This window comes from Dermochelys coriacea, chromosome 2 (genome assembly GCF_009764565.3).
Source record: "Dermochelys coriacea isolate rDerCor1 chromosome 2, rDerCor1.pri.v4, whole genome shotgun sequence".
NCBI classification, from domain to species: Eukaryota; Metazoa; Chordata; order Testudines; family Dermochelyidae; genus Dermochelys; species Dermochelys coriacea.
The window spans coordinates 69686025-69830203 of NC_050069.1; the positions used below are offsets into that span (position 1 = coordinate 69686025).

The 144179-nt window shown below is 42.6% G+C and overlaps 2 protein-coding genes across 3 annotated transcripts; both read left to right on the forward strand.

Annotated features, from left to right (window-relative positions):
• The first annotated feature begins 5803 nt into the window (after positions 1-5803).
• Positions 5804-43573, forward strand: LOC119851108 (transmembrane protein 68-like). 2 transcript variants are annotated; one of them, XR_005291138.2, is made up of 8 exons: positions 5804-6036; positions 10244-10630; positions 21127-21291; positions 28058-28251; positions 32598-32658; positions 33125-33264; positions 33489-33659; positions 41960-42059. XR_005291138.2 is itself a non-coding variant. In XM_038390367.2 (7 exons), exons 2-7 carry the CDS (start codon positions 10315-10317, stop codon positions 42062-42064), a joined length of 981 nt encoding a protein of 326 aa, XP_038246295.1. In that variant the 5' UTR covers positions 5804-6036; positions 10244-10314; the 3' UTR covers positions 42065-43573. The 2 variants fall into 2 exon arrangements, 1 of the variants encoding a protein (XP_038246295.1); XM_038390367.2 differs by lacking the exon at positions 33489-33659 and having other exon boundaries at positions 41960-43573.
• Positions 43574-59495: 15922 nt separating this feature from the next.
• On the forward strand, positions 59496-119504 carry LOC119851279 (transmembrane protein 68-like). Its single transcript, XM_038390867.2, has 7 exons — positions 59496-59750; positions 66536-66925; positions 83400-83564; positions 99556-99749; positions 104557-104617; positions 105321-105460; positions 117773-119504. Exons 2-7 carry the CDS (start codon positions 66610-66612, stop codon positions 117875-117877), a joined length of 981 nt encoding a protein of 326 aa, XP_038246795.1. The 5' UTR covers positions 59496-59750; positions 66536-66609; the 3' UTR covers positions 117878-119504.
• Positions 119505-144179: the final 24675 nt, after the last annotated feature.

A 144179-nucleotide genomic window follows, 5' to 3' on the forward strand; every position in this document is an offset into this window, starting at 1 on the left:
CGGATGCATTCGGTGGAAAATACAGTGGGGAGATTTATATACACACACAGAGAACATGAAACAATGGGTTTTATCATACACACTGTAAGGAGAGTGATCACTTAAGATGGGCCATCACTCAGCAGGAGTGGGGAGGGGGGAAGGAGGAAAACCTTTCATGGTGACAAGCAAGCTGGGCCATTTCCAGCAGTTAACAAGAACATCTGAGGAACAGTGGAGGGTGGGATGGGGGGGGAGAAATAACATGGGGAAATAGTTTTATTTTGGAAAACCTTTCATGGTGACAAGCAAGATGAGCCATTTCCAGCAGTTAACAAGAACATCTGAGGAACAGTGGGGGTTGGGGTGGGGGGGGGGAGAAATAACATGGGGAAATAGTATTACTTTGTATAATGACTCATCCACTCCCAGTCTCTATTCAAGGCTAAGTTAATTGTATCCAGTTTGCAAATTAATTCCAATTCAGCAGTCTCTTGCTGGAGTCTGTTTTTGAACTTTTTTTGTTGAAGGATAGCCACTCTCAGGTCTGTAATCGAGTGACCGGAGAGACTGAAGTGTTCTCCGACTGGTTTTTGAATGTTATAATTCTTGATGTCTGATTTGTGTCCATTTATTCTTTTACATAGAGACTGTCCAGTTTGACCAATGTACATGGTAGAGGGGCATTGCTGGCACATGATGGCATATATCACATTGGTAGATGCGCAGGTGAACGAGCCTCTGATAGCATGGCTGATGTGATTAGGCCCTATGATGGTGTCCCCTGAATAGATATGTGGACAGAGTTGGCAACGGGCTTTGTTGCAAGGATAGGTTCCTGGGTTAGTGGTTCTGTTGTTTGGTATGTGGTTGCTGGTGAGTATTTGCTTCAGGTTAGGGGGCTGTCTGTAAGCAAGGACTGGCCTGTCTCCCAAGATCTGTGAGAGTGATGAGTCCGTCCTTCAGGATAGGTTGTAGATCCTTGATGATGAGTTGGAGAGGTTTTAGTTGGGGGCTGAAGGTGATGGCTAGTGGTGTTCTGTTATTTTCTTTGTTGGGCCTGTCCTGTAGTAGGTGACTTCTGGGTACTCTTCTGGCTCTGTCAATCTGTTTCTTCACTTCAGCAGGTGGGTATTGTAGTTGTAAGAATGCATGATAGAGATCTTGTTGGTGTTTGTCTCTGTCTGAGGGGTTGGAGCAAATGCGGTTATATCATAGAGCTTGGCTGTAGACAATGAATCGTGTGGTGTGATCTGGATGAAAGCTAGAGGAATGTAGGTAGGAATAGCGGTTAGTAGGTTTCCGGTATAGGGTGGTGTTTATGTGACCATCGCTTATTAGCACCGTAGTGTCCAGGAAGTGGATCTCTTGTGTGGACTGGTCCAGGCTGAGGTTGATGGTGGGATGGAAATTGTTGAAATCCTGGTGGAATTCCTCAAGGGCTTCTTTTCCATGGGTCCAGATGATGAAGATGTCATCAATGAGGTGCAAGTAGAGTAGGAGCATTAGGGGACGAGAGCTGAGGAAGCGTTGTTCTAAGTCAGCCATAAAAATGTTGGCATACCGTTGGGCCATGCGGGTACCCATCGCAGTGCCGCTGATTTGAAGGTATACATTGTCCCCAAATGTGAAATAGTTATGGGTGAGGACAAAGTCACAAAGTTCAGCCACCAGGTTAGCTGTGACATTATCGGGGATACTGTTCCTGATGGCTTGTAGTCCATCTTTGTGTGGAATGTTGGTGTAGAGGGCTTCTACATCCATAGTGGCTAGGATGGTGTTTTTAGGAAGATCACCAATGGATTGTAGTTTCCTCAGGAACTCAGTGGTGTCTTGAAGGTAGCTGGGAGTGCTGGTAACGTAGGGCCTGAGGAGGGAGTCTACATAGCCAGACAATACTGCTGTCAGGGTGCCAATGCCTGAGATGATGGGGCGTCCAGGATTTCCAGGTTTATGGATCTTGGGTAGCAGATAGAATAACCCAGGTAAGGGTTCTAGGGGTGTGTCTGTGCGGATTTGTTCTTGTGCTTTTTCAGGGAGTTTCTTGAGCAAATGCTGTAGTTTCTTTTGGTAACCCTCAATGGGATCAGAGGGTAATGGCTTGTAGAAAGTGGTTCTGGAGAGTGCCTAGTAGCCTCTTGTTCATATTCTGACCTATTCATGATGACGACAGCATCTTGCTCATCTTAAGTGATCACTCTCCTTACAGTTTTCAGAGTAGCAGCCGTGTTAGTCTGTATTCGCAAAAAAGAAAAGGAGTACTTGTGGCACCTTAGAGACTAACAAATTTATTAGAGCATAAGCTTTCGTGAGCTACAGCTCACTTCATCAGATGCATCCGATGAAGTGAGCTATAGCTCACGAAAGCTTATGCTCTAATAAATTTGTTAGTCTCTAAGGTGCCACAAGTATTCCTTTTCTTTTTGAAAATAAATACAGTCATCCAGACCTTGGAGAATCATCCAGCCAAGGAAGCATTTCCGCAGTCAGGAGGGCCCTTTTGATAAATGTTCACCTACTCTCTGAGTCGAAACACAAGTATCTTATTTTCTCTTGTGATCTGAGCAAGGGGAGAAAAGCAGTTGTGGCTGGTTAATCCCTTCATTTTTGGTTTTTATCAACTAAGTCCACAACGTTTCTAAGAATTTTACAGCATGGGAAGTTAATTTCTCCTATGCCACTTCTAGCAGAGGTATCCAGTTGGTTAAAGAACCCTGTCAGTGCTGAGTAACTTGTTTTCCTTTTTTTGGTTGTTTTTTTTTGTTTTTAAACCCTCTTCTCTGTGTTAATTGCACTGGTAAGGTTGTAGTAATTCTAAGGCTTTCTCTAAAGAGAAGTAACATTTGTGACTATTTTCTTTCCTCTCCTTTCTTCATCTACAGCTGTGCCCTAGAAGCAAGCTATCTTATGCTGCTATCAGAAACTAATGATGCAATGCAGGTTCTCTCATTGTAGGAGTGGAGTAGTGGTTGTACGGAGCTGAGGCACCTTTCTGCGTGTGTGGGGTGGGGAGGAGAGAGAGGAGAGAAAAAGGGGACAGACTGAGACCCTTTTCCCAGTTCATGCTGGGGATGGAGGGGTTGTAAGTGTAAGGGAGATGAGGTTACTCTCCCAGTTCATGTTGTGGGCCAGGGACAGTGGGTATGAGGGGTTGTAAATAAATGCATAACGGGTTCTGTTCAGTTTCTAAATCTGTGACATGTCAAATAGTAAGTTCAACTTGGTTTTTTAAGGCAGATTTTTCTTACTACAGTAGAACCTCAGAGTTACGAACACCTTGGGAATGTTGCTTGTTTGTAACTCTGAAATGTTCATAACTGAACAAAACGTTATGATTGCTCTTTCAAAAGTTTACAACTGAACTTCAACTTAATACAGCTTTGAAACTTTACTATGCAGAAGAAAAATGATGCTTTTGATCTTCTTAATTTAAATGAAACAAGCACAGAAACAGGAGAGCAGGGTGGAAACAACGCATCCCCCTCCGGACCAGGGGAGGGGGGGATGGAAACAGTGCCCACGGCTTACAGGAAAGCAGCGCAGACCCGAGCACTGCTCCTGTTCTACTGGCTCGGGCTCTCGTGGTATGGCAATGCAGTACCTCCTAGCTGTAACTGGCTGCCCAGGCGGGACAGGCAGCCCAGATGTGCCTACATTTAAGATCGACAATACAGTATTTGTTTTATTTATTTTTTTGGTCTCCACTGCTGCCTGACTGTTTACTTCTGGTTCCAGATGGTGCGTGGTTGACCAGTCAGTCCTTAACTCTGGTGTTTGTATCTTTGAGGTTCTACTGTATCATTTCATGTTGTGCTGAAACATCCTGTGCATCATCCATTCTGTAATACAAAGCTCATCTGTTGATACTGTTCCATTATTTCTCTTTGTTGTGGCTTCCATGATCACTTCATAATTTCCTCTTCAGGTAGACCCAATCAGATTCTAACAAGCATATATGCTTTAAAAATACCTTTGCAATCATGAAAATAGGTTACAAAAATAGGTCTTACATTTTAATTCTATAAGCAGTATAAGCTTAATATACCCAAAGTCATGTTTGCTTTTAGTTTCTTGCCATAACTGTGTGGTATGCTGGGAAGGGTAGGCTTACATGACAATAGTCCCTTAGCATAATTTCATAACAATTTATGGATCTCTAGCCTATGTGCTAACAGGGCTGAGCCTCTTTTCCTGGTGCAGAGGGTGGTATGTGTGTGTTGTGGCTTTCAGAGACTGAAACGTCTTTCCAAGTTCATGGAGAGGGAGAAGGGGAGGGAGGTTTAAGCTTAGCCCTCTTTCCCATTTGTGTGCCTGGTGCTACTAGCAAGACTTATGGCCCCCAGTGCTAGGTTTTATAACTCATAAAAAGTCTGAACCTTGGTTTTGGGGATTCTCAGAGCTCCCTCATTCCCTGCTCCTGTATTTGCAATATCAGGGAGCAATTACCTTAGACCACACTCACCTAAACACACATTCACTAGACACCATAGGTACATATACAAGCATCTGTGGATTTTGCACTTGGAGGGGTGCTTCTGTGTGCTTCTGACAAGTAGCTCATCATGAGTCTGTACCAACAAATCTTGTCATGGCCCTGCTGTGAGTACTGCTCTGGGGGAGTTCCCAGTGTCCACAAGGACCCAGAAGAAACAGGAAAATGTACTTGCTACTCCTTTAGTTTAATCTGTTCCCCTATTAGTTCAGTTTTGACACTCATTCTGTGTCTAAATGCTGAGAGGGCAGAACAGTGCTATTTACATGATGGTTGTTTAAAACAAGCCAACACTCTATAACAGCATTCTATGATCTGATTTATCCAAGATCTCTGAGTGCAATAAAAATTGAACTTACAATTCACCACCTCACCTCCCGGCAAAAGTGCTTGAGGCAAAGTAGAACATCATAAACACAATTCAGAATACACTTCTAATAAATTAAATTACAAGACTACCTTATAAGCATTCTAACAAAACAGACTTCTTTTCACTTATGGTATTTTTTGCTATAGGTTGTGTTAAGTAGCTCATAAGGTGAGGTGTGAAATTCTTACTGCTTAGGAAGTTTGTTGTAAGGGCTTCCTTATTTGGAAACTGATAGCACTGTGTAACAGCCCACCTAGTTGATCATACAGGTCACACAGTATTTTGTGTTTTTCTTAAAGCCCCTGTTCCTGGACTCCTGTGACTGAGAGTCTGTTTTCATTTTTTAAAAACAGTAAGTCTCTAACCCCTAGGGTTGCAGAGAAAACCCTAACAAGGTGACCTAGACATTCCCTGAAATCTCAAACACCAAAAGGCAAATAAAACGTTCCCAAAACATTTAGTGTTTAAACTCTCATTATTTTTAAGTCAGTCGCATGATTCCTAACCCTTTAGTCAAGATTTTTGTACATGAGGTGATAATAATACAGGTTGCTGAGAGAACAGTAGCTTGATGTCCCCTTTGCTTATTTAGGCCCCCGTGAATACAGAGCCATGTTGCAAAATAGGGCCCTACTCCGGTGTCACCAGAAAGTCCCCTAAAAAGAGTCAGGTGTGATCCAACTATGTAGACTCCTGCGCTGCTGGGGAAAACCATTTCCTCAGCTCATGCACCAGGTAGCACAGTGGATGTGGGGCTGTGGCCCCTTTCCTGGTTCATGCGTGTGTGGGGTGGGGTGGGGTGGGGAGTGTGTGCGTGCACAGGGTTCAGGGAAGTTCAGCCCCCTTTCCCAGTTCATGGAGGGGAGCAATGAGTGTAAGGGGGCAGAAGCCCCTTTTCTGCTTCCTAGGGGGAGGGCCCAGTTCATGGGAGCGGCAGAGATCAGGGGATTCCCGCGCTCAGACCCCGCTCCGCTTCATGCGGGGGCGGGGGGAAGCACTTGCTCGCTCCCAAGGCCTAGGAGGGCAGGGCCCACGATGGGGCGGGCCCCCGCTTGTGCCTCTGGGCGCTTTTCACAAGCAGCCGGAGCTGGCACCAGCCCTTCTGCCGGGGGCCGCCCCCGCGCCCTGCTCACCCTGGCCGGGACCCAGCGGCGCTGGAGACAAAGCGGAGCGCGGAGCTCAGAGCCGGAGCCAGGTGAGCCGCAGGAATCCTTGAGCGCGGGGGGGGCACGTGTGGGGACGGGCGGGCTCCACGCGGCGGCCGCTCCACTGAGGCGAGCGCGCCCCACGCAGCGTGACAGCGGCCCGCGGAGCAGCCGCCGCCTTCCCGTTCCCCGGGCCGCGGCGCAGCCTCTGCCCTGCGCCGGCGCCTCCCTGCGCCTTGTGCCCTGCGCCGCGGGGCGGCTCGCGCGACTACAGCGGTTCCTTTAGTTTAGTTTGTGCATTTGACACACCAGAGGGGGCTCAGCCAGGGGCGGCAAACAAAAATGAGGCTGAGAAGCCGGGGAAAGCTTGTGTAGGAAGAGAGGGTGGGAAGCTTGGGACTGTTAGAGCTGGAGGCAGAAGAGGCGATGGTTTGCTAAGCTCCTCTCAACACGGACACACACACACACAAGTTAGACGTTTATATGGATTCAGGGAACATCTGCAGGAAGGGAGGTAATATTTAAGAAAAGTGGAAGTGATCAACTCTTATTTTCAGGAATTAACTGACTTCTAATTGGTGGGTTTTAGATTACCGGAATGATGGGTGTTCTGTGTAGAGTATAAAGAGAACAGAATAGGAGCAGGTATTTCATAAATGCCCAGTGCAGCGTTTCTTGCATCTTGTAACGGCCACTGACAGAGACAGAACACTGGACCAAATTAAACGCTGGCTCCTCTGGCAATTGCTATGTTCACATGGTTGCATGCTGTGTATATGTAAGGGGACTGTTGCCCCCTTACTAACATTCAGTGGGGGTATTTGGTTGGCTAGCTCCCAGTACTAAAAGGGAAAGAGTCTATGGGAAACCAGGACCTTGAGACTGATAGTCCCCAGGAACAATGGGGAGAGGCCAATGCTCCAGGTCAGCCTGAATGACAGGGCGGGCAGGCGAGTCAGGAGGCCAGGGAGGTGCCGTCCTCCATGTGAGCTGGATTTGCCTGGGTCAGACAGAGTGGGGCCAAGCTAAGGAGAAAGCAGGGCCCAAGCTAAGCTGGGGAGCAGAGCTGTGCCAGATCCAAAGGACCAGAAAAGCAGGCCAGAGAGAGCAGACCCTGTCCCGGAGCAGAGCTGCAGCCCCAAAGCAAGAGGCACAGGCCAGAGAGAGCAGACCCTGTGCTGGGAGCAGAGCTGCAGCCCCAAAGCCAGAGGCACGGCCCAGAGAGAGCAGACTTGCCCTGGGAGCAGAGCTGCAGCAACCAGAGCCAGAGGGGCCAGAAAAGCAGCCCAGGAAGCAGGTCAGTGCTGGGAGCAGAGTCACAGAAGCAGCCTGCAGAGCAGATCTGTCTGGAGCAGAGCTGCAGCAACCAGAGCCAGAGGGGCCAAAGAACCAGGGAGCTGGAGGCAGAGCAGCTTCAGCAGTGCAGAGACAGAGTGGTGCAGCTGGGGCTGGAGCAGTCCAGAGCTGAGTGCGGTTAGCAGCTGGGGGACAGCAGGCCCTGTGGGCAGCAGGCCCAGCACAGGGAGACGCCTCAGCCAAGAGGCTCTGCAGGCCAGGCTTGGATCGTAACCCTGACAGGGCGGGGGCGACACTGGGAAGAAGGGTCCTACCACTTAGAGCCTGAGAGCATGTGGCCACCACCAGAGCAAGTGTCCAACCCACAGCATCCCTGCAGCACAGCCAGGGCCTGAGAAGAAGGCCTGGGACCTACAAGAAACAGACTGTGAACTGCCCTGTCATTCCAGAGACACTGTTTGTGATGTTCCCTGCCACAGAGCAGGTTAATGTGTTTCCTTTAACCTTTCCCATTTTCCCTTTTTCTTTTTAAAATTAATTGTTGATTAAATAACTTGCATTTGCTTTAACTTGTATGTAATGGTCAGTGGGTCAGAGAAGTGCCCAGTGCAGAGAGAGTACCTCGGAGTGGGGACACCCTAGCCCCTGTCCTAGGTGACCACAGCAGAGTTGGGAGTCTGCCAGACAGGAGAGTGGAAGAGGAGTCCTCAAGGGCAGGGAGGCCACTGGGTAAAGGAAGTGGGAGCGAGGACTCAGATCCTTTCGCTAGCCCGCTTCACTGGGGTAGTGCAGAAGCCAGGAAAGTTCTCCACAATAGCAGGACTATTCCCCTGCTTACATATAGACCATTTACCAGTTCCCGTGTGCAGCCACTCAGGTTCTCTTGATTGGGTTTTCCATGGAGCAAAGGGAAGAAAATATAATTAAAGAGTAAAATGTGGTTCAGGGGCACAGCTAGGAGCTGAAACTATTTCAAACTCAGGTTTCAGAGTAGCAGCCGTGTTAGTCTGTATTCTCAAAAAGAAAAGGAGTACTTGTGGCACCTTAGAGACTAACAAATTTATTAGAGCATAAGCTTTCGTGAGCTACAGCTCACTTCTGTAGCTCACACGAAAGCTTATGCTCTAATAAATTTGTTAGTCTGTAAGGTGCCACAAGTACTGCTTTTCTTATTTCAAACTCACTATTTTTAAAATTGATTTTATTTAAAGTTGACAGTGTCCATGTAAGGATATTTGTCAAATACGATGGCAGGTTTCCAATTTAAGAGTTGTGGGAGTTTTACTTTTATATCGGTTTATTTGGCTTATTTATCTTTCAGTCATTAGCTTCAGCATTTGTAGAAGCTTCTGACCATTGAGTATTCGCTTTCCTGTAGTCTTAATTTTAGAAATATTTCCTATGACGAGACTATTAAATATTACCAGTCCAAAATTGCAGGGGGAGTCCTGCTCAGCCATATACTGGAACATGCTTAGTGCAGATATTATATTAGAGGAGTTTGGCTCGTAAACTTGAAGGCTCTACTGAGCATGGATGAACTATGATTTTTCAAAGGCTTATAACTTCACCAAATTTGGGTGGATTTTAATGGGGACAGCAAAAGGCACCGTATTGACACAAAGGCTGCACCCTGCCAAATTGTAATCCCTAGCTCCAAAGCACGGAGGGGATTGGATCACCAGAATATTTTTTTTATGGGAAAAACATCTTCCCCGACCTCATTCTGCAGTTGTATTGGCTGAGATTTTCCCAGAACAATTTAGCCTGAGGCAGATACCTGGCATGGAAAATTTCATCCCAAACCTTTTAAGTCTGGCAAAGTTATAAACAACCTAAAAGAGGGTTTTATCATAGGAAGTGTCATAGGTGATACTGCCAGCCCCACCTTAGTAAACCATAAACACCTGGGGTTCTAATCTGTCTGCACAATCAGAGGTGTTTTCTTGAAATGCAGCTGCAAGCCACCTTGTTATTTATCCTATTCTTGTGTGTTATCGGTGTATTGAATTTTGGATAGTACTACTGCTGACACAGGAGAAGGAGAGTAAAGTATTTGGGAAATTAGCTACCTTTTGTTGTGATAATTACTATAATACAGGGCATGGCTCTGAATCTAGGGTGTTATTTTTTTTAGTACCACTTCATATTAAAGTCCTTTGCAAAAATTTGCTAATCGGTCCTCACAATACCTAAAACAATTGTAGGAACAACCTGATACCACTGAAAGTTGATGTGTTAAGCAAAGACTCAAAGATAGCTGTATTGGCGCTGATATTTATTTCCTTTTATTATAGCAGCACCAAGCAGTATAGTTAAGGTTTCATAATGGCTTCCGGTGGGAGGGAGAGAAGCAAGTGGAGAGAGGACCATCTAGGAAGGAGCAGGTTCCTTATTTTGGTACCTTGACCACCTTCCTCTCTGATTGCTAGTTTTCCCTCTGCCTCGATGCACTCCTCCTTCAGACTCTTTGAATATACTTTCCGTGTCCATGTCTCCTCTGACCCATTAGTTGCTGCCTCCTCAGCTTCATTTCCTTATCCTCCCCTCCTCATTTGATCGTCAGCCCTGGAACAGCTCTTTTGCCCACCAAGATGACCACTCACTGAATCTTGTTCTGAATAAAAACTCTTGCGTCTCAGGTCTGTTCTTTCAGCGCTCCCTCTCTCTAACCATCACCTAATGCCCATCAATGTTGCTCCTTACGCCCTTGCCATGGGTCTTCCATGACACTTCAGTCCATCACTGGCCACTGCCAGGATTCCTCGGCTGTGGTCAGTCCCTTCTTCTGCTGATTTTCCTCTGGCACTACTGCACTGTGTTTATAAATAGTTCTATCAAAGTCCTACTTCACATGAGAAAAATAGGATATTAAGAACATCATTTAAATACAATGAAAGCATGTCTGCAACTTCTCTGGTAGTAGTCGGAATAAATGAACAGTGTTTTCTCTCTTTCTAGGGGCAAGATTAAGAAGCTGCTTTGATTACAAAGAGAGTTTGACTCCGTTTGCCTAATATTTTTAACAGAAGATGTTAAGTAAAAGTGAATCCCTTACTTCATGGCAGGAATCGGTGATGAGTTCGACCTGGCTGACTTACATATTAGAACAATGGACTGGTGTGGAGTACCACTATTTATACTATATTGGCTTCGGCTTCTGGGTGTTAAACATAATATTCTTTGCACCTCTTTTAATTTTCATGAGCGTTAGTTGTTTTTTAAATCTTCTTCTGCACATTTACAAGAGAAAGAATGGCCTAGATGAGGATTTCTCCAGTAAGTCATGGGACAACGGAAGGTTCATGGTGACATCCATACTTAGTATGTGTGGAAAACTGTGGCACGGTAAGATATTTTTCTCTCTGAACACTATTGTGTTGTGAGACGCTATCATTTGATTATTAAAAACTAGTATCCTGAACTATACTTACACTCAGATGGGTGATATCACTGATAGATATGAGAATGTGTTGACATTTCCTGGGCAGTTTGAGTCGTCATAGATAATAAGAATGATGGAGGCTTTCAGCGAGGCCATTGGTTCTTATCCAGCCTAAGTTGGTAGTAACAAAAGCTTTTATCAGCTGATGCTGTTTGTTACTCCCTGGATGAGTCTACACTTTACTTCTATGGAAAAATATACTTATTGTTTATGTGACCCCCCCTTCTCGTAGCAGTGGTGGGAAATTATTAAGAAAAAGTCTACTGTAGAAAAGGAACATAAGTACTGGTGTGGGTTTATAAATATTAGAACTGCTAGGCACATGATGGATTGTGGGTTTTTTGCTTAAATTAGAATCATAGGCATAGTGGATGAAGTTAATGCAGTAGATACAGAGCCTGAAAAACTCCCCTGATACAGAAAGTTTTAAATTTCTATGACTTCCCCTATCTAGAGGTTGATATAAAAGATGAAACCCACAAACAGAGACTATGGTCAGCATCCTAGCAGAAAATTCTGCATCCTCCCCTTTCCCAACAGCCTGGGATTAGGGGGTCTGGCCTTCTCAGTAACATCTTGCTTCTGCATCTCACATGCAGGGATTTAGTTAGTTGTTTATATTTATCTCTGGCTAGTAGGCATCCAATATACAATTTCAAGGCCTGCAATAGGTGCATTGGAACTAAATTCTGCAGTGGCAGACCCTAAATTTGGTGCCAGTATTAATAACTTATTCACTACTAGAAAATGCTCTTCATTCTCCATGTCTTCCCCTGCTGTCCAAGGGCAAGTCTTCAGTACCCGCCAGATTGGCAGGTAGTGATCAATCCCCGAACTTGCTCCCCGTCGACTCCGGAACTCTAGGACGCGAGAGGTAGAAGCGGAGTCGACAGGGGAGCGGTAGTGGTCGACTCGCTGCTGTCCTCATGGTCAGATACACCGACTTCAACTATGCTATTCGCGTAGCTGAAATTGCGTATCTTAGGTCGACCCTCCCCCCCCTTGTCCCCCCTCGTGTAGACCAGGGCCAAGTGACCCAGCTTGATTCCCAGGATTTTGTCTCCTACAAGGTTGGCAAGGCAGTCTGAGTAAGAATGTCCCTCTCCCACCCCCAGTGTGTATCAGGGAAAGTGGCGCACATAGCTGGCTTCGTTGTGCCTTGGCAGCTCAGCCCCCCATCCTACACTTCTGTCTCCTTCCACTCCTGGGGATAGAAGGAGACAGAGTGCATGGGGCCCTGATTTAGATGAGCAGAGCAGGGATGAGGAGAGAATACCTCTTACGGGTATTGTTTCAGACTCTCTGTAGACTCAGGAAGACATTACTGCATTGATTTACTCACTTCGCATTGTCAAGGTTATCTCTGCAAACATAAAGGCTACAAGCAATTAAACAAGAGAGCGCTGAGATTCTGGAGCACAATTATGTGACAAGGAGTAAATTCTGCATCAGATTCTCTAATCAGGGAATACACTGGACCCTGCTTGGGAGTGAAAGTGGGCAGCATATTTTGGATGTAAGTTTGAGATACAATATGGCAGCACAAAAGACCAATGCATCACATCTGAAACGGAATTTTTAATAATTCCTCTCCTGTATGGTTTGGAGGGACTATTTATCCTACTACTTGCTGCTCAAAGTGCACAGGTTTTGGTGTGGGTGAGAGGTGAGTGTTGAAGCTTCCAAGAATTTCCAGACACACATTAGTTTTGAGGGGTAAAAACAAGACTCACAGGCATCAACACTTGGGCTTGGGCTTAGTGGCTGTTTAATTGCAGTGTAGACACTCGGATTCGGGCTGAAGCCTGGGCTCTGGGACCCTGCGCGGGGGGGAAGCCAGCACTTAGATTCTGTACAAATAGATGGAAAAGCCACTTATTCCTTTTTTCTAGTTTTAGTTGGTGAGTAAGATGCTACTTTTACATTGTAATTTTAGTCTAAAAAGACTCTTTAGGATGAACTGAGATGCTTTTTTTTAAAAAAATAAAAGGAAATAGTTAAGATCCTAAATCTATAAATAAAATATATATACACAAATACACTGTAAAATAACAGTTGAAAAATCATTTCTTATTTCATTTACTTGTCAGGACCTCTGCTCAGTGTTGGGTATTTTTTGTTGTTGTTGCAAGTGTTCATAACATTGCAAACACCTAAAGCAGAAAAGGGAACTGAAATATTTAAAGAACTCTTGTTGTGTCACTGTCAGCTCTTGCAGGAGAAATGCAGGACTCTGAACCTACTCTTGGCATGTTAAAACAAGAAAAACTTCCAGCTTGGAGTGCATTCCTTTATTAGGCAATTCCTATCTAAAGAAACTGCTCCAGAATATACCCATATTTGGCATATTTCTTTTATTAATAGACCATGTTTTGTTAAACCAACCAGCTTTTGACAGATCCTTGACTGATCTCTAAATTTACACAAAGTACTTGTTTAAAGATAAAGTGGTATGGGTATTTTGCTAGTAGTTTAAGTTCTTAAACCATATTTTTTTCTTAATTTTCTTTTAAAAAGCCTTGCTTTGTATTTTTAAAAGCAAATATCACTTCTGAAAGCAGGTAACCCTGCTGTCTATTAGGAATAAAATCTGACAAACAGCATTTCTCATACTTAAGGATCTATTACTCTGGCTGTTTTAGTTGCGTTATCCTGCCTGCTCCCTATTATTGGGAGGCAGCTAACAGGTCCTCTAGAACAGTGTTTTTCAATGACTGGTCCCTGAGATCTCGCTGACTCACTTTAGGAAAGCTGTTAGGAAGCCAGTCCCTGTTATCAAAAAGGTTGAGAAGCACTGCTTGAAAATGTGTATTTGTATAAAGTGGCTGCATCCTCTACTGGCAGTTGGGGTGAACTGCCTACATGTTATGTTATTGGAACTGTGTCTTTATAGGCTGATTTCAGAGTAGCAGCCGTGTTAGTCTGTATTTGCAAAATGAAAAGGAGTACTTGTGGCACCTTAGAGACTAACAAATTTATTAGAGCATAAGCTTTCGTGAGCTACAGCTCACTTCAAGTGAGCTATAGCTCACGAAAGCTTATGCTCTAATAAATTTGTTAGTCTCTAAGGTGCCACAAGTACTCCTTTTCATTTTATAGGCTGAGTGTCCCAGTCAGTCTGGGCCAGGTACTGAACCTATTATTATTTATTATGCACAGCCAACTGGAACAGGATACAGAACAAACCAGATCTCTTATAAGCAGCATGTAAAGTATTCAAGCCAGAGGACGCCAAAACAAATTAACAAAACAGATATGTCCTCTTCAAGAAGGTCACAGTGAAGAAGCCATCTTTTAAACAAAGTTCATAAGGCCCTTACCTCAGGGCCTTAATTCAGAGCTCCTAAAATTAGCATCAGACAAAATCTTTGTGCCCAGTCAGGCTAGTTTCCTGGTGCCTGAGAAACCTCCATGACTTCTGGTCTCCTGCTGAGTCTTTTTCCTATTTAAGTAGTCCAGGGCCAGGCCAGGCCAGGGGACTTCCTTGATTACACCTAGAGAATTTTGGTTGTAGGCGCCAGCCTGTTCCTTCAAGGCTAGTATAGTCCTTCAAATACTTTAAGCACTGAGTGATCACTGAATGCTATACCTGACCACCAAGACGACGACTTTGATGGGAGCAGCAACAGATCCTTTCCAGCAGTGCTGAGGGGTTTTGGTTCCTTTCCTCCTCCATCATCAACCCCTATCTTTTCATCCTTTTCCTCTTTCATCCAAAAGAAAAGAGATCCCCCTGCTCCCAGGCAAGTTCAATGACTTAGCCATTAAAGAATATTGTCCCATTTGGCTGAATGAGTGTATTCTATCCACTCCATCTTGAACATGTCAAAAGTCTCTTCTCCACACCTTCCCAAATAGCTTCATTTTGAAGGGGATTGTCATAACCATACAGCTAAGGATAACCCCTTACAAGTAAGGAGGAATTCTAGGCTAAGAAGCTCAGATAACCTGGTTGGCACCTGACCAAAAGGACCAACGGGGAAAGAAAATACTTTCAAATCTGGGGGGGGTGGGGAGAGGCTTTGTTTGTGCTCTTTGTTTGGGTATTCTCTTGGGAAGCAGAGAAGCACCAGGTCAGAAAAATCCTTCTCCTATAATCCATCCTAAAGTGAGTCTCAATATTGCAGAAAGAGTAAGTAAATAAGGCAGGGCATGTTAGATTACATTTTGTTTTCAACTTGTGAATTTTCCTGCAGGAAGTTAACTACCCTGCCCTCAGACAGAAAAAAAAAACTTTAGGTGCTCACAGCTTAAAAAAAAATCCTTAAAAAAACAAAAAGAAAAACAAACAAACCCTCCCTGCTTTCCAAGCAGCCAAAAGGGGGGAAAAAATTGTCCTTTTAAAATCTGACTGTGCTTTTGGTTCAAAATGATCCCACTGCTCTGCCACCATGTCAGGGTTCCCTCCCCGTTCTTAACTCTAGGGTACAGATCTGGGGACTCGCATGAAAGCCCCCTAGGCTTATTTCTACCAGCTTAGGTAAAAACTTCCCCAAGGCACAAATCCTTTGTCCTTGGATGGTATGCTGCCACCACCAAGTGATTTAGACAAAGAATCAGGGAAAGGACCACTTGGAATTCCTATTCCCCCAAAATATCCTCCCAAGCCCTACACCTCCTTCCTGGGAAGGCTTGAGAATAATATACCATCCAAATAGGTAAACCAGATTCTTAAAAAATAGAACTTTATTATAAAGAAAAAAAAAGTAAAAGAAGCACCTCTGTAAAATCAGGATGGAAGGTAACTTTACAAAACACAGAGGATTCCCCTCTAGGCAAAACTTTAAAGTTACAAAAAATACGGATAAACCTCCCTCTTAGCACAGGGAAGATGTTTTCAAAAGTTGAAAACAAAAGGTAATCTAATGCGCCCTGCCTTATTTACTTACTCTTTCTACAATATTGAGATTCACTTTAGGATGGTTTATAGGAGAAGGAGTTTTCTTACCTGGTGCTTCTCTGCTTCCCAAGAGAACATCCAAACAAAGAGCACAAACAAAGCCTTCCCCCCTACCCCTCCCAGATTTGAAAGTATCTTCTTTCCCCATTGGTCCTTTTGGTCAGGTGCCAACCGGGTTATTTGTGCTTCTTAACCCCTTACAAGTAAGGAGGAATTCTAGGCTACCCGTAGCTGTATGGTTATGACAGGGGTCTAAGAAGGTTTTCTCCTATTACAGCATCATTGGAGAAGACGTGGGTTAAATAAATCAAAGATCCATCAAGTGAGAGTTACTAAAGTGATACCAAGTCCAATAGGACTTGAAGCTTACACATTTTCTGCAGTTTCAAAGATCAACTTTTCCTTCATACACCTCAGCTGATGTAGCAGGAAGTTTTTTGGAGTTCCTGATTTGTGGCTGTAAAATTTGAAAGTGTGCTCACAAATGAGAGTTTGGATCCTCCTCTCTTGCTCTGAGAGCTACCATTGCACACATAGCCATGGTCTGAACTGCCCTCTGTCATTCCTCAGCCCCAGAAGAAGTCATCAGCTAGGAACCCCCACTGCAGAAAAAACATCGGAAGCCAATCAAAGACAACTCCCAGCATTGTTATACAGCTTGGCCTGTGTTGCTCCCAGTTTCTTGGCTAACTCCTATGCAAAATTCTGGAATCTAAGAAGACAGAGCAGGCAGCACCAGATAAAGATCCTACCAGCAGAAACAACCTCATCCAAGCATCCTTTGATGACACTTTATTGTTTGGAGCATCTCTAGAGAGAGCTTTAATGATTTGGACAGAGCTTTTAATGACTTCTTTGGATCTCAGTAAAACATTGTCTCCATTTCCATCATCAGAGCAGTGGTTCCCAAACTTGTTTGGCCGCTTGTGCAGGGAAAGCCCCTGGTGGGCCACGCTGGTTTGTTTACCTGCCATGTCCGCAGGTTCAGCCAATCGCGGCTCCCAGTGGTCGCGGTTGACTGCTCCAGGTCAATGGGAGCTGCTGGAAGTGGCGCGGGCCGAGGGATGTATAGAAGAGGTACCAAGAAGGCTATTGCAGATGATCAGAGGCATAGAAAACTTCAGCATGATGAAAGATTTCTCAGATTATAGAGTTTTTCAAGTGGCTCTGTATATTCCCACTTATGGGTATTGCTCTGCCTAGTGGTGTCTAAGTAGGACCCTCTCCTAGCAGCGTACCTTAGAGCACACTCACGTACCCTCCCTCCCCTGTCAACATATCCAAATGTTTTGAAAGTGAGGATATAAGGGGTGAGGGGACCTAAGCTCTTCACCACTTCAGTTCCTTCAAATTGCATGCCTGGATGGAAGTGAACTGCTCCAGTCTCTTTGGATCTGGAGTCCTTTCTGTCTGAAGTGTTCTTTCTTGTAGCTACTTGGTGTTAGTCTAGGTATAGTCAGTTACTGCATAGCTCGGTTCCAGGTTATGGCAGAACTGAAGGAGAAGATGGAATTCAAGAGGTCCACTTCATGTCCCACTGTCTTCCCTGTGTCCGACGACCACATGTGGTACCTCAAGAGAGGGCTTCTCTCCTTCTAGGTGTTTTATTTGCCAGACTTTTAGACTCAGAGTCTGCCAGGACAGACAGACTCAATTATAGCTCCTTCTTCTCATCCCTCTGGATCTGGACAGTTGTTGGATCCAAAGTCCAAGAGGCCAGTCTTGACTCCTGTGGCTTCCAGTAAGTCAAAACAGTTGAAGTGCTCCAGGAATTGGAGCCCCATGAGGTCCAGCTTTGGTTCCCTGTGCTACCTCTGAAGCTACCTATGTCAGAACCCAGGGCCCCGTGGTTGGCTTCAGCAGTCTTGTGTCCCAAGAAAAAGTCAGGGGCTAAGATGACCACTCCCAGCTGTGCTGTATCCCATGCATCAGATGTCTCGATCCATCCAATTCCAACAGAGCCTCCACGGCTTCGAAATCCTGGTGGTTTCCAGTCTCTTCTTCAGAAACTAGCAGGATGGATTTGAGTCTAGAATTGGATGTGATGCTGTCCATGTCTTTGGCTCTGACTGTTACAGTTACAAGCAAAAGAGGCCTAAGGACAAATCAGCCACTGTTAGCAGTGCCAGATCCCATGCCTCGGATTTATCAGATCCAGCCCGTATGACAGAACTGCTGTGATTCTAAAATCTAGATTTTCACCTTCAGCTCTGGCAGCTAGGGAGATAGACGGCACCAGACCCAATGCAGGATACAAATCTAAGTCTTTGGCTTTGGCAACAGTTCCAACCATTTTGATTCCAGGCCCATCTTTGGTTCCAAAAGATGCAGTGATGGTGATAGCTGAAGTTCATTGTTTAGCTTCTGATTGTTCCTTGGATCCAGCTGTGAAACAGAAGGTCCCCAGAAAGAGGCAGGAATCACCAGTCTTGAGATCTGCAGCTTCTTCATCTGAATTTGGTATTTCAGATGGTATTTTTCAGTTCATTAGGCCTTTCTTTGTACTTCCAGCCCTATAGTCATTCTAATTATGTGGTGATTTTTCTATTGTTTTACTACTGTTCTAGTCTTTGACACATCCTTTCAATGAACATTGGCTTCATGGTTATATTCTGTTTTGGGGGTTTGTTTTTACTAATGATTTCACTTTCAAGTTCTAGATATATTTTTTTCCCACTTTAGATTTTCCTTGAGTGTGATTTTTTTTTTTAATCCCATCCATATGTGTCTCATCTAGGTTTGAATTGTTTTTAGTTTTCCAGATTTGTGTATGCTAAAGCTCTAAAAACTAGCAGAAGGCTTATTCATTTGAATTGATGCTCAACATTCTGTAGTTTCATTGGTTGCTAATAGCTATCTGTGACGTTCCCCTCTGGTGTTATCCGGACCGTGATCTGCTAGGTCACTCCAATCCTTAACTCTAGGAACCAGCCTTACCCTGATCTGCTGTGAGAATCCCCACTTCTGGGCTGTTCATGCGCAGCCTCTAGCATGTGAGCTGCTCCTTGGATTGTGCAATCGAATGACACTAGCCAATATCTCTGGTCCCAGACAACCCTAGGAACCTCCATCTTGCAGTGTCTAGTTATGTCCACTGGACGCTGCAAGCTTATATGAGCTCGACAATTTAACAAAGACATTGATATGTACCAGGCTTGTTATCTCAAGGGGAGTTTCTGACACACTTCAAACCAAATGCACTGCTTCAGGTAGAATAAATAAACATTTATTAACTATGAAGATAGATTTTAAGTGATTATAAGTCAAAGCATAACAAGTCAGATTTGGTCAAATGAAATAAAAGCAACACTTTCAATGCCTTTACAAACTTGGATGCTTCTCACCACAGCCTGGCTGGTAGCTCTTCAGCCAGGCTCTCCCCTTTGATCAGTGCTTCAGTCACTTGATGTGATGTCTGTAGATGTAGGTGGAAGGGAGAGAGAGAGCGAAAGAGCATGGCAAATGTGTCTCCCTTTTATCCTGTTCTTTCTTCTCCCTTGGCTTTGCCCCTTCCCCCTTCAGAGTCAGGTGAGCATTATCTCATTGCAGTACCATACTGACCAAAGGAAGGGAGGTGACTCACTTGAACAGATCCTTTTGTTGCTGCCTAGACCAGAGTCCTTTGTTTCTGTGAGGCTGGGCTGGGTTTGTCTCATACCTTCCCTGATGAGGTGTGAACTGCCTCTCTGTTCTTGGAGAGTTTTTGCCTGGATTTATTTTAAACCATGAGGATACATTTTCAGCCTCAAAACAATATAGATGAAATTATAACCTATAACATTATTGTAACAATTACTATAACATCACTATAACAACAATGCTCAGTGCATCATGAACCTTCCGAATACGCCCAATATGACAAACTTTGCATTGGATACCACACAGTCATTTTACAAGAATGAACATGGGAGTCCTGGGTGTTACCCCGAGATACAGAGCGTCACATTATCCAAGTGTGACATGAACAAAAAACTCATCAAATTAGAGAATAGCCTGGATCTTTAATTGAATACTGTGATGGACTGTACTCATGTATTTACACTATTATAATAATCTTTGCACAAAGTATGCCTTGTGAGGTATCATTTGAAAACTCATAATTTGCTGGTCAGTATTGTCCTGGTAAAATATGCGTGCTGATATTGTATGTGAAGTTATAAGATTCCACTGTATGATGTTACTGAAACATGTTCCAAGTCTGGGGAGAGGTCAAACCAGTTTCTCAGAACAAAGGTCAAGCTAACGCATCAGCCAGGTATAAACAAGGTCAATGGGCCATTACCGGCTAAGTGGCTATTCATTGGCAGGAAAAAGGGCATGGACAGAAAATTTACAATTTAGCAAAGAAATAGTATGGGGTTCCTGTCTACACAGTTTGCCCGGCAAAATGCTCCCAGGTAAAAATGCTTCTCAAATGGAGGACAGGACTATAAAAAAAAGAAGGAGGCAGACAACCCACAGGACCCCACCCAACCTCCTCTCTCACCCACTCTGTCCATCGATTCACTGTATCAGAAGGAACAAAGGAAGCAGCCATTACACAGAAGAAGGGGTCCTGGCCTTAGGAGTTTGGTCAGTAAGACTGTTAACATGTGGGAACTTTGCTTAGAATTTAACATAGTTTGTTAAATTAGGAACTATCTGCATTTTATTTTTCTTCTAACCATTTCTGACTTTTATACCTTATTCCTTGTATTTACTTAAAATCTATCTCTTTGTAGTTAATAAACTTGTTTATTGTTTTATCTAAACTGTTTGAATTGAAGTGTTTGGGAAACTCCACTTGAAATAACATTATTTGTGCATATCGTTTCTGTTAATAGAATGATGGACTTTCTATAAACCTGTATTGTCCAGAGAAGGGTTGGGCAGTAGAAGACCTACATTTCTGGGGAAAATCTGGGACTGGAAGTACGCTGGCATCACCCGGCAGTTTAATTCAGGCAGGCAAAAGCCTAGGTGTGACTGGCAGGCTGCAAGTTCACACATACATCGCTGGGAGCAACTTACATGCTGGAGGCTGTTTGTGAGCACTCCTGTTGGGAAGCTACTGCAGCAAAACAGTAGGCATGAGGGCAGGCGTGGCACAGCTACTCACCACTCTAGATTGTACTCTGGGTATGTCACAAATGCCATTTACAAGTAGAATTTTTTTCCTTGATTTCTGACTCCTTTTAAATCATGGTCACAATTACAAAAATAAGAACAATGAGTCAAGACTGCACCAATACATTAGGCCTCTGTGGGCTGACACATGGTTCAGTGATGCAGGAAATCAAGAATAGGGTTGCCATTTTCTCACTACATTTTGACTATCAAGTGAAATGTTTGACTATCAGATCCAAGAGTTAATTGTTATGCTAAAACTTACTCCTAGTGCAGTTTTCCCCACATCAAGAGTTTCCACAGCTCTAGTAAGGAGTTTTTTTTTTTTTTTAAATCAAAGCTTGACTGGTATAAAGTTGGTATTGAAACTATTGTACTTTGTACTCTTGACAGGTTATGAGATTCATGGTACAGAAAAAATTCCAGAAGGACCAGGGCTTATAGTTTATTACCATGGAGCCATTCCTTTAGACTACGGCTACTTTATCTGTAATCTTTATATACAGACGGGAAGACTCTGTTACTCAGCAGTTGATCGCTTCTTTGCTAAGTTACCAGGTAAAGTATTCTTATTATAAATGAGGGAGTTAGTAATATTTTGAATTCAGAGATTCTAATTCATGCCATGTTACAGATAAATACATTATTACAAATATTAAGACTTAAACAAAATGCTTTCTAGGTATGCCCTACATAAAATAATATAATTTCAAGCATTTGCATATTCACAGTCATGGGATGTGTGATAAATAGGATAATCTCGTGAAATATCCTAGATGAACTTTACTGAATTAAGTTTTAAAATCTGTGGAATGTATTGTATTAAATGAATTGTTTATGTATCCTCGCTGGGCAGGGATTGCGTGTATTTCCATGGTAAGCATAAATATAGCTCCCCCCAGAACTAAGAGCAATATGGAGTGATTAGTCAAAGTCACACAGGTTCCAAAATCTCTAGAGAAGCACCACCCACAGGAGAAATTTGTCTAAACTAGTTCAAACTGGATTCTTCAGGGACCAAGAGACAAAGAAAGGGTTTTTGGTTAAATAGTCTGGTGGTAAACTGTCTCAGGGCCTTCTTTCTGATCCAGTAGTTGGACAGGATCTGTGGTCCACGGAAGGTCCCAATCCTTAGGGAAGGGTTGGAAGGACTTTGGCCTACTTAGGCCCCAAAAGACTGGGTTCCTGTTCTGAGCAAAGGGTGTTATGAACTTGAAACCATAGGGAAACTCCTGTGTGGGGTTTGAAGGACTGCTCCTGCCAGAGCCCTTATTGGATTTGGAGTGATCTCCCCAGTAAGCTTATTTGCACGCCTGTAGGTCGTTTTCTGTTTTTAATGTGTTTTTTCTGTATCACTTTTGTGTTAAGACTAAAACAAGCTTGTTTAAAAAGAGATGTTTGGTAGATTAATAGTGGTAATTATGCAAGCGGGGGAATAGTCCCGCTATTGTGGGGAACTTTCCTGGCTTCTGCACTACCCCAGTGAAGTGGGCTAGTGAAAGGATCTGAGTCCTCGCTCCCACTTCCCTTACCCAGTGGCCTCCCTGCCCTTGAGGACTCCCTTCCACTCTCCTGTCTGGCAGACCCCCAACCCTGCTGTGGTCACCTAGGACAGGGGCTAGGGTGTCCCCACTCCAGGGTACTCTCTCTGCACTGGGCACTTCTCTGACCCACTGACCATTACATACAAGTTAAAGCAAATGCAAGTTATTTAATCAACAATTAATTTTAAAAAGAATAAGGAAAAATGAGAAAGGTTAAAGGAAACACATTAACCCGCTCTGTGGCAGGGAACATCACAAACAGTGTCTCTGGAATGTCAGAGCAGTTCACAGTCTGTTCCTTGTAAGTCCCAGGTCTTCTTCTCAGGCTCTGACTGTGCTGCAGGGACTCTATTGCTTGGACACTTGCTCTGGTGGTGGCCACACACTCTCAGGCTCTAAGTGATAGGACCTTTCTTCCCAGTGTCGCCCCCGCCCTGTCGGGATTATGATCCAAGCCTGGCCTGCAGAGCCTCTTGCCTGAGGCGTCTCCCTGTGCTGGGCCTGCTGCCCATGGTCCCCCTCGGTCTTCCCAGCTGCTCATCGCACCCAGCTCCAGACTGCTCCAGCCCCTGCTGCACCACTCTGTCTCTGCACTGCTGCTGCTGCTCTGCCTCCAGCTCCCTGGGCTGCTTTTCTGGCCCCTCTGGCTCTGGTTGCTGCAGCTCTGCTCCCAGGGCAAGTCTGCTCTCTCTGGCCTGTGCCTCTGGCTTTGGGGCTGCAGCTCTGCTCCAGGATAGGGTCTGTTCTCTCTGGGCTGATTTTCTGGTCCCTTTGGATCTGGCACAGCTCTGCTCCCCAGCTTAGCTCAGGCCCCTGCTTTCTCCTTAGCTTGGCCCCACTCTGTCTGACTCAGGCAATTCCAACTCACACAGAGGACGGGACCTCCCTGGCCTCCTGACTCCCTGATTAGCCTGCCCACCCTGTCATTCAGGCTGACCTGGAGCATTGGCCTCTCCCCATTGTTTCTGGGGATTATCAGTCTCAGGGTCCTAGTTTCCCATAGACCCTTCCCCTTTTAGTACTGGGAGCTAGCCAACCAAAACACCCCCACTGAATGTTAGTAAGGGGGCAACAGTACACTGTTAACCATCTCTGAAGAGAAGGCAAAACAAGCCTGCTTAGGCTGCCAGTGTTTTGTCAGGGGTGATTACAGTAAAGACAAGGAAGGGTTCAGCCTGGAAATAACCTGATCAGAAAGGAGAGAGATGCATGTTTCCATCCAGTGGCTCAATCCAAAGGCAATGGCTGGGGAACCGGAAGCTCGAGAGTGGGTGTGTGTGTGTGGGATATGTATGTGTGTGGGATATGTATCAGTGTGCATAAGTTTCCACAGCAGTGGAAGTAAGTACCCTAGAAAGGAGAAGTACAGAGAAAAGTCTCAATCTTTTCAGGAAAGTCTTTGTGAAAAGAGGCAGGGGAAGATGATGATGAATTATGAACAGCTGAAGAAGCATTGCCTGGTTGAGCTGTGTAGAGAAAGGCAGCTCAGCATTGAGGACCTGATAAAAACATAGCTAGTAGGTTTGCTTGCTGTATTCTAATGAACAGAAGAGGAATAATGGTTCAGGTCTGCAGGGAACTTCCAAGCCACTGGCAGAGGGTACAGCTGGCAGGGTAAATCTTGGAGCCAGCTCTTGGAGGGAAGCAGGTAAGAGACTGGCAGAGGCACTACCTCTTTTCTATCCAGTCTGAGTGCATCACTGCAACTGGGATCGGAGTCAACTACAAGTAGATCAGGAGAATCTGCAGCTGGAAAGGGACAAACTGCATTTGGAAATGCAGAAGTTAGCAGACTGGGAGCTAGAGCAAGAAGACCAGGAGAAACAGCGAAAGTATAAGAGAGAAGAAAAGGAGTAGTACCAGCATGAGGAGAGAGAAAAAGACAAACAGCTTCAATGTCCTTATCCAGTAAGAAGAACTAGTCCTCATGTACTTGTCCTGGTGGGTGGTATAGACTCCAAATTACTTCCTCATTTTAGGGAGGGAGATGACATAGATATGTTTCTAAATACTTTGGAAAGGGATTGTGAATTGATAGGTCTTAAAATGTAATTGTTAACAGGGATTGTCACTGAGTGGGTGTGTTTCCAGTGGGGTCCCAAAGAGATTGGATCTTGGTCCTATACTATTTAACATGTTTATCAGTGACCTGGAAGAAAACATAAAATCGTCCGTGATAAAGTTTGCAGATGACACAAATTGGAGGAGTGGTAAATAATGAAGAGGATAGGTCACTGATTGAGAGCAATGAGGACCACTTCATAAACTGGGCAGAAGCAAACAACATGTGTTTTAATATGGCTAAATGTAAATGTATACTTCTAGGAATAAAGAATATAGACTGTACTGACAGGATGGGAGACTCCATCCTGGGAAGCAGTGACTCTGAAAAAGATTTGGGGGTCATGGTGAATAATCTGCTGAACATGACTTCCCAGAGTGATGCTCTGGCCAAAAGGACTAATGCGATTCTTGGATGAATAAATAGGGGAATGTCGAGTAAGAGTAGAGAGGCTATTTTACTTCTGTATTTGGCACTGCTGTGACTGCTGCTGGAGTACTGTGTCCAGTTCTGGTGCTCACAATTCAAGAAGGATGTTGATAAATTGGAGAGGGTTCAGAGAAGAGCCACAAGAATGATTAAAGGATTAGCCAACATGCCTTATAGTGAGAGACTCATAGCTCAATCTATTTAACTTAACAAAGAGAAGGTTAAGAGGTAACTTGATTATAGTCAATAAGTACCTAGATGGGGAACAAATATTTAATAATGGGCTTTTCAGTCTAGCAGAGAGGGGTATAATACAATCCAACAGCTGGAAGATGAACCTAGACAAATTCACACTGGAGATAAGGTGTAAATTTTTAACAATGAAGATAATTAACCATTAGAGCAATTTACCAAGTGTTGCAATGGAGTTTCCATCACTGAGAATTTTCATATTAAGATTGGGTATTTTTCTATAATATATGCTCTAGGAATTATTTTTGGGAAGTTTAGTGGTCTGTGACAGCTTGCGACGCCCCATATAATAACCTTGCGACCACCCCCCACGGGTCCCGACCCCCAGTTTGAGAGCCTCTGCTCTAGCAATTATTTTGGGGAAGTTTAGTGGTCTGTGTTCAGTGGCCTGGATCTGAATGTCTTGTATCTGAATATGTTCCTCCTCTTCAGACAAAATGTTTGCTGTCACAGAAGGCAATTGAGAGTGATAATTACCTTCCATAGTCAGATCAGAGAACCTCCGATTCAAAAAAGGTAGTTGTAGTGACAGGGGCATGGCCTCCCTCTGACACTGATGGAGATGAACCACTCTCCATCCCATGGTGGGCAGAGCTAGGTAAGCCATACCCACCCCGCAGGAAGCAGAGGGGCAGTACAGGAAGTTTAAAAGGCAGGTCCTGTAGCTCAGTTGCATGAGAGCTGGAAAAGGAAGCAGACGTTGCTTGCCTGCTGCCGAGCCCTATGCCTGAGATGGAGCTCTGCTGTGGTGAGGACCCAGAGGACATACCAGGACTACTGACAGACCAGGACCTGGTGGAGCTACTGGGACTGCCATTGGCTGTGTACTCAGGAGAGAAGCAAGAATCCCACGAGATAGAGGTACATGCCAAAGGGGTAGTAGGAAGTAGCAGAGGGACAGCAGATGATAGTCCAGTTTTGTTGGCAGAATTCAGGTCAGCGTGTTTTGGACAGATCCCCGCTGAACCAGTGGCAGAACCATCCGTCACTGTTAGGACCCTGGCCTAGGACCTGGTGGAGTAGGGTGGGTGGGCCTGGGTCCCCCTACCCCATGCAGCTGCCTCACTCTGGGGTGGCTGCCTACTCACTTTAGGCCAAGAGGCCAGTGTTTTCTGCCTATCCTCCTGAGCCTGAGGGTAGGCAATAGACTACTTAGTGCTCTTCCCTGCACAGAGGGCTAGAATCCTGAGACTGCTTCTTGCTCTGCCCCGTCCCAATGGCTAGAGCCCTGATACTGCTAATTCCCCAATGAGTCTTGCCTTTAAAGATATGTGGTAGTGTGGGGCACGTGGCATCCCTCCAAGACTGATGGGGACAGATGGCCACAAACCCCTACAGTAGTTATAGACATCCTTTATGTGGTCTCATGAGTTACAAGTAATATGGAGCCAAGCAATAGGGCTCATACAGTCAATGCCATTCTGGCCAGGATTCAGTCATTGGATCTGATTAATACCCTTGACCATAATGCTGAAAGAATTTAGGGTTGTGATATTTCTTGTTACGATCAGGCAGTCGAGAAGGGGATGGTGGTATCTGCTGATCTGCCTCTGATCTATTCCTATCTTGTATCTGATGGTGAGCATAGAGGTGACTGAGGTGGACCTGGTAGAACTGATCATAGAGATAATACATTCAGAGACCTGAAGGGTGTCTTGAGGGGCAGAACCAGTGATGAAAATAGCTGTTCCTCTCTCCTCCTCTTATCCTCTGGAGGTAAAGAAGGGAGCATTGGAGAAGAGGTCCTCTTATTTGCTGTTTATCTTTTGCTGGATCCAAGAGTGATGAGGACTCAAGCAGGATGGATGTGTGCCATTACTGTGGGATAATGAGTAGAGGGGGTGGATTCAGAATGTTGCCCAAGAGCAGTTCTCACTGGCTGTGGTTGTGCTCCCTAAATTGCAGGTTTAAGAGTCAGTTCCAAAGTACTGGGAATGGGGTTATGCACTGTTTCTGAATGGTCTCATATCTGTGTCTTAGCTCTGCTCACAGAACTTCTATGTGCCATAGATAAAGTTCTCATTCTCAGAATGGTTCTGCTAACAGAGGCCATTTCCAAAGCACATTTCTCTCATCTTGATTCAGATCCACAGACTTGGAGACCTTCTTAGCCACATTCTTCCCTTTTTTTTTTTTGAAGGTAGCACAGCAGAGGCTGCTGGAGTTGAAGGTACCATCAGAATGGATGGAAGTCCATAAGGCTTCTATTTATCCTGACCCAAAGGACCTAGAACTGAGGATGGTCTCTGCCTATCCCCTGTATCTGATGTCTTTTCAGCTTCTGTGTTAGCTGGCTCTCCTTCTTAGCTCTTGGAGTAAACATGACACAGATTGAGCACTTCAACGAAGGGCATCCCTTCCCAAAGGAAGCAAGGCATCCAGAACATGCAACTGATGTGGAAAACACCTCCAGACAGGAAACATGTTTGAATCCAGGTTTCCTCTTCAGAGCCACCATTTGAATTCTTCATTAAAATTCTCACTTTAAAACTAAACTGTCCTAACTGACTGCACTATAAATTAACTCCTATCCTTAGCTCCACCTGAAGAACTGTGTGAGGGGTTTTAGCATCTGTATCAAACGTCCAGAGAGTCTGTTGTTGTATGTGTTGAAAGGAACTGCGGTGGCTGTGGCTCACCATGCCCCTTTTATAACCTGGCCCCTAGAATGTTCAGGAACCAGGGAAAGGAAGGGTAGGAAGAGATACGCGAGTTCTCCAATGGGCACTGCTAGTTATTAAGGCTGGAACTCTGCCACGCTTGGAAAGTGCAAGTACATTTCCATTCTACTGTGGGTTGAAGCTGTAACCCCTAATTATCTGAGTATTTATACCAGATTTATTACTGATGACTATGACCTCTCCAGTTTGATCAGATATGTAATATGTAGACATACTTTAAAATTGCTGAAAGGGTGGGTGGGCATGTATGTATTGGAGAGTTTTTGAATGGGTTTTATTTTCAATATGTGTAAATAATAATTATGTAATGAGGTCTAATGTACCATACTGATCTCTACTGGTTACGTTTATTGCAGGAATACAACTGCTTTTTAACCTGTTACCTGCAGTGCATAGTGGAAGAAATGAAAGTGTTGAAATTCTGAAGAAAGGCAACTTATTGGGTGTCTCACCAGGTGGAAGTCGAGAAGCATTCTTTAGTGATGAAAACTACAACCTCCTGTGGGGTAATCGCAAAGGCTTTGCTCAAGTGGCCATAGATGCAAAAGTGGTGAGTGGTTTCTTGTGTGTGTGTATATAAATATGTTTAACCCACTGATCATTGTGTGTTACATGCCCATCTCTGTGCCCAAGCCACAAAGAATGTGAGTCTATTACAGCTGCTAGCTACAGAGACTAGCTCTTTAATTGAAGCTTTCAATACTCATGCTTTTCACTCTGGAAGGAGGCCAGTGGCAGGCCAGGGGGTGAGGAGGCAAGTGGTGGGCGCAGAAGTGAGGAGGGACGCAGCCAGCCAGCAGCAGGTCAGGAGGTTTCACAGTGGTCGGGGGTGGGGGAGTGAGGAGGGATGCAGCAAGCCAGCAGCAGGTGAGGAGGTTTCACAGTGATCGGGAAGGGTGTGTTTCTGGCGGTGGTAGTTGAGGAGGGATGTGGTGAGTGATAGGTGGGAGGGTGAGGAGGGACTGTGCGAGCGGCAGCAGGGGGGCCGGGCCTGGGGTCGAGTAGGAGTGGGGCCTGGGGTGGAATGGGGGTGGAGTGTAGGCATGGCTGAGGGTGGAAGAGGCAGGATAGGCAGGTAGCATTCCCCAGGAGAAGCTTCAGCCACCACCCATGATTTTGCTGTGGTTTTGGGAATACCTTTACAAGACCTGAATAAGAGCTCTATGTGGCTCAAAAGCTTGTCTCTCTCACCAACAGAAGTTGGTTCAATAAAAGATATTACCTCGCCCTCCTTGTCTCCTCAATGGAATAAAACAGTTTGTTAATCTTCCCTTAGGTCTGGTCTACACTACAGGCTTACATTAGTATAACTGTGTTGCTCAGGGGTATGGAAAAATCCATCCTAACTCCCTGTGTAGACCTCACTTTGTCAGCAGGAGAGCCTCTCCTGTAGACATAGCTACTGCCTCTTGGGCAGGTGGATTAACTACGCTGTCTCCCATCAGCATAGAGCATCTTCATTAAAGTGCTACCATGGTGCAGCTGGCTTCACCAATGCAGCATTTTAATTGTTGACTTTCCCTTAGATCTTTACCCACGTGTAGTTTGTGATGGGGTCTTTAACTGGGTCCTTGAACTAAACTATTTTTAAAATAGCTTAACTATTTTAAAAAAGAAGTAGAGAAATATGAAAAAGAATATGCAAAAGCTAGCACTAAACTGCAATTAATGATGTTATGGTGCAAGCTACATTCTAGAGAGAGATTATAATTTTACTCAAATAGTCTGTATTCATGCTCCAGAACAGAGTTTATGAATACATACCATAAGAGCGAGTGTGTGCGTCTGTGTATAAAGATATGATGAATAAAGTTGGTATTGACAATATTATTGTATCAAAACATGCCCTTGTGTGGGCTGTTGTAGAAAAAGTGGAGAGCTTCAACATTGAGAATTCTTGTTTTTCCATCTCAAAAATTGAAAGGGTTAGTACTAACAAATTTTTTAATGGAAGGGACTAAAAAATAATTTCTTAAAGGGCCCATTTTTAATTATTTTCTCATTTTATAAATGATCAGATTGGGTTTTCTGAGTTTTCAAGTCAATCTTTAGTCACAGTTACATGCTGTATATTTGGGAATTCTTCCTACAAATCAAACAGGTTGAATCCTTGCTTTAAGTGGAAAACTGAGCAGATGTCCTAGTGTCTGTGTCTCCATAATATAGATTCTATCATGCCCCTACAGGACTGTTGTCCCTAAAATTACTGCCACATAAGAAGTGCAGTGTGGAAGGAGACTTTGAAAATATAATTTGGCATTACCCGAAAATACAGAATTATTGACAGAAAATTGTAAATGATACCAAAAACATTAATGGACTCAGAAAGATAAGTTCTCCCTGCAGGAGGCAGTTTTAGGAATAAACAGTAACAACTTAAACGCAAAATCTCAAAACCTTTCTTAAAAATTTTGGCCCAGATCTTGGGCTGTAACTGATCTGTGCTCAGTGGGTCTCAACATGGGAGGTGCAAAGCTAGATTTGTCACCTTTGCACTCTCCTGATCCTGGGGCTACAGGGCCTTGGTGTTGGTGAAGTTTTGAGGATACTCTATTTAAGTAGGCTGCCCTTGGCCTCAAGGGACCAAAATGGCAACCATGGATCTCCAGGGTGTAGATACCCCCTGGTCATGCTTCCTTTTCCCCAGCTACTTCCCCTCCCCATCCCACCCCGGCGCCCCCAGGGGTTGGAGAAGAAGGTGTAATGAGAGCTAACTGTTGCAAAAGAAGATTGGGCCTGTTTTTTCTAGCAGGCAAATATACTATAGTAAGAACGTGGAAGTTGTGAATCTCCCCGCACCTTGTAGTGACTAAAAGAAAAGGAGTACTTGTGGCACCTTAGAGACTAACAAATTTATTTGAGCATAAGCTTTCGTGAGCTACAACTCACTTCATCGGATGCATTTGGTGGAAACTTTTAGTGACTGGTTATGTACCAGTGGGCATGTGATGGAAATGGAGCATTGGACTTCTAACTTTAAATTTTTGAAAAGATTGTAGATTCCCTTCCCAAAAGAGCAAAGGGGACAGAGTGACTAAATTAGTCCAATTTCCAGTTTAAATAAATTCAATATTATATCACTGGAGTAGAATGAAGAATTCTTCAGGTACATAGTTGTAGAATAGTATGATGTACAATAGTAGGGTGTTATAAGGTGCCTCTTCAGCTACCCAGTGGGCAGTGCTGCCCCGCCTGTTTTCATGGTCTCTGTCAGAAACTCACTTGAGGATTACTTAATCCTCCCACCAGAAATGGGTTATTTGCTTCCAGTTAAGTCAACAGCCTTCTCTGTGCTGCAGCGAGCTCCATGATCAGGGTGCTTCAGTAGCATTTTGTCACATAGGTGTTACAGTATCCAGCAAATGGTATTCTGGCTTATATTTTTTACTGCAGCTTTGTTTGACTAATGAAGAGTAGAGCTGTTATGACAGAAGAAAGGCGAAGAGCAAGATTAATGCACAAATTCAATCTGTCTTGGAAATATGAAATGTGGTCCAGGGAACATCATACTTCCTCTCTGTTTATTAGTCAAATTTCTATAAGCTGTATAGATATGACTTGAAAGAGATACATTTTAAAGAAATAAAAGCAGAAGAAGTCATTTTAGCTGTCTCCACTATGGGCTGCTGCTGCTTCAGAAAAAGAGGAGAGGAAATGGGAGCTGCTATCTGGGACCAGAACTACCAGCAGGAGTGGAACTGGAAGCTGATAAATAGGAGTCCAGCCATCAGTGGTTGAACGGAGCCAAGCAATATTTGCAGGAGAGAGGGCGACAAGATGTTCCACCGTGTGAGAAAAGAAGGTGACCTAATGCCAGAACATAGTCAGGATAAGCGAGAGATTTGGAACAGATGGCATGATGATTAGATTAAATGAAAAGCAAGTTCAGATAGTGTGACTTTAAAAAAAATTAAATAGTTTAAAAATAACTAATTTCCTGATGTTACTTTTCCCTCTGAGCAGTTGTTGTAGGGATGTTGTGCAAGAAATACACTCTCTGTTAACATGTGGTCTACACTATAAAAAAGTTTAAGAACCCTGCTCTAATTCATATCTCTGATAAACCTCTTGGGATGGGAACTGAAGGGGAAGCAAAATTCTATGCCATGCCATGTACATGGTTGGCACTCGATCTATAATAACAATAATGTCACAACATAAGATTTAGGAAGAACCTCTACTTTGACGTGATGTGACCTATACTAGCTCAGTATGTGCTTCAGAGAGACGATGATCTGTATCATATTTGAAGGGAAATAAATTTTCTGAGAAATTACAGCTTCTTAAAGCTATTTAGTATTAAAGGCATTAGAAAGGAAACATTCAGTTATGCATGATCATCCTTTCTTGTCCTCTGCCCCAACATTTGCAGGCGTTTCATAGTAAAAACGGGATTCTTAAATTACATAGTCTGTTTTCTATAGGACTTCTGCAAGATTTTGTTACAAAAATAATATATGTTTAGATGATTTTTTTTGACTAACTCACTAGTACTCTGACTTCTTAGGCACTGAAAAAAATTGCTGAACAGACTCATGAAACTGATAATTCTGATATCTGTGGAATTATTTTTCTGCTTCTAAATGTGATCCTGTCAGTGTTGTTTTGGTGTTCATTGTGATAACAGCAGCATGTGACGGAGGTTCTAAGAAATCTCAGAAAATTGAGCCTCACCTGGTACATAGGTAGCTGTAGTTTTTCCTGAAAAACATGCAGCTCCTTTGGAGTTTCTAGTCATGATAACTAATCAGTCCCATTTTGATTTAATGGGGTGGTAAAATGGACTATAACCACATGACATAGATGCAGAATGCCTCTCTACAGAGATCATGATATTTAAAACAAAAATGGAGGTTGAACTTAAAGTCTTACCACTTCTTTTTCCTCATTTCTTAGCCCATCATCCCTTTGTTTACACAGAATATTCGGGAAGGATATAGGATGCTTGGAAATATAGGTAGGATTTACTTCATATGCATCTTTTCAAATTCTTGGAGTTTTTCTTTTATTTATATTTTCAAAATCAACTGTTTCTGAGAAATACTAGTCTTGTGAATTTCTTTCGAATCTGTTGTTCTCTTTTAACTCTAGTAACTGTTTCTTTGTCATGTAAACCAAAGTGCACGTGGGTTATCTAGTCTAAACATGCATTTATTGAACTAAGCATTAATTGTTCTGTACATGGTGAGCCATTTAACCTGATATTGAATATGCAAGAGGTAATGTAAGAGTACATAATTATTTTCAAGATTATGTGTGCTGCATATTGTTTGACTTACTTTATGTAGCCTTTTATCAAACACCCATATCATTTAAAATTTGTTTGTTGCAATCCAGACACCATTGTGATTCAGGGACTCTGCTGACTTCTAAAGGTTCTCTCTCAAAATGTAAACCTCCCCTCCCCTTTTTCTAATTCACAGGGTTTTTTAGGTGGTTCTATGAACATTCTCGATTCCTACTCATTCCTGGATATGGAGGGTTCCCAGTCAAACTTCGCACTTATATTGGAGATCCCATTCCATATGATCCAAATATAACAGCTACGGAACTAGCTGAAAAGGTACGATCGGTGTTCTTTTTGTAATTTCAGGGAGCCTACGGTCTTAATTTAAATGATGTTAGTTAGGTCTGAAGTATTTGACATTAAATTCCATGTCTATTGTTTTTTATGAAGTAAAACTTTCTTACTGTACATCATCCAACTTACATAGTGTACTGTTCTTCAATAACGTATCTCCTGCTGAAATATCATTTTATCCTGATAACACTATCTTATACTATTAGATTTCTCCACAGATTTGTGCATTGTTCTAATCTCATCACCATCCTCCCTGGCCTTCTCCCTCAATACTTTACACCAGAGGTTTCTGAACTGTGTTCCGTGGAGCACTTGCTGTTGGTCGGTGAAGAGTTGGCTAATCACAAGTTCCTGGCTGTGCTCCTTGTTTCCAGATGGTAAACTGTCTTAAAAGAAGCTAAAATACATTGCATTACATTACATTATTTAAACTGACATAAATTAATAACTTTTATAAATGCCCACACAAGGCTCTGGTGCCTAACACATACTTAATATTACAACAAAACCCCAGCAGCATTATAACAATCTTTCAGAGAACTCTCCCAGCCAGCCACCCACAGATTTCCACACATTCGTAGTTCCAGACGGTATACTTCAGCCCCCTCCAAAAACCCATCTAACAGATGTCTGGCAGCTATTTAGAGCAAGTTCTAAAATCTTAGAGCCCTCACAGAGAATGCCCTGCTATCCACTACTCTCTCCCTTCCAATGAAGGGGATTCAGCTTGAGTGCCTCTGGTGACCACAGCTGTGGCATTATGGCACGGGGAGAGAGGCAAATTCTCAGGTAGGCAGGTCACAGGCTATTTAATGCTTCCTAAGTCATAGCCAACACCTTAAACACCTTTCCACCCAGACACCATTACACAAATCCCAGAGCACTGATGTCATGTGTTCCCAGAATGATGCCTTACTCAATCAGAGTTCCACTGTTTTCTGCCCTAGTGTTCCTTTCTGAATGCTTTTAATGTGTAGCTCTAAAGAAAGCGCATTGCAAAAGTCTACTCTTGGGTAATAAGGGTGCAAATGCCAGAGGTGCGTCTTTAAAGGATACAAGGTCCTAATCAGACAAAGAAGGTAAAAAGCTGACTGGGTTACAGCTGTCATATTATTGTCCAACAGCAGCTGAGTGTCTGCAATCACTGCTAAGTTGTAAACCCTGTGAAGATGCACTCCCTCAGTCAAAGAGATGAAATACTTCTGTGAAGTTACTTTTGGATGTAAGCAATCAGCTTAGTTGCCAGTGGGATATTATCTCGATCATCCCTGAAGGGGAAGTGGTCCAGGAAAAAAATTCTCTGATAAGATGTGTCCTACTTTAGGAAAAAGATTGGGAACCTATGTCTTGAACCAAAAAAAAAAAAAAAAAGTCCTGTGTGGCACAAAGTAGGTTGAATTTAGGTATCTTGATTATAATACGTCTCACACTTACACACATCCGCAACAGGTTAGTAAAACACCCCCAACCCTTGATAATTACCAAAGTTGAGTGTGGCTCTCGAGTGGTACAACGGCAGCACATCTGTAGTTGGGGAACACAAGATGCATCCAGAGGGAGAGTCCAGTCCTGGAGAGTCCCTCTACCTCAAACTTTTCCCCCTTATTTATACATTAGTAATAGAATGACATGTCCCTTAAAGCACACTGGTTAAATAAGCAGTTTCAATGGTCAAGCAAGAGGTTCCTTCTGATGATCGATTAACCAGGTGTGGGTTTTTCCAGAGTTCGCAGCCTTGCGGCCCCAATAGACATTCCTGGGGCACATCCTGCTCTTCTAAAATGCATGTATCAGCAACTTCAACCCAATTCTTATCAGGAAGGATATGTGGGGTCAAGCTGCCCTCTCTTTGGCACCCAACCCCCCCCCCCCCCCCGCCTTGGTTAAACTGAGACTGCTGAATGGCCAATTTACAACCTGCTGACTTGGCTGCTTTTAGCAATAAGCCATAGTGGTTTCAGGCACTTTACTGGTTTGCCAAAGTCTCCTTGTACAGGTTCAGGTCCCTTGCCTTTGCCAGTCGTTCTCTGACTGGCAGAGTTGGATGGACCGTCTCACCTTGTTATGCTGGGACCATGTGATGCTTTTGGTCTCCGGATTAGGCAGAAAGCTGAGAGAGGACAGTAGGTAGATGGTGAGGACAGAAAGGGGGACACGAGAGAGGACAGAGTTGGACCTCATGTATCAAGTTGGGGTCCTTGCTGGGGCAATGGTGATGGTTAGGCACAGGGCCGTCCTTAGGGTTTATGGGGCCCTATGCAATATTATTAAACTGGTGCCCCTATGCCCAACCGCAGCCTGGGCTCGCAGCCCGGGGGGGGGGAAGGGGAGGGACGAGGCAGCAAAGGATACCAAGCCGCCCAACCCGCCTCACGGCAGCAGACACTCACAGTTCACAGCAGAGACCCCTGTATCCTCTCCTTCATGCAGAATGCATCATGCCGACGCATTCAGCTCTGTGAATATGGCCCCTGCCTAAGGAGACTGCAGCGCTCACTGAGTGTGCGGGAGCCGACCTGCTCTTACCTGCTGTCATGGGTGGTGGGCGAAGCTGCCGCTTGGTGAGGTTAGCTCCCCAGCCCACCAGTGGCCCCGCCCATACTCCACCCCTGCTCTGCTCCAGGCCCCACTCCACTCTGCTCAGGCCCCTCCCTCTCCCCACTGTCTCTCTCCTCTTCCCTCCCCCTCCCTGATCACCCCCTTCCAGCCAAATCCCTGAACCCAAATGAAGCAAATCACATTTGAAAAAAACACTCTTGTGCAATTTCTTTCTAAAAAAGGTGGAGCCATGTTTTCCACTGCATGCCAGAAGGTGAATACTGGACACACAGAAGGGACCTAATGAAAAGCACTAAATTTGGGAATAAAAATGTCAGTCATGGGTTTTTTGATGTACATTGAAGTTTGTCAGAGATTTATTTGCAAAAACTGTGTAGTAAGGGCAAGTCAGCTGTTGTGCTGAATACACCATTAACTATTATGGAATACATGATGCAGCTCTTCTCTGCTTTATATTTTCTTAATCAGTATTTCTAAGATGATTTTATATTTTAAATGTACTCTTAAGCCTTCATAAGGTAATAATTCCATATTTGACAGGTTTCAGAGTAGTAGCCGTGTTAGTCTGTATTCGCAAAAAGAAAAGGAGTACTTGTGGCACCTTAGAGACTAACAAATTTATTTGAGCATAAGCTTTCGTGAGCTACAGCTCACTTCATCGGATGCATTTGGTGGAAAATACAGTGGGGAGATTTATATACACGTACAGAGAACATGAAACAATGGGTTTTATCATACACACTGTAAGGAGAGTGATCACTTAAGATGAGCCAGCAGCAGCAGCGGGCGGGGGGGAAAGGAGGAAAACCTTTCATGGTGACAAGCAAGGTAGGCCATTTCCAGCAGTTAACAAGAACATCTGAGGAACAGTGGGGGTGGGTGGGTGGGGAGGAGAAATAACATGGGGAAATAGTTTTACTTTGTGTAATGACTCATCCACTCCCAGTCTCTATTCAAGGCTAAGTTAATTGTATCCAGTTTGCAAATTAATACCAATTCAGCAGTCTCTCATTGGAGTCTGTTTTTGAAGTTTTTTTTGTTGAAGGATAGCCACTCTCAGGTCTGTAATCGAGTGACCGGAGAGACTGAAGTGTTCTCCGACTGGTTTTTGAATGTTATAATTCTTGACGTCTGATTTGTGTCCATTTATTCTTTTACATAGAGACTGTCCAGTTTGACCAATGTACATGGTAGAGGGGCATTGCTGGCACATGATGGCATATATCACATTGGTAGATGCGCAGGTGAACGAGCCTCTGATAGTGTGGCTGATGTGATTAGGCCCTATGATAGTGTCCCCTGAATAGATATGTGGACAGAGTTGGCAACGGGCTTTGTTGCAAGGATACGTTCCTGAGGTAGTGGTTCTGTTGTGTGGTGTATGGTTGCTGGTGAGTATTTTCTTCAGGTTGGGGGGCTGTCTGTAAGCAAGGACTGGCCTGTCTCCCAAGATCTGTGAGAGTGATGGGTCGTCCTTCAGGATAGGTTGTAGATCCTTGATGATGCGTTGGAGAGGTTTTAGTTGGGGGCTGAAGGTGATGGCTAGTGGTGTTCTGTTATTTTCTTTGTTGGGCCTGTCCTGTAGTAGGTGACTTCTGGGTACTCTTCTGGCTCTGTCAATCTGTTTCTTCACTTCAGCAGGTGGGTATTGTAGTTGTAAGAACGCGTGATAGAGATCTTGTAGGTGTTTGTCTCTGTCTGAGGGGTTGGAGCAAATGCGGTTATATCGGAGAGCGGTTATATATATATATATATTGGCTGTAGACAATGGATCGTGTGGTGTGATCTGGATGAAAGCTAGAGGAATGTAGGAAGGAATAGCGGTCAGTGGGTTTCCGATATAGGGTGGTGTTTATGTGACCATCGCGTATTAGCACCGTAGTGTCCAGGAAGTGGATCTCTTGTGTGGATTAGTCCAGGCTGAGGTTGATGGTGGGATGGAAATTGTTGAAATCCTGGTGGAATTCCTCAAGGGCTTCATTTCCATGGGTCCAGATGATGAAGATGTCATCATTGTAGCGCAAGTAGAGTAGGCGCATTAGGGGATGAGAGCTGAGGAAGCGTTTTTCTAAGTCAGCCATAAAAATGTTGGCATACTGTGGGGCCATGTGGGTACCCATCGCAGTGCTGCTGATTTGAAGGTATACGTTGTTCCCAAATGTGAAATAGTTATGGGTGAGGACAAAGTCACAAAGTTCAGCCACCAGGTTAGCCGTGACATTATCGGGGATACTGTTCCTGACGGCTTGTAGTCCATCTTTGTGTGGAATGTTGGTGTAGAGGGCTTCTACATCCATAGTGGCCAGGATGGTGTTTTTAGGAAGATCACCAATGGATTGTAGTTTCCTCAGGAACTCAGTGGTGTCTCCAAGATAGCTGGGAGTGCTGGTAACGTAGGGTCTGAGGAGGGAGTCTACACAGCTAGACAATCCTGCTGTCAGGGTGCCAATGCCTGAGATGATGGGGCGTCCAGGATTTCCAGGTTTATGGATCTTGGGTAGCAGATAGAATACCCCAGGTTGGGGTTCTAGGGGTGTGTCTGTGCGGATTTGTTCTTGTGCTTTTTCAGGGAGTTTCTTGAGCAAATGCTGTAGTTTCTTTTGGTAACTCTCAGTGGGATCAGAGGGTAATGGCTTGTAGAAAGTGGTATTGGAGAGCTGCCTAGTAGTCTCTTGTTCATATTCCGACCTATTCATGATGACGACAGCACCTCCTTCGTCATCCTTTTTGATTATGATGTCTGAGTTGTTTCTGAGGCTGTGGATGGTATTGTGTTCTGCATGGCTGAGGTTATGGGGCAAGTGAAGCTGCTTTTCCACAATTTCAGCCCGTGCACATCGGCGGTAGCACTCTATGTAGAAGTCCAGTCTGCTGTTTCGACCTTCATGAGGTGTCCACCCACAATCCTTCTTTTTGTAGTGTTGGTAGGAAGGTCTCTGTGGGTTAATATGTTGGTCAGAGGTGTGTTGGTGTATTCCTTGAACCGGAGACGTCGAAAATAGGATTCTAGGTCACCACAGAACTGTATCATGTTCGTGGGGGTGGAGGGGTAAAAGGAGAGGCCCCGAGAGAGGACAGATTCTTCTGCTGGGTTAAGAGTATAGTTGGATAGATTAACAATATTGCTGGGTGGGTTACGGAAACCCCTGTTGTGGCCCCTTGTGGCATGTAGTAGTTTAGATAGTTTAGTGTCCTTTTTCTTTTGTAGAGAAGCAAAGTGTGTGTTGTAAATGGCTTGTCTAGTTTTTGTAAAGTCCAGCCACGAGGAAGTTTGTGTGGAAGGTTGGTTCTTTATGAGAGTATCCAGTTTTGAGAGCACATTCTTAATCTTTCCCTGTTTGCTGTAGAGGATGTTGATCAGGTGGTTCCGCAGTTTCTTTGAGAGTGTGTGGCACAAGCTGTCAGCATAGTCTGTGTTTGGTATGTAGATTGTAATGGATTTTTTACCTTCAGTCCTTTTGGTATGATGTCCATCTGTTTGCATTTGGAGAGGAAGATGATGTCTGTCTGTATCTGTATCAGTTTTTTCATGAAGTTGATAGATTTCCACTCTATATGGCTAAATTCAGTGCCTTGCATAATGACAGGTTTCAGAGAGGCAGCCGTGTTAGTCTGTATTCGCAAAAAGGAGTACTTGTGGCACCTTAGAGACTAACAAATTTATTTGAGCATAAGCTTTCGTGAGCTACAGCTGAAGTGATGAAGTGAGCTGTAGCTCACGAAAGCTTATGCTCAAATAAATGTAATCTCTAAGGTGCCACAAGTACTCCTTTTCTCTTTGGACAAACAAGTTTACCTTTCTTCTGACTATTTGAGGAACTAGTTTTAAGAGAACCCTCTAGCAAAATCAGTACCTAAGATAGATATAAAATCCTTTGTTATGCCTAACATCTTTAGAAACATATTTTTTAAAGTTGGTGAAATTTCATAAACATGCCTATTGTTATGGAGATCACACAAAGTAAATTAGTGTTCCCTTTTTCTAAAAGCAATGAACATTGCTATGAGCACACTAACCTTCTATGACTGATTAATTTAAAATCATGTCTTTGTTTTAGTGAGTTAAATATGGACCTCCCCCCCCCCCCGCTGCTGGTGATGGCTCATCTTAAGTGATCACTCTCCTTACAGTGTGTATAATAAAACCCATTGTTTCATGTTCTCTGTGTGTGTATATAAATCTCCCCACTGTATTTTACACCAAATGCATCCGATGAAGTGAGCTGTAACTTGCTTGTCCAGCTATCTGTCAGGAAAGGGGTGTTGTCCCTTGGGCTCTCTTCAGCAGCGGTGTGAAGGGAGAAAGGGGTGGACAGAAAGGATAGGAAGATTTTGGAAGCAAGTTTTTTGTATTATAGTAATTAAAATTAAAATGTGTATTTTAGATAAGGTTGATCCTTTGAAGTTTATTTATGTGTCTGAAGATCCAAGCATTTAAGGCTAAAGATGAATATTCAGATAGTGCATCTAAAAATCTATGCAAGGATTTTTTTAGAGATGTGATTTTATCATCTTCAGCAACATACTAATGAAATATTTTTAAAGCAAATTTTAAACTAAGGTCCTGTAGACTAACATGTTCTGAGTAAATATTACAGTAATGCACAACTGTTTTTGTCAGTAAATTCAGAAACTGACAGTATACACCTGGGGGTTGGCAAATGCCTGTTAAATGGGTTCATTATCACTTGAATGACTCTTTAACAGTTTCAGTGTTGTGCTAATCGGTCTGGCAGGCTGTAAGTCTTTTTCACTTTTAAGTTACTAGATCCCCTCCAGAGTAAAAGTCATCAGGCTGCAGCAGCTAGCTGTGGGAGCCTGCAGGAAAGGTCAGAACAGGGATAGGAAGAGGCAGGTGAGTGGATTGTAAGACCCAGGGATGCCCCAAATTTTCGGGTGCGCAGCCACATATGTCTAAGGACAGTCCTGGTTAGGCATCCCCACTGGTATGCCAAGATCCATGTGTCAGATGGAAATCCCCCAGCAGCAGCTGCAGTAGTGCTAATGGTTTTTCCTTTTGTCTCACAAAGTCTCTAAAAGGATCCCAAAAGGGGGGTGATGGGCAGAATAGCCCATTTTGTCCACCAGTTAGGACTAATTTCCAGTCCTAACTGAAGAACCAATTTTGGTCCATTGAGTTCCAGTCCCATTCTCCTCTTGTTTACCAAACATGATGTTAAGTACAGTCCTTGGGTGCTGTCAGTAGATCCTCTCTGTTAAATTCAATCTCCTTTTTCCTTTTCTTAAATAATGTTGTATAGAAAGGGATTGTGACAATTATGAACTTTTACCCACTTTCCATCCGTTAAGCTCATAAGCGGAGAAGGCCCTCTGGGCCCTATTCATTACAACAGAGCAAGGGAAAGGGTTGAGGCTGAATATTCATCAGATTTTAGTCTGAGCAAAATTATTCAGTAGATGAGATTTAACATGTCTGAAAATCCAGGGTTTGTAAACTGCTTAAGGAACTATCCTTTTACATCCTACACCTCCCTTTTTATTTGATGCATATTTTAATGAACGGTAAACATTTAAAAGAGGGGTTGAAAAGGTAGTAGCTGTTTTTGAAGAGGAAAACTGCCTTCTACACCTTGCATCAGAGGTTTTACATCTGAATAGGATTTCCGCAGTGATAGCTTTCTTAAAAAATCTTTACAACTCCAATTGAAAAACTGTGAAACTTAAATATGAAATTATATCGAGTCACTTAGTTTAAGGGCTCAAACCTGCAAATACAAGTGAATAATTTCACTTATATCTGTAGTCCTATTGAAGCGAACGAAATTAATCTCCTGAGTTACGCACACGCCTAAGGGTTTGCAAGATGGAATGGTAGTGAGCTAGTATTTTCATGTCACTTTTGCATATGTAGATCTGGCTGTTTAGTATGCTTGGTTATCACAGGGGAAAATAGACAGGTGTGTGGGAATGAGACTATCCCTCAGCATGGGCTTCATGGGATCTTGTGAAGAATTTACCCTTCCTGCCTTCTCCTCCCCCAACATTTTCCACAGAGTTTTATGTATATCTTTAGCATCCTTGGAAAACTGGAAGAGGATGATTGAGGTGGTGATTCTTGGAATATAAAAGGTTTCCCCCTCTTTCTTTCTCTTAACAGACAAAGATTGCCATTGAAAGGCTAAGAGACAGACACCAAAAACTACCAGGAAGTATACTAAGAGCTCTGTTGGAACGATTTGATAAACATCAGAAAGAAGACTAGTGTATTTAAATATATATGTTGTTGTTAAATATTAAAAACTGTTAGTGTTACTTGTGGGAAGAAAAATTGTAGTTTTCTTAAAAGGACAAGAGACTGCAAATTACATGCATCAAACATTTAGTCACATCACTGCCTTAAAATCTCTCTCTCTCTCTCTCTCTCTCTCTCATCTGGTCTGGCTACTTCAATCCAAATAATAAAAGAAAAGGAAATTAAGAGGATCATTATACTTAGAGAAATTGATTAGAGATTCTTAAACCACATGAGAGCAGACATTATTCTGACATAAAAGTTAGAGCTCATGTAACATTAGGAGCACATTGTGGGAGGTCAATTATACAGGGAATTGACATCAGAAAACTTTTGTGTTTGGTTGTTGATAGGAGAATACAGCCCATGTACAGACCAGATGAGAGAGAGAGAGAGAGAGATTTTGAGACATTATGAGTATAACGCACTTGTAACTATATTTTAATATTTAATAAAGGTGCACATAAATGTATAAAAGGTAAAAAAGTTACGATTTATCAATGTTGCCTTTGCATTAATGTTGAGTGTTTCCCTTACAGTTTTTTCCTTTGAACAAAAAGCCTCTGATTAATTTTAAAAAATTGCAATTGGATTATTGATTGAGGTAAACTATATGTACATATATTTATATCGGAGGTCCTTATGAGCTCTCCAAAAAAATGGTGGTACTTTGGTTAAAACCCAACCATAATAATTAAATAGTGTGATACCACTGTGACACTACACCCCATATTCATCATAGTTGTATGATTGTGATATGATATGTCTTATGAGCTGTCTATGGAAAAGTTATGATTTGCTGAATATGATTATCCTATTTGTGTGCATGTATCATTTTTGTATCTGAAATTACGAGTATTGACTATGTATCTGTATTTCAAATGTGCTTACTCTGGATAACACCCACAACTAGCCTTTCGGGTACAACAATGAAGAAGCTATACAGTGCTGGTGGCTCATCAACAAAGACAATGGACAATGGAAGGCTTCCTGTGACTGTTTCAGCCAGGCTATGAGTAATGGCTGCTATAACTCAGCAAGGCATGGAAGGGCATGTGACTAGACCACATGACACTGAACTCCATTTTGGTACCTGTATTTTTTCACAAACTGGGCTGGGACCTTAGCTCGGAACAAAGGGTTTCCTCCATATGGAGAAACTATATAAGGTGGGGGGTGACATCATGATTTGTCTTCAGTCTCCCGCAGTCCAACACCCGAAAGAAGCTCTGAAAGACAAAGGGTTTGTAATGGGGGAGGGGAACCCAAGCTGCACAGCAATTGTGGTCTGTGCCTTAAGAATCTGCAAGCCTGCTTGTATCATCAGTCAGGGTGAGAAATTGCTAATCTGCATCCTATCTATCTAATACATTAGGTTTAGTTTGTGTTTTTGTTTATTTGCTCGGTAGTCTGTTTGCTATAATGTATAATCACTTAAAATCTATCTTTCTGTAGTTAATAAACTTGTTTTATGCTCTATCTTAACCAGTATGTTTTAAGGGAAGTGTCTGGGGAAAATCTCAGCTCTGTGAACAAAGGCTGTTGCATATCTTTCCCACATCGAGGAGGAAGCAAATATATTAATGAGCTTACATTGTACAAATCCCTGTGCAGTGCAAAATGGTATAATTCTGGGTTTATACTCCAGCTAGAGTGCAAGGCTGGGGAACTGGGAAATTGGCTGTCTGTCCTTGAGTGGCTTAAGTAAAGCACTCAGGTATCTCAATTGGGTGCTTGGTGGCACCTGCTGTCGTGTTGAGTGACAACAGGGCCTGGAGAAGCTGGCTGAATCACCAGCAAAGCAGTGTGAGAGAGGCCTGACCAGCTGGGCAGTTAGGGGGCACAGTGGTTCCCATAGCTCCCAGACTGCACCCCAGAGGTGATAACCTGTCACAACCACTCTTGTTAAAAATAAATTATAATTGAGTATAAAACCTCTGAGTATCTGAAGAAGAAAAGATAAAATGTGTTGTACATAACACACCAGTCAACTATACTTCAGCCTACCATATATGGACAATTGAGTATGCAATTGACTAGAGAGACATTATAAAGACCATTAGCCTGGCCAGGTCTAACTATATATTAAGTATGTACCTTTGGTTTTAAATCTGTCATTGGAATATAGCTGAATTTGGTTCGTGTGAAAGAGCAAATGTATCATTACTGTATACATCTTTCTTAATTAACATGATAGCATCTTATGAGGAATGTGCAGAAGACTCAATGGCTGGGCACAAAAAGTATTCCCCAGTCTGGTACCTTTCAAAATAGGAGATTCCAAAGTCTAGATGGCATTATTGGTTACATTTCAGAATTATTTGGAACTGCAATGTCTATTCAGAAAAGGGGTCAGATGAAAAATATATTTAAAAACCCCCATGTTATCTATTTTGAGCACCAGGCAGTGGAAACCATCTCTAAATGCCTAATTCATAGTATTGAGAGCTAGCTACTAAAAAAAACAATAGTATATTGTGTATAATATGTATAACATTGCTAAGCTGTTTAACCAAACACTAGCAAAACTTGAATAAATTAATTGCAACAAATAAAAAGGTAACAGAAAATCAGGAAGGTAAAGCAATTATTTGTACCATTTATGGGAGTTATATGTTAACTACTATAATCATCTCATTAGGAAACACTGAAAAGGGAAAATTGCTTGACCTTATTAGTGATAAACAATCAGCTAAATGTTGTCCTCTGTGCATAACAAAAGCTGTTAAATTGGCAATGTGTTAAATTGTGTGGACAGATCTCCTTTGTACCATTCATCCGAATCGAGGCACATTTTATTCAAAACAGTTTTGCACAGTGTCTGGTCCCAGGTCAGTTTTTTTTATGGTATCTCTACCAATATTGGATCTTGGACAAAGTGGTTACTGTCCATTCAGTAGGTTATCTGGAAGACAGAATCCACACAAAATAACTGAATTGAGGTCAACTACTGGTGTGTCACACACCAATTCACACCTGCATACCTCTTCACATAGCTTCTTGTGCCAGGTTTGTTTTTGACATCACAACTCCAGTGTGTGGCCATGATGGCTCAGACCTGTACCATCAGATAGAGAAGCTAGCCACTGCTGTCTCCTATCTGGTGAAGCTTACCAAATGATGACAATCAGAAATAAGGGTAACCTATAATATGAGTGGACTGTACTGTGTAATAACTACTTCCAAGAAATTTATATAGGGAGGCCTCACTTGTAATGTCACTACTTCAAATTTCTGTTTTACTCCTCATGTATGCAGAACTGTAGGACATGCTATAATAATGCCTATCCCTGTTTTTCAGAATAAGTCTATTATCCAAAATGAGCCTCAATATCAGGAGGCAGTTGAAATTTACCTACTAGTTATTAACATGCATATTAATCCTCTTACTTTATATTTAAAAACAGTACTAGATCAGAAAGACACACACATTATTCAAATTAGAAATGAGGTGTATAAGGCAAAACAAGCCTTGAATGACCTTATCCATGATGGGGATCTTGAGATACTGGTTTCCCACACTTAAAACAAAGTTGCATTTAAAGCTGTGTATTGATATTAGCTGTGTTAATTATGTATTGTCACTTATATGTTTGGTAAAACACTTTAAATCACGTATAACCCCCCCTCCCTTCATATATTAATTTGGCAAAGGTGTCGTCTTAACTACAACATTATCAAGGCAACAAGTGGGGGATCTGTTGACCAATATGCTGGTGAGCATACATACCTATGTTTATATGTATTATCCTTACCATTACACATTAGCATTTATTAAGCAAAATAGTATAGCAGTTATAAAACCTAAATTGTCCTATACCTTTACTATAATCCCATTCTCTTAATGCTAATTGTCCCATAACATCTTGCATTACCTGACATTATCTTTGGCTTAAGAAGCTTTGGCTGAATGTCAGGGTCAGGACACATGATTATTTTACCATAGCAACAGGTAGAGAGTTATTTTCACATGCCAGCATTGGAATGTCCTAAGGAAGAGGTCAGGATTTAGGATAGTTCTACCTAGGAGGTGCCTTCACACCCGGAATGCATATGTTCATGGGTACACTATGGTACTAGAAAAACAAGATAGAAAGCTGATTGGTTAAATCTCATTTCAGATGACATGTACAGTAACTTGTAAAAAGGTTTCAGAGTAGCAGCCGTGTTAGTCTGTATTCGCAAAAAGAAAAGGAGTACTTGTGGCACCTTAGAGACTAACAAATTTATTAGAGCATAAGCTTTCGTGAGCTACAGCTCACTTCATCGGATGCATCCGATGAAGTGAGCTGTAGCTCACGAAAGCTTATGCTCTAATAAATTTGTTAGTCTCTAAGGTGCCACAAGTACTCCTTTTTGTAAAAAGGTAGGATATGAAAAGATGGCTTTAGGGTAACTCTGGAAGCACAAGTTCTACATAAGGTGAATGTAATAACTCTGCATGAGATGGCTTCCCAGAGACTGATTCATACAGAATTTTTTTGTTACTATATTATTTTTGGTTTATAGCAGTAAGCCTGACTGACATTGGTTATTTGGTCTCTTTTATATTTCACAACAAACCAAAGTGTGGTCAAGAAACTGACTATGCAATTTATTAACAGTTTGAGAACCCAAACCACCAATATTCTATATTTTAATTGTTACTTTTCAAAGGTAAAAGGCAAAAATAAATTATGTCCATTAATTTCTTATAAAGTAAAACTTTCTTACAGTAGCTCAGTCATCTCTTATATAGTTAATTGTTGCCCACTAACAGAGAGCTGGAGCTTCCTGTCATTGACTTATAACCTCATTGTCTTAAATTTTCACAACTGTTTTAATTAGAACTGGTTGAAAATTTTTTGATGGAATAGTTTTCTATTGGAAAATGCTGATTCAATGAAATCCACACCTTTTGCAAGAAGAACTGGTTGTGTTGCAAAGTTTGATGAACACTACTGAAGTGCTGCATTTTAATGTTATCATTTTGACTTTTTATTATAATATATGTAAAAGGTTTTGATAAATTTGTTTCAAAATTGGCAAAAAAAATTGGAATTTTTTTTCAGGAAATTTTGAAATTTTTACTTTTTTTGTTCAGATTCAGAACAAAGGAAAAATTTAAAACATTGTCATTTCCTGGAGAATTATAATTTAATTTCAATCAGCTCTAGTTTTATTCTAATAACCCTACTCTCTGCTACTGTCCCTCAGTAATTTACATCTGAGATTTCCAAACAGTGGTGCAAGGAGTAACTTGTTTATTATGTATGGAGAGTGGGTTGGGTACAGGCGCTGGTTTGACTTGTTACCAGCTACTTAATTGCACTGAAAGAATATTTAAAAGCTTTCTCAATTTCTTTTACATGAAAGGAATCGGTTTAATCATCACAGGGATATTACCTGCTTGCAAAAGGGAAGGAGTTGAGTCATATAATTATGTCTCAGAGAGGAGCTTCTACTTGAGGCATTCATCATCAAGAGAAGGTTTGGGAAAACTATCTTGTACTATATTTTGTGGGGAAAGTGTGATGCAAAGGAGGTCAGTTTTAGGCATCCTGAATACAATGACCCCATTCTTGGTTGCCTAAAGCACTCTGGAAACACTCACTTGAGAATCCCCAACAGAAGGAAATTAATTGGGGGGTGTATGAGGCCCCACACCATGCTCTCAGCTCCCAGCCTTTATGGGTATGCCCAAGGTGTGGCTGAGAGAAGGGTATGGCTGGAGAGCTGCCATGCTGTGGTTATTTCACTACCAAAAGACCCTTGGAAGCAGTTGTGTCCAGGGTCTAAATCAGAGTATCTGAGAACCAGATCATTCCTTAGCTGACCCTAGAATGTGTGTGTAATGGGGTAGACTGCCCTTAAGGTTTGTAGGGCTTAGTGGTCAGCCCACCCTGCAATGTGGCATGACCTTTTAAGGATTTGAAAGGCCCCAAAGATATATATTTATACAAGTACCTATAGGGGATATGGACAGAGAGGAAGCAGTCCTGTGAATGACTGGTGCTTGGGAAGATATCCTGTCACTGTGTCTTAAAGGACTTGGGGCCAGGTGCCTTGCAGAGCAGGTGGAGAAAGCCCCCTTCATCTCTCAACCACTTGGGGATGAACTGGGTGAAGATTGCCTGCACAAAGGCTGCCTCCTCTCTCTGTAGCAGGGCAGACACCAGGAGTTATCAGCAGGAAAAGACTGACTTGCTGAACACCCTGAACTGATGCCTAGTTAAGGAAAAGGGACAGGTGAGGGAGGAGCTGGCAAAGGCTCTACAGCTAGCTAACCCACTACTCAGGTCCAGAGAGATCTGGGTGGAATCCTCTTTAAGAAGAGAGTTAGGGACTAACTAACGCAGCCTACTTCCAAAGATGAGCTGGGGCAGAGGTGGGGAAACTACGTCCCACAGGCCACATCCGGCCTGCGGGACTGTCCTGCCCAGTCCTTGAGCTCCTGGCCAGGGAAGCTAGCCCCTGGCCCCTCCCCTGCTATTCCCCCTCAACTACACCACCGCACAGGCAGTGCAGCAGGTTCCAGCCGAGCAACGGGGCTGCAAGCTCCTGGAGCTCTGAACAGCATGGTAAGGGAATGGGAGTGTGTGTGGGGGGGGTTGGATAAGGGGAAGGAGGTCCTGGGGGCACTCAGGGTACATGGAGCAGGGGGTGGTTGGATGGGTTCTGGGGGGAGGGGCAGTGGATAGGCATAGGAGTCCTGGGGGGCCTGCCAGGGGGCGGGGGTGTGGATAGGGGTTAGGGGGGCAGTCAGGGGACAGGGAGCAGGGGGGGTTGAATAGGGGGTGGGGTCCCAGGGGGAAGTTAGGGGTGGGGGGTCCTGGGAGGGGGCAGTCAGGGGACAAGGAGCAGAGGGGGGTTGGATGGGTGGGGGGTTCTGAGGGGGGCAGTTGGGGTGAGCAGTGGGAGGATAGGAGGCGGGAGCCAGGCTGTTTGGGGAGGCACAGCCTTCCCTACCTGGCCTTCCATACAGTTTCGCACCCCAATGTGGCCCTTGGGTCAAAAAGTTTGCCCACCCCTGAGCTGGGGACTTCTGCTTTAGGGAGGATTGTAAAGGCACAAAAAGGAGTAATGCAGAGAAAGAACGGGGAAGTGTTCCAGAAAAAGAGATTGTTTCCCGGTGCAGAAAAGAAAAGTTTCCTGAAGGAAGGAGCCAGAGATTGCTAGTTGGATTAAACCAGAGACAATGAATGTCCCTGGGTGTGTCTAAATTTCTACTTATGCTTATGGATCTTGTTAATAAATAAGATCCTTGGAAGGTGGGGAGCAAGGTCTGTCTGGATTTGCTTATAATCTGGATCAAGGGAACTGAGGTAGGGCGTACCTGTGGTGCCACGCTTGACCAAAAGCGGGTGCACCAGGGTGACTTCCAGCCATCACAATATGGCTCCAGGGCTGGGGTGCAAGATTTCTTCCCATCAAGGAGGGATAGCTGAGTAGCAAGACACAAACACCTTCCCAGGGAGTAAGATATTTACCCTCCTAAGTCGGTGTTTGGAGGGCTAGCTCCCACTTTTTGCAGGTATCCTGCAATGGGAATGAGACAGTCATTGAAAACATTAAAAAGGAAGAAGGTATGGGCTCATCCAACTGTGTGCACTGACTGCAGGCAAACAGGGCATGTAAAATGGATTGGTCTCTATGGGAACAATGCCTCCATGGCATACCCATTTGACTAGAGTACTGAGAGAACTGAGAAGTTCCAACTAATAGAGAGGCTGTGCCCCAAAGTATCATAGAATCATAGAATATCAGGGCTGGAAGGGACCCCAGAAGGTCATCTAGTCCAACCCCCTGCTCAAAGCAGGACCAAGTCCCAGTTAAATCATCCTAGCCAGGGCTTGGTCAAGCCTGACCTTAAAAACCTCTAAGGTAGGAGATTCTACCACCTCCCTAGGTAACGCATTCCAGTGTTTCACCACCCTCTTAGTGAAAAAGTTTTTCCTAATATCCAATCTAAACCTCCCCCATTGCAACTTGAGACCATTACTCCTCGTTCTGTCATCTGCTACCATTGAGAACAGTCTAGAGCCATCCTCTTTGAAACCCCCTTTCAGGTAGTTGAAAGCAGCTATCAAATCCCCCCTCATTCTTCTCTTCTGCAGACTAAACAATCCCAGCTCCCTCAGCCTCTCCTCATAAGTCATGTGCTCTAGACCCCTAATCATTTTTGTTGCCCTTCGCTGTACTCTTTCCAATTTATCCACATCGTTCTTGTAGTGTGGGGCCCAAAACTGGACACAGTACTCCAGATGAGGCCTCACCAGTGTCGAATAGAGGGGAACGATCACGTCCCTCGATCTGCTCGCTATGCCCCTACTTATACATCCCAAAATGCCATTGGCCTTCTTGGCAACAAGGGCACACTGCTGACTCATATCCAGCTTCTCGTCCACTGTCACCCCTAGGTCCTTTTCCGCAGAACTGCTGCCGAGCCATTCGGTCCCTAGTCTGTAGCGGTGCATTGGATTCTTCCATCCTAAGTGCAGGACCCTGCACTTATCCTTATTGAACCTCATTAGATTTCTTTTGGCCCAATCTTCCAATTTGTCTAGGTCCTTCTGTATCCTATCCCTCCCCTCCAGCGTATCTACCACTCCTCCCAGTTTAGTATCATCCGCAAATTTGCTGAGAGTGCAATCCACACCATCCTCCAGATCATTTATGAAGATATTGAACAAAACGGGCCCCAGGACCGACCCCTGGGGCACTCCACTTGACACCGGCTGCCAACTAGACATGGAGCCATTGATCACTACCCGTTGAGCCCGACAATCTAGCCAGCTTTCTACCCACCTTATAGTGCATTCATCCAGCCCATACTTCCTTAACTTGCTGACAAGAATGCTGTGGGAGACCGTGTCAAAAGCTTTGCTAAAGTCAAGAAACAATACATCCACTGCTTTCCCTTCATCCACAGAACCAGTAATCTCATCATAAAAGGCGATTAGATTAGTCAGGCATGACCTTCCCTTGGTGAATCCATGCTGACTGTTCCTGATCACTTTCCTCTCCTCTAAGTGCTTCAGGATTGATTCTTTGAGGACCTGCTCCATGATTTTTCCAGGGACTGAGGTGAGGCTGACCGGCCTGTAGTTCCCAGGATCCTCCTTCTTCCCTTTTTTAAAGATGGGCACTACATTAGCCTTTTTCCAGTCATCCGGGACTTCCCCCGTTCGCCACGAGTTTTCAAAGATAATGGCCAAGGGCTCTGCAATCACAGCCGCCAATTCCCTCAGCACTCTCGGATGCAATTCGTCCGGCCCCATGGACTTGTGCACGTCCAGCTTTTCTAAATAGTCCCTAACCACCTCTATCTCTACAGAGGGCTGGCCATCTCTTCCCCATTTTGTGATGCCCAGCACAGCAGTCTGGGAGCTGACCTTGTTAGTGAAAACAGAGGCAAAAAAAGCATTGAGTACATTAGCTCAAGTAGTAGAACCCAGACTACTAGAGTCTAAACCAAAGTGTGAGGATGCAGTTTGGGGTAAGAAAGTGTTAGGCCCCAGTGACCACATGTTTTGGGAGAGGTAGGCCTGAGGTTTTGAACTCCCCATTGCTCATGGGAGGTACCTTGACTCCATCCTCAGCCCCAGTGGATAAAAACTTCGGGACTTGAGCTACCTTATTATAAGAACCAGATCAGACCCAGGAACTGGGAGGGACTCCATGCAAGACGGGGTGGCCAACTGTTATAAAGAAAAGCAGGATTACAGGGCTGGGGGCACCTCAAAGGTGAGTGACTCCAACGTTCTAAAGAGCCAGGGAATTGCTGGCAGCAAGATTATGAAATTGTTCAACAACACTAAATTGCAGGTCCAGAAGAAGCATTTCTACCTAGATTTGGATGGTTGGATAAAAAGGTGCAGGAAGTCCAAATCCAAGAGTTAAAGGAGAAACTCCTGAAGGGGCTGACTGAACAGCATGAACAAACGAAGCAGATCTGGAAAGGGCAAGACAGAATGAGAGAACAACTATTCTATGCTGGTCAATTAAGTGAAGATGATTCTACATGGCAAAGGAAACATTTTTCATATATAGGGACAAGTAACAGAATTGCTACTCAGTTCAAATAGGAGCTCAGGAAGGCCAAACCAGGAGAAGAGCAAAACTTTCACCCACGGACATTGTGGGGACCCAGCTACAGAGGGTTCATGAATTGTTACAAGAAAAGATGCACCAGAAACTAACTCTCAGGACCCAGATGGAGTGGGTAGTGGCTAAGAAGAACCACTTCAAACAGAAGCTATGTGAAGGAGCCGAACTGAAAAGAGAAGATCATCCATCAACAGACAGGAGGTGGAATATTTGTTAGTTTTGGAGAAGAGTTGCTCTTCTCACCACACAAAGAAGTGGGAACATGCTGTAGCTGAAGTTTAGGAACTAGAGATGCTCAATCTGATCCTGGAGTAGCAGGTCACCAAACTGGAGAGCTTTGGGGGTTTCCAACAAAGCAGTGCTACTGCACCCCTTGGCAGAAGAAACTGGGTTCAGGGGAAAGTGAATCTGGAACCTTATAAGAATGGAGGGACCAGAGCACTAGAACATTTGTGAAGACGTGATAAGATGCTGAGCACAAAGGTGACGTTCCAAGAGGTTTGTGTTAATTCAGAAGAGCTCATTAACATTTCATATCTTGAGGAAGACTATTCTGATGGGAGAGGTGATGGTTCAGCAAAAGACTGCATATTCCCAAAGATCAAACACCAATATGGTATTCAAGTTAGAAGCTGCAGTATTGGCAGTAGCTTCTACAACTACACAGCAGACCAGTACAGTAATGGACTGGGGTGAATTAGAAGAGGAGGCAACTTCTGCAGATAGTCTCCAGGCTGAAACCTTATGCTATAATCCCAGATAAGGGAGTTCCAGTGGGAGCTACGGAAGACCTGTTTGTCACTTGGAAAGATCCTAGCACAAGCTGTCCAGATAAGTCAACAATGTTTCTTTCTAAGTATTTTACAGCATGGGAAGTTAATTTCTCCTATGAAACTTCCAGCTAAGGAATCCAGTTGGTCAAAGAACCCTGTCAATGCTGAGTAGCTTGTTTCCCTTTTTTTTTTTTAACCCTCTTCTCTGTGTTAATTGCACTGGCAAGGTTTTAGCAGTTCTTAAGCTCTCTCTAAAAAGAAGTAATATTTGTGACTATTTTCTTTCCTCTCTTTGCTCTATAGAGCTGTACCCTAGAAGCAAGATACTTCATGCTGCTATCAGAAGCTAATGACTCTCAATCCAGGTTCTCTCATTCTGGGTGGGAGTGGAGTAGTGGTTGTAAGGAGCTAAGACACCTTTCTACATGTGTGGGGTGGGGAGGAGAGGAGAGGAAAGGAAAGGAAAGGAAAGGGGGACAGACTGAGACCCTTTTCTCAGTTCATGTTGGGGATAGAGGGGTTGTAAGTGTAAGGGAGCTGAGGTTACGCTCCCAGTTCATCTGTGGTCAGGGGGTTTTAAATAAATGCATAATGGGTTCTGTTCAGTTTCTAAATCTGTGACACATCAAATAGTAAGTTCAACTTGGTTTATTTAGTCAGATTTTTCTTACTACAGTAGAACTTCAGAGTTACGAACACCTTGGAAATGGAGCTTACTGTAACTCTGAAATGTTCGTAACTCCGAACAAAATGTTACGGTTGTTCTTTCAAAAGTTTACAACTGAACATTGACTTAATACAGCTTTGAAACTTTGCTATACAGAAGAAAAATGCTGCGTTTGACCAACTTAATTTAAACGAAACAAGCACAGAAATACTTTCCTTATCTTGTCAAATCTTTTTATTAAACTTTGCCTTTTTTTTTTTAGTAGTTTACGTTTAACATAATACTGTACAATATTTGCCTTTTTTGGTCTCTGCTGCTGTCTGATTATGTACTTCTGATTCCAAATGAGGTATGTGGTTGACCAGTCAGTTCGTAATTTTGGTGTTCGTAACTCTGAGGTTCTACTGTACACCAAGTACAGCATGTACAGACAGGTGGTGCTGACCAAGCAATCTGGAGGCCAGTGTGCAGCTCACCCTTACCCACATGGGTTACAAAGCTTTTATAGACCACTTTTTAAAATCTCATTTTATACTTTGTGATTAGTTACACACTTAACACTATCGAATCACCATCAAATGCCACCCTTGCAGTCAAGATAGCACTGGTTCCAAGTTTCCACCTGTATATACAAAAGGTAGGTATATATGTATGTTTTGGCCTGATTAACAAGACAGTACTAAGTTATGTAATTAGCTGCATAACACTTTTTAACCTATTATTTCATTTTGTCCTTTACTGCTGGAACATCTTATTCATCATCCATTCTGTAATACAAAGTTAATCTGTTGACAATGTTCCGTTTTTCTTTGTTATGGCTTCCAGTACCACTTCATTTGTTATTCAAGGAGAACCAATCAGATTTTAACAAGCACATAGGCTTAAAAATACTGTTTGCAATTATGAAAATAGATCACATATTTCCATTCTATAAGCAGTATAAGCTTAATATACCCAAAGTCATATTTGCTTTTAGTTTCTTGCAATAACTGTGTAGGATGCTGGGAAATGGAGGCTTATATGACAATAGACCCTTAGAACAACTTCATAACATTTTATGGACCTTTGGCCTAACATGGCTGAGCCACCTTTCCTGGTTCAGAGCGTGGGGTGCGTGTGTGTTGTAGGTGTAAGGGGCTGAGGACCCTTTTCTAATTCATGGAGAGGAGAGAGGAGGGAGGTCTAAAGGGCGTAGCCCTCTTTCCCATTTATGTACCTTGTACTACTATCAAAGACATGGCTCCTTGTGCTAGGTTTTATAACTGAAAAAAGTCTGAACTTTGATTTATGGACTTCTCAGAGCTCCCTCATTCCCATCTCTAGTATCTGCAATATCAAGGAGCAGTTGTCTTAGACCACACTCACCTAAACACACCTTCATTAGACACCATAGGTACATATATAACCATCTGTGGACTTTGTACTTGGAGGGCGGCTTCTGTGTAAGCTTCTGGCATGTAAATCATCATGAGCCTGTACCAGAAACCTTTTAGTGGCCCTTCTGCGAGTACTGCTCTGGGGGAGTTCCCAGTGTCCAGAAGAATGCAGAAGAAATAGGAAACTTTACATGCCACTCCTTTAGTTTCATCTGTTCCCCTATTAGTTAAGTTTTGTCACTCATTCTGTGTGTAAATGCTGAGAGGGCAGAGCATTGCTTTTACGTGAGGTTTGTTTAAAACAAGTCAACAATGCTTGCATTGTATGATCTGTTTTATCCATGATCTCTGAGAGCAATAAAAATTGAACCTATAATTTCACCACTTCACCTCCGCCCTGAAGTGCTTAAGGCAAAATAGATCATAAACACAATTCAGAATACACTTCCAATAATTAAATTACAAGACTACCTTATAAGCCTCACTAGTAGTTAGCCTCTTCTTAAAGCTTCCGTAAGTACCATTTACCATAAATTGTTTTGGTTTTAAGAATAGCCGAGTCTCACTTTTTATATAAAGGAGGACAGAAACAGGCAGTCACATTGTAATTGCACTGGTTATGCTTTTTGACAACTAAAACATACTCAACTTGATAATTCACTTCGTGACTGAGAATTGGTTTAAATATAGTTTTGTTAATACACCTGGATCCTAACAGAATATGCATTAAGAACACCAACTATGTAACAAGTAAATCAGACATATTTTTAACTGTTGGTTATGAATTAGTAGTAGTTACGTACTGAAAAGCAGAACCAGGGTGCTAACACTCACTTCAATGTAATTTCACTGATTACAGTATACTTATAAGGTGTGGTGCATTTTAAAACATTCATTTTGGCTAGTCTTTAAAATGGCTTTCAGTTCAATTAATTGAAACATTAGGAATATATTACTGAATAACTCTAAAATTCCTATTAAGATACTTATAGAAAGCATTTTCATGGGTAATAGATGGATCACAGTGTTTCAGACTACTGAGGGCCAGATCCTGCTCCCTTCAAAATACAGGGGAGATTTGCCACTGACTTTACCCAGGGGAAAAAAAATGAATTTTGAGCAGGTGGTTCCAGGCTTAAATTCATGATGCTTTATTTGCACAGCAAGACAATGTGCTGTCTTTTCTGACATATCTAGCACAATAATTACACTGTTTTATAATGCAATTTCACAATATCTCAGGTCGGATCCTTATCTTGACGCCTGTAAAAGACATACTTTTCAAACAAAAAGAAAAGGAGTACTTGTGGCACCTTAGAGACTAACCAATTTATTTGAGTATAAGCTTTCGTGAGCTACAGCTCACTTCATCGGATGCATTCAGTGGAAAATACAGTGGGGAGATTTATATACACAGAGAACATGAAACAATGGGTGTTACCATACACACTGTAAAGAGAGTGATCACTTAAGGTGAGCTATTACCAGCAGGAGAGTGGCGGGGGGTGGGGTGGGGGAGTTTTTTGTAGTGATAATCAAGGTAGGCCATTTCCAGCAGTTGACAAGACCGTCTGAGGAACAGTGGGGGGGGTGAGGGGATGGGGGATAAACATGGGGAAATAGTTTTACTTTCTCTAATGACCCATCCACTCCCAGTCTTTATTCAAGCCTAAGTTAATTGTATCAGTTTGCAAATTAATTCAGCAGTCTCTCGTTGGAATCTGTTTTTGAAGTTTTTTTGTTGAAGGATAGCCACTCTCAGGTCTGTAATCGAGTGACCGGAGAGATTGAAGTGTTCTCTGACTGGTTTTTGAATGTTATAATTCTTGACGTCTGATTTGTGTCCATTTATTCTTTTACGTAGAGACTGTCCAGTTTGACCAATGTATATGGCAGAGGGGCATTGCTGGCACATGATGGCATTTATCACACTGGTAGATGTGCAGGTGAACGAGCCTCTGATAGTGTGGCTGATGTGATTAGGCCCTATGATGATGTCCCCTGAATAGATATGTGGACAGAGTTGGCAACGGGCTTTGTTGGAAGGATAGGTTCCTGGGTTAGTGGTTCTGTTGTGTGGTTGCTGGTGAGTATTTGCTTCAGGTTGGGGGCTATCTGTAGGCAAGGACTGGCCTGTTTCCCAATATCTGTGAGAGTGATGGGTCGTCCTTCATGATAGGTTGTAGATCCTTGATGATACGTTGGAGAGGTTTTAGCTGGGGGCTGAAGGTGATGGCTAGTTCTGTTATTTTCTTTATTGGGCCTGTCCTGTAGTAGGTGACTTCTGGGTACTCTTCTGGCTCTGTCAATCTGTTTCTTCACTTCAGCAGGTGGGTATTCTAGTTGTAAGAATTCTTGATAGAGATCTTGTAGGTGTTTGTCTCTGTCTGAGGGGTTGGAGCAAATGCGGTTGTATCGTAGAGCTTGGCTGTAGACAATGGATTATGTGGTATGGTCTGGATGAAAGCTGGAGGCATGTAGGTAGGCATAGCAGTCAGTAGGTTTCCGCTTTAGGGTGGTGTTTATGTGACCATTGCTTATTAGCACTGTAGTGTCCAGGAAGTGGATCTGTTGTGTGGACTGGTCCAGGCTGAGGTTGATGGTGGGATGGAAATTGTTGAAATCCTGGTGGAATTCCTCAAGGGCTTCTTTTCCATGAGTCCAGATGATGAAGAGGTCATCAATGTAGCGCAAGTAGAATAGAGGCATTAGGGGATAAGAGCTGAGGAAGCGTTGTTCTAAGTCAGCCATAAAAATGTTGGCATACTGTGGGGCCATGCAGGTACTCATAGCAGCACCGCTGATTTGAAGGTATACATTGTTCCCAAATGTGAAATAGTTGTGGGTGAGGACAAAGTCACAAAGTTCAGCCACCAGGTTTGCCGTGACATTATCGGGGATACTGTTCCTGATGGCTTGTAGTCCATCTTTGTGTGGAATGTTGGTGTAGAGGCTTCTACATCCATAGTGGCTAGGATGGTGTTTTCAGGAAGATCACCAATGGATTGTAGTTTCCTCAGGAAGTCAGTGGTGTCTCCAAGATAGCAGAAAGTGCTGGTAGCGTAGGGCCTGAGAAGGGAGTCTACATAGCCAGACAATCCTGCTGTCAGGGTGCCAATGCCTGAGATGATGGGGCGTCCAGGATTTCCAGGTTTTATGGATCTTGGGTAGCAGATAGAATACCCCAGGTCGGGATTCCAGGGGGTGTGTCTGTGCGGATTTGTTCTTGTGTTTTTTCAGGGAGTTTCTTGAGCAAATGCTGTAGTTTCTGTTGGTAATCCTCAACGGGATCAGAGAGTGATCATTTAAGATGAGCTATTACCAGCGGGGCGGGGGGGGGGAGTGGGAAACCTTTTGTAGTGATGATCAACGTGGGCCATTTCCAGCAGATGACAAGAACGTCGGGGGGGGGGGTAATAAACATGGGGAAATAGTTTTACTTTGTGTAATGACCCATCCACTCCCAGTCTCTATTTAAGCCGAAATTAATTGTATCCAGTTTGCAAATTAATTCCAATTCAGCAGTCTCTTGTTGTAGTCTGATTTTTAAGTTTTTTTGTTGAAGAGTTGCAACTTTTAGGTCTCAGAGTAGCAGCCGTGTTAGTCTGTATTCGCAAAAAGAAAAGGAGTACTTGTGGCACCTTAGAGACTAACAAATTTATTAGAGCATAAGCTTTCGTGAGTTGCATCCGATGAAGTGAGCTGTAGCTCACGAAAGCTTATGCTCTAATAAATTTGTTAGTCTCTAAGGTGCCACAACTACTCCTTTTCTTTTTGCGAACTTTTAGGTCTGTAATTGTAACAGCCCGCCTAGTTGGTCATACAGGTCACACAGTATTTTGTGTTTTTCTTAAAGCCCCTGTTCCTGGACTCCTGTGACTGAGAGTCTGTTTTCATTTTTTAAAAACAGTAAGTCTCTAACCCCTAGGGTTGCAGAGAAAACCCTAACGAGGTGACCTAGACATTCCCTGAAATCTCAAACACCAAAAGGCAAATAAAACGTTCCCAAAACATTTAGTGTTTAAACTCTCATTATTTTTAAGTCAGTCGCATGATTCCTAACCCTTTAGTCAAGATTTTTGTACATGAGGTGATAATAATACAGGTTGCTGAGAGAACAGTAGCTTGATGTCCCCTTTGCTTATTTAGGCCCCCGTGAATAGAGCCATGTTGCAAAATAGGGCCCTACTCCGGTGTCACCAGAAAGTCCCCTAAAAAGAGTCAGGTGTGATCCAACTATGTAGACTCCTGCGCTGCTGGGGAAAACCATTTCCTCAGCTCATGCACCAGGTAGCACAGTGGATGTGGGGCTGTGGCCCCTTTCCTGGTTCATGCGTGTGTGGGGTGGGGTGGGGTGGGGAGGTGTGTGTGCGCACAGGGTTCAGGGAAGTTCAGCCCCCTTTCCCAGTTCATGGAGGGGATCAATGAGTGTAAGGGGGCAGAAGCCCCTTTTCTGCTTCCTAGGGGGAGGGCCCAGTTCATGGGAGCGGCAGAGATCAGGGGATTCCCGCGCTCAGACCCCGCTCCGCTTCATGCGGGGGCGGGGGGAAGCACTTGCTCGCTCCCAAGGCCTAGGAGGGCAGGGCCCACGATGGGGCGGGCCCCCGCTTGTGCCTCTGGGCGCTTTTCACAAGCAGCCGGAGCTGGCACCAGCCCTTCTGCCGGGGGCCGCCCCCGCGCCCTGCTCACCCTGGCCGGGACCCAGCGGCGCTGGAGACAAAGCGGAGCGCGGAGCTCAGAGCCGGAGCCAGGTGAGCCGCAGGAATCCTTGAGCGCGGGGGGGGCACGTGTGGGGACGGGCGGGCTCCACGCGGCGGCCGCTCCACTGAGGCGAGCGCGCCCCACGCAGCGTGACAGCGGCCCGCGGAGCAGCCGCCGCCTTCCCGTTCCCCGGGCCGCGGCGCAGCCTCTGCCCTGCGCCGGCGCCTCCCTGCGCCTTGTGCCCTGCGCCGCGGGGCGGCTCGCGCGACTACAGCGGTTCCTTTAGTTTAGTTTGTGCATTTGACACACCAGAGGGGGCTCAGCCAGGGGCGGCAAACAAAAATGAGGCTGAGAAGCCGGGGAAAGCTTGTGTAGGAAGAGAGGGTGGGAAGCTTGGGACTGTTAGAGCTGGAGGCAGAAGAGGCGATGGTTTCTTCTCTCAACCCTATCCTCTCTCATAAGGCAACGATGGGATTTTTCAAGGAAATTAAAGGGCTCACGTTTAAAACGAACAAAAGGATCTTTTACCTAATGCATAATTAGCACGGGGAAACTCTTTGCCACAATATATCATTTTGGGCAAGAGTTTAGCAAGATAAAAAAAAAGTTTGACATTTATATGGATTCAGAGAACATCTGCAGTAAATGTAGGTAACACTTAAGAAAAATGGAAGTGATCAACTCTTAGTCTTCAGGGATTAACTCATTTCTAATTGGTGGGTTTTAGATTACCGGAATGATGGGTGTTCTGTGTAGAGTATAAAGAGAACAGACTAGGAGCAGGTATTTCATAAATGCCCAGTGCAGCGTTTCTTGCATCTTCCTTGAAGCATCTTGTAGTTGGCCCGTGCTGGAGACAAACCACACGACCAGCTGCAACACGGGTCAATCTGGCAGTTCCTGAGATTGCACTCTGTGTATAGACAGGTTTCAGAGTAGCAGCCGTGTTAGTCTGTATTCGCAAAAAGAAAAGGAGTACTTGTGGCACCTTAGAGACTAACAAATTTATTAGAGCATAAGCTTTCGTGAGCTACAGCTCACTTCATCAGATGCATTTGGTGGAAAAAAAAAAACACCAAATGCATCCGATGAAGTGAGCTGTAGCTCACGAAAGCTTATGCTCTAATAAATTTGTTAGTCTCTAAGGTGCCACAAGTACTCCTTTTCTTTTTGTGTATAGACAGTGTCATCAGCTCCCTTACACAGCTAGTCAGGTTTCCTTGTTTTGTTTTTTTTTACCGAGCAAGATGGGAGAGAGAAAACTGTAATAGTAAACTGTGATTGTAAACTCACAAAAACTGGTATAGGGAGTCATCTAAGAGCTGAAACTATTTCAAATGCTTTAAAAAAATGATTTAATGTTGACAGTGTCCATTTAAGGATATTTGTCAGTTATAATGCCAGGTTCCCAATTTAATAGTTGTGGGAGTTGCAGTTTCATATCAGTTGGTGGTGGTTTATTTGGCTTATTTATCTTTCAGTCATCAGCCTCAGCATTTGTAGAAGCTTCTGAGCATTGAATCTTAGCTTTTCTGTAGTCTTAATTTTGGAAACATTTCCTCTGATGAGATTATTAAAGATAACTGACCCAAAATACCAAATGTCTTAATAATTGTGTATTTACTTTATTATTTTACTGGTTTTAATATAGCACACAGAGGCTGAGGTCAATGGAACTACTCAGTACAAAAAATTAAAAACATTCTTAAGACTTGATCTTGAACAGACTTGTGTAACACAATCCTTTCAATTCTGGAATCTCTTCTTTTTCCCTTCCCCCCCCTTAAAATATCAGAGGTTTTGCACTGCATTAGATTGTAAACATTTTTTAAAAAAGAGAGAGAAATGTTTAATATCACGTTAAAACAACATTATTAAAGATGATAAATCAAGCACTCAAAAGTTAGGAAATGCTAGAATTAAGGTTTCGTGTACAAACTTAGTTTGGCCTCCTTGTGTGTATGCATTATGATAAAGTCTTTAATTACATGATCCCATACTTTTTTTCCTCAGGACCCCTACCTCATTCAGTGCAGGGGATGATTCTCACTTAATGGGCAGCTGTTCAATATTTTATTTTATCCTCATTGTTCAGTGTGTGCCCCATGCTTTATTTACTGCATACTATTCAACACTACTCAGAAGACAGAATGATTAATTTCCTCATGGGTTTATCTGTGGTGTTCAACACTATAGTATATGAGTGCTTCACAAATGTTAATTTTCACAACATCCCTGTGAGATGAGGGCATAGTGTTATTTCCATTCTAAAGATGGGGAACTGAGGCCCAGAGAGATTAAGGTAAAAAATTCTATTAATTTTGGGTTGTCAATTTGAAACACCCTGATTCATCCTCAGAACAGGTCTATCCTATTACTGAATGAGGCAGGTGACTTGTGGAAAAAAATTGCATGTGGTCATGTAACTAAAGACTGCACTATAATGTATATACACAAAGGGGCTGAATTAAGGTAACACAGGCACCTTAATTCTGGCATTTCCTTACTTTTGAGTGCTTGAATTTGTAACCTTAATATTGTTCTTTTAATAGTTCGTGCATGTGGCATTGTACTGATGCCCACATGAGTCATCAGCAGGGTTGCAACCTACAGGCTACATCTACTCTTGGAGCTAGAAAAGGAATACTTGTGGCACCTTAGAGACTAACAAATTTATTAGAGCATAAGTTTTCGTGAGCTACAGCTCACTTCATTGTATGCATACGGTGGAAAATATAGTGGGGAGATTTTATATACACAGAGAACATGAAACAGTGGGGGTTAACATACAGACTGTAACAAGAGTGATCAGGAAAGGTGAGCTATTACCACCAGGAGGGTGGGGGAGGGGGAACCTTTTGTAGTGATAATCAATGTGGGCCATTTCCAGCACTCTACAAGAACAGTAGGAGGGGAAATAAACAAGGGGAAATAGTTTTACTTTGTGTAATGACACATACACTCCCAGTCTTTATTCAAGCCTAAATTAATTGTATCCAGTTCGCAAATTAATTCCAATTCAGCAGTCTCTTGTTGGAGTCTGTTTTTGAAGCTTTTTTGTTGAAGAATTACCACTTTTAGGTCTGTAATCGAGTGACCAAAGAGATTGAAGTGTTCTCCGACTGGCTTTTGAATGTTATAATTCTTGATGTCTGATTTGTGTCCATTGATTCTTTTATGTAGAGACTGTCCAGTTTGGCCAATGTACATGGCAGAGGGGCACTGCTGGCACATGATGGCATATATCACATTGGTAGATGTGCAGGTGAACGAGCCTCTGATAGTGTGGCTGATGTGATTAGGCCCTATGATGGTATCCCCTGAATAGATATGTGGACACAGTTGGCAGTGGGCTTTGTTGGAAGGATAGGTTCCTGGGTTAGTGTTTTTGTTGTGTGGTGAGTAATTCCTTCAGGTTGGGGGGCTGTCTGTAAGCAAGGACTGGCCTGTTTCCCAAGATCTGTGAGAGTGATGGGTCATCCTTCAGGATAGATTCAGGTAGATCCTTGATGATGTGATGGAGAGGTTTTAGTTGGGGGCTGAAGGTGATGGCTAGTGGCGTTCTGTTATTTTCTTTGTTGGGTCTGTTCTGTAGTAGGTGACTTCTGGGTACTCTTCTGGCTCTGTCCATCTGTTTCTTCACTTCAGCAGGTGGGTATTGTAGGTGTAAGAATGGGATCTAATTCCCAGCTTGCGCAGATATACTACCACTAGTTTTCTTTGAGCTAATGCACTAAAAATAGTAATATAGTCATTAGGGTTGCCAGGTGTCCAGTTTTTGACCAGAAAGTCTGTTGAAAAGGGGACCGGACAGTGTCCGGTGAATACTACTCACTGGACACTAAAAGTCCGGTCACTTGAGTAACCGTCCACAATTGGCTTCCGTTCTGCCACCAGGAGGGTGGGAAGAGCAGCTGCTGCTGGAGCTGGAAGTGCATTCAGGAACTGCCAGCTGTGGCGCAGAGAGGTATGGTGGCCGGCGCTCTCGGGGAGGAATCCTGAAGCGTGCGGCATTTGAGGAGTGGGGCCAGTGATTGGGCTTACTACCCCGGTCTCCTTCTCAGCCTCATTTGTGCTAGTCCCTGTCCTGACCCAGTCACCCCTCCACCCCCGGAGCGTGGATCTCACTCCTCCATCCTGCCCCAGTCATCCTCCACCACCTCTGGCGCGTAGCTCTCCCTCTCCCGTCTTGCCCCAGTCATCCCCCACCCCCAGGGTGCGGCTCTCCCTTCCCAGTCCTGCCCCAATCACCTCCCTCCCCGGAGCTTTGCTCTCCCTTCCCCATCCTGCCCCAGTCACCCCCCACCCCTGGAGCCTGGCTCTTCCTCCCCCATCCTGCCCCAGTCACCCCCCAGAGCACAGCTCTCCCTGCCCCAGTCACCCCCACCCCTGGAGCGCAGCTCTCCTTCCCCAGTCCTGCCCCAGTTACCCCCCAGAGCACGGCTCTCCCTTCTCCATCCTGCCCCAGTCACCTCCACCCTCACCCCCACCCCCAGAGTGCAGCTCTTCCTCCCCTGTCCTGTCCTAGTCACCCCTCCACCCCCAAAGTGTGGCTCTCCCTCCCCTGTGCTGCCCCAGTCACTTACCCTGGAGCAAGGCTCTCCCTTGAATGTCCTGTCCCAGTCACCCCTCCACCCCTAAATCCCTGCTCAGCAGTAGGGGAGGGAGGTGGAGAGAGCAGCAAGCGATGGGGGTGAAGAGGTGGAGCAGGGGAAGGGCTTTAGGGGAAAGAAACAGAGTGGGGCAGGGCCTTAGGAGGGAAGAGGCGTACTAGGGGGCGGGAGAGGTTCCGGCACTCAGAGTCCATTTTTCACAAATTAGAAAGTTAGCCACCCTAGTAGTCCTGATAGCATGTGTGGAGGCTAGTGGTGGCATGACTTAGCCATCCTGAGCACATATCCACAGGGTCCAGGAGGGTTTGTACTCTGGGCAGCTAGCCTGTGCTGCAGTTTGCTGCTGCCTGCGCTACAGTGGCTGTACTACTATTTTTAGCACGCTAGCTTGACGAGAGCTAGTGTGAGTATGTCTTCGTGAGTTGGAAATCGCACCCCTAGCTACAAGTATAGACGTACCCTTAGATCCACCATGCAGACCTCTGCCATTTTGAGCTAATGGACTAACTAATAGAGGATGATAACCAGTGTCTGCTATGTGGACCAGCACCAGAGCAGAATGGGACACTTGCTAATGGGTTTCACAGATATTTGCTGACAGCAGAGGAATGGTGGGACTCAGAAATCTTGGATTCCACTCTAGTGGGCACAGATTCTTCTGCCCATTCCCCTAGGTGTGACCCTTTCTGCCCTGTCCTCTCCAACCTATCTCTTCCTCAGTTCCATATTTTCTGGCATGGAAAATTTCAGCTCACAAAGTTAAAGTCTGGCAAAATTATAAATAGCTAAAACAGACTCTTACAAGGGCAAGTGTCAGGCAACCTCAGTGCTACCAGCCCCACCTTTAATGAACCTTAAACCTTTGGGGTTCTAATCTGTCTCCACAATTGTAGGTGTATTCTCGCAATGCAAGTGCAAGCCACCTTGTTATTTGTTCTATTCTTGTTTGTTACCAGTGTATTGAATTTTGCCGACACAGGAGAAGGAGGGCAAAGTACCTGGCAAATTAGCCTCCTTTTAGTTTTATAATTACTATTATACAGAAAGATATTACTATTATGCAGAGCATAGTTCTTAATGTCGTTTTTTTTTTTAAGTAGAACTTCATATCAAAGTCCTTCGCAAAAATTTGCTAATTAGTCCTCACAATACTGGTGAGGTTAAGAAATATTATATAAAACAATTATAGAACAAAGACACACCACTAAAAGTTGGTATGTTAAGCAAGACTCAAAGATGGCTGTACTGACCATTATTTATTATTTATTTCATTTCATTATAGCAGGACCAAGCACTATAGTTAAGATTTCATAATGGCTTCTGGTGGAAGGGAGTGAAGCAAGTGGGGAGAAGATCATCTAGGAAGGAGCAAGTTCCTTCCTTATTTTGTTACCTTGACCAGTCCATGTTCCTCTGTGATTCCTTGTTTTCCTTCTGCCTCTACTCACAGTCCTCCTCTTTCACACTCTTTGATTTAATCTTCCACATTGATGTCTCTTCTGACCCATTAGTTGCTGCCTCCTCAGCCTCGTTTCCTCATTCTCCCCTCTGCAGTTGATCTTCAGCCCTAGAAAGCTCCTTCACTCACCACGATGGCCACTCATTAAATCTTGTTCTGGATAAAAACTCTTTCTTCTCTGATCTATCCATCCGATGAAGTGAGCTGTAGCTCACAAAAGCTTATGCTCAAATAAATTTGTTAGTCTGTAAGGTGCCACAAGTACTCCTTTTCTTTTTGCGAATACAGACTAACACGGCTGCTACTCTGAAACCAGTTCTCCCTCTCTGACCAACACCGAATCTCCATCAGTGTTGCCCCTGACCCCATTGCACAGGTCTTTCACGACACTTCAGTCCATCACTGGTCAGTTATTCCGCTGCTGCTGTCAGTCCCCTCTTCTGATGATGCTCTTCTGGCACTACTGCAATGTGTTTAAAAATAGTTGTGTATGTATCCGTAACCATATGTCAAAGTCCTAGTTCACATGAGAAAAACAGGATATAGTAGATGCTTGTTTGCAGCAACACCTTGTAAGCGCAACATTTCCCCATGTTCCCTACTATAAATTGTCAACACTCCCCAAAACAGCAACAGCTGCTTAGAAGCAACATAGCAAAAGGGCACCGATACAATGAAATTATTACATACAATGAGAGCATGTGTGTAACTTCTCTGGTGGTAGTAGTAGGAATAAATGACACAGTGTGTTCTCTCTTTCTAGGGGCAAAGTTAAGAAGCTGCTTTGACTATGAAGAGAGCTTGACTCAGTTTGCCTAATTCTTCTTTAAACAGAAGATGATAAGTAAAAGTGAATCCTATACTTCAGGGCAGGAATCTGTGATCAACTCAACCTGGCTGATTTACATATTAAAAGAATGGATTGGTCTGGACTACCACTATCCAGACTATATGGGCTCCTTCTTGTGTGTGTCACTCACAGTATTCTTTTTTCCTCATTTACTCTGGTTTATCATTTGCGTCTTTTGTAATATTTGCCTTCACATTTACAAGAGAAAGAATGGCCTAGATGATGATTTTTCCAATAAACTATGGAACAATGGAAGGCTAATGGTGTCACGCATAATTAGTATGTATGGAAAGCTTTGGCACGGTAAGAGATTTTTTTCCCCTTTAAACACTAAATATGTATTACTGCAACAGGTGACTACATAGCAGGGGTTCCTAAACATTGTTCGCGGCTTGTTCAGGGTAAGCCCCTGGCAGACCGCGAGATGCTTTGTTTACCTGAGCGTCCTCAGGTACGGCCTCTCACAGCTCCCAGTGGCCGTGGTTCACCGTTCCCAGTTAATGGGAGCTGCGGGAAGTGGTGGCTCGACCCGCGCCGCTTCCCGCAGCTCCCATTGGCTGGGAATGGTGAATTGCGGCCACTGGGAGCTGCGAATGGCAGTATCTGTGGACGCTCAGGTAAACAAAGCGTCTCGCAACCCACCAGGGGCTTAACCTGAACAAGCCGTGAATCAAGTTTGAGAACCCCTGCTATATGGACATTTTGAAGACTGATAGGACCAAAGTTTGACCTACCTTTTCTTTTATCTGTTTAAAAATTCCATTTCATGTACTTTTTTTGTGCATTCCTTTTTCAAAGCAAACTTTATAAGGTTTTATAAAACTTTATAACTTTATAACATAAAACTTTATAACTTTATAATTTAAAAAAAAAAATATTCCAATAGCTCAGCAATGAAAGAAGGAGGAAAATTCAGTTAGGAAACAAATTTCAGTTTTCAGGCTGAAGCAAAAGATAGTTTATGAATATTTTTGAAAGGTGTCTTTAAAATGCTGTTAACAATCATTTTTTATTGTGTACTATGAGGTGCTAGCATTTTATTATTAAAAACTGGTATTCTGAACATTTTGGGGCTGAACTATAGTTACACTCAGATGGGGTTCACTGTTAGATATGAGAATTGGTTGATATTTCCTAGGCATTTTGGGCCATCAAAGATAATACTAATGATGGAGGTTTTCAGCTCTAGCCTAGTGGTTCTCAACCTTTTCTCTTCTGCAACACACCTTGATACCTTGAATTATTTTGAGGAACACCATCATATAGTCTCCAAATGAGCTTCCCTTCTTACTGCCTCAGTTTAAGCTGTTTACCACCCTTGTCACAGTCTGTAGTTTCCAAATCAGTTCTGCGCCCAGCCCCCATCAGTTCTGTCTTCACCCTCCACCAGTTCAGCCCCCACCTCACTCCAGTTCTGCCCCACCCCACCCAACCCCCACCGTTCTGCCTCCCCAGCTCCCTTCAGCCCCCACTAGTTCTATCCCCCCAGTTCCCCCACCATGGGCGGCAGTTGAAGCTTCCCCTTGGGGAGGCTAGCCCCTTCCCCGCCTCTTTCAGCCGAGGCCCCACTCCTTCCACATGTGGCCCCCCCATGGCCCCTCCACACCTTCCCTCATGACCCCATTCTGCCACCACTCCGCTTCTTTCCCCTGAGGCCCCACCCCCAACTTGTTCCTTTCTACCTCTCCGCCCACACCCCAGCTACAGCTCTAAGACTGGAAAAGCTCTGTGCCCCCATCACAGCCCTGGGCTGCAGCAGGGAGCAAGAGCTCCTCCAGCCCAGGGGCTGTGGTGGGGGGAGATTTTTCCAGGGGCTCCAAACTGGCCAGGGTCCCTGGGCATGGGCCCCAGGACCCGTGGGGTAATCTACCTCTGCCCTCCCTCCTTCCCTCCCCCCCACCCAGTGGTGTGAAGTTTGGGGAGGCTTAGCTTCCCTCAGCCTCTGTTACACACTACCCATACCCCTTGCCTCACCTCTGCTTCTCCTAGGGTTCTTCCCCACCTCCCAATGGTGGGGGGTTGCACTGGGGTCCCGCTCCACTTCCAGGCTGTGGGGGGCAGCTCCAGGGGCTCTTCCCCTTACCTCCAGCCAGCGGCTGCGGCAGGGAGGAGCAGAAGACCCAACCCATTGCTCACACAGGATATGGGGGTGGGGAGAGGGAGATTGAGCTCTGATTGGTTGCTCTGCCCATGGAGGCGGTGAGGCAGTGAGGAAGATAGCCAATCAGAAGGTGGCTTTCCCCTCATTTCTTCCCTCTCTCCTTCCCCCACTCCACAGGAGTCAAATTTGCTATCTTAACCTTGGTTTGGGGAATGGAATGTGACGCATAATATTTAAAAGGGGCCTTGCCCTAGAAAGCAAAAGTACAGAATGTGATCTGGCTCTGACACTAAAATACAAGGGAAGGTATTTTTGTTCTAATGTGTAGTTTTTCAAAATATTCCGCAGCACACCTGTTGGAAAACATTGCTCTAAGCTATTGGTTCTTATGCAGCCCAAGTTGGTAGTAACACGCTCTTGACAGCTGATGCTGTTTACTCCTTGGCTGTTTACACTTGACTTTTATGTAAAAATGTCTCACTGTTCTTAACTCTGATGTGGCTTCACCTATAGTACCAATGGTGGGAAATTTTCAAAGAAAAAGTGTACTGTAGAGAAGGAACATAAGTACTGGTGTGGTCTTATAAATTTTAGAACTTCCAGACACGTGATGGATTGTGAATTTTTTGTTTAAATTGGAATTACAAGCATAGTAGATGAAGTTAATGTAGTAGACATAGGCGCCAACTCTGTGGGTGCTCAGATAAACATTTTGAAATTCTACAGGTTTCAGAGTAGCAGCCGTGTTAGTCTGTATTCGCAAAAAGAAAAGGAGTACTTGTGGCACCTTAGAGACTAACAAATTTATTAGAGCATAAGCTTTCATGAGCTACAGCTCACTTCATCGGATGCATTCCAGTATGTGCAATGGAACTAAATTCTGAAGGGAACAACCCATAAATTCTGTTCCAATGTTAACTTATTCTATTCCTAGGAAATACTCTTCATTTTCCATGTCTCCTGTCCATTCCCCCTGTCCACACACACACAGTCATTTAAAGCTGAATTGAATATTGATTATTTGAGGCTGTGATTTTGATGAATCCTGAGAGTGGACCCAGTTTCATTTCTGGATTTTGGCTCCTATGATGTTATCAAGGCGGCCTGAGTCAGAACTCCACCCCCATGAAAGTGGAGCATGAAGCTTCATTGGGTCTTGGCTCCAGTGCCATGGCAGCCCAGCTCACACTTCTGGCTCCTTTCACTCAGAATCCTAGAATCATACAGATGTAGAGCTAGAAGGGACCTCAAGAAGTCATCTAGTCCAGTCCCTGGCACTGAGGCAGCAGTCCTTGGCTCTCATGGGGAGGGAAGGAGGCAGAGTTCATGGGGTCCTGACTGAGATGAGCAGAGCAGTTTACACCTCTTACAGGTATTGTTTCAGACTCTCTGTAGACTCTTGAAGACATTATTGCATTGATTTACTCACTTCACATTTTCAAGGTTTTCTCTGCAACCATATAGGCTAGAAACAATTTACAAAAGAGAGTGCTGGGATTCTGGAGCAGAATTGTGTGCAGAGGAGTAAATTCTGCATCAGATTCTCCAGGCATGAAATACACATGACCCTGCTTGGGAGTGAAAGTAGGCAACATATTTTGAATGTAAGTTTGTGATACAATGTGGCAGCACAAAAGGCCAGTGCATCACATCTGAAATGGAGTTGTTAATAATACATCTCCTGTATAGTTTGGTCAGACTATTTATCCTACTTGTTGCCAAAATGCACAAGGTTTGGAGTGGATGAGAGGGGAGAGCTGAAGCTTCCCAGAATTTCCAGACATACATTACTTATGAAGGGTAAAACTAAGACACACAGAAGCGAGAGGCATAATTAAATGAAGTGTTTCATTCCTTTGGCCTTGAATGTCACCCCACCCACGACTGTCTAAGACCTTTGTCGCGGAATGTACTTCAGCTTCTCAATGGTGGGGTAGGTTTGGGGAACCTATGTGGTGGATAAGAAGTGGAACTGCCATATCTAATTACTTATCTAATCCAGTAGCCCATCTCTGACAGGGGCAACTACCAAATGTTTCAGAGGAAGATGCTATAATGGATAATTATGAAATAACCAGCCCAGAGGGAAAACTTCTTCCTAAGATCATCAGTTAATGGTTGCCTTATTCCCTTAAGTATATGTGGGTCTATATCCCTTACTGGGGAATAATAAACTGTCTTGTATAATAATACTGTAAGCTGTTCTCTTTATGCAGATGCATGTTGTCATAAATATAAAGGGAAAGGTAAACACCTTTAAATCCCTCCTGGCCAGAAGAAAAACCCTTTCACCTGTAAAGGATTAAGAAGCTACGATAACCTTGCTGGCACCTGACCAAAATGACCAATGAGGAGACAAGATACTTTCAAAGCGGGGGGGGGGGGGAAAGGCTCTGTCTGTGTGATGTTTTTTCGCTGGGACCAGAGCAGGAATGCAGGTCAGAACTCCTGTTAAGAGTCAGTAAGCAATCTAGTTAGATATGCGTTAGATTCTGTTTTGTTTAAATGGCTGATAAAATAAGTTGTGCTGAATGGAATGTATATTCCTATTTTTGTGTCTTTTTGTAACTTAAGGTTTTGCCTAGAGGATTCTCTATGTTTTGGTGAGGCAAATTGGTGAGGATTTTTATTCAGCCTTCCCCAGGAAAGGGGGTGTAGTGCTTGGGAGGATATTTTGGGGTGGGGGGGGAGATGTTTCCAAGTGGGCACTTCCCCTGTTCTTTGTGTAAGACTTTGGTGGTGGCAGTGTTTAACCTAAACTGGTAAGAATAAGCTTAGGGGATCTTTCATGCAGGTCCCCACATCTGTACCCTAGAGTTCAGAATGGGGAAGGAACCTTGAGATGGTGGCGGAGTGGTGGGATTAATTTTAAATCATTTTGAGATTTTTTTTTTCAACCGAAAGCACAGAAGGATTTAAAAAGATTTTAAAGGGTTTTGTAAAAGGGGAGAAAGCAATAAGCATAACAAAAGGAAGCTTGCTTTTGTGAGTAGGAGTTTTCTCTACCTAAAGGCAGGGTAGTTAACCTCCTGCAGGGAAATTCACAAGTTCTTCACAGACCTGAAGAGGTTTTTTTTTCTTTAGCTAAGAGCAACTAGAGCATTTTTCTGTCTATTTGCCTGGAGACAAAGGTGTTAGTTTTTTTTCTTTTAAAGGATTTTTCTGTAGGCTGACAATCACTATCAGAGAACATAGGTATCAGGTTACAGCACCACCTAATTTTTTTGACAAGCCAAGTTTTTTGTTTGTTTTGTTTTATTTCTAACTCTCAGGTGTAAAGTTAGTTAAAAACAGAGAGGCAAACATGACAGAGCCCAAGGCAGAAACAGCCAAAGACGCTGCCCACAGGAGAGCTATGGAGGCAAAGGAAAAAGAAATGGAGGAAAAGGAAAAAGCCCAAGAGGCTGCCCACAGGAGAGCTATGGAGGCAAAGGAAAAAGAATGGAAGCATGCTGAGGAGGAAAGGGAGGCTGTCCACAGGAGAGCTATGGAGGCAAGGGAAAAAGAAATGGAGGAGAAGGAAAAAGAGAGGAAGCATGCTGAGGCGGAGAAGGAAAAAGAGAGGAAGCATGCTGAGGCGGAGAAGGAAAAGGAAAAAGAGAGGAAGCATGCACTGGAGATGGAGAAGGCAAAGGCTCAGCAGAATAGCAATCCCTCTCCAGGTACCACTTCACATCCCAGGAAGTTCCCCACCTACAATGCAGGCGATGATACCGAGGCCTTCTTAGAAAACTTCTAAAGGGCCTGCCTTGGATACAGCATCTCTACAGACCAATACATGGTAGAGCTGAGGCCGCAGCTCAGTGGACCCTTAGCCAAGGTGGCAGCTGAAATGCCTAAGGAACACATGAACAAGTATGAACTGTTTAAAACCCAGTTGAGAGTCAGAATGTGGCTAACACCCAAGCATTCCCGTCAGCGGTTCAGAGCCCTAAGGTGGAAACCAGATGTGTCATTTACCCAACATGCCTACCACATTGTGAAACATTGGGATGGCTGGATATCAGGAGCAAGTGTTAAATCTCCAGAAGATTTGCCTTTCCTAATGCAAATGGAGCAGTTCTTTTCTCTTTCTGGTATATCCTCTTTTGTTAGGACGATCAAACTTGAACATAGTATTTTAGGTGAATGTACCATTGATGTACAGTGGAATTATAATATTCTCAGTATAATTTTCTATTTATTCTTTATACAGCCTAATGTTTTCTTTTTTCACTATTGAGCTTTGAACGGAGGTTTTCATTGAGTTGTCCATATGATACTCAGGTCTCTTATCTGAGTGGTCATAGTTTACTTAGAACCAGGCAATATGTATGAGTAGTTGAAATAACATGCAACATTTGCAAGACATGGGGGCCAATTAGGGACTTGCTTCTACACAGCAGTAACTGGGTTAAGTAGGGCTGAATATCAGCTGCAATGAAGATCTACAGATCATTCCACCCCACACAGAGTAGGCATAGTTGGCGAAATATAACTCCAACCTTGAGGTTTGAGTAATAGCTAAAGAGAAGCTTTGCTGCCTCAGGAAGATCTGATGGAGGTGAAAGGATGATTTCTTCCCCTCACTTCTCAATCTATGAGGACCTTCCTTGTAAATTTACCATGTTATTTATATATAGTTGTGGCTAGGGCCAGCATTTGGACTTTTGACAGTTAATACCTATTACTTCATGTTGTTTGTTTGCAGACTTGTCATGCTATTTGCAACAATAAGTGCCAGAATATTTTCTTTTGTAAATGAAAATGTAGGGCTGGTTTACACACAAAGTTGCACTAAAATATCAAACTTGGCTTTTATTATTTTTGTTGCAAATGTGTGTGTGGATGCTCTTATTCTGGAATAAGGGTATCCACATAGGAACTTGCAATAAAACAACAAAAGGTATGAAATGAAGCAGATTTAATTATTTTGATTTAACTTTGGGTATAGAACAGCACTTATATTATTCATAAACTGACTGGAAAGCCCCTGAGTCACTTATTCCTTATTTCTACTTTGAATTTATGAGTTAGAAGCTGCCATTTTTATATAGTTTTTTTGGGCTAGAACGGCACTTTAGGATGAATGGAGATGCTTTTTTTTATTGATCAAATCCAAGGGAATAGTTGAGATTCTAAACCAATAACTAAATATATGCAAATACAATGTAAATTAGCATAGCTGAAAAATCACTTCTTATTCCATATACTCATCTGGAACTCAGCTCAGTGTTGTGTATTTCCTCTGCAATGTTTGTAACATTGCAAACACCTAAAGCAGAAAAGGGAACTGAAATATTTAAAGAACTCTTGAGGGGCTGTCTGTTTTTGCAGGAGAAATGCAGGACTTTGAACCTACTCTTGGTACGTTAAAACAAGCAAAACTTCCAGCGTAGAGTGTGTTCCTTTATTAGGCAACCTCCTGTCTCAAGAAAACAGCCCTAAAATATCCCCACCCTTGGAGTATTTCTTTTATTAAAAGGCCATCTTTTGTTAAACCAACCAGCTTTTGGCAGATACTTGACTGATCACTATATTTTAGGGCTGTCAATTAATTGCAGTTAACTCAAGCGATTAACTCAGAACAAATTAACTTGATTTAAAAAAAGTAATCACAATTAATCGCAGTTTTAATTGCACTGTTTTAAAATAGAATACCAATTTAAATTTATTATAAATATTTTTGGATGTTTTCTACATTTTCATATATATTGATTTCAATTACAACACAGAAGACAAAGTGTACAGTGGTCACTTTATATTATTATTTTTATTAACTTTTTAGTGTAAATATTTGCCAAAAAATAGTATTTTTCAATTCACCTTATACAAGTCCTGTAGTGCAATCTCTTGATTGTGAAAGTTCAACTTACAAATGTAGATTTTTTTGTTACATTACTGCACTCAAAAACAATGTAAAACTTTAGCGCCTACAAGTCCACTCAGTCTTACTTCTTGTTCAGCCAATCGCTAAGACAAAAATGTTTGTTTACATTTACGGGAGATAATGCTGCCTGCTTCTTATTTACAATGTCACTGATGGCGTTCACATGGCACTGTTGTAGCTGTTGATGGGTTCTGCTCAATAACGATCGAAAGCAGTGCGGACTGACGCACGTTCATTTTCATCATCTGAGACAGATGCCAGCAACAGAAAGTTGATTTTCTTTTTTGTGATTCAGGTTCTGTAGTTTCTGAATTGGAGTGTTGCTCTTTTAAGACTTCTGACACCATGGTCCACAAGAAGGACTTGTCGGCTCTAAAGTTTTACACTATTTTATTTTTTAGTGCAGTTATATTAAAAAAAATCTATATTTGTAAGTTGCATTTTCACAATAAAGAGATTGCACTACAGACCTTCTATTAGGTGAATTGAAAAATACTATTTCTTTTGGTTTTTACTGTGCAAATATTTGTCATAAAAATAAATAGAAAGTGAGCACTGTACACTTAATATTCTGTGTTACAATTGAAATCAATATATTTGAAAATGTAGAAAACATTCTATATATATATATATATATAAGTGGTATTCTGTTATTGTTTGTGTGATTAAAACTGTGATTCATCATGATTTTTTAAATCTTGAGATTAATCACGATTGATTTTTTTAATTGTTTGAAGCCTTACTATATTTTAAAACATGTACTTTTTGTAAATTTAAAGTGGTATATCTATTCTGTTAGTAATTTAAATCCTTAAATATTATTTTGTATTATAAAATCATAGAATCATAGAAGATTAGGATTGGAAGAGACCTCACGAGGTCATCTAGTCCAACCCCCTGCTCAAAGCAGGACCAACACCAACTAAATCATCCCAGCTAGGGCTTTGTCAAGCCAGGCCTTAAAAACTTCTAAGGATGGAGATTCCACCACCTCCCTAGGTAAACAATTCCAGTGCTTCACCACCCTTCTAATGAAGTAGTGTTTCCTAATATCCAACCTAGACCTCCCCCACTGCAATTTGAGACCATTGTACCTTGTTCTGTCATCTGCCACCACTGAGAATAGCTGAGTTCCAGCCTCTTTGGAATCCCTTTTCAGGTAGTTGAAGGCTGCTATCAAATCCCCGCTCACTCTTCTCTTCTGCAGACTAAACAAGCACAGTTCCCTCAGCCTCTCCTCATAAATCATGTGCCCCAGCCCCCTGATCATTTTCATTGTCCTCTGCTGGACTCTCTCCAATTTGTCCACATCCTTTCTGTAGTGGGGGGCCCAAAACTGGATGCGATACTCCAGATGTGGCCTCACCAGTGCCGAATAGAGGGAAATAATCACTTCCCTCGATCTGCTGGCAATACTCCTACTAATGCAGCCCAATATGCCGTTAGCCTTCTTGGCAACAAGGGCACACTGCTGACTCATATTCAGCTTCTCATCCACTGTAATCTCCAGGTCCTTTTCTGCAGAACTGCTGCATAGCCAGTCGGTCCGCAGCCTGTAGTGGTACATGGGATTCTTCCGTCCTAAGTGCAGGACTCTACACTTGTCCTTGTTGAACCTCATCATATTTCTTTTGGCCCAGTCCTCCAATTTGTGTAGGTCACTTTGGATCCTATCCCTATCCTCCAGTGTATCTAACTCTCTCCCCAGCTTAGTGTCATTTGCAAACTTGCTGAGGGTGCAATCCATCCCATCATCCAGATCATTAATAAAGATGTTGAACAAAACTGGCCCCAGGACCGACCCCTGGGGCACTCTGCTTGATCCTGGCTGCCAACAAGACATCAAACCATTGATCACTGCCCATTGAGCCCGACAATCTAGCCAGTTTTCTATCCACCTTATAGCCCATTCATCCAATCCATGCTTTTTTAACTTGCTGGCAAGAATACTGTGGGAGACGGTATCAAAAACTTTGCTAAAGTCAAGATATATCACGTCCACTGCTTTCCCCATATCCACAGAGCCAGTTATCTCATCATAGAAGGCAATCAGATTGGTCAGGCATGACTTGCCCTTGGTGAATCCATGTTTACTATTCCTGATCACCTTCTTCTCCTCCAAGTGCTTCAAAATGGTTTCATTGAGGACCTGATTTTTCCATGATTTTTCCAGGGACTGAGGTGAGGCTGATTGGTCTGTAGTTCCCCAGGTGGTTCTTCTTCCATTTTTTAAAGATGGGCACTATATTTGCCTTTTTCCAATCGTCTGGGACCTCCCCCGATTGCCACGAGTTTTCAAAGATGATGGCCAATGGCTCTGCAATCACATCAGCCAATTCCCTCAGCAGCCTCAGTTGCATTAGATCTAGACCCGTGGACTTGTGCATGTCCAGTTTTTCTAAATAGTTCTTAACCTGTTCTTTCACCACTGAGGGTTTCTTACCTCCTCCACATACTGTGTTGCCCAGGATAGCAGTGTGGGAGCTACCCTTCTATGTGAAGGCTGAGGCAAAAAAAGCATTGAGGATTCAATATTTTTTTTAAAAAAACCTTGGTTAATCTTTTTTTAAAGTAAAAATCACTAATGAAAGCAGGTATCCCGGGTGTCTTTGTTTGGAATAAAATAGGAAGAGATGCTCCTTGAAAAACAGCATTTCTCATACACAAAGATCTACTACTCCGGCCATTATAGCTGGGTTATCCTGCCTGCTCCCCACTGTTGGGAGGCTGCTACCAAATGTTCTTCTGGCATATTTATTTTTGTGAATTGGCTACACCCTCTGCTGGCACTTGGAGTGAATTGCCTACACGATGTGGTGGTGGAACTGTCTTTCCAAAAAGAGTCTGGGTAGGACACTGTGAAACTCATGTGCAGTCAGTTGGAATAGGACACAGAACAGAACAGATCTTTTATAAGCTACTGCGTAAAGGATTCAAGACAGGGGAAGTTAAAGCAAATTAATAAAACACATATGTCTTCTTCAAGAAGATCCGGGAAGTAACAGTCTTTTTAACAAAGTTCATAAGGGGGACCTCAGGGCCCTACCTCAGAGCTCCCCAAATTAGAGTCAGCAAACAAAGTCCCTGGGCCCAGTCAGGCCAGTCCCCTGGAGCCTGAGGGAGACCACAAGCTTTCTTTTCCTGTTTAAATAACCCAGAAGACTTGGTTTAGCTAAATCAAAGGTCCATCAACTGAACTTTACTAAAGTGATACCAAGTGCAATAGGACTTGATGCTTACACATTTTCTGCAGTTTCAAAGACCAACTTTCCCTTCCTACACCTCAGCTGATGCAGCAGGAAGTCTATTGGAGTTCATGAGTCAATGGATGAAAATTTGAAAGTGTGTTCTCAGATGACATTTTTGGATCTTCCTTTCTTGTTCTTAGAGCTGCCCTTGTACGCGTAGCCATAGTCTGCACTGCCCTCTCTCTCATTCCTCATCCAACCCCAGAAGAAGTAATCAGCTAGGAACCCCCACCCCAGAAAAATGACAGAAGGCAATCAAAGAAAACCCCCAGCGTTGTTATACAGCTTGGCCTGTGCTGTTTCCAGATTCTTGGCTGATTGTCTCCAAAGTAAAATTCTGGAATCTAAAAGCACATGGTGGATAGTACCAGCTAAAGATCCTACAATGAGGAGCCTCCTCATCCAAGCACACTTTGATGATACCTTATTGTTTGGAGCATCTCTAGACAGAGCTTTAAATGACTTCTTGGATCTCAGCAAAATATTCTCTCCACATCCGTCATTAAGAAAGTCAAGAAGGAAGTACAGACCCTTACAAAAAAATGAAAATTAGTGTGCATAACTAAAGGTTTTTTCTTTGCAGATTTTTAAATTTTGAGATATGAGGGCTTTTAGTTAAGATTGTTTTTATGTGCAGACCTCTTTTTTCCTCCTTTCTCTGAATTTACAGTTGATTTATTATTTGATGTCTTCTTTCCGTGCAATTCTTGCTACTGATCCCTGCATATGCTAAACAAACAATTTAATTTGAATATATTTGTATTATTTAATATAATATATATGTGATCCAATCCTTCCTGCTGCTCCTTTATGCCAATTCTATAGGGTGTTGAGTCCACCAACACCATTTCTTGTCCCCCTACGTGAGCCATTACCATAGTCACTTAAGCACTAGCCCATGTAAGACCAGAATGGAGAGTTCTGCATAAACAAATGAAGAAGTTGAACTACATGAAAGATTTTTAAATAAATTGTAACTAGTGAAGAAAAAGGTGTCACTGTGGATATCTGGACAGAAATAGATGTGCAATGTTCTCAGACAGGATGGCATACTCTCATTTTGAATATGAAATTCAATTCCATCCACTGCTTCTTCTCAAAAATAATAAAGCATAAATAGAATAGGCCCAAAGAAGGACACTGCAGATGACTAAAGCCATGGAAAAGCTTCCATATGATGAAATATTAAAATCATTAAGACTCCTCCACATTGAGGGAGGTTTCATGAGCTTATGCTGTACAGTTCCCTGTGCAGCACAAGATGGTATAATTTTGGGTTTACCCTCCAAAGGGGGGTGCCTGCCTTAGGAACTGGGATGTGCACTAGCTGTTTAGCCTTTCTATGCAGGAGCTGGTCAGAGAGCCTGTTTGCATGTTACTACAGCTGCGTGTGTCCCTCCCTACATGTGTGTATGCTGATTGAAAGAGCAAACTTGGATAGCTTAGCAACTTGTCACAGCAGCACAGTGTGAGAGGGAGCCCAGGCTGGTGGATCAGGGGGCCTCAGTGGTACCCCAATTCCAGGTGGCTCCCCAAGGGAGCGGGAACCCATCACAGAAAACAACATTGTAGATTCTTTCTGATGGGGTAGATTTGATAAGCAGTTTTCACATCAGCTCACTTTTATTGTGCTGATCAGGATGAGCATCTGAGCTATTGACTGTGTCTCACTCAGTCACTGAAATTTATCATTTTAAAATCTGATTTACCAAGAGTATTCTTCCCTATAGCCTCGCTGTCTCTGAGTGAACAAGAAAAGGAGTACTTGTGGCACCTTAGAGACTAACAAATTTATTAGAGCATAAGCTTTCGTGAGCTACCGTTCACTTCATCGGATGCATTTGGTGGAAAAAACAGAGGAGAGATTTATATACACACACACAGAGAACATGAAACAATGGGTTTATCATACACACTGTAAGGAGAGTGATCACTTAAGATAAGCCATCACCAACAGCGGGGGGGGGGAAGGAGGAAAACCTTTCATGGTGACAAGCAGGTAGGCTAATTCCAGCAGTTAACAAGAATATCAGAGGAACAGTGGGGGGTGGGGTGGGAGGGAGAAATACCATGGGGAAATAGTTTTACTTTGTGTAATGACTCATCCATTCCCAGTCTCTATTCAAGCCTAAGTTAATTGTATCCAGTTTGCAAATTAATTCCAATTCAGCAGTCTCTCGTTGGAGTCTGTTTTTGAAGCTTTTTTGTTGAAGTATAGCCACTCTAAGGTCTGTGATCGAGTGACCAGAGAGATTGAAGTGTTCTCCAACTGGTTTTTGAATGTTATAATTCTTGACGTCTGATTTGTGTCCATTCATTCTTTTACGTAGAGACTGTCCAGTTTGGCCAATGTACATGGCAGAGGGGCATTGCTGGCACATGATGGCATATATCACATTGGTAGATGCGCAGGTGAACGAGCCTCTGATAGTGTGGCTGATGTGATTAGGACAGGCCCAACAAAGAAAACAACAGAACGCCACTAGCCATCACCTTCAGCCCCCAACTAAAACCCCTCCAACGCATCATCAAGGATCTACAACCTATCCTGAAGGACGAGCCATCGCTCTCTCAGATCTTGGGAGACAGACCAGTCCTTGCTTACAGACAGCCCCCCAATCTGAAGCAAATACTCACCAGCAACCACACACCACACAACAGAACCACTAACCCAGGAACCTATCCTTGCAACAAAGCCCGTTGCCAACTCTGTCCACATATCTATTCAGGGGATACCATCATAGGGCCTAATCACATCAGCCACACTATCAGAGGCTCGTTCACCTGCGCATCTACCAATGTGATATATGCCATCATGTGCCAGCAATGCCCCTCTGCCATGTACATTGGCCAAACTGGACAGTCTCTACGTAAAAGAATGAATGGACACAAATCAGATGTCAAGAATTATAACATTCAAAAACCAGTTGGAGAACACTTCAATCTCTCTGGTCACTCGATCACAGACCTAAGAGTGGCTATACTTCAACAAAAAAGCTTCAAAAACAGACTCCAACGAGAGACTGCTGAATTGGAATTAATTTGCAAACTGGATACAATTAACTTAGGCTTGAATAGAGACTGGGAATGGATGAGTCATTACACAAAGTAAAACTATTTCCCCATGGTATTTCTCCCTCCCACCCCACCCCCCACTGTTCCTCTGATATTCTTGTTAACTGCTGGAATTAGCCTACCTGCTTGTCACCATGAAAGGTTTCCTCCTTCCCCCCCCTGCTGTTGGTGATGGCTTATCTTAAGTGATCACTCTCCTTACAGTGTGTATGATAAACCCATTGTTTCATGTTCTCTGTGTGTGTGTATATAAATCTCTCCTCTGTTTTTTCCACCAAATGCATCCGATGAAGTGAGCTGTAGCTCACGAAAGCTTATGCTCTAATAAATTTGTTAGTCTCTAAGGTGCCACAAGTACTCCTTTTCTTTTTGCGAATACAGACTAACACGGCTGCTACTCTGAAACCTACAAAAATACTGAGCTCCTCCACGCCGTACCAGACCTCCTCTAATGTAGCTCCCTGCACTAGGCCTGTCTGGACTTATAAAAATGACTGAGAAACAACTGAGAAGGTTTAGAGGAAAACCATGGCCCTTCACATATCTCTGATTGTCACACTGACCTCTCAGCTATCAGACTGAGGCAGGAGGAAATAACTCAGCATCCCCAAAGCCAATATTTGAGATAGTACATTGTTAAGTCAAGTTAAACTGTTAAAGTTAGTTCACAAAAATTGTATTTTTTAATTAACTAGGCCTTTGTTTGCATTTCTGACCCTATAAATCATTCTAATTATTTGGTGATTTTTCTATTGTTTTATTACTGTTTCAGTCTTTAACATACTCTTCAATGAGCAGTGGCTTCGTGGTTTTATATTGGGTTTTGAGGTTCCTTTCATTCATGGATTTCACATCCAAATTCTAGATAATTTCCCCCACACACACTTCAGATTTTTTTAATCCCATCTATGGGCTTGTCTACGCTACACAAATTTTAGAGACAAGGCTGTGTCGACACAGCCTTGTCGCTAAAAGTCAGCGTTTGTGAATGCTCTTTTGTGGTATTTTGTCGGCAATTTTGCCGACAAAATACTTCCAGCCCTGCGAGCGGCATAAGGTTTGTCAGCAGGAGCCGTGTTCACACTGCCGCTTGGATCGGCAAAACGTTTGTCTTTTGTGGGGGAGCTTTTTTAAGTATCCGGGAAATACAAAAGCTTTGGCGACAACTGTGCAGTGTAGACATACCATATATATGTGTCTTTCCCTCACTATTCCCTAGTTTGAAAGTTTTTTAGTTTTTGGACTTTTAACATATAAAAGCCTGGAAAATTAACATTCTGCTGACCTGATGCTCAAACTTCTGTAGATTGATGGGTTTTTGTTTGTCACAGTTGGGTAGTTAACAACCAATCAAGTTAGAGTGGGGTGGGCAAACTTTTTGGCCCAAGGGCCACATCGGGGTACGAAACTGTATGGAGGGGTGGGTAGGGAAGGCTGTGCACATGTCTCCAAACAGCCTGGCCTCCGCCCCCATCCAACCCCTCCCACTTCCCGCCCCCTGACTGCCCCCCTCAGAACTCCCCACCTATCCAACCCCACCCCCCAGCTTCTTGTCCCCTGACTGCCCCCTCCCAGGACCCCCACTCCTAACTGCCCTCTGGGACCCCAACCCCTATCTAACCCCCACATTCCCCATCCCCTGCCCCCCCAGAATCTCTGCCCTACAAACCGTACCTCCCGAACATCCGCCCCATCCAACTGCCCCCTGCTCCATGTCCCCTGACTGCCCCCCAGGACTCCCTGCCCCTTATCCAACCCCCCAGCCCCAGCCCCCTTACCATGCTGCTCAGAGCAGCATGTCTGGCCACCACGCCGCCTGGCCAGAGCTAGACACGCCACCACTCTGCCCTGCAGGAGCGCGCAGCCCCGCCGCCCAGAGCACTGCCTGCGTGGCGGTGTGGCTGCGGGGGAGGGGGGACAGCAGGGGAGGGACTGGGGACGAGCCTCCCTGGCCGGGAGCTCAAGGGCCGGGCAGGACGGTCCCGCCGGCTGGATGTGGCCCGCGGGCTATAGTTTGCCCACCTCTGAGTTAGAGACTGCCCTGGATCATTAGATAAATTGCATTTACAGGCAAGAATCTCCTCCCCTCTACCCTCTTCTCCCGCCCCCCACCACTTCCTGACTTCTTTTAAATCATGGCCACAATTACAAAAATAATAAATAATAACACTGACTCAAAACTGCACCAGTACTTTAGGCCTCTGTGAGCTGACATATGATGCAGTGATGCAGGAGATCAAAAATAAGGCTGCCATTTTCTCACTTCATTTTTAACTGTGAAGTGAAATGTTTGACTGTCAGAGCCAAGAGTTAATTGTTATGCTAATCACTTCTTGACTAACATTGGATGTCCTAAAATTGACTCCTAGAACATCTTCCCCATATATAGGAAGGAGTTTCCTGTAGTGAGTAGCTTTATGTTAAATCACAGCATGACTTATAAAAAGCTAATATTGAAACTATTGTACTTTGTGTTCTTGACAGGTTATGAAGTTCATGGCATAGAAAAAATACCAGAAGGACCGGGGCTTATTGTTTATTACCATGGAGCCACTTCTGTAGACTACCACTTCTTTGTCTGTAATCTCTATATACAGACAGGCAGAGTCTCCTATTCAGTAGTTGAACGTGTCTTGTGTATGATACCAGGTAAAGTACTTTTATTGTAAATGAGAGGGTTAGAAATATCTTAAATTCAGAGACACAAGCCTATACCACAATACTAGACATAAGTAGCTTATTACAAATATTAAGACTTAAACAAAATGCTTTCCAAATATACACTACAGAAAATAGTATAATTTCAAGCATTTGAGAAACTCTAAGGCAGGGGTGGGCAAACTTTTTGGCCCAAGGGCCACATCGGGGTGCGAAACTGTATGGAGGGCTGGGTAGGGAAGGCTGTGCACATATTCCCAAACAGCCTAGTCCCCTCCCCCTATCTGACTCCTCCCACTTCCCGCCCCCGACTGCCCCCCTCAGAACCTCCCACCCATCCAACCCCCCCCACTCCTTGTCCCCTGACCACCCCCTCCTGGACCCCCGCCCCAACCGTCCTCTTGGACCCCATCCCCTATCTAACCCTCCCCATTCCCCATCTTCCCCATCCCCTGTCCCACCCAGAACCTTTGCCCTATCCAACAGCCCCATGTTCCCTGTCTCCTGACCGCCCCCCCGAACCTCCGCCCCATCCAACTGCCCCCTGCTCCATGTCCCCTGAAACCCTTGCCCCTTATCCAACCCCCCGGGCCCCAGCCCCCTTACCATGCTGCTCAGAGCAGCATATCTGGCAGCTGTGTGGCCCGGTCAGAGCTAGACATGATGCTGCTCTGCCCTGCAGGAGTGCGCAGCACCGCTGCCCAGAGCACTGCCTGCGTGGCGGCATAGCTGTAGGGGAGGGGGGACAGCAGGGAGGGGGCCGGGGACTAGCTTCCACGGCCAGGAGCTCAGGGGCTGGGCAGGACGGTCCGCCCGTGGACAGTAGTTTGCTCACCTCTGCTCTAAGGCCTTCTTAAGTTCATTATATCAAAAAGTTCTTTGAGCTCCTGGCCCCATGTGGATCCCACATATGGTATACTTGTGCCCTCTGCACAGGAGTTTGGAAAGCTTTTCTCTAGCAATGTCCATCAATGGGTTGCAGAGGCACCCTGTATGCTCTCATGGTCCCTCATAAATCCCTTTTTAGCCACCTATGAAGAAAACCTTTTTCAATTTAACAGATAGTATTAGAAGTCTGCTTGGGCCTAATTTTAAAGCCAAACCCAGACCTGAACCTGACCCCAGCACAGCTGACCTGAATGCAACCTGAGAGCATCAACTTGTTTTCAGACCCAACCTGGATACGACACTCACCCTCGAACCTGTGTCAGTGCGACCGCCACCGCCGCTGCCTCAACCTTGGGTCTCAGTCTCGTGGTGCTCCCTGCATCCTGTGCTTATGATCAATCTCCAGCCTCCTCCTGCTTGTGGGGTTGGGGAGCGGAGGTGGTGTGCCTCACTCCTACTGGTCACTGCAGCGTCACTGTGCTGTGTGTGCTGCGATTTGTCGTCATACTCACTCCACTGCACACTGACCACAGGGGAGTGGTGGTGGCTGGGAGGAGTGGGGCATGCAGCTGCCACTGTGCTGACATTACAGGCAGGCGGAGGTGATAAGAGCTTACCTGACCTGAGTCCTGGAGGACTGGGTTGTTTTCTGACCTGACCTAAACTCAATCCCTGTAGTTGGGTCCTATTGGATTGCCAGCCTACAGACAGCATTTACTAGTTGACTTCTTTTCTAGAGTTCATTAAAACAAGGTGCACATTCGTCGAGAGAGACAATTCCAAGTCACTTGTCCATGCTGTTAGGTGAAGGAAGCTTGGGTCTGGGTGGTAAATCCAGCCATTCTGCTGGGTTAACAAATCTAGAGAGGCAGAAAGGGTCTTGAAATTCCTTTCTGAGAAGCGGAGCATAATTGGGAACCACTGTTGCTAGAACCATGCCAGGGTGAGCAGAATAATCCTTGCCTTTTCCCGCTTTATCTGGAAACCATTTTCTACACAAGTGGAAAAGAAGGAAATTTTTACAGTAGCCCTTGAGTCCACAGTATCAAGAATGCATCTGAAATTAAGAAACAATCCTTTCCTTCTCTTAACCATTACCTTTGGCATTTTGTGTTTTTCCTGGTGGCAAATAAATATACGTGCAGGTGACCCCATTGAAGAAAAATACCTCACGCCACTGACATTTTTGGGACCATTCATGTGAGTCTATATTAATCCTGCTTAGATGTTCCACTAAGAGTTTGTCCTTTCCTGTTAACCCCAATTGCAATTCATTTATGTTGTGTGTTATACACCATTCCTGTAACATAGTCACTTCCTTGCACAGCTGGTAAGAATGAGCTCCTCCCTGCTTGTTTATAAAATAATCTGCTGTGGTATTGCCTAATACTATTTGAACCACCTTGTGCTGTAACTGCTTGAGAAAAGCTTTTCAGGCCCATTGAATTGCCCTGAGTTCTAGAAGATTTATATGAAATCTTGTCTTTTTCTGTGACCAGAGACCATGTGCTATGAGTGCCAGACAATGAGCTCCCTATCCAGTATTGCATGTATCTGTTGTGAACTGGATATCTGAATGATACTCCCATCAGAATATTCTGTGGCTGAGTCCAGAAGAGTAAATCTGACAACCTTCAACAGATTTCGATACATGGAGTGTTTTCCCTGTTTGTAGTTTGTTGACAACAGTGCTGGAGGAGGGTTCTCATTTTTAGACAGGTGTGCACAGTTACACATAGGACCATAGACACTAGGAGACTCATCAACCTGAGGTAGAATAATTTTTTTTTATGAGACTGATGACTTTTTAGTCTCTGTGATCTTCTTTATATTCAGGAACCTATCCCATGGAAGCATAGCTTGTCCCAGACTGGAGTCCAATCGAGCTCCTTTGAAGGATATGGGGTTGATGGGTTCCGAATGGGACTTTTGATTTATGAGGAATCCCAAACTCCTGAAAAGAGTATATGTGTAGATAACGGCTTCACAAAGAAGATCTTGCAATTGTGCCTTAGTAACCAATAGTCTAAATATGGATACCTACTTATCCCTTTCTTTCTCAAGAGAGCTGCCACCACTGATAGGTACTTTGTGAAAACTTTGGGAGTGGTAGCTAGGGGTCAAAATGAAGGACCATTACCATTTCTTATTACAAACCTGAGGTTTTTGCGAAAGTATCTCTGTGGAAGTAAGCGTCTTTTAGATCAAGAACTGAAAACCAATCAGTCAACTAAATGGAAGGTAGAATGAAAGGAGGCCAAGATTAACGTGAAACCAGAACTTCCTGATGAAGGTATTTAGAATCCTCAAATCTGATATGGGACATAAACCACCATCTTTTTTGACAATCACAAAATATTGTGAGTAAAAACCCTTCTCCCTGAATATTTTTGGGACTTCGTCTATTGGTCTCATCTCTGAAAGTTTGAACTTCTGATCTTAGAAGACTTGCATGGGAGAGGTCCCTGACTAGGCGTGAGTGGGGAAAAGTAGAGTCTCAAACTATATGGCATACCTGCTGTGAAACATTTCCAATATCCACTTGTCTATAGTTATCAAACCCCAATGGCAGTAAAAACTGCACAGCTGGTTTTCAAACAGTTGATTTCACTTTTGTTGAACTGTCAGACTGCAGCTGCCTAGCAAATTGTCAAATTTTATATTTAGAACCTAGTCTTGAAAAGAAGGAGGTTTCCCTCTTGATTTATGCTTAAAATTTCCTCTACAATGTTGAGACAAATGTTGGGATGGGTATTGAGGATAATATTGTCTCCTCTCTGAAGAATGTGACCAAAAAGAAGAAAAGGGATACTGCTGTCTTTGATATCTGAAAAATGACATTCCAGTTCTCTTCCCCTTCTGTTGCTGTTAAAATCCCAGAGACCTTGCAGTATATTTTGTCTCCTTCATTCTTTCTAATACCTCATCAGGCTTAATACTAAAAAAGACCTCACCCCTCAAAGGGGAGATCTTCAACCCCTTCTTTAGTCTCTAGTTGGAGACAAGAAGATTTCAACTAAGCAAAGCATTTTAAGAAAATTACAGATGAAACTGCTGTTGTTGGAAAATCTGAAGAGTCATAGCATGCCCTCAAAACATATTTAACAATCTGTTGGCCATGTGAAGCAATAACATTTGCTAACTTTCTCTCATCTTCTGATAAAAATGTGATGAACAGCTCTAATTTTTCCCATGAATGATATTGTTAGCGGCAATGACTGATAATTTGAGGCCCAAAGTAGATGACCAAAATAGTTTTCTGGCTAATATATCAATTTACTTATCCTCTTTATGAAAAGGAGTAGAATGAGTAGTATTGCAATTCCTCTCAAGACGTTAACCTCTCAGTTCCCAGAAACTCAGCTCTATTCTGGACTCATCACTCAGATTTTTACTGTATGCCAGTAAAGAACTGTAATGAGTAGATCAGGCTCAAGCTTAGGGGGTGGGTACAGAGTATATCACTGTCATCACAACCACAAATCCCCAGAGAATACAGTCATTGATTACTTTAGATACAATTTTAACTATACACTGACACACATCTTCCAGTTGCAGTGGCAAAGGAGCCAGCAAACAGAGCTGTAAACAGGGGAGTTTGAGTGGGAGTTCTGTTGGAGGAGAAGGTATTTACTTACAGGACTTTAGTGAGAAGGCTATGACAGATACAGAGGCAGCAGTGGTAGTGACCAAAGCAGTGGAAGACACAATGAAGGTGGCTGGTTGTGGAAGCTGCAGCATGTACGTGATCCTGGAGGGGCTACCTGAAAAGAGTCTCATCTGCATGAAGTGCTGCCTGATAGAGCTGATGGAAGAAAAGATCCGAGGATTGGAGATGCAGGTGGAAACTCTGCTTGAGTTTAGAAGGGAGTTCGAGTGGATGATGGAGCAAAGACATGAGGAGGCTGAAGGGAAAAACTCAGACTTGCAGATGGAAGCAGGATCAAAGAACTCTGAGGGGAGACTGCTGGGTGAGGAAAGTGGACGGTGGAAACATATGACTAAGAGAACCAGGCAGAGGAAAAGATGGGCTAGTGAAGGAGAAACAGAGCTCAGGAACAAGTTTGCAGAGTTTGAAAATGAAGAAGGGGCACAGCAGGTGGTCACTGAAGGTGAAAGGGCAAGGAAGAAGAGAAGAGCAGCTAATCCTATAAGAAGAGGGGATGAGTCAATGGAGATAACAACACCAAATATGAGCCCCAGGAGGATACAGAATGGGTTGCAGAGGATTGCAAGGGACAATAGGAATCGAGAGGACTTGCAGCCAGAGGGAACAGGGGATAGATAGGAGAACTGCACCATCACCAGGAAAAGGCAGGTCTACATGATTGGGGACTCCTTACTGAGAAGAATAGACAGGCCTGTAACCAGAGCTGATCCAGAGAACAGAAGGGTGTGCTGTCTGCCGGATGCTAAGATACGGGATGTGGACCTGAGGCTGAAGAGGATCCTAACGGGAGCGGGAAAGAATCCACTGATTGTCCTTCATGTGGGAACAAATCATATGGCTAGATTCTCGCTGGAACGTATCAAGGGAGACTATGCCAGGTTGGGAAAGACGCTTAAGGAAATCGAGGCTCAGGTGATCTTCAGTGGGATTCTGCCTCTTCCTAGAGAAGGGCAACAAAGGTATGACAAGATTATGATGAAAAACAGATGGCTCAGGCAGCGGTGCTTAAGGAGGGCTTTGGGACGTATGACCATTGGGAAGCATTCATGGACAGAGGACTGTTCTCTCGGGATGGACTTCACCTGAATAGGGAGGGAAATAGATGTCTAGGATGGAGGCTGGCACAACTGATTAAGAGCTTTAAACTAGGAATTTGGAGGAGATGGTTGAGAGATGTCCAGGTAATCTCCACGCCGGATTTTAACATTGAGAGGGAAGAAAATGAAATAAGAATGGGTAGGAGAATGGATATAAGGAGGAAGGGTAGTATAGATACCAGTCTAATAGGTGACACTGGCAGTAGAATGTCTGTGCCTAATCGGGTAAAGAATGTGAGTGAGGCCAAACAGCAAAAATTAAGATGTTTGTACACTAATGCGAGGAGCCTAGGTAACAAAATGGAGGAACTAGAGCTACTGGTGCAGGAAGTGAAAACAGATATTATAGGGATAACAGAAACATGGTGGAATAGTAGTCATGACTTGACTACAGGTATTGAAGGATATGTGCTGTTTAGGAAAGACAGAAATAAAGGCAAAGATGGTGGAGCAGCATTGTATATCAGTGATGAGGTAGACTGTAAAGAAATAAGAAGTGATGGAATAGATAAAACAGAGTCTGTCTGGGCAAAAATCACATTGGGAAAAAAAGCTACTAGAGCCTCCCCTGGGACAGTGCTTGGGGTGTGCTATAAACCACCAGGATCTGATTTGGATATGGATAGAGGCCTCTTTAATGTTTTTATGTGTGATCATGGGAGACTAACTTTCCAGATATAGACTGGAGGACAAGTGCTAGTAATAATAATAGGGTTCAGATTTTCCTGGTTGCGACAGCTGATGGATTCCTTCACCAAGTAGTTGCTGAACCGACAAGAGGGGATGCCATTTTAGATTTGGTTTTGGTGAGTAGTGAGGACCTCATAAAAGCAATGGTTGTAGGGGACAACCTTGGTTTGAGCGATCATGAGCTAATTCAGTTCAAACTAAATGGAAGGATAAACAAAAATAGATCTGTGACTAGGGTTTTTGATTTCAAAAGGGCTAACTTTAAAAATTAAGGAAATTAGTTAGGGAAGTGGATTGGACTGAAGAACTTGTGGATCTAAAGGTGGAGGAGGCCTGGAATTACTTCAAGTCAAGGTTGCAGAAACTATCAGAAGCCTGCATCCCAAGAAAGGGGGAAAAATTAATAAGCTGGATGAGCAAGGATCTCAGAGAGGTGATTAAGAAAAAGCAGAAGGGAGGAATCAGCAAGGAAAGGGGGGTCAGATGGAGGTCAGAACATGAGGTCATATTGAGGTCAGAACATGTAGGGATAAAGTGAGAAAGGCCAAAAGCCATGTAGAGTTACTATTAAAATCAATAGTAAAAGGTTCTATAGCCATATAAATAAGAAGAAAACAAAGAAAGAAGTGGAACCGCTAAACACTGAGGATGGAGTGGAGGTTAAAGATAATTTAGGCATGGCCCAATATCTAAACAAATACTTTGCCTCAGTCTTTAATGAGGCTAATGAGGTGCTTAGGGATAATGGTAGGATGACAAATGGGAATGAGGCTATGGAGGTAGATATTACCACATCCGAGGTAGAAACCAGACTCTAACAGCTTAATGGGACTAAATGGGGAGGCCCAGATAATCTTCATCCAAGAATATTAAAGGAACTGGCACATGAAACTGCAAGCCCATTAGCAAGAATTTTTAATGAATCTGTAAACTCAGGGGTTATACTGTATGACTGGAGAATTGCTAATATAGTTCCTATTTTTTAAGAAAGGGAAAAAATGTGATCCAGGAAACTACAGGCTTGTTAGTTTGACATCTGTAGTATGCAAGGTTTTGGAAAAAATTTTGAAGGAGAGAGTAGTTAAGGACATTGAGGTCAATGGTAACTGGGATAAAATACAACATGGTTTTACAAAAGGTAGATCATGCCAAACCAACCTGATCTCCTTCTTTGGGAAGGTAGCAAATTTTTTAGACAAAGGAAACACAGTGGATCTAATTTACCTTGATTTCAGGACGGCATTTGATACAGTTCCACATGGGGAATTATTAGCTAAATTGGAAAAGATGAGGATCAATATGTAAATTGAAAGGTGGATAAGGAATTGGTTAAAGGGGAGACTACAATGGGTCATACTGAAAGGTGAACTGTCAAGCTGGAGGGAGGTTACTAGTGGAGTTCCTCAGGGATCAGTTTTGGGACCAGTCTTATTTAATCTTTTTATACTGACCTTGGCACAAAATGTGCTAATAAATGTGCTAATAAAGTTTGTGGATGACACGAAGCTGGGAGGTATTGCCAATACAGAGAGGAACCGGGATATCATACAGGAAGATCTGGATGACCTTGTAAACTGTAGTAATTGTAATAGGATGAAATTTAATAGTGAAAAGTGCAAGGTCATGCACTTAGGGATTAATAACAAGAATTTTTGTTATAAACTGGGGATGCATCACTTGGAAGTAATAGAGAAGGAGAAGGACCTCGGAGTATTGATTGATCACAGTATGACTAAGAGCCGCCAATGTAATATGGCTGTGAAAAAAGCTAATGTGGTCTTGGGATGCATCAGGCGAGGTATTTCCAGTAGAGATAAGGAGGTGTTAGTACCATTATCTGTAATATTGTGTGCAGTTCTGGTCTCCCATGTTTAAAAAGGATGAATTCAAACTGGAACAGGTACAAAGAAGGGCTACTAGGATGATCCGAGGAATGGAAAACCTGTCGTATGAAAGGAGACTCAAAGTGCTTGGCTTGTTTAGCCTAACCAAAAGAAGGCTGAAGGGAGATATAATTGCTCTCTATAAATATATCAGAGGGATAAATATCAGGGAAGGAGAGGAATTATTTAAGATCAGTACCAATGTAGGCACAAGAACAAATGGATATAAAGTGGCCATCAGGAAGTTTAGATTTGAAATTAAATGAAGGTTTCTAACCATCAGAGAAGTGAAGTTCTGGAATAGCCTTCCAAGGGGGGCAGTGGAGGCAAAAGACATATCTGGCTTCAAGACTAAGCTTGATAAGTTTATGGAGGGGATGGTATGATGGGATAGCCTAATTTTGGCAATTAATTGATCTTTGACTATTAGCAATAAATATGCCCTGTCATAAATATAAAGGAAAGGATAACCACCTTTCTGTATAGAGTGCTATAAAATCCCTCCTGGCCAAAGGCAAAACCCTTTCACCTATAAGGGTTAAGAAGCTAAGGTAGCCTCGCTGGTACCTGACCCAAAATGACCAATGAGGGGACAAGATACTTTCAAATCTGGAGCGGGGTGGGGAACGAAGGGTTCTGTCTGTCTCTGTGATACTTTTGCCGGGAACAGATCAGAAATGCAAGCCTTCCAACTCCTGTTAAGTTAGTAAGTAATCTAGCTAGAAAATGCGTTAGATTTTCTTTTGTTTAATGGCTGGTAAAATAAGCTGTGCTGGAGGGTTTGTATATTCCTGTTTTTGTGTCTTTTTGTAACTTAATGTTTTGCGTACTGGGATTCTCTATGTTTTGAATCTGATTACCCTGTAAGGTATTTACCATCCTGATTTTACAGAGGTGATTCTTTTACCTTTTCTTTAATTAAAATTCTTCTTTTAAGAACCTGATTGATTTTTCATTGTTCTTAAGATCCAAGGGTTTGGGTCTGTGTTCACCTATACCAATTGATGAGGATTATTATCAAGCCTTCCCCAGGAAAGGGGGTATAGGGTTTGGGGGGATATTTTGGGGGAAGAGATCTCCAAGTGGTTTCTTTTCCTGTTCTTTGTTTAAAATGCTTGGTGGTGGCAGCATACTGTTCAAGGACAAGGCAAAGTTTGTATCTTGGGGAAGTTTTTAACCTAAGCTGGTAAGAATAAGCTCAGGGGATCTTTCATGCAGGTCCCCACATCTGTACCCTAGAGTTCAGAGTGGGGAAGGAACCTTGACATGCCCGATGGGATGCTAGATAGGGTGGGATCTGAGTTACTACTGAGAATTCTTTCCTGGGTGTCTGGCTGGTGACTCTTTTCCACATGCTCAGGGTTTAGCTGATGGCCATATTTGGGGTTGGGAAGGAATTTTCCTCCAGGGCAGACTGGCAGAGGCCCTGGGGGTTTTTCGCCTTCCTCTGCAGCGTGGGGTACAGGTCACTTGCTGGAGGATTCTCTGCACCTTGAAGTCTTTAAACCACGATTTGAGGTCTTCAATAGCTCAGACATAGGTCAGGGATTTGTTACAGGAGTGGGTGGGTGAGATTCTGTGGCCTGCATTGTGCAGGAGTTCAGACTAGATGATCATAATGGTTCCTTCTGACCTTAAAGTCTATGATTCTATATCAAGTGCTCTGTGATTGATTTATTAATTTTTAGGAACCAATCACCATACAAACATGTGCTGTCCATGTGCCACACATTTGTCATTCATTACACATCATTCATTTCCCTACTATTCCCTTATCTACTAGCTACATATTTACAAGGCTACTGTGACTATTGCTGTGAATTCATGTCTTGTTCATTGTTTCATTTCCTTGTTTGGAATAGGCCGACACATGGTGCCTCATGTTGGTCTTTGAATGGCTGCCCTGACCAGCAGGGAATTAGCGATAGGAGGGTGTGAAAGTTGGAGAAACCTTCCTGAGGAAGAGGATACAGTTTGCCTATGTTTATAGATATTGGCTGAACTGATGTTGGGTTGGATCAAATAAGTTTTGCAGGTTGTTGTAAATCAATGAACAAAGGTAGAGGAACTCTGGAGGACAAGTGGGAACCAAGAATATTAAATATAGAAGGAGAAGTTTTCAAGACAAGGTTTGTAACTTTAAAATAGTCACCATCCTTTCAATCAATTCTTGGAAGCTACTGCTTCCACAGATGTGGAGTAAGTGGTAATTTTTTTAAGTCCTTTACTTGGTCTCATGGGTTCTCAGTAAAATGCACAATACAGATCCAGCCAATAAAGCCAAATGTGACCAAGGCCATTCTGGCCAGGATTCAGTCATCAGATCTGATTCATACTCTTGACTGTAATGTTGAAAGGATCTTGAGTCCCACTATCTCTTGTTATGATCAGGCGGATGAGAAGGAGCCAATGGTACCAGCTGCTCTGAACTGGATATTACTCAGATAATGGTTCTGATCCTGGATCTGATAGTGAGAGTAGAGGTGACAGCAGTGGATCTGATAGAACTGATCATAGAGATAATATATGTGGAGATCCCAAAGGTGTCTTGGGAAGTGGAACTGGAGGTGAAATCACCATTCTGCTCTTCCCTTATTCTCTGGAGGTAAAGGAAGGCATGCTGAAGAAGAACTCCTCTTATTTGTTCTTGATCTTTTTTGTGCATCTGAGATTGCTAAGGACTCAAGAGGGCTGGATCTGAACCATTTCTGTGAGAGAATAAATAGGAGGATTGGAACCAGAATGTTGCACAAGAGTGGTTCTCATTGGCTATGGTTGCACTCTGTAAGCTGCAGGCTTAAGAGTAGCTTCCCAAATACTTGAAACTGGCAAAGTACCTTGGTTACACACTGATTCCAAAGACTTTGATACCTGTATCTTAGCTCTGCTCACAGAATTTTTATGCGCCATAATCTTATTCATATTCATAGACTCTGGATCTGATGGATTTTCCATTCTTGGAATAGTTCTACTAACAGAGGTGGTTTCCACAGGTAGATTTCTCTCACCTTGTCTCAGATCTGCAGACCTGGAGACCTTCTTAGCCTCATTCTTCCCTTTCTCTGAAGGTGGCACAGCCGTTGCTGCTGGAGTTGAAGGTGCCCTCAGAATGGACAGAGGTCATTATGTTTCTGTTCATCTTTCTGATCTGAAGGACCTAAGAATGGTCTGGGCTTATCCCCTGGATCTGATGTCTTCTCAGATCCCTCTGACCTGACAATGCCTCCTGAAGGAGTACGTGCAATCTATTCTGTCTCTCCTCCTTAGCTCTCAGAGTAAACATGATGCAGATTGAGCACCTTGATGGAGAATGTCTCTCTCTGAAGTAAGCATGGCATCAGGAATGTGCATCTGAGGCCAGAAACATTTTGGGTAGGAGGCACAATGTTTGAATCCAGGGTTCTTCTTCAGCTCCACTGTTTGAATTTTTCTATTAAAATGTGTACTGTAAAACTAAACTATCCTACCTATGTAAACTGGAAACTAACTACAATCCTTAACTCTAACTTCATAACTACTAGTGGGCTTTTAAAGGATCAGAGCAAAAGTCCAGAAAGGTTCAGAGTCCATCATTGCAGGGCACAGGAAGGAATTGGGGTGGCTATGGATCGCCATGGCCCTTTGTGTAGCCTGGCCCCTAGAATTTTCAGGATAACTGATGTGGGGTCTTAGCATTGCTAGCTAGGTTCCATTGTCAAGGTGGCTTCGCTGATGCATTTCACAAGTGGTAATATGCAGAGGCCACTGGGAGGAGAACTGTTCTTTCTTTCTTTCTTTCTTTCTTTCTTTCTCTTTACGAGATTGGCTTCTTACTACACTATACTTCTTTGGTGTATAAGGAATTATTTTATATAGTATATTTCTTTATTACAGTAAATTTATGGGTGAATGACCATACCTTTTAAAGTTTAACGCTTCAAAAAAATTTCTGGTCATTTTCCACCGTAATTAGGCTACCATTATTCTACTGGTAGCTGGAGGTTTGTTAATGCAATTCAAATTTACCTAGGAGCTAGTGGTGTTTGTCTATGCTATTCTCCTTAGAAGCTGTTTCAAAGTAAAATCCCCACTTCCCATGCTGCTCAGCATAGTGTGGATGATTCAGTTTTTGTATTCATTTAAAGTTAAACGTCTTTGTAAGAAGTTTCTTTAAACCAACTGAAAATAGTTTGAGGAACTCAACTTTAGTAAACTTTATTTCATTTGCAACCCAAAATCTCAGAGCTACATTTGTGAACTCAGAAAGAAAAAAGTTAATAAAATTTCCTAATATACATCTGTAGTGTCAAAAATTCTTACTATCCTTAACATAATTATGTTATTGGAGCAATTTGGAAAAACAAAAAACATTTTAGTCTTGGTATTGGTCTCTTGGTATTCTGATATATACCATGTTTCCCTGTGTTGTGACTCTTTGCCCCTGTCCTCAGACTACAAGAAGTTATAGTTTATAACCCACTCAAAAGTTCTTAGCTTCTCAATAGGGTAATGGTAAGTTAGGCTTATTTCAGGTGTTGTGTATATATTCTGGGTAAGCAACTGTGACCTTTTTTAACTCATTCAAATTATGTGAGGGTGTTACCCAGGATTCTCTCAACCCAAAGCTCAGAGTAACTGTACTCTTCTGAGACGGCATCAAGAACAAATCAGTGGGTGACACAGTGCACCCATCTAATTAAAGTTTGGCACAAACCCGAAGTGCTTTCATCCAAAATTACTATTTTATTAGATCTCAAGCACAAAGATATGCAAAATGTTAAAGCGCCCCCAAATAATAATTAACCATGGTCTGAAGGGGTCTCGAGTGGTCAGATGACAAAGTTCAATGGCCAGTTGAATGCCTGTCACTTTGGATTCCAAGAGATGTCCAGAAGATCAAATCCAAATTCCTCAGACCAGTCTACCCCTTTTAGGTTAGTAACTACTACAATTATATTAACAACATGTCAATCAAAGAAAAACCATTAAGCAAGCATGTTTTAAACTGTTAGTCCTGCAGCTATCTTTCACACAACAACAGTCCAAAGATATCTCTAGACTTCCTGTTTTTTTAAAAGATACAATTTCAGGACTTTCAAAGAAAGCTTTAACAGGAAGGCAAGCAGGGTCATGCCCAACTCCCGTGGTCACTCAGCTCCCACCCTCCAGCTCATTTAGTTATGCTAAGGCTGCTACAAAGGCCTACTGGCTAGCTTAGCTATTTTTAGCAATGAGCACATTAATTGATATTCCAGTTACTGACAATTGCCTAAAAACATTAGGCATTCTGCTGGTTGTCAAAATGTCCTCTAACAAAAGGAGCACACAAGAAAAAGCTGTTTAGTTTCAAGCTGTACATTTATAAAACAATTCTGATTTCCAAGTGAGTCTCAGGCAAAGTCTCCAAAGTTTTTAATGTAAAAGTGAGAAAAACTATGGACCAAATTCTGCAACCACTAAAGTCAGAATTTGGCCTTAAATTTGTATTCATCAACAGATGCGGTAGTAGTAACTGAAAAATACAAAGACCATTCAGCACAGTCATGTCACCCTGCAGTAACTTCCCTGGTTTTATTCTGTCGACTTTGTCTGTTCTTTGTCTGGATAACTCCATTTATTGTGAGGCTGCTGAAGCAGGGTGAGCTTGAGCCTGGGATGGTTTTTGGGGGGAATAGAAAAGAAAAAACAAGAGGGGAAGAGCAGGTGGCAGCTTACTTCCTGGAGTGCTGCTGCAAGCAGTGGTAGAAACAGCTTGTGGAGTCTGGAGGGAGGTTGGCCAGCACTGGGAGAGAGGCAAGTAGTGAGCAAGACAGCAACCAGGACAGGAAAGAAGGGATGCAGTAAGTGGAGAGCCAGGGTGTACGGGGAGATTTTGGCAAACCAGTAAAGTGCCTAAAACCAGTATGGCTTATTGCTAAAAGCAGCCAAGTCAGCAGGCTGTAAATTGGCCATTCAGCTGTCTCAGTTTAACCAAGGCAGGAGAGGAGGGGTTTTTTTGGGTGCCACAGAGAGGGCGGCTTGACCCCGTGTCCTTCCTGATAAGAATTGTGTTGAAGTTGCTGATACATGCATTTTAGAAAAGCAGGATGTGCCCCAGGAATGTCTATTGGGGCCTCAAGGCTGCAAACGCTGGGAAAACCCACACCTGATTAATCGATAATCAGAAGGAGCTCTTGCTTGCTCATTGGAACTGCTTGCTTAACAAGTTTTCTTTAAGGGACATGTCATTCTATTATTAATGTATAAATAAGGGGGAAAGTTTGAGGTAGTGGGACTCTTTAGGACTGGACTCTCCCTCTGGATGCATCTTGTGTTACCCACTGGCAGACGGGCTGTCACTGTGCCACTCGAGAGCCACACTCAGCTTTGGTAATTATCAAGGGTTGGGGGTGTTTTACTAACCTGTTGCATATGTGTGTATAAGTGCTTGAGACTAAGTAAAGTTACTCTTGTGTTGTCCTGTTTGTGCCAGCCATCTATCGGTTGGACGGCCGTGTCTCCCCTGATTTATTTCCTGACACCACCTTGCACAGAATAAAAGTTACCAAGAGCTTTGGGTTGAAAGAACCCTGGGTAACAAGTGTATAGGGACCCCAGTGGCCCAATGTGTCACTGAAGGGGTGCCAGGAACAGAGCTGAAATGGAATAAGGCCCGTTCAGGAGGGACAGGAAAGACAGAGATACTAGAAAAGTAGGGATTACCACAAAAGGGACAGTACCTAGGAAAAGGAAAGACAGTGGTATAAGGGGAAAAGAGCAAATGTTAAAGGAAGAATAGTATAGCTAAACAAGAGGAAAAATAGCTAAAGATTCTCTAAGTAATCTAAGAAATTATTAGAAAAACATTGTTAGAAAACTGAGAAAAGTAAAGCAAGAATGAAAAGCGAAGGAAATAAGATATAATAAAAGAGAAACTGTAATTAGAGAGAAACAGACTTAAGAAATATGGAGGAAGTGAGCTGTAGCAAAAATAAGAAAGTAGTAAGGACTTTAAAACAAAACATCCAGACAGAATCTTAAGGTATACAAAGTGACATGACAGGAATAGAGAAATTGCCAGAGAGGAAAGGAACTATAAGCCAGGAAGTAACACAGGGATAATCAATCTTCTTCAATCAAGAAGCCAACACATCACATCAAGGAACAGAACTCTTTATTTAAGATGAAACTCAAAACAGTAAACAAAGATTGCATAAGAGGATTGCTAAGGATATAACTAAACATCCTAAGAACTCTTCCTTCATATGCTGGGCTTCCAGAGGCTGAAAACTGAGAAACTGAAAAGTGAACTTATAACAGTGGGGTTTATGTTCTAGTTTATTGTATTTTCTAATTCAAAATTCTGCTATTTCATAACTGTTAATTATTACCTATACATTTAATTATGTTTAATTAAGATAATAGTAGTTAATATACAAGTAGATAACAGTAATAGTTTATGGTGTAATCCCAAGTAGTTCCTGCTAAAACAACTAACTCTGATTTACTAGTGATTATTTCTCACTTAACTGATTTCTCCTTTATCCCAGCTGATTGAGATAAAACATAATTTGGCTTCTGCCTCTCTTTATTGCTCTGTTTCAGAACTCCACTCCATTAAGCTCATTATACTGATTATGAAATCTCCAGTTTTATCAGATATATGTAATATGTAGCCACAATTAAAAAATGCTGAAGATATGTGTGTGTGTTTGGTTGGGTTTAATTTTCAAAATGTGAATTATGTAATGAGTTTAATGTACCATAATGATCTGTACTGGTTATGTTTATTGCAGGCCTACAACTATATCTTAAACTGCTTACTGCAGTGTATGGGGGGAGAGAACAATGTGTTGAAATTCTGAAGAAAGGCAACTTACTGGGTGTTGCACCAGGTGGAGCTCGAGAATCATTCTTTAGTGATGAAAACTACGGTGTCTTGTGGGGTAATCGCAAAGGTTTTGCTCATGTGGCCATAGATGCAAAAGTGGTGAGTGGTCTCCTGTGTGTGTGATGTAAATGTGTAACCCATTGATTGTTTTATGTTATATGTCCCTCTCTGTGCCTGAGTCATAAAGGACACAAGTCTCTTATAGCCTCTAGCTACAGGGCCTGGTCTGACACTTTCTTAGGATGCCCAGGAATAGGAGTCACCTTGTTACCTCCCTGTCTCCAGCTAGAGGAAGAATTGCTTGTGCTTAACTGGGTTTCAGATCCCTGACACCACCAGTCAGTTAGTCACCCAAACAATCTCCTTGGGGCAATGGGAGCCCTCACTATGGTTTGCAGGCTAACAGTAGGTGCATCCCAGTTCCCGAGCTCTTTTGAAGCATTCCCTTGCGATATCCAGCCCCTGTAACTAGCCATTAACAGCAATACCTGGTTTGCTGTCTTCAAGAGGGCTGTCTTCAAGAGCGTACATGCCAAATTATTTAATTCATGTGAGGATCAGCTCCTATATAATATTACAGCACTATATTTATAGTGAAAACCATCATACATTTACTATCAAAGGCTAAGATTTCAGAGAGAGTGAGTAAGGATAATGATGGAAACAGAAAGGTTACATATAAAACAAAATCCCTATATGCTTTCTAGAGACTAAACTTAACTTTAACAAGCTAACCATCTGTCTAAAAGCAGTCACTTCTCACCTAAATGTCCTTTACAGTGTTCCCAACCAGGGCAGGTTGGGATCTCATTTTCATGAATGTAAACATACTGCCCAATAAGATCCTCAGATGCAGGAAAAAGTGGTGTCCTTTTTCCTTCTCCTTATGTCCCTCCAAATCCATTGTTTGTCCCCCAAGTATGGATGACCTCTCTTTTCCTCCAAGTTTTTTTCCCTGGTGTGCTGACTTCATGTTAACGTCACATCCTTATGTTGACTTGGTATGCAAACAGAGATTCCATTGTGTTGCTTTTAGAGATGTAAATTAATTGCTGTTAACTGATGCGATTAACTAAAAAAAATTAATCGCGATTAATTGCAGTTTTAATCATACTGTTAAACAATAGAATACCAACTGACATTTATTAAATATTTTTGGATGTTTTTTTACATTTTCAAATATCCTGATTTCATTTACAAAGTGTAAATACAAAGTGTACAGTGCTCACTTTATATTATTATTTATTACAAATATTTGAATTGTAAAAAACAAAAGAAATAATATTTTTCAATTCACCTCATACAACTATAGAGTGCAATCTCTCTATCGTGAATGAGCAATTTGCAAATGTAGATTTTTTTTGGTTACATAACTGCACTCAAAAACAAAACAATGTAAAACTTCAGAGCCTACAAGTCCATTCAGTTGTACTTATTGTTCAGCCAATTGCTAAGACAAACAAGTTTTTTACATTTATGGGAGATAAAGCTGCCCCCTTCTCATTTACAATGTCACCTGAAAGTGAGAACAGGCATTTGCATGGCACTTTTGTAGGTGGCGTTGCAAGGTATTTATGTGCCAGATATGCTAAACATTCACATGCCCCTTCATGCTTTGGCCACCATTCCAGAGGACATGCTTCGGTGCTGATGATGTTCGTTAAAAAAAAATGCGTTAATTAAATTCATGATTGAACTCCTCGGGGGAGAATTGAATGTCTCCTGCTCTGTGTTTTACGGACATTCTGCCATATATTTCATGTTACAGCAGTCTCAGATGATGACTCAGCACATGTTGTTACTTTTAAGAACACTTTCACTGCAGATTTGACAAGCCTCAAAGAATGTACCAATGTGAGATTTCTAGAGAGAGCTACTGCACTCAGCCCAATGTTTAAGAATCTGAAATGCCTGCCAACCTCCGACAGGGATGAGGTGTGGAGCATGCTTTCAGAAGTCTTAAAAGAGCAACACTCTGATGCGAAAACTACAGAACTTGAGCCACCAAAAAAGAAAATCAACCTTCTGCTGGTAGCATCTGACTAAGATGATTAAAATGAATGTGCGTCAGTCTGCACTGCTTTGAATCGTTATCGAGCAGAAACCGTCATCAGCATGGATGCATGTCCTCTGGACTGGTGGTTGAAGCATGAAGGGACATACGATTCTTTAGTGCAGGGGTGGCCAAACTGTGGCTCTTTTACCATTAAAGTGCAGCTCACAAGCCCTCCATGCGACCCCCCCCTTGTCCACCTACCAAACTGGGAGGGGGGAGCTCAGGACCTCTGCCTTGCAGTGGGGTGGTGGAGTAAGCGCTTCTGTCCAGCAGGAAGTGGGGGCCTCGGGGTTTCAGCCCTATGGGCTGCACCATCTCCCGGCAGATGTGCCCCGGCTCTCAAACTTCTGAAGCTTGTCGTATGCAGCTCGGAGGGCCAGTAAGTTTAGCCATCCCTGCTTTAGCAGATCTGGCACATAAATATCTCACGATGGCGGCTACAAGAGTGCCATGTAAACATCTGTTCTCACTTTGAGATGATATTGTAAACAAGAAGCTGGCAGCATTATCTCCTGCAAATGTAAACAAACTAGTTTGTCTGAGCGATTGACTGAACAAGAAGTAGGACTGATTAGACTTGTAGGCTCTAAAGTTTCACATTTTTATTTTTGAGTGCAGTTTTTTGTATATAATTTTACATTTGTAAGTTCAACTTTCATAATAAAGAGATTGCACTACAGTCCTTGTATTAGGTGAATTGAAAAATACTATTTCTTTTGTGTTTACAGTGCAAATATTTATAATAAAAAACAAAGTGAGCACTGTACATTTTGCATTCTGTGTTGTAATTGAAATCAATATATTTGAAAATGTAGAAAACATCCAAAATATTTAAATAAATGCTATTCTATTGTTTAATAGCGCTATTAATCATGTGATTAATCATGATTAATTTTTTTAATCATGCAGTTAATCACAATTAATTTTTTAATCACTTGACAGCCCTAATCAGAACCCTTTTAAATAAAAACCTACATTAAAACGTTTACTCTATTGTAATCCCATAACAGTGTGAAACTTTAGTAGAAGATATATTTTGTAAACCAGATCATTGTATATAAAAGAAATGGAATGGATCTCCCCCTAGAAAAGGAACAGTATTGAGGAGAGACTTAATTCGTATGCTTCAAACAGTGTTTATCCAAGATTTCAGCTTAGGACGTAGCTAAGCCATTGAACAGCTTCAATGTATGCCTGGGGGGGTCCTATGTGATCCCAAATGGAGCATCTGATTCTGCAGTGGTCTGTGTGTATGAACTGTTGTCTACATCAGAGTTTCCTATACCACATTTCACAGGTCAGAGACAAACTGTACCTGCCAATAGTGTCGGGGGATGGAGTGAGGGTGGCAGCTTCAGCATATGTTACTGAGCATGCTCAGTCTGTGTGAACATGCTCAGTGTAAGCCAAGCGGCAACTCTGCTGGGGCATATGACTCCACATGCCTTCTCACGCATCACCTCTGCCACACAGAACTGGTAAAGTGGGTGAGGTATCATCTTTTATTAGACCAACTTCTGTTAGTGAGACAAGCGTTTGAGCTATACAGACTTCTTCCTCAGGTCTGGGAAAGGTACTTAGAGAGTCATAGCTAAATTAAAAGAGAACATGGTCATGCTAAACTAAGGGACCATTCAAGATGAAGTGGCCCATTAACATCCTTGTAGTTAGTTGACAAAAAGTGGCTAGTGGATTACAGATTGTTATAAGACATAAATCCAGTATCTTTATTAAGACCATGAATTTTAGTGTCAAGCAAAGTTATGAATTTAAATTCAATATTATGAAAAACATAAAGAGTTTGAATCAAATGTCAGCGGAGTAGAATGAAGAATTCTTCAGATGAATGTTTGTTTTACAATGTACAACAGTAGGTTGTCACAGGGATGTTGCACAAGAAATAGATTCTCTGTTAAAGAGTGGCCTACACTATAACAAAATTTCAGAACCTCTGGTCTAATTTATGTCTCTGATAAACCTCTTGGGATAGGAACTGAGGGGGAAAAAAAGTTCCGTACCATCCCAGGTGGGTGGTTGGTGCTCAGTCTGTCATAATAATAATGAAGGAGCTGTCACAACATAAGGTTTAGGAAAGATATTTGCTTTGAGGTGATATGATCTCAATGTGTGCTTCTGAGAGATGATAACTTGCATCATTATTTGAAAGAAAAATCATTTTCTGAAAAATTACAACTTCTTAAAACTATTTTAAATATTAAAGGCATTAGAAAGCAAACATTCAATTAGGCAAGGTCATCCTTTCTTCTTGCCCCCTCCCCTAATATTTGCAAGAGTTTCATAATACAGATGAGACTCTTAAATTGCATAATCTGTGTATGTTTTATATAGGACTTTTGCTGCATTTTTAGAATCTGCTTGCAAGATTTTGTTACCAAAATAATATCTGGATGTTTTTTGTCTAACTCACTAGTATTCTGACTTCTTAGGCACTGAAAAAAAATTGCTGAACAGGACTCCTGAAACTGATAATTCCGATATCTGTGGAATTATTTTTTCTTTTTCTAAGTATTATTCTGTCAGTGTTGTTTTGGAGTTCATCGTGATGATAATAGAAACATGTGATTTAGGTTCAAAGAACCCTCAGAAAATGGAGCCTCACCTGGTACATAACTAGCTGTAGTTTTTCCTGACAAACATGTGACTCCTTTTGAGTTTCTAGTCATGATAAATTAACAGTTTCATTTTGATTTAATGGGATGGTAAAGTGGCCTGTAACCACATGATATAGATGCAGAATGATTCTATTCAAAGGTGATGCAAGATTTAAAAGAAAAAACTAAGGCTGAACTATTGTCCATATTCTTACCACTTCTTTTCATTATTTCTTAGCCCATCATCCCTTTGTTTACTCAGAATATTCGAGAAGGCTATAGAACACTTGGAACAACATGTAAGATTTACTTCATAAATTTACTGCATCTTTTCAAATTCGTTTGTAGAGTTTTTTTTATTTATGTTTTCAAAATCAACTGTTTCTGGGAAGTACTCATCTTGTGAATTTCTTTCTAATCTTGCATACATCCAACGAAGTGGATATTCACCCACGAAAGCTTATGCTCCAATACGTCTGTTAGTCTATAAGGTGCCACAGGACTCTTTGCCGCTTTCTAATCTTTTGTTCTCTTTTAACTCTGGTAACTGTTTCTTGTGATGTAAACTGTTCTGGGTTATCTAATCTTAATATGTATTTATTGGACTACATATTTATTGTGCTTTACATGGTGACACATCTTAAACTGGTAATTGGTATGCATGAGGTAATGGAAGAGTAGATTATTATTTTCAAGATTATGTGCCCTGAATATTATTTGACCTTCATGTTGCCTTTAACCAAATCACTTAAGATTTGTTAGTTACAATCCAGACACCATTTTGATTCAGGTTTCAGAGTAGTAGCCGTGTTAGTCTATATCCGCAAAAAGAAAAGGAGTACTTGTGGCACTTTAGAGACTAACCAATTTATTTGAGCATAAGCTTTCGTGAGCTACAGCTCACTTCATCGGATGCATTCAGGGACTCTGCTAGCTTCTAAGCTTATCTACTATGTCTCAAAATGTAATCTACCCCCGCCCTTTTTTTTTTTTAATTCACAGGGTTTATTAGGTGGTTGAATGAACATTTTCAATTGCCATTCGTTCCTGAATATGGAGGGTTCCCAGTCAAACTTCGCACATATATTGGAGATCCCATTCCCTATGATCCAAATATAACGGCTACAGAACTAGTTGAAAAGGTAAGTTGGCTCTCCTCTTTGAAACTTCAAGGAACCTAGAGTCTTAGTTTAAATGATGTTAATTAGGTGTGAAATATTTATCAAATTCCATGTCTACAGGTTTCTTATGAAGTAAAACTTTTACAGTACATTGGCCATCTTAAATAGTGTACTGTTATTCAACAACATATCTCTGGCTGAAATATCATTTTCTCCAGTCCAGACAACACTATTTTACACTGTTAGATTCCTCCACAGATTCATGCATTGTTCTGTCTCATCACTATCCTCCCTGGCCCTCTCCCTTGATACTTTACACCAGAGGTTTCTGGACTGTGTTCTGTGGATCACTTGCTGTTAGTCTGTGAAGAGTTGGATGATCACAAGGTCCTGGCTGTGCTCCTTGTTTCCAGATGGTAAACTGTCTCAAAAGGAGCTAAAATACATTAAATTATTAAAATTGAAGTAAATAAATAACATTTTTACAAATGTGCATGCAAGGCTCTAGTGCCCTAACACATAATTAATATTACAACAAACTCCCAGGAGCATTAAAACAATCATTCAGAGAGAAAATCTGCCTTCCACCACCCACAAAAGAGCCTTCCACACATTCATAGTTCTAGACAGTATATTTCAGCCAGCCCTCTCCAAAAACCCCATCTAACAGATGTCTGGCAGTGTGCCTAGGTCACCAAATCTGTGCTATTTTTGACTGATGGAGAGCAAGTTCTAGAGTCTTAAAGCCCTCACAGAGAGCATCCTGCTATCCACAATTCTCTGCCTTATAGTAAAGGGGATTCAGCTTGAGTGCCTCTGGAGAGAGGCAATCCCTCAGGTAGGTAGGTCACAGGCTATTTAAGGCTTCCTAAGTCATAACCAAAACCTTAAACTCGATCTGGAGTTAGATAGCACCATTACACAGCCAGTGCAGAGCCCAGAGCGTTTATGTCATGAGTTCCAAGAAAAATCCTTCACTGAGACAGCTGCTGTGTTCTTCCTCAGTGTTATTCTCTGAATGCCTTAAATGCATAACTCTATTTAGAGCACATTGCTATAGTTTAATATTAAGGTAACAAATGTGTAAATGATGGTGGAGAGGTCTGCAAAGGACACAGGTTTCTAGCCAGACAAACAAGGTAAAAAGCTGATTGGACTACTGCTGGGTTCACCTGAGGGTGAACACTTTTTACAAAGGTTTCAGAGTAGCAGCCGTGTTAGTCTGTATCCGCAAAAAGAAAAGGAGGACTTGTGGCACCTTAGAGACTAACAAATTTATTAGAGCATAAGCTTTCGTGAGCTACAGCTCACTTCATCGGATGCATTCAGTGGGAGATTTATATACACAGAGAACATGAAACAATGGGTGTTACCATGCACACTGTAATGTAGAGACCTTCCTTGCAACAAAGCCCGTTGCCAACTGTGCCCACATATCTATTCAGGGGACACCATCATAGGGCCTAATCACATCAGCCACACTATCAGAGGCTCGTTCACCTGCACATCTACCAATGTGATATATGCCATCATGTGTCAACAATGCCCCTCTGCCATGTATATTGGTCAAACTGGACAGTCTCTACATAAAAGAATAATGGACACACATCAGACATCAAGAATTATAACATTCAAAAACTAGTTGGAGAACACTTCAATCTCTTTGGTCACTTGATTACAGACCTAAAAGTGGCAATTCTTAAAAAAAAAACTTCAAAAACAGACTCCAATGAGAGACTGCTGAATTGGAATTAATTTGCAAACTGGACACAATTAACTTAGGCTAGAATAAAGACTGGAAGTGGATGGGTCATTACACAAAGTAAAACTATTTCCCCATGTTTATTTTCTCCCCCCCCCCCCCCGCCTGTTCCTCAGACGTCCTTGTCAACTGCTGGAAATTCCCCACCTTGATCATCACTACAAAAGGTCTCCCTCCGCCCCTTCCCCACCCCTGCTCTCCTGCTGGTAATAGCTCACCTTACCTGATCACTCTCCTTACAGTGTGTATGGTAACACTCATTGTTTCATGTTCTTTATGTATATAAATCTCCCCACAGTATTTTCCACTGAATGCATCCGATGAAGTGAGCTGTAGCTCACGAAAGCTTATGCTCAAATAAATTTGTTAGTCTCTAAGGTGCCACAAATCCTCCTTTCCTTTTTACAGAATGATCCCTCTATATTTGACCTATCAGTCCTCATCCTCAAAGGAAGCCTGCACAACACTTTCAAAAGACAAGGCTGGGAGCTTCAGTTCATAACTTTGCTAGACACTAAAAACCATGGATTGATTAGAAAGATTGTTGTAATGAGCCATAAATCCAATCTATAACACACTAATAATATCCCCACCCTCAGCTGCTTTCCCCCCTCATCCTTCCTTTCCTCTCTATGACTAGAGGGCTGTTAATGGACCACTTCACCTTGAATGGTCCCTTGTAATATGTATTTACTACTTTTGTTAAATGATCTGTTCCACCCTGTTTGTAGCTGTGACACTCTGATTAAGTTTCCCAGACTTGAAAAAGAGCTCTATGTAAGGTTGATAGCTTGTCTCTCACAAAAGAAGTTGGTTCAATAAAAGATACTATGTCACCCATCTCATCTCTCTGGGTTACTGCTGTCATATGATGTCCAACAGCAGCTGAGTTTATAGAATCACTCCTAAATTGTGAAGACTGCTAACTCAGGGCAAATATACTCCCTCAAAGAGGCTGAAATACCTCCCTGAAGTTACTTTTTGCATGTAAGTAATCAGGTTAGTTGCCACACGGATAGTATTTGGATCATCGCAGAAGGGGAAGGTGGTCCATAAAATAAATTCTCTAAGATGTCACTTACCTTATGAATAACTTTGGGGACCCTAGTCTTTTGCCATATTTATGGTGGAAAAGTTGTTGTGTGGCACAGAGGATCTTGATTTTAGGTATCTTGAATATATGTTTCCTTTTATTTTGATCTAAGTGAAAATATTTGTCTTAGGTTCTGTGGTGGAACAGCTTCCCACCCCAGTCGGGAAGGGGTTAATGAGGGCTTATGGGCACAATCAGGTCCAACCCAGTGTACCTGTGAGATCTGCTGCACCTGGAGAAGGGCAGTTCCTTAGAGGGAGCTGTAATTGAAGTCTTTAAATCATGATTTAATGACTTCAGTAACTCAGCCAGAGTTTATGGGTCTATTACAGGAGTGGGTGGGTGAGGTTCTGTGGCCTGCAATGTGCAGGTGGCCAGACTAGATGGTCATGATGGTCCCCTCTGACCTTAATCTCTGTGAATCTATGAGCCAATCTCAGTGATAGGCAGCACCCAGAGGGACACAGAGCTAGATCACAGAGCTCCTTGACTCCACACAATACAGGGATTGTTGGCTAAGAAAGCTGGTGAAGCTCCTCTGCCTATGGATAAGTAGAGGGACCTTCTTTACTTTGTTTTTGTACTGTCCAAGAAGCTTAGCCTGGGTCCAATATCCTGACAAGAGACTAGAGAACCCAGCCCTAGCTCTGGAGTTGTTGACCTGTTTGCTTCACAAGAAGAGGGAGGTCAACCCTGTCTGTTTTCGGGCTATAAGATTGTTCAACTTTACCTTTTTCACTTGGACAACTTTAACCCCAAAATGGGGGCCAGGGAACTGTCTCCCTGATACTTGTAGCCAGAGAAACACAGCACATCTTCAGACCAACTCTATAGTAACCCCTGCTGAAAGAGAAAGTCACTGGGGACAAAGGAAGCACCTTAAGCTTCCCAAGTAGGTGCTGTGGAGGTAAAGCCTATGACAAATAGGAGAACATGGGCAGTTGCTCTCTGATACAATGATAAATTAGAATGAACTGGTAAAACCCCAGAAGCGTGAGTGACAGTTAACCCAAGTAGTATGGATCCAGAACAATGATGCAAGTGACTGTTGAAGAGCAGCAACAGTGGGCAACCCAGCAAAAAAATTTGCAACAGTTGGCCACACAGCAACAGCTATTGCATGAAATGACAACACAGCAGAAAGAATTACAACAGAACTTTGATCAAGAGTTGCTGATGAATCTACAGCCTCTTGGGATATCTAGTGGTCTGGTAGCAGGAGCTGTGAGCCTGGGGCCTCTGCCCACACCTGTATCTGTAAAGCTCGCTAAAATAGAGCCTGACAACCACTCTGAAGCCTTCCTGTCTACTTTTGAACAGGTGGCAGTAGCCTCCAGTGGTTTCTGATGTTGGCCCCTTACCAGCCTGGCCCAGTCCAGGCAGTCTACTGAGGGCTTGACCCTGTGTCTGCAATGAATTACGAACTGTTTAAAGCAGCCATCCTGAATTATCTGCCACCACTTCTGGATGGAAACATATCTCCAGGGAGCCTGACCACAGGTGATGACCCAAAGACAGAAGCAATATTGATGATTACAGCCACGGCAGCAGATGGGAACCCAGCTGGCTAAGTTAATATTGACAAAGAATTTAATACAAATACTTCCTCCTGGAGACCCATGTGGATTCTGAGGCACTGCCCAAAGTAGTGGTAAAGCTGAGGGAGAACTTTATGGCTGAAGAACCCCCAGAGACAGGAGAAGGGAGACAACTTGTGGCTAAAAAGCTGACCATACATGAACCTCTGCCACTCAAGGATGAATGCCCTAGTTACCAGCCGCTCAACTGTCAGGACAACCACCCTAACTCTGGGCAAGCCTCAGTAACCAGGCAGGAAGAGCCTGGATGAAACCTCACCAGGTCTTTAGAATCTTGGCCCCATCACCAGATTAAGCTAACACAGATGTGGATGCCAGACCCTTACAACAGCCAGGACCACCATTGTGTGAGAGAAGAGGCTCAGACCACAATATAGTGACCTGCTGCTTATGTGGGTAACTGGGGCATGTCTGAAGGGAATGCCCCCTTATGAAATGCAGTATGCCTGGTGTGGACAGCAGAAAGCAGGGGCTTCCAAAATAACCATCCCCATGTGGATCTGGGGGATGAAAGTACAAAATCTGTTGGACTCTATATGCAGTCAGACCTTGGTGCAAACTCCATTAGCCAGGACAGGAGGGACCCCGGACCCCCCGCTCCTCCTGGGGAGATAGTCTTCCCCTAGTGCATCCACAGGGATGTAAAGGCCTACCCTAGCAGACAACTGAAGTTTACCATGGGACGACATATAGAGACTCTTCCAGTAGCTCTATCCCCAAAGCTAGCCTATCCCATTATTATTGGTCAGGACTGGCAAGACTTCTAAGAAAATATCAGTGAGTTGGGAAAACCAGAGACTGTAGTCACTAACCAGATTCCAACACCTGGGGAAATCCTGGACTGATTTGAAGTAGCTGGATGAGGAAAACCTGATGAATCTCTTGAGGGGGATTTGAAGATTATAAGACATTCATCTGGGTTGCAAATGGGAAGAGTATCTAGGAGGCTGCCGTTAGCTGATTTAGAAGCTGTGACCTAGAATTTGTCCATGAACAAAGGCAGGACCCTGTGCTGAGTGGGGTCCGCAACGAATTTGCTGTTGTAAATGAAGAGGTGGCAGAATCCCGATGCCTGAAACAGTCACTCCACTTTATACTCAGGGGAGAGAGCAATATCACATTGAATGCAACAAACCAACCAGTGAGGTAAGGGCACAATTACAGATACCCTGGTTGTCCTATGGCTAGGAAATGGCATCCCTTGTGCTGGCCACTTAGGCCAAGAAAATACTTTGTCCTGCATATCTGCCTGCCTTTACTAGCATGGTATCCACCAGGAGGTCAGAGAATACTGTGGGCATGTCTACACTTACCTCCGGAGCGATCAATCCAGTGTGTGTGTTGGGGGGGGTCAATTTATCGCGTCTAGTGAAGTCGCGATAAATTGACTGCCAAGTACTCTCCCGTCGACTCCTGTACTCCACCAGAGTGATAAGCATAGGCAGAGTCGATGGGGGAGTATCAGCAGTCGATCTACCACAGTGAAGACATCGCGGTAAGTAGCTCTCAGTACGTCGACTTCAGGTATGCTATTTCCGTAGCTGAAAAGTTGCTTAACTTAGACCACTTAGCTCTCCCCCCAGTGTAAACCAGGCCATGTGTCTCTTGTCAGCATACCGATTAACCACCACAAAAGTTGTCTCAAAGGCCCTTCCCTCCGATTGAGACTCCCTTCCAGAGGATTGAGCTGGATATTGTGGGGATCCGTGGTGAAAAGAGCTGCACAATATCAATATATTCTAGTAGTTGCAGACTATGCAACCTGATACCTAGAGTCCATTCCACTGAGCTCCACAAAGGCAACACCAGTTGCTCTACGGCGCCTGGAACTTTTCTTAGGTGGCGATCCTGTGGGACATTTTGTACAGGAAGTACACTTGTAGCTAGCTACTCGCTATGGCGAAAGGCAGGCTGTGCCCATGCTTACACTGACCGAGCCTTTCCCTGCTGCTGGAGCCTTTCATATTGCTAAAATAGCAGTGTAAACATGGGAGACACTGCTTGGACATGTAGAGAGCCCATGTATGTTGCCTGAGGGTTCTGGCATGTAGGACACTCTACTCTATCCACCTAAGCTGTGCCTCACTGTCTACACTGCTGTTTATCTCCATGCTAGCTGGGTGTGCGGTGTCTGAGTTATAGGCAATACTTTCCCCACTCATGGGTACTAAGTCTGTGTATAACGAGAAAAAACTTTTAAGAACAGATGGGAAAAATACCACAACAATTATTCAAAAGCATGCAAACCATAAGTAAACCCCTACCCTACAGTATCCTGGACAGTAGTCCTTGCCTCAGTTTTGGTGTGAAATTCCGACAAATGTCCCTTTAACACATCGCTCCCCTTTCCCTCTGCTGCACCCCACTCACTGGTTGTCTGAGGTCAGCCAAGTCCCAGAATTCAGGGGTGCATTCCTGTGGGTTCACCTCCCTCCTTTGGGGGCAGAGTGGGGGTCAAGCGATGCCTCTGCTTCTGCTCATCTTACCACTGTCACTTCCACCTTTGCTGCTGTTCACTGCTGTCTCTGCTGCTGCTTGTCACTCACTGCCACCTCTGCCACTAGCTGCAATGCTGTGTTCTGAGATTTTACCACGTAGCCCAGTTCTTACTGATTTTAGATCTTAGTGATTTCACTGGGTAGCGAGGAACTCTGCTGCTGCATCCTCTGTCGTTCACTGCAATGCTGTCCCTATGTCATGTCTAAGATTTAGCCTCCTAGAAGTGCCCATCATTGATTTCAGCTCTAGTGATCATTGAGGAGGAACAAGGACTCTAAGGCTATGTCTACGCATCGAACTTTGATTTACATATTATGTTGGTGTAAAGCCACCACAGTTAATGTATCGCTTGTGCATACACACTTGGCTGCTTGTGGCAGCACTTTGTGTACTCACCAGGGGTTCTTGTGTCAATGCAAACTGTGGTGCACAGTGGGTAGGTATCTGACTGTGCCATACCACCACCCTCTGGCACAATGCTTTTTGGGAATTTTGGAAATGCATTGTGGGGCACACATGAGTGTGACCTGGATCCCGAGGCCATGCTGTGATAGCTCAATCAGGGCAAACTGCAAAGAATGGGGCAGACGATCCCCAAAACTGGTGATTACTCTACTACTTAGATTTACCAAACCAGCAACAAAACAGCGTAAAAAGAAAAGGAGTACTTGTGGCACCTTAGAGACTAACAAATACCTTACTGGTTACCCAGAAGCCAAAACAGAGTTCCCTTAAAGCCAAAACAGACAGCCAAGTCAAGTACGATGAGGATTACTGAAAATCTTGTTCATCATACTAAAAGTTCTACCACTCCCAAAGGATCAGGCACATTACCCCCTAGGTCAATGAATATTTCAGATCTTACCCAAATACACACTTACAGCCAATTCTTATTAACTAAACTAAAATGTATTTAAAAAGAAAAGAGAGTATTGGTTTAAAGATCATTATACATACAGACATGAATAGAGTTCTTAGGTCAGTTTCATAGTAGAGCTAGAGAGCTTGAGAGTTGCAAAGAGTCCTTTTCAGAATCAGTTTATCAGGTTAATAGTCTAATGCCCATATTCAATATCAGGGTGATGCAGAATAGCACTGGAGATCACAGTTTTGTGACTCAAACTTTCGCTGGTAAAGCTTACGCAGATTTGAGATGATCTGGGACTGGCTAACTTTCAGAGGAGTCTCTAAATTATCCTCGCTCACTGGATAACTGGACTTCCCCCCCACTCCCTTGCCACATGTCACTCCTCCTCTGTGCTGTTAATGGCAGGGGTCTGTTATTGCGTGCATTGGAGATATCCACAGTGGTTTGCAGGGTGCTGGTAGGGTCCCCTCCAAGAATGGCATGTAGCTCATTGTAAAAGCAGCAGGTCAGCACCAAATTGACTGTTGGCCTCCCCAGCCTTGTGGTATGCTTGCTGCAATTGCTTCACTTTCATGTGGCACTTTCACATGGCTGCTGATCCATGTTGTACCCCTTCACCTGCATCCACTGTGCAATCTTCTCTTATACACCCATATTTCTATGGCTGGTCCACAGCTGTTCTTGCACAGTTTTTTCTCCCCAAGGCCAGGAGATCCAATATCTCCTGTCTATTCCAGGCTGGAGCACGTCTAGAGCATGTAGCTGGTATGTTTGGTTGGGCAGTTGCACACAATGAGGAAGACCTGTTAGGTGTGCTTACCAAGCTGGACAATCAGGAAAAGGCATTTCAAAAATATGCAGGGGTTTAAAGTTGAGGGGGAGGGCAGGGCAGGGCTATGCCTTCCAGTCTCTATGACCTCCTGGGCAGTAGAATTCACAATTGTGACCAGAGTGGTCACTGTTGGGCATTATGGAATAGCTTCAGGAGGACAGTTAAGTTCAACATAGCTCACGCACTCTTTACACTTGCACTGTGTCAACCACGGCTCACCATAACAGGGTGCTTTCATCACTGGGATACAAATTTGAGTATAGACACATGAACAAATAGGTTGACACAAAGCAATTTACATCAACCTAACTTTGTAATAAGAAAGGAGTACTTGTGGCACTTTAGAGACTAACAAATTTATTAGAGCATAAGCTTTTGTGAGCTACAGCTCACTTCATCGATGCATTTGGTGGGTTTTTTCACCAAATTAATTATTATTAATTCTTTCCTGCTGCTTTTTTATCCTCTTCTATTTTGTGGTATATTTATATTCCACAGTGACAAGTACAGCATAAAATGTCTTGAATGGCAGAAGACTGCTGAGGAGCTGCACAAAGTAGTTTCTAAACTCAAAAATGATTTCAAATGCAGGCCTGACTCCCAGGAGGAAGAAAATACCTTTTCTGCTCTGAGGTTTCAGACTGAGCCACTCACTTGAATGTAAAAGAAAAAATTATTTGAGCATAAGCTTCATGATGTATTCATCTGATGAAGTGAGCTGTAGCTCACAAAGCTTATGCTTCAATAAATTTGTTAGTCTCTAAGGTTCCACAAGTACTCCTTTTCTTTTGCCAATACAGACTAACACAGCTGCTACTCTGAAATCTGTCACTTGGATGTGGGAATATCCGAACAGCTACGTTCCTCCACCAACAAACTTAATTTCGGTCACTTAAAAGTTCAGAGAATTATTTGCTTTCCCTTAGATTCAGATCACCAATATCCTGTCTCCTCTTCCTCTTCACCACCACCACCACCAAGGAGAAGGACCTCCTGAATGTACAATGGGAAAAGCCAGGGAGGGGAAGAAACAGAATTACATTAGAATCTCCCCTCTCTCTGCAGTACCTGCCCTTCCTCAAAACACATTAACTTTCCAAAGTCCCTCAGGCCTGAGCCCCCAGAACCCCCTTGACATGCTGAGAAATCTGACTCAGGTGACCCAAGCATGGCTTTTGGCTCCGTTACACAAAAGAGTCATTGCTCCACTACAGTTGGAGACATGTAGCCAAAAAGAATATGTTCATCCATTCATCCACAGGAAGACACTTCCAAAAAGAAGGAGAAAGGAAACACAATTTACCCTAAATCTAATGAGAGGAATAATTAGAGAGGACTGAAAATTAACAGTAATGTGAAAAAACACATTGTGCTTTTATAAATTTCCAAAGAACAAATCCAACTGTGTTTTGTCATCTAAGAGAGGTGCAGAGGCCAAAGAGAACGTCCACAAAGGAAAGGGTGACAACTTTTCAAAGGAACGAGTGGATAGGGTAGAAGCCTTGCTCAGGCAAATTGACAAAGCATCCCCTGGACTTTAGGAGGTTTCCATTTTCTCCTCCTATATTTGCTAGTAAAGGATCATTCACCAGCTTCAAAGGCTGTAAGGACACAAAACTGAACCAGCAAGATTTCAGTAGTCTCCTCTTTGAGGACAATGGGATTGCACAGGAGTAAATGAAGGTAACTTGATCTGCAGAATATTTTAGTACTGAGGATGCCTGAGAAAGGAACACAGCTTGACTCCAAACTCAGAAGTTTACAGATGTGGCTGTTAGTGACACTTCATTTGTGACGCGAGAGAACTTAATCTGGGATAAATTCACAGTACTCCTGTGAATTTAAGTGGCTAATGAATAGCTGACAGTGCTATTTGATGAACATCACTTTCAATACATAAAAGCCTGCAAGCTCCTACAGTTTGGAGAGGAATATTTTAAAGGTGCACTGCAAGCAAATGCAACTGTTTGTGTCCTCCATTGGTTCTTCCTGATGTAGGATGTGGATATGTAGAATGTAGCATATTTTTTTCATGACACATTTATCTGTGGCATATTTAGGGTTGTTGTTTTTTTAAAAAAAATAGAAATGACAAGTGGCTATAGTCTTTCCTTTCCTGTCTTTGCTAGCAGACCTGACTAGTAATCTTTTACAAGGATGTATTCTAAGTTGCATCTCTACAAACACAATCCCTTTCTCTCTAAGAAACAGAATCCACACTTGCAGAGAACAGGACCCCTCAGCTGGGTCCATTTTGGGGGGCAGTGAGCCAGACAACCACATCTGCACTTCACTCCATGTCCTTCTGCTTCATTTATAGTGGAGAGGGACAGAGAGAGTAAACAATAAACAGTGTTTAAAAAAAAAAGTCTTGCTTCGCAGGTCATCTCTAAATACCTAACTAAGAGGCAGTTTCTCTTGTTTATCTTAAAATGGAAATTAAATCCAAGAAAATACATGACAACAACATTAAATACATAAATTCTAGGGAAAGGTTAATGTTTCCATAGTAACCTGGCGAGATCTTCAAAAATATAAAAGGGAGTTAGATGCCCAACTCCCATTGACTGCTCTTTGTGCCTTTTGAAAATCTGTCCCTGGACCTATATTGTACACATTATAGTTCAAGTCCTACCTCTCAGCCTCCTAAATACATAGAAGAGCCCTATGTGAAACAAGGAACCGGACTCCACAGTCCCTTTTGCCTCACATACATACAAAACATAGTACACCTCTGCAATTGATAAATATAAGTCAGATCCTTAGTTGGTATAAACTGGCTGAGGTTTGGGCCCTATTGAGCACTGTGGGTGTTAATGTTAGTATGAGAAACATTTTTAATTTCCTGACTCCAATGCATTTATATGTATTAACCAAGATTTTCAAAATTATGTGCCTAAATTTAAGCTCATTATTCCATCTTTAGGCATCTACAAAAATAGTCTGATTTTCCCCTCCAAGAGTTTGAGCACCAAAGAGTTCCCATTGACCTTTTTGACTAAATTAAAGTTGACCTGGGTTATAAACAAATTCTTTAGTGTCGGTGAGGTGTAGAGGAAAGCATCTTGGCTGATTACCATATTTTAGCTGGAGCAAAATTACCGGTATATAGTGGATAGAGATTTAATAGATCTGAAGAAACATGATTTATTGGGAAGAGTACATTTGAATGCTGAAGGAATTGCCCTTTTACATCCTAAACCTCCCTTTTTATTTAGCCATGTCATGAATATTTTATGACTAGTAAACATTTAAAATAGAGTTTGAAAAGTTTATAGCTGGTTTTGAAGGGAAACTGCCTCTTGAACCTTGTGGCAAAGGATTTTACACTGAATAGGTTTTCCTCAGTGCTGGCTTAGTTAGAGATGATTACAATTGGGGCTTTAGTGAGATAACATGTCTGTCACTATTGCATAGCTAGATATAATGTTTAGTGTGCTTAGTTATCACAGGAAAATACACTAGCATCTGGAAATGAGACTCTGCCTTAGCAAGGGTTTGATGGGATCTTGCGAGGAATTTCCCTTTTCTGCTCCTTCTGTCCGCACCCTTACCGCTTTCCATAGAGTTTTAGACTTTTTGTATATATTTTGCAACATTGGGAAAACTTGAAGAAAACGATGACTCGTCATTCCTGTAATATAAAATGTTTCCCCCTCTTTCTTTCCTCCTTCCTTTCAGACAAAGATCGCCATCGAAGCGCTAAGAGACAGACACCAAAAGCTACCAGGAAATATATTAAGGGCTCTATTGGAACGATTTGATAAACATCAGAAAGATGACTAGTGTGTTTACATATGTGTTTAAAATGTACATAGCTTTTAATACTTTTACAACAAGGTATGTTACTGTACTTTAAACTTTTTTTTTAAAATTACAGTTTCTCCCAACAAGAGCTTTCTCTCTTATGTCTCCAATCAGCAAGTAGAAATGGGCCAAAACTCAAATTCTTAAAAGATAAAATTGGCTTACAAAGGATTCTGAAAAATTTAGGCTTGTGCTCTTTTTACTAGTTTTTGGTACATGAAGATGGCCTGAATTTTCCACCCCACTCAGGCTTTGATCCTAGTACCACTGAAGGCCATGAACCTGATCCAAAGCCCATTTTAAATCAATGGGAATAAGAATAGGCCAATAATAAAATGTCTAGTCTGGTTTTGCTAGAGAACCCCTTGGGGTGTCTCAGATATTTCAGTTAAAGTGAGCCCACAATCACTGATAAGATATTGTTTAAAACATAACCTTTAAGGAGGTGCTTACAAAAACAAATGAAAATCCAGAGTTTAACAGCCTAAGAATTCTTTGACTGCTCAGTAGCACAGCTCCCATTGTGCTAGTTCTCCAGTCACAGATTCTTCCAAGGTGGCCAACACCTAAAATTTTATAATATAAAAAAGAAAGAAGAAACCCAAACTCTGACAGGGAGAAAAACTCATCAGGCCTTCTTGATGCACCGGAAAAAATTAAAAAAAAAAAAAAAGCACAAACCCATCTTTTCTCCTCTGCAGGTTACTTTTACATTTTTGGGGTTTCACCAAGTTTAACAGTAATTTGCTTGGCATAGATTCTCTGATACAGAACATTAATTCTTTCACAGCAGAATTACTAACTTATTCAGATATTGTAAAAAGTTGAAGCATTGTCTAATGTTTGAATTGTTTAGACTGTAAACATAAGGAGTGAAAATCCTGACCCCGCTTAGAGTGACCAGGTGTCCCGTTTTTATAGGGACAGTCCCATTTTTGGGGACTTTTTCTTATACAAGTGCCTATTACCCCCACCTCCTGTCCTGTTTTTTCATAGTTGCTATCTGGTCACCCTAACCCCACTATACTCAATAGTAAAATTCCTTTGACTTTAATTGGGCCAATGTTTTAGCCAAGAATGTTAGAAATGAAATCCCAGTTGGCAGCGTCAGAAAACTTCCCACTCAAAGATGCATTTTTTTCCTTTTATTTCATGCAATTATTGCCCTTATAGTATTTGCTCGTTAATGACTCCAAAAGACTGAGAAAACATGTATCCTTTTGTGCTTTAATCCTCTTGCAATAGCCACTTGTCTACTATTACAAGAGGAAAATCAGAGGAAAATTTGATCCGAAGAAACAACTCCAGTTGGTCTTTTTGTACAGCGTCATGGTCTGCTTGATTTGGTATTAAAATGTGTGGTGTACAAATGTTGGAGTTAAATCTATGTACATAGAAACAAGTGCACTGAAGCATTTAGATTTCTTGTCTTCTTGAAAGCTCAATTTTAAAAGTAAAGTATACTGAGTACAGAAAAGAATCAAAACTAAATGCCCTGTTGCTTCTCTCTACATATTCATGTATTTAGTAACTTAAATCTGTATTTTAATTTGGTGTATGAAATCCTGGAAACAAATAAAATGGGAAGTTATATTTCACACTCACTCTTAAAACTGATGAACTTCTGAGTGTGGATTCCTTCTTCAAACACTCTTTCATAATGGTATTTTACCAAATATGTTGCCACCAGTGCTCATACTCATGCTTTCCAGTTATGTGCACTTCTGAATCTCCTCCCATACCATTAAGTGGCCAAATTTCAGCTGTTTTGACAAAAAGAAACCAGAAGTGAGTCTTGAAGCCCCTCTCCCTTTTCTTTAGAGCTCCCAACCCAAATGGAGATCAGTGATTTGCCCCTTGTGGCTAATATAGTATAGCAGGTTCTCATCTAGTACCCTCAATTCCTTTAAACTAGGAATTAGGGGGAGATGGTTGGGAGATGTCCAGGTAATCTCCACGCCAGATTTTAGCATTGAGAAGGAAGACGAAGTAAGAAAGGATACATTCCATACGTGGGTAGGAGAATGTATATAAGGAGCGAGGGCGGTGTGGATACTAGTCTAATAGGCTATACTGGCTGTAGAATGACTGTGCCTAATAGGGTACAAAATGTGAGCGAGGCCAAACAGCAAAAAATTAAGATGTTTGTACACCAATGCGAGGAGCCTAGGTAACAAAATGGAGGAACTAGAGCTACTGGTGCAGGAAGTGAAACCAGATATTATAGGGATAACAGAAACATGGTGGAAAAGTAGTCATGACTGGACTACAGGTATTGAAGGGTATGTGCTGTTGAGGAAAGACAGAAACAAAGGTAAAGGGGGTGGAGTAGCACTGTATATCAATGATGAGGTAGAATGTAAAGAAATAAGAAACGATGCAATGGATAAGACAGAGTCCATCTGGGCAAAAATTACACTGGGGAAGATAACTAGTAAAGCCTCTCCTACGATAGTGCTTGGGGTGTGCTATAGACCTCTGGGATCTAATTTGGATATGGATAGAGCCCTTTTTAATGTCTTTAATAAAGTAAATACTAATGGAAACTGCACAATCATGGGAGACTTTAACTTCCCAGATATAGACTGGAGGACCAGTGCTAGTAATAATAATAGGGTTCAGATTTTCCTAGGTGCGATAGCTGATGGATTCCTTCATCAAGTAGTTGCTGAACTGACTAGAGGGGATGCCATTTTAGATTTGGTTTTGGTGAGTAGCGAGGACCTCATAGAAGAAATGGTTGTAGGGGACAATCTTGGCTCAAGTGATCATGAGCTAATTCAGTTCAAACTAAATGGAAGGATTAACAAAAATAAATCTGCAACTAGAGTTTTTGATTTCAAAAGGGCTGACTTTGAAAAATTAAGGAAATTAGTTAGGGAAGTGGATTGGACTGAAGAACTTATGGATCTAAGGTAGAGGAGGCCTGGGATTACTTTAAATCAAAGCTGCAGAAGCTATCGGAAGCCTGTATCCCAAGAAAGGGGAAAAAATTCATAGGAAGGAGTTGTAGACCAAGCTGGATGAGCAAGCATCTTAGAGAGGTGATTAAGAAGAAGCAGAAAGCATACAGGGAGTGGAAGATGGGAGAGATCAGCAAGGAAAGCTACCTAGTTGAGGTCAGAACATGTAGGGATAAAGTGAGACAGGCTAAAAGTCGAGTAGAGTTGGACCTTGCAAAGGGAATTAAAACCAATAGTAAACGGTTCTATAGCCATATAAATAAGAAGCAAACTAAGAAAGAAGAAGTGGGGCCGCTAAACACTGACGATGGAGTGGAGGTTAAAGATAATCTAGGCATGGCCCAATATCTAAACAAATACCTTGCCTCAGTCTTTAATAAGGCTAAAGAGGATCTTAGGGATAATGGTAGCATGACAAATGGGAATGAGGATATGGAGGCAGATATTACCATATCTGAGGTAGAAGCGAAACTCAAACAGCTTAATGGGACTAAATCGGGGGGCCCAGATAATCTTCATCCAAGAATATTAAATGAATTGGCACCTGAAATTGCAAGCCCATTAGCAAGAATTTTTAATGAATCTGTAAACTCAGGAGTAGTACCGAATGATTGAGAATTGCTAATATAGTTCCTATTTTAAGAAAGGAAAAAAAAGTGATCCGGGTAACTACAGGCCAGTTAGTTTGACATCTGTAGTATGCAAGGTCCTGGAAAAAATTTTGAAGAAGAAATTAGTTAAGGACATTGAAGTCAATGGTAAATGGGACAAAATACAACATGGTTTTACAAAAGGTAGATCGGGCCAAACCAACCTGATCTCCTTTTTTGAAAAAGTAACAGATTTTTTAGATAAAGGAAATTCAGTGGATCTAATTTACCTAGATTTCAGTAAGGCATTTGGTACCGTGCCACATGGGGAATTATTAGTTAAATTGGAGAAGATGGGGATCAATATGAACATCAAAAGGTGGATAAGGAATTGGTTAAAGGGGAGACTGCAACGGGTCCTACTGAAAGGAGAACTGTCAGGTTGGAGGGAGGTTACCAGTGGAGTTCCTCAGAGATCGGTTTTGGGACCAATCTTATTTAATCTTTTTATTACTGACCTTGGCACAAAAAGTGGGAGTGTGCTAATAAAGTTTGCAGATGATACAAAGCTGGGAGGTATTGCCAATTCAGAGAAGGATCGGGATATTATACAGGAGGATCTGGATGACCTTGTAAACTGGAGTAATAGTAATAGGATGAAATTTAATAGTGAGAAGTGTAAGGTTATGCATTTAGGGATTAATAACAAGAATTTTAGTTATAAGTTGGGGACGCATCAATTAGAAGTAACGGAAGAGGAGAAGGACCTTGGAGTATTGGTTGATCATAGGATGACTATGAGCTGCCAATGTGATATGGCTGTGAAAAAAGCTAATGAGGTTCTGGGATGCATCAGGAGAGGCATTTCCAGTAGGGATAAGGAGGTTTTAGTACCATTATACAAGGCACTGGTGAGACCTCACCTAGAATACTGTGTGCAGTTCTGGTCTCCCATGTTTAAAAAGGATGAATTCAAGCTGGAGCAGGTACAGAGAAGGGCTACTAGGATGATCCAAGGAATGGAAAACTTGTCTTATGAAAGGAGACTTAAGGAGCTTGGCTTGTTTAGCCTAACTAAAAGAAGGTTGAGGGGAAGATATGATTGCTCACTATAAATATATCAGAGGGATAAATACAGGAGAGGAAGAGGAATTATTTCAGCTCAGCACCAATGTGGACACAAGAACAAATGGGTATAAAACTGGCCACCAGGAAGTTTAGACTTGAAATTAGATGAAGGTTCCTAACCATCAGAGGAGTGAAGTTTTGGAATAGCCTTCCAAGGGAAGCAGTGGGGGCAAAAGATCTATCTTGTTTTAAGATTCTACTTGATAAGTTTTTGGAGGAGATGGTATGATGGGATAATGGGATTTTGGTAAGTAATTGATCTTTAAATATTCAGGGTAAATAGGACTAATCCCCTGAGATGGTATATTAGATGGATGGGATCTGAGTTACCCAGAAAAGAATTTTCTGTAGTATCTGGCTGGTGAATCTTGCCCATATGCTCAGGGTTTAACTGATCGCCATATTTGGGGTCGGGAAGGAATTTTCCTCCAGGGCAGATTGGAGAGGCCCTGGAGGTTTTTCGCCTTCCTCTGTAGCATGGGGCATGGTGACTTGAGGGAGGCTTCTCTGCTCCTTGAAGTCTTTAAACCATGATTTGAGGACTTCAATAGCTCAGACATAGGTGAGGTTTTTCATAGGAGTGGGTGGGTGAGATTCTGTGGCCTGCGCTGTGCAGGAGGTCGGACTAGATGATCAGAATGGTCTCTTCCGACCTTAGTATCTATGACTCCAATAAATTAAACAAACTCTTCATTTCTATCCAACCTCACTTCTCTGCACTCTTCTTTGGCTCTGCAGCATTGTCCTACTGCCCTTGTACAGAGCAACACCCTGTCTTCTGGAGGCCTGTTTCCAAACTCAGTTGTCCTGCTCACCCTTGTCAGGTTGTTTATGCACCACCTTTTCCGGTGGCCAGACCCTCCCATGCCACTGGGTTCTAGTCCAGGATCCCTAGAATGATTAGATGAAGTTGGCTCCATCAGACCCCTTGTTGCCATATCCCTGGACTCCTTCCTACCATAGCAGCCCCTTCCTAGGCTCTTTGTACCAGGCAGAAGCCTTCTTGTTCCCTTCAGGGATCTCCACTCTCTAAAACCCAGAGAATGACTACATAATTCTTCTCTTTCTCCTCCTATAGCCCCCCCCTTTTTTTTAATGGCAAAGCAAACTTGACTGAATAGTCTATAGCAATAATACTCAAACATCACTGGTTCAGGAACCAAATTCGTAATCAACACTACCCAAAAGAGCCACAGTAGTGTGAATTCATTGTTTCACATATAAATAAAATAAAATATTCTGACAGCAAAATGACTGACCAAGTATTATTTTATCAACTGCAATTGGATAATAACTTAATAAAAGCATCTTGAGTGTGTGATTTAATTATTAACCAGGTGTTTAATGTCATGGGCTACAAAGAACCATAGGAAACACATTAAAGAGCTACTTGTGGCTCCCGAGCCCCACTCTGAATATCACCAGTCTGTAGCCACCACCCACTGTAATTCCTAAATGCTTAGTGGTTTATATGCTCTCGCTCTACCCTATCTTCCAAGTAATGTAATAACACCATTCTAAGAATGCTCTATTTTCCTGATACTTTTACTAAATATCAGTGTACTTTTTGTTACCTTAAAATATTTGAATTCCTCAGAAATCTTTTCCCTTTCTTTAGCAAAGGCTTTACATACCCATAAAAAGTGATCAATTGTTTCTTCCACTTTAGAGAACACAGTTGTCTTTATTTATTCTAAAAAAAGATTTTTAAGTTACAATAGCAAGTTAGTATTCTAAACAAAATCACTTCATTTCTTCTATCCAGGGCCTGCTACATAGTATTATTTTCAACTCTAACAGTCCCCTTCTTTGTCTGAGTTTTAGCACAGAAGTCTCATGCTACTACCCCCACTGCTTATCTTTATAGTAACTATTCAGCTCCTCCCCAGATGTGTTTCATCTTTCATTAGGCCTGCCAGATGCAACCAGGTACTTGAATGGAGGCCTCCAGCCCACATTTATCCTTTCCTCATCTATGTTGGGCTAGATATTCTATCACATTCCTCAAAAAGGATGTCTCCCATTTCTATTCAGTTGTGTGATCAATGAGAAGGAAATAAGTAGCAGATTCGTAGATTCATAGATACTAAGGTCAGAAGGGACCATTCTGATCATCTAGTCTGACCTCCTGCACAGCGCAGGCCACAGAATGTCACCCACCCACTCCTATGAAAAACCTCACCCATGTCTGAGCTATTGAAGTCCTTAAATCATGGTTCAAAACTTCAAGGAGCAGAGAAGCCTCCCTCCAGTCAACCATGCCCCATGCTACAGAGGAAGGCAAAAAAACCTCCAGGGCCTCTCCAATCTGCCCTGGAGGAAAATTCCTTCCCGACCCCAAATATGGCGATCAGCTAAACCCTGAGCACATGGGCAAGATTCACCAGCCAGATACCCAGGAAAGAATTTTCTATAGTAAATCAGATCCCATCCATCTAATATCCCATCTCAGGGGATTTGGCCTATTTACCCTGAATATTTAAAGATCAATTACTTACCAAAATCCCATTATCCCATCATACCATCTCCTCCATAAACTTATCGAGTAGAATCTTAAAACCAGATAGATCTTTTGCCCCCACTGCTTCCCTTGGAAGGTTATTCCAAAACTTCACTCCTCTGATGGTTAAAAACCTTCGTCTGATTTCAAGTCTAAACTTCCTGGTGGCCAGTTTATACCCATTTGTTCTTGTGTCAACATTGGTGCTGAGCTTAAATAATTCCTCTCCCTCTCCTATATTTATCCCTCTGATATATTTATAGAGAGCAATCATATCTTCCCCTCAACCTTCTTTTAGTTAGGCTAAACAAGCCAAGCTCCTTAAGTCTCCTTTCATAAGACAAGTTTTCCATTCCTCGGATCATCCTAGTAGCCCTTCTCTGTACCTGCTCCAGTTTGAATTCATCCTTTTTAAACATGGGAGACCAGAACTGCACACAGTATTCTAGCTGAGGTCTCACCAGTGCCTTGTATAACGGTACTAAACGGTACTGTCCAGATACTCCACCTGGACAGAAGAATAATGCAGAAACTGGTCAGCTGGTGAATAACCAAGGGCTGGTGAGTGACTAAGGGTTATTGTGGTAACCTGCTTTAATCTTTCATTGCCACAGTATCAGTAGCCTTGAGAAGATAGCTTCACATTGCTGGGTGAAAAGCACAATCCACACCAATACTAAGCTTAACTATTTTAAAGCTTTAACAAGAAAATGTTGAGACAATATATTACTACCTTAATTAAGCAAAAAGCATAAGTCGAGCAGACAACAATATAGTATAGATGTGAGCAACAAATCTCAAAGAACAGTAATGAAAGGTGAGTAACCGTTTCTTACCTTTTTCTGTGGTGCAGGTAGGATGTTTGCCAGTGTTAGATGAATGCTGGTCCACTCTGGTGAAGGTCCTGCATTGCTCCACCTCCTTGTGTTAAATACATGTTCTTTATGTCTTGTTTCGTAACATGATGCAGGTGCACATTAAAATTCTCTTTATAACTATTTTATTCTAAATATAACCCCATCATAACCCAAAATCCTTTTAACTGATTCATTTTTACTTATCTGCTAAAATTGGTGCCTTTTTATTTATCTATTTTTAGCCATTGCTACCATCCTCAGTCCAACTGTCCTTTCGTGCTTTCATGTATTCCATTTTTTAAAATGTATTTATTTATTTATTTTGCAACAGTTGAATTATTCTTACATATTTGCTTCTTATGGCCTTGGAATTGCAGGTTGGCTAGTTTTGTCCAGTCAGTATCCATTCTCTCTAGACTGTTTTTACTAGGGAGATTTGTACCTGGCTAGTAAATTCAGGGGTGAAAGTAAAATTGAAAACTTACTGGTATGGGGGCTGGGGCAGAAAGGGCGGCATCTCCCAGCCAGCCCTTCCATGCTGCCTGGCCAGCGCTGCCCAGGGCTCCAGCAGCGATTTAACTTCCCTATGCAGGAATCTGCTACTGTCCATCATGGGTAGTATGAATGAACCCCATAGACAAGTCCCCACGTATTGCATCTTGGTTGTCCAGTGAGGCCTTCTGGCCTCTTAACAGGGTGGAAATTGTGTAGCGGCTTCAAATAAATTTAAATATGGAAGTTTTAATTTTTACATTTGTCAGTAAACAGTATCACTACACTATTCCTTGGCCTATTTTGATATCTAATTCCCATTTATTAGTTATGCATTGCCAAGTCATAACTGCATAATAGAAATTTTTTAATGTGAGAGAAGAGCTTGAGTTTTAATAGCTGGGTAAGGAGACATGTGGGGACTTTTTGGCAGCCAGAAAGGTGATGGAGGCAGCTCAGGCTCCTGGCAGCCAGGAGGCAGTTGTGGCTTTTGGTACTATGGAGGGAATGAATCTCCTCTTTCCTTCTCCTGTAAACAGGGTTGGAGTGACTTCAGTTTTTTGAGTGGGAGGTTTGGACTCTTAGTCCCCTAACAATCAGCTGCTTCACTGCCCTCCATATCAATATCTCTACTTCATCCATCAGAGGGGAATAAGCAAGCATGCTTGTTGAATGTTTCTGCTAAAATGGTCTGCAGTGAAATGGGTAACCATATCAACATTTATCATTGTGTTTTACAGTAAACACCCAAGGAGATGATTGGGGAAGCAAACACTGCTGGTACACTATTGTTTCAAATGAGCAATCTGCAAATCCACTTGCTGCTGGTATAAATAACAGCAAAACTGTCACATTTACCCATTGTATGAAGTCTCACAAATAGGCTCATTTGAAAAGAAGAGGTTCTTTAGTTAGCAACAGAGAAGGACTGTTTTTTGTGTAATAGGTTTACAGGTTGCAAAGTAATCTAACGGGATTACATTTATTGGGACAGGCTCCTGCATAGAACTTGTGATGGAAAGCAGGAAGTGTTACTACTGAATCAGGGTTAGTCTCAGGCTTTACTAACCTGGCATACAGTACTATGTCTCAGTACAAGAGCAGTTGAGAAGGAATCAAATGAAGTGTCTCTTTGCTTACAAGAAAGATGTGCTGACCAGGACTAAACCAAATTAAACAAGACTCCTGAGCAGACTGCTGCACTGATGACAAAGAAGTCCAGGTAGCTGCATAAATGAATCCCTTTTGACCAAATGAACTCTGCCACCACTTGCAGAACGTTAGTAATTAATTCCTTCCGGGGAATTCAAAGTCCTTCTGGACCTGCTGTCTAGCTGGTGTCTCCTGTGCCCTTGCCAGTAGATAGTAAGGGAACCCAGGCCAGCCCTCTTCGCTTGACTCCAGCCCAGGTACCCTATAATAAGCAGCCATGGTCTCTGCACAGTCTGACCCCCTTGCTGCTGTTTCCCTGGGCTTCTTCCTACTCCTCTGATTTTCCCCCCCTCTGCCCTTGCCAGTCTCAAACTCCCTCCACTCAGGGAGCAAATACAGCCTGCCTTCCTACAGTCCCCTTGCTGATCACTGCTCCTGGGCTTTATACTGGCCCTGCCTTCTGTTCAGATGACCCTATTTCTAATTAGTGGCAAACTCCCTGGCTCCTCCTCCAGGTGCACCAAGTGGAATTAATGGGCCTGCCTGACCACCTTAACCCCTCTTAGCCCTATGTGAGGCACATGCGCCATCACAGAAACTTAAATTAAAATAAATCCTGTCCAATCTTCAACTTATTCTGACATTATAGAAACACGCTGTCCTGAGAAGCAGTATGTCTAGAATGATGCTCTCCAAACATTGGACAAACTGCCTTTTAAAAATGCTTGTATAAAACAAAAAATGAAAACGGGAGAGGTGGGCATGTACATATCCTTGTTTAAAAAATCCCCAACACAATAGTTAAAAACATTGAATGATGGAAAAGTTGTCTGTTTAGAATGCATGCTTTTTGGGGTCAGTGACCTGTCATATGCATGTACAGCTCCCAGCACGTTTTTATACAGCATATAAATTATTGTAAACAACAGAATAACCTAAAAGGGACATTAAGGTTGCAAAGCAAAATACTCAAAAATCATGATATGACAAAGTTAGGGTGGCCGCTGCCACACTAACTGCTCCCTTGTGTATATGCATTACAACGCAGATTTCAATTAAATGAACAAATACTATCCCTTCCCCACACAACATCTGCAGTGCACAGGTTCCACAGTACACAGTGACTGACACCTGTTGGATACTTATTTTTACCTTCATTGTTTAGTGTGTGATCCTTGCCTCATTCCTTATGCAAAATTCAATTTCTGCAGTGACACATTCTCTATATACCCCCGCCTCACTTTCCATCTAACCTGTGCACTACAGTCCTGATTGAGCCCTTCAATGAGTTTTGGATTAGACCCTGAATGAGAAATGCCACACAGCTTTCATATGCACGTGTCCAGTGCCTATAGTAAGAGATTATTTGCTGAATGAGAATTAGTGCTCTGCTAACATACAAACATGTAGCGCCAATGGAATATTGGAAGATCTTTAGTTTTTAAAAAATCTCATTGTATGATAAAAATGTGTACATGCTCAGTTTCTTTTTAAAACCCTTATAATTCAAATCTAAATGGATTTTCATTAGACCAAGGAAAACACATTAGTAATCTAGATGCTATCTCCCTGGTAAATTTCAAGTTTCTTTTCTCAAACCCCAGAGGTGTTAAAGCTATTTTTTTTAAAGTAACTCTTTTTTTCCGAATGACACGAATGTATATTTAATACTTTATTATTGAAAATGGCTTACCTGGTTTTGCTCAATTTTTTTTTTTAAAGTCAGGCTGTAACTAATCATGGAATTTTAAAAAGAAAGATTTTAAAAATGTGAGAAAATCTTAAATTTTTGAAAAAGACTATATAGAATGGAACCAGTTACAGATGTTGCTCTATCTATGATAATTAAAAAATAACATTTCCATATCTGGGTGGAGATATGGAATGAGGTGGTAGTTTTGCATAATTTTGATTGATGTATTTCTTTACCTAATTGCAGCTCAGTCCTATAGTGCATACTGAGGTGAAAATCCTGTTGGCTTCAGTGGTTGTTTGGTTGAGTAGGGGTTGCAGTCTGGGACCCTAGATTTTAGTTCAATTCATGATTTGCTCTCTCCCTCTCTACCCCAATGATTCTGAGACAGTGTGCTTCAGGCCAAATTCCAGAAGAAGAAGACTGTCCAGGACACATTCACATTTCTGTTAGGGGGCTTTGCAGCCACACCCTATTATGGGGGGGCATTTCTGAAAGTGCTTTTAATTAGCATATATGTACACTACATTTCAGAAGAAGGCTTCAAAGCCACAGCACAACCTAACTAAATAGACTTGTTAACAATCACTGTCCAGGGTTGAGGAACACTTTTAAGAGTGCCCTTAAGTAATTGTATTTATTTTGATTCATACACCCTTTCATAAAAAGGACTCTCTATCCTTTTCTCTAAACATTCCTTGCCACAATTATAGAAAAAGAATTACCACCCTCTTCACCCAATAATTAGAATATATAATAACCCAACAGTTACACATCTTTAGATCTTTCTAATGTCCTACCGGAGTCCTCTTACCCTTGAAATAAACAAATGGGCTTTTGCTGAGCAGAGATCCTCTGAAAATCAATAAACTAGGACTATTTCAGACTTATGACATACACCACATCAAGGATGTAATTGCCCTGAGAACAAGCAAGGTCTCAAGATTGTAATATATATAATTTAAAATGGTTAAGGTAGTTAGACAAATGTATATTTAAACTGCATATATTTGATAGTCTCCTTTTCGGCCTCCCTCTGTATGTCACTTGTGACAGTGTCAAAGGCCCACATATTAGAGGGGGAAAAAAGGCCCCTTTATAATGCCAGAGAGGTGTATAGTGGCTTTATTGTAAATTCAAGGTCCTTGAATTTGATCAATTACTAAATTGATCTGATGTCTCTGATGTCGGAACAAGCACTACACATTGTGTATGTTGAACTGAGTTGATTAGTCAGTGCTGCAGTGTATCAATGTACTTAGTCTGCTTTTGTCCTGAAAAGTGTCTACTCAAAAATGACACCTCTTACCGAGCACAGATCCTCTTCTATCTATTCAGAGTCACCAGTGCTTAATTTAGTGACAAAAATAATTTGCACTAATATTTATTCCTGTTAAAACTGCAAAGTCAACACACCTAAGACAAAAAGAAAAGGAAAGGAGTACTTGTGGCACCTTAGAGATTAACGAATTTATTAGAGCATAAGCTTTCGTGAGCTACAGCTCACTTCATCGGATGCATTTGGTGGAAAAAAAAATTATAATATTCGAGGACCGGTTGGAGAGCGCTTCGGTCTCTCTGGTCGCTCGATTGCAGGCCTGGGAGTGGCTGTCCTTCAGCAAGAGGGCTTCAAGAACGGACTCCAACGAGAGACTGCTGAATTGGAATTGGTTTGCAAACTGGATGCAATTGGCTTGGGCTTGTGTGGAGACTGGGAGTGGATGAGTCATTACACAGGGTGAAACTATTTCCCCGTGTTGTTTCTCCCCCCCGCCCCACCCCCCACTGTTCCTCGGATGTTCTTGTTAACTGCTGGAATTAGCCTACCTTGCTTGTCGCCATGAAGGGTTTTCCTCCTTTCCCCCTCCTGCTGCTGGTGATGGCTTATCTTAAGTGATCACTCTCCTTACAGTGTGTATGATAAACCCATTGTTTCATGTTCTCTGTGTGTGTATATAAATCTCCCGTTTTTTCCACCAAATGCATCCGATGAAGTGAGCTGTAGCTCAAGAAAGCTTATGCTCTAACAAATTTGTTAGTCTCTAAGGTGCCACAAGTACTCCTTTTCTTTTTGCGAATACAGACTAACACGGCTGCTACTCTGACACCTAAGACAATGATCTTGACTTTATCTCCTCTTATATATCAACGGAATTCTTACTGAGCTCCAATCAATTACACCTGTGCAACCCTCTTGCCTTCAATTTTGTTGCATAGATATTAAGAGTACAACCTGATAGTAATGGATTTGAACAGGTGAAGGCCGCTAATTGTGAAAATCTGTCAACTGAATGTAACTCAAAAAGAAAAGAAGGACTTGTGGCACCTTGGAGACTAACAAATTATTTGAGAGTAAGCTTCCATGAGCTACAGCTCACTGCATCGGATGCGTTCAGTGGAAAATACAGTGGGGAGACTTTTATATACACAGAGAACATGAAACAATGGGTGTTACCATACACACTGTAATGCAAGTGATCAGGTAAGGTGAACTATTACCAGCAGGAGAGCTGGGGTGGGGGGGGGGAACCTTTTGTAGTGATAATCAACGTGGGCCATTTCCAGCACTCTACAAGAACAGTAGGAGGGGAAATAAACAAGGGGAAATAGTTTTACTTTGTGTAATGACATACACTCCCAGTCTTTATTCAAGCCTAAATTAATTGTATCCAGTTCGCAAATTAATTCCAATTCAGCAGTCTCTCGTTGGAGTCTGTTTTTGAAGTTTTTTTGTTGAAGAATTTGTTGAAGAATACCACTTTTAGGTCTGTAATCGAGTGACCAAAGAGATTGAAGTTTTCATAAATATAAAGGGCACGGTAAACACCTTTACAATCCCTCCTGGCCAGAGGAAAAAACCCTTTCACCTGTAAAGGGTTAAGAACCTAGGATTACCTCACTGGCACCTGACCACAATGACCAATTAGGAGACAAGATACTTTCAAAGCTGGAGGGGGGGAGAAACAAAGGGTTTGTGTCTGTCTGTGTGATGCTTTTGCTGGGGACAGAATAGGAATGGAGTTTTAGAATTTAGTAAGTAATCTAGCTAGATATGCATTAGATTATGATTTCTTTAAATGGCTGAGAAAATAAGCTGTGCTGAATAGAATGGATATTCCTGTTTTTGTCTTTTTTGTAACTTAAGGTTTTGCCTAGAGGGATTCTCTATGTTTTGAATCTAATTACCCTGTAAGGTATTTACCATCCTGATTTTACAGAGGAGATTCTTTTTACCTTTTCTTATATTAAAATTCTTCTTGTAAGAAACTGAATGCTTTTTTTCATTGTTCTTAAGATCCAAGGGTTTGGGTCTGTGATCACATATGCAAATTGGTGAGGATTTTTATCAAGCCTTCCCCAGGCAGGAGGGTGCAAGGTTTTGGTGAGGATTTTGGGGGGGAAAAGACATTTCCAAACAACTCTTTCCCAGTAACCAGTTAAACGTTTGGTGGCAGTGGAAGTCCAAGGGCAAAGGGTAAAATAGTTTGTACCTTGGGGAAGTTTTAACCTAAGCTGGTAAAAGTAAGCTTAGGAGGTTTTCTTGCAGGTCCCCACATCTGTACCCTAGAGCTCATAGTGGGGAAGGAACCTTGACAGAAGTGTTCTCCGATGGTTTTTGAATTTTATAATTCTTGACGTCTGATTTGTGTCTATTTATTGTTTTACGTAGAGACTGTCCAGTTTGGCCTATGTACATGGCAGAGAGGCTTTGCTGGCACATGATGGCATATATCACATTAGTAGATGTGCAGGTGAACGAGCCTCTGATAGTGTGGCTGATGTGAGTAGACCCTATGATGGTGTCCCCTGAATAGATATGTGGACACAGTTGGCAATGGGCTTTGTTGCAAGGATAGATTCCTGTGTTAGTGGTTCTATTGTGTGGTGTGTGGTTGCTGGTGAGTATTTGCTTCAGGTTGGCGGGTTGTCTGTAAGCAAGGACTGGCGTGTCTCCTAAGAACTGTGAGAGTGATGGGTCGTCCTTCAGGATAGGTTGTAGATCCTTGATGTGTTGGAGAGGTTTTTAGTTGGGGGCTGAAGGTGATTTTCTTTGTTGGGCCTGTCCTGTAGTGGGTAACTTCTGGGTAGTCTTCTAACTCTGTCCATCTGTTTCTTCACTTCAGCAGGTGGGTATTGTAGTTGTAAGAATGCTTGAAAGAGATCTTGTAGGTGTTTGTCTCTGTCTGAGGGGTTGGAGCAAATGTGGTTGTATCATAGAGCTTGGCTGTAGACAATGGATCGTGTGGTGTGGTCTGGATGAAAGCTGGAGGTAGGCATAGCGGTCAGTAGGTTTCCGGTATAGGGTGGTGTTTATGTGACCATCACTTATTAGCACCGTAGTGTCCAGGAAGTGGATCTCTTGTGTGGACTGGTCCAGGCTGAGATTGATGGTGGGATGGAAATTGTTGAAATCCTGGTGGAATTCCTCAAGGGCTTCTTTTCCATGGGTCCAGATGATGAAGATGTCATCCAATGTAGTGCAAGTAGAGTAGGGGCATTAGGGGACTAGAGTTGAGGAAGTGTTGTTCTAAGTCAGCCATAAAAATGTTGGCATACTGTGGGGCCATGCGGGTACCCATCGCAGTGCCGCTGATTTGAAGGTATACATTGTCACCAAATGTGAAATAGTTATGGGTCAGGACAAAGTCACAAAGTTCAGCCACCAGGTTAGCCGTGACATTATCGGGGATACTGTTCCTGATGGCTTGTAGTCCATCTTTGTGTGGAATGTTGGTGTAGAGGGCTTCTACATCCATAGTGGCCAGGATGGTGTTTTCAGGAAGATCACCGATGGATTGTAGTTTCCTCAGGAAGTCAATGGTGTCTCGAAGATAGCTAAGAGTGCTGGTAGCGTAGGGCCTGAGGAGGGAGTCTACATAGCCAGACAATCCTTCTGTCAGGGTGCCAATGCCTGAGAGGATGGGGCATCCAGGATTTCCAGGTTTATGCCTCTTGGGTAGCAGATAGAATACCCCTGGTTGGGGCTGCAGGGGTGTCTGTGCGGATTTGTTTTTGTGCTTTTTCAGGGAGTTTCTTGAGCAAATGGTGTAGTTTCTTTTGGTAACCTTCAGTGGGATCAGTTTGAGACACCTAACTATTTTTTCTAAAAAAAGAGGGGATTTAAAGATGTGATTAAAAGGAAAGATGGGATTGAGGTTAGCCCAAAAGGGGCAAGGATTTTGTGTTGGATTGTTACTATTCCTAATATAGTATATATTCTAAATATAATATTGTCTATACATTTCTTTCTAGCTCCTTTTTCAGATTCTTTTGTCTCCATGTCAATGTCATACTATTATTGTGTAAAAGCATGTGGGACCTACTATTGTTTTTATCAACAAAGATTACATCCTACTGGCTGCTCCTTAACCCTAAATTAAATATTCTTTCATATGCCAAAAGTCAAAAATTTAAAACTGTGGCACGGCAACTGCACATATAAATGTGATCACTAAGCATTTAAAAAAAAACAAAGTTTTTCATCCACTCTTCCAAATTTTGTTTTAAAACGCACCTCTTTAATACTTTGCTATCTGTATGCTTCACGGAAGTGCTGTAACAAAATAAATGATGATCCTGTAGTGCTGTGTGATTTAAAAACTATACTCTGAGAAACTGTCGTTGGATCATTCCCTCCATTTCCATATGTGGAAGGGGCTTATATAGTGCATTTCTTGTGGGAAAAGGAGCACCAAATGGGAGATCCACCATGCCCCTCCCCCTTTTTATGCCCCTCTCTAGATGCTTTATGTGAATTGGGTTGTGAGTTGTAAAGGGACTTAGATTTGGCAGATTAAAGATTGCAAACCCAAACTGCTTTAGCCCATGAATCAGAAAAGATGGGTGACTTTTCATCATCAAGATGGATGCAGATTCTCCCAATCCTGTTAGGAGACTATCTACAAGTTTCTGGAAGGTGGCAGGTGCATTTTGCAGCCTGAAAGGGAGCACATTATATTCATATAGCCCTACATGGGTGATGAAAGCTGACTTTTCCTTGGTGGATTCATCCAGCAGTAGTTGCCAGTACCCCTTGGTTAAGTCTAAGATAGAGATGAACTGGGCCCGTCCCAGTTTCTCCAATAGCTCATCTGTGCGTGGCTTTGGATAGTTGTCTGGGTGAGTCACAGCATTTAGCTTATGGTAGTCCATGCAAAAGTGTATTTCCCCATGTGGTTTGGGAACTAGAACCACTGCAGATGCCTATGCACTTTTAGAGGGGCGTATTACCCCCATCTGTAGCATATCCTGGATCTCCCATTCTATAGCAGTTTTGATTTGAGGAGCCACCTGGTAAGGTTGGGATCTAATTGGGAGAGCATTACCTGTGTCAGTGGAGTGGTATGCCTGTTCGGTCCGTTCTGGGGTGGCTGAGAACATTGGCGCAAAGCTAGTGCACAGCTCCTTGATCTAATGTAACTGCATACATCCAAGGGTCATGGAGAGGTTCACCTCTTCTACACCACCATCACTTTTTCCTTCACAGTAGACACCTTCAGGCCACTCAGTGTCATCTCCTTCCTGGGCTGTAAACTGACAGTCTTTAATTCTCTTGAATAAAAGGGCTTTAGAGAATTAACATGGTACACTTTAGGGTTGAGGTGAGGGATGCTATGAGATAGTTAACAGCTCCCAGGCACTCTTGGCCCATAAATGGCCCGTCCCATGTCACTTCCATCTTATGGGCCTGGAGTGACTTCAAGACCATAACCTAGTCCCCTACTTTGAAGGAATGGTCTCTGGCATGTTTATCGTACCAGGCCTTTTGCTCTTCCTGAGCATCTTTTAGGTTTTCTCTTGCAAGGGCTAAAGAGTTTCAGAGGGTGTTTTGTAGGTTGCTTACAAAGTCCAGAATGTTAGTTCCTTGAGAAGCGTAAACCCCTCCCATTGCTGCTTCACCAACTGTAATGGCCCCTTAACCTCACAGCCATACAAATTTTCAAATGGTGAAAACCCTAAACTGGGATGTGGTATAGACCTGTAGGCAAACAGCAACTGCTGCAACACTAGGTCCCAATCATTGGAGTGCTCATTTACGAATTTGCATATCATGGCCCCCAAAGTTCCATTAAACTTCTGCACCAGGCCATTTGTTTGGTGGTGGTAAGGGTGGCTCACCCCATGAGCTTCCCAAAGGCTTTTCATTGTCCTTGCCAGAAAATTAGTTCCCGAATCCATAAGGATTCTGGAGAGTCAACCTACCCTGGCAAAAAATGTCTGTTCATGCCTGGCACACACTTTCAGCCCTGGTGTTGCTTAGAGCTACTGCTTCTGGCCATCGGGTGGCAAAATCCATGAAAGTGACATTTCTGACAAAAAGAACTCCTGAGAGAAGAAGGGATGTGAAAAAGGTTAGGTAAAGGGAAAAGACAGTGATTGACAGGATAAACTATGTGGGAAGAGTTATAATAGAAAGTGGACCAAGTGGAAGCGGGGGGGGGGGGGAACAAAAGGCTTGAGGAAGTCATTGTGGAACAAGAGAATGGAAGAAGAGCTATAACACAGTAGAGAAGATTAGAAAGAAATGTTAAGAGAAGCAAGAGACAAAAGAAGACTGAAATGCCAATATCTGACCAGGGCTTTACGGCTGGACCTCACTGGAGCCTAAACAGAAGTAACTCCTATGGTCAAACCCTCTTTCCCACCCCCCACTCCCCCCCATTTAATGTGTGCAGCTTAAGATCCCACATTCACAAAACTTGTCACTGCTCCTGCTTGCCTCCTCCTGTGTGTTAGCTACCCTGACTGGCTCCATCATCTTTCTTGTTTGCCTGCCACTTGCCCACCTCTCCAGCTTCTGCTGTCTCTTCCTCCAGCCACCTGGAATACCAACTACAAACTGTTCCGATCCCTAGTTCTTTTTCCTATTGATCTTTTATGCTTACATATGTAGCTATTTGGTGACTCAGCCCTTCATCTTCTAGACCATTTAGCATTTGAGAGAGTTTTTAATGTAAGACTTTTTTTTTTTTTAAAATGAGGCGGTGTCTGCTGATACTTTTAAAAGTGTTTGCCTCCGGTGTCGCTTCCTGCTGCTGTTGTGAAGTGTCCCAGTTGTCAGGCCAGCTGCTATCCATCACCCCAGTAGTGGGAATTTTGTGCTTAGTGCACTTTGTCCTGCTGTGATTCTCTGTGCATCTGCTTAATGGCTCCTGCACCAGGAGCATTATCTTTTCTTCTGCAATGCTGTGCAGCCTGCAGCAGTGAACAACTAGACTCTTGTTACCACAATCCAGTTCTTTCAAGGAAACTGGACAGATTTCAATGGAGAAAGAGTGCTTTGGCCAGAAGAGATTCTTGCATGTTTGGATTACTTGTTTCAGCCAGTGTTAAAGCACAGACAGTGCTAATCTATTTTCCAGTTGTGTGATTCAGTGATTGGAGCTTCAAGAACATAAAAATGACCATACAGGGTCAGACCAAAGGTACACCTAGCCCAGTATCCTGTCTTCTGACAGGTTTCAGAGTGGTAGCCATGTTAGTCTTTATCAGCAAAAAGAACGAGGAGTACTTGTACTTTAGAGACTAACAAATTTATCTGAGCATAACCTTTCTGGCCTAAAACCCACTTCATCAGATGCATGCAGTGGAAAATACAGTAGGAAAATTATATATATATATATATATATATATATATATATATAAATACACACACACACACACACACACAGAACATGAAAAAATGGATGTTGCAATACCAACTTAATAACGAGAGTGATCTGTTAAGGTGAGCTATTAACAGCAGGAGGAAAAAAAACCTTTTGTAGTGATAATCACGATGGCCCATTTCCAACAGTTGACAAGAAGGTATGAGTAACAGTAGGGGGGAAAATAAGCATGGGGAAATAGTTTTACTTTTGTGTAATGACCCATGCACTCCCAGTCTTTACTCAAACCTAATTTAATGGTGTCCAGTTTGCAAATTAATTCCAATTCAGCAGTGTCTCATTGGAATCTGTTTTTGAAGGTTTTTTTTGTTGTTGTTGTTGAAGAATTGCCACTTTTTAGGTCTGTAATTGAGTGACCAGGGAGATTGAAGTGTTCTCTGACTGGTTTTTGAATGTTATAATTCTTGACGTCTACCAATGTGATATGTGCCAGCAATGCCCCTCTGCCATGTACGTTAGCCAAACTGGATAGTCTCTACGTAAAAGAATAATTCTTGACATCTGATTTTTGTCCACTTATAACTCTGGCAAGGAATTCCACAGGTTGACTGTGCATTTGTGTGGGGAAAAAATACTTCCTTTTGTTTGTTTTTAAACCTGTTGCCTATTTAATTTCATTTGGTGACCCCTATTTTATGAGAAGGAGTAAATAACACTTTATTTTCTCCATACCGGTCATGATTTTATAGACCTCAATCATATCCCCCCTTAGTCGTCTCTTTTTCCAAGCTGAAAAGTCCCAGTCTTATTATTCTCTCCTCATATGGCAGCCATTCTATAACCCTAATCATTTTTGTTCCCCTTTTTCTGAACCTTTTCCAATTCCAATACATCTTTTTTTGAGATGAGGCGACCACGTCTGCATGCAATATTCAAGATGCAGGCATACCATGGATCTATATAGAGGCAATATGATATTTTCTGTCTTATCTATCCCTTTCTTAATGATGCCCATCATTGTTTGCTTTTTTGACTGCGCTGCATATTGAGTGGATGTTTTCAGAGAACTATCCACAATGACTCCAAGATCTTTCTTGAGTGATAACAGCTAAGTTAGACCCCATCATTTTATATGTATAGTTGGGATTATGTTTTCCAATGTGCATTACTTTGTATTTATCAACATTGAATTTCATTTGCCATTTTCTTGCCCAGTCACCCAGTTTTGAGAGATCCTTTTGTAGCTCTTAGTTAAATCCCAGACAGACTGCAATCTTGAGTAGTTTTATATCCTCTGCAAATTTTGCCACCTCATGGTTTACCCCCTTTTCCAGATCATTTATGAATATGTTGAATAGGACTGGGCCCAGTATAGACCCCTGCAGGACACCACTATTTACCTCTCTCCATTCTGAAAACTGAGCATTTATTCCTATCCTTTGTTTCCTATCTTTTAACCAGTTACCAATCCATGAGAGGACCTTCCCTCTTATCCCATGACAGCTTACTTTGCTTAAGAGCCTCTACCTTGTCAAAGGCTTTCTTGTTGACCCCCTCAAAGAATTCTAGTAGATTGGTAAGGCATGATTTCCCTTTACAAAAACCATGTTGTCTCTTCCCCAACAAATTATATTCATCTTGTCTGACAATTTTGTTCTTACTGTAGTTTCAACCAGTTTGCCTGGTACTGAAGTCAGGCTTACTGGCCTGTGTAGCAGGGTGGTCACCCCCCTCCGACCCTGAAGGGGTTAAAAGCAGTCTGGAGAGGGCTGCGGCTGTGAAAGGTTAGACTGGAGAAGCAGCTACAGCTGTGGCCAGTTCAATCAGGGCCCAGCTAGCCCTTATAAGATGGCTGGGAGCCAGAAGCTGGGGGAGTCTCACTCTAGCTGTGGAGTGGGAGGGCTAGCTGCCTGGGAGCAAGGTACCTGGAGCAGAGCAGTGCTGGAGAAAAGGGCAAAGGGAGCTCGGGAGCTCCAGCCTGGTAAACCTCCAGGCTGCAGGCCTTGGTGAAGGCCTACAGAGATGCAGCCTGGGAATAGGCAGAGGCAGCTGGTCCAACCTCCTTGCCAATGTTAAGTGTCCATGACAGACTGCAGTCTGCCCCAGTAAGTGGTGGCTAGATGATGACTGGCAGTAGCCACTGAGGCAAGGTGGGGATAGAGGATTAGGGGCCCTCTTGGGAGGGGAGACTCAGTGTGGGGGCACAGCTAGGGGGCAGGACCCCAAGGTAAAGGGGCACCAGGGTCCAGGAGGGACACGGGGGGCCAGTGGCAGGCGAGACACTACCCAGGAGGAGGCGCTCCATATGCTGGAGAGCTACTTCCTGAGACTACCAGCTGGAGGGGTCACGCTGGTGAGCTGTCGCTTCGCTACAGCCTGTAATTGCCGGGGTCACTTTTGCAGCCCTTTTTAAAAATGGACATCATCTTAACTATCCTCCAGTCATCTGTTACAGAAATGGATTTAAATGATAGATTACAGATTCCAGTTAGTCCTGCAATTTCACATTTGAGTTCCTTCAGAACTCTTGGGTGAATACCATCTAGTCTTAAAAACACCTAAAAACACCATCCTAGCCACTATGGATGTAGAAGCCCTCTACACCAACATTCCACACAAAGATGGACTACAAGCCGTCAGGAACAGTATCCCCGATACTGTCACGGCTAACCTGGTGGCTGAACTTTGTGACTTTGTCCTGACCCATAACTATTTCACATTTGGTGACAATGTATACCTTCAAATCAGCGGCACTGCGATGGGTACCCGCATGGCCCCACAGTATGCCAACATTTTTATGGCTGACTTAGAACAACGCTTCCTCAGCTCTCGTCCCCTAATGCCCCTACTCTACTTGCGCTACATTGATGACATCTTCATCATCTGGACCCATGGAAAAGAAGCTCTTGAGGAATTCCACCATGATTTCAACAATTTCCATCCCACCATCAACCTCAGCCTGGACCAGTCCACACAAGAGATCCACTTCCTGGACACTACGGTGCTAATACGTGGATACCAGTCTAATAGGTTATACTTGCTGTAGAATGACTGTGCCTAATAGGGTACAAAATGTGAGCGAAGCCAAACGGCAAAAATTAAGATGTTTGTACACCAATGCGAGGAGCCTAGGTAACAAAATGGAGGAACTAGACCTACCTGTGCAGGAAGTGAAACCAGATATTATAGGGATAACAGAAACATGGTGGAATAGTAGTCATGACTGGACTACAGGTATTGAAGGGTATGTGCTGTTGAGGAAAGACCAGAAATAAAGGTAAAGTGGTGGAGTAGCATTGTATATCAATGATGAGGTAGAATGTAAAGAAATAAGAAACGATGCAATGGATAAGACAGTCTGTCTGGGCAAAAATTACATGGGAGAAGATAACTAGTAGACCCTCTCCTACGATAGTGCTTGGGGTGTGCTATAGACCGCCGAGATCTAATTTGGATATGGATAGAGCCCTTTTTAATACTTTTAATAAAGTAAATACTAATGGAAACTGCACAATCATGGGAGATTTTAACTTCCCAGATATAGACTGGAGGACCAGTGCTAGTAATAATAGGGCTCAGATTTTCCTAGGTGCGATAGCTGATGGATTCCTTCATCAAGTAGTTGCTGAACTGACTAGAGGGGATGCCATTTTAGATTTGGTTTTGATGAGTAGTGAGGACCTCATAGAAGAAATGGTTGTAGGGGATAATCTTGGTTCAAGTGATCATGAGCTAATTCAGTTCAAACTGAACGGAAGGATTAATGAATAAGGAAAAATAAATCTGCAACTAAGGTTTTTGATTTCAAAAGGGCTGACTTTGAAAAATTAAGGAAATTAGTTAGGGAAGTGGATTGGACTGAAGAATTTATGGATCTAAAGGTAGAGGAAGCCTGGGATTACTTTAAATCAAAGCTGTAGAAGCTTTCGGAAGCCTGTATCCCAAGATAGGGAGAAAAAATTCATAGGCAGGAGTTGTAGACCAAGCTGGATGAGCAAGCATCTTAGAGAGGTGATTTAAGAAGAAGCAGAAAGCATACAGGGAGTGGAATATGGGAGGGATCAGCAAGGAAAGCTACCTAATTGAGGTCAGAACATGTAGGGATAAAGTGAGACAGGCTAAAAGTCGAGTAGAGTTGGACCTTGCAAAGGGAATTAAAACCAATAGTAAAAGGTTCTATAGCCATATAAATAAGAAAACTAAGAAAGAAGAAGTGGGGTTGCTAAACACTGACGATGGAGTGGAGGTTAAAGATAATCTAGGCATGGTCCAATATCTAAACAAATACCTTGCCTCAGTCTTTAATAAGGCTAAAGGGGATCTTGGGGATAATGGTAGCATGAGAAATGGGAATGAGGATATGGAGGTAGATATTACCATATCTGAGGTAGAAGCGAAACTCAAACAGCTTAATGGGACTAAATCGGGGGGCCCAGATAATCTTCATCCAAGAATATTAAAGGAATTTGCACCTGAAATTGCAAGCCCATTAGCAAGAATTTTTAATGAATCTGTAAACTCAGGAGTTGTACCCAATGATTGGAGAATTGCTAATATAGTTCCTATTTTTAAGAAAGGGGAAAAAAAAGTGATCCGGGTAACTACAGGCCTGTTAGTTTGACATCAGTAGTATGCAAGGTTCTGGAAAAAATTTTGAAGGAGAAATTAGTTAAGGACATTGAAGTCAATGGTTAATGAGACAAAATACAACATGGTTTTACAAAAGGCAGATCGTGCCAAACCAACCTGATCTCCTTCTTTGAGAATGTAACAGATTTTTTAGACAAAGGAAAAACACAGTGGATCTAATTTACCTAGATTTCAGTAAGGCGTTTGATACTGTGCCACATGGAGAAATATTAGTTAAATTGGAAAAGATGGAGATCAATATGAACATCAAAAGGTTGATAAAGAATTGGTTAAAGGGGAGATTACAATGGGTACTACTGAAAGGTGAACTGTCAGGCTGGAGGGAGGTTACCAGTGGAGTATCTCAGGGATCAGTTTTGGGACCAATCTTATTTAATCTTTTTATTTCTGACCTCGGCACAAAAAGTGGGAGTGTGCTAATAGTTTGCAGATACAAAGCTGGGAGGTACTGACAATTCAGAGAAGGATCAGGATATTATACAGGAGGAACTGGATGACCTTGTCAACTGGAGTAATAATAATAGGATGAAATTTAATAATGAGAAATGTAAGGTTATGCCTTTAGTGATTAATAAGAAGAATTTTAGTTATAAGCTGGGGACGCATCAATTAGAAGTAACAGAAGAGGAGAAGGAACTTGGAGTATTTGGTTGATCATAGGATGACTATGAGCTGCCAATGTGATATGGCTGTGAAAAAAGCTTATGTGGTTTTGGGATGCATCAGGAGAGGTATTTCCAGTAGGGATAAGGAGGTTTTAGTACAGTTATACAAGGCACTAGTGAGACCTCACCTGGAATATGGTGTGCAGTTCTGGTCTCCCATTTTTAAAAAGGATGAATTCAAACTGGAGCAGGTACAGAGAAGGGCTACTAGGATGATCCGAGGAATGGAAAACTTGTCTTATGAAAGGAGACTTAAGGAGCTTGGCTTGTTTAGCCTAACTAAAAGAAGGTTGAGAGGAAGATATGATTGCTCTCTATAAATATATTGGAGGGAGAGGAATTATTTAAACTCAGTACCAATGTGGACACAAGAACAAATGGGTATAAACTGGCCACCAGGAAGTTTAGACTTGAAATTAGACGAAGGTTTCTAACCATCAGAGGAGTGAAGTTTTGGAATAGCCTTCCAAGGGAAGCAGTGGGGGCAAAAGATCTATCTGGCTTTAAGATTCTACTTGATACGTTTATGGAGGAAATGGTATGATGGGATAATGTGATTTTGGTAACTGATCTTTAAATATTCAGGGTAAATAGGCCTAATCCCCTAAGATGGGATATTAGATGGATGGGATCTGAGATACCCAGGAAAGAATTTTCTGTAGTATCTGACTGGTGAATCTTGCCCATGTACTCAGGGTTTAGCTGATCGCCATATTTGGGGTCGGGAAGGAATTTTCCTCCAGGGCAGACTGGAAGAGGCTCTGGAGGTTTTTTGCCTTCCTCTGTAGCATGTGGCACGGGTCACTTGAGGGAGGATTCTCTGCTCCTTGAAGTCTTTAAACCATGATTTGAGGACTTCAATAGCTCAGACACAGGTGAGGTTTTTCGTAGGAGTGGGTGGGTGAGATTCTGTGGCCTGCGTTGTGCAGGAGGTCGGACTAGATGATCAGAATGGTCCCTTCTGACCTTAGTATCTATGAAT

Bases quoted from the DNA above. Each gene is read 5' to 3' on its own strand.
- LOC119851108 (XM_038390367.2), top strand. From the start codon at position 10,315: ATGTTAAGTAAAAGTGAATCCCTTACTTCATGGCAGGAATCGGTGATG. The intron at 10,631-21,126 runs GTAAGATATTTT...TACTCTTGACAG, and splicing joins GTGTGGAAAACTGTGGCACG to GTTATGAGATTCATGGTACA. The intron at 33,265-41,959 runs GTACGATCGGTG...TTCTCTTAACAG, and splicing joins CTACGGAACTAGCTGAAAAG to ACAAAGATTGCCATTGAAAG.
- LOC119851279 (XM_038390867.2), top strand. From the start codon at position 66,610: ATGATAAGTAAAAGTGAATCCTATACTTCAGGGCAGGAATCTGTGATC. The intron at 99,750-104,556 runs GTGAGTGGTCTC...ATTATTTCTTAG, and splicing joins TGGCCATAGATGCAAAAGTG to CCCATCATCCCTTTGTTTAC. The intron at 105,461-117,772 runs GTAAGTTGGCTC...CCTTCCTTTCAG, and splicing joins CTACAGAACTAGTTGAAAAG to ACAAAGATCGCCATCGAAGC.